Raw genomic sequence first — 144179 nt, 5'->3', positions numbered from 1 at the left:
CAAGTCACAAAAAAAAAAAAAAAAAAAAAAAAAAGAAGAAGTACCTTACTGTTTAAATGGAAGTGGAGGGGATAGCTACAGAAAGGCCTTTAAGTAGGTAATACTCTGGTTTTCACAATTTATGTACAGTGAACATCAGTATATAAGCTATACATGCCATGGTGGGCGGTGGAGGAGTTTTCCTGTATTGTGTTGTTGCATGTACCAAAGGTCTGGGGTTGAGAAAAAAAGGTTGGAAACGGAGAAAATAAGTTATTTACAGAGAGATAGCAAATTATACTCTAGACTTTTTCTTGCTATTGGACGACACTTTGTATAAGTGGTTTCTTTGGGACTTTGAGATGGAGACATCTGGAATTGAGCTTTGAGGAGGAGAGTGTTTTCTATTTGGAAGATGGCCTGATGGAGATTTGAAAAAGTGTTCTTCAATTTCATTTGATAAAGATAGTGTTTATTTGGAGTTCTCATTATACGTTGAATTTGTCGAAGGTACATGGAAAGACATGGTTTTCATAGGACTGAGGTGTTTGCTTGTTTAACAATTATGTAAAAAATGTAAATTTAAATACAAAGATCAAATTGCTGAAATTGGTGTAAGAAAATATAATGATGTGCTATGTGTGAAGCTTACCTTCCAGCTATGTTACTCGGACTCTTTCATTTACCTCACGTGTCCGTGTCGGCACGACTCGTGTCGGACACCGACACCGACACTTGGACACTTCATTTTTAACTAAAAACACAACTTTTTCAAGAAAATGGGCGAGTCCGATGCTTGGACACCCGTGTCTAATTTGACACTTCATCCGAGTCCAAGTAACATAGCCTTCCAGGAAGATTGTGGCTATCTATGGTTTAATTTCCAATTTCTCATGGAAGCTTTGATGGATACATACTTGCAAATTTTACTTTCAGTAACTTAGTTATGATGCCTAGTTACTTTAGTAGCTATTATCATACATATTTGTGGTTGGTGGTTCAATTTGTAAGGACGTAAGGGAAACCACACCAATCAATGATATTTTTATTGGCAAAGAATATTTTCGAAAGTTTTTAAGTTGCTTGTTCCTGTGATTCTTGTCTTGTTGATTCTCTTGTTTCTTCTTTCCTGGACTGACCAAGAAGCAAAGTTCACTTGGTTGCCTTCTGAGCTGTTACTTTTCTTTCAATGCAGGTAGTTCAAGGACGACTGATTTTTGTGGAATCTGCCACAAGCACGAAGGCTGATGGAAATGATGCTAAATCCAATAGCTGAAATCTCCACCGCCCAGTCACCCACAATAGCTGAAGACTAATGTGGACACATTGCATGTCGTCTTATGAACCATCCATTCTATGGTGAAATATGATAGGCATTCCCAATTCCCTGTAAACGAATTGCAACTACATATACCAAATTCAATTTTGAGCTTCTACTGCTTTTAAGTCAATATATTGCAATAAACTTGTATAAATTTGTCAAACAACTATATCTTTAAAGCTCATGCACTGCTTTGTCAAACAACAGTTTTTGCCTTTCTATAGGGTACGAGCTAGTCGAAAGTAGACACAATACAAGGGGCCTTTACAAATTGTTTCTTGATTATCATGCTTGCAAGCATAAATCGAGTTCCAAAGCTATAGAAGTATGTGGTTGGGCTATGTTAGCAATTCTCCATTCAAAAATTACATGGGGCGGCGTATCTCGAGTAAATCCATCAAGTCTCATGACTTAACGATTAACAACATTTTGGGCATTTACAATAGACAAATGGCTGACACCAGTTATAGGTCATGTGTAGGAAAGTGTTATGGACTGCCTTAGTATTTTCTGATATAAAGATTAATTAAGAGATAAAAGCTTGATACTTTGATTAATAATGACTGAAATTGGATACAAAATGATAGATTAATAGCTTAAGGCTATCACTCTCTTGATAACTTTAGGTTATCACTCTCCTAGTAACTTGAGGCTACTACTCTCAATATTTATCCTCACAATTCACATAAAACCTAAGTGCATATATTATCTCCTATTTATACCAAGGAGTAAGGACTACTAACCTAAAACCATCTAAACTTCCCAAATTGCCCTTTCTAAGGTTAATCTATTACAGAAAGCATGACCTTAAACAGGTGTACTCTATAACACCAACCATGATGTTAGTTGCGTGCAATAGCACCTTGCCTAAGATTTTATGACAATTGAAGCCAAATAATGTGGTAGGTTTTATAGTTGATGACATTATGACACATTGCAGCTAGGTTGTTTTATTTATTTATTTATATTTATTTTTGTTTGTTTTTTGGCTCTTACCACCTAAGCTATCCTATCCCTCACTCTTTGTTCCTTTCTCATGTTAATAGGGAGCGCAATAATTTAACACATTCAATTGCTAAATTGAAGTTAATCACAAAAGTGAACTAGATTGGCTTGAGGTTTTTACTGACTTTGATCTTGATTTAGCACAAGTCAAGAATCAAGATATGCTCATTTTTTCACAAAGCTATAAAATAAAGTCCATTTGCCATTGGCCAACAAAATAATACTACTTTATAAATAAATAACTAAATAATGGCATAAAATTTCGAGGCATTTCTGATAATTCATAAGTTGCTGTTTAACTTGCCCTAAAAAAAATAATAAGTTGCTGTTTAACTTGGATTACAATTCTCCACCTATATATATCTGTTGATCATGCGTCATTTTTAGCTAATCCATTATTTGGTGATTTTTTTTTTTACTTTTTCTCGACATACAGTAATCATATTGGCTTCAACTAATTCTACATAACAAATCTTTCTAACTTATATTTCATTACCAAAAGCAAAAGCTCATAGCACTAAAATACAGGTTCAATAATACTACACCCCCAAACAAAGAGGGACTAATTATACTAGGAGTATCTACTCGCTTAAAAACAAGCCTAATTGAGTATCTGCAACCCAAAATTTTACGGTTATAAATGACCAAACAAGAAGCTCTAAGGGGAGGCAGAAGGGACTGCACATAGTTGGCCTACAAAGCAGGAACCATCGGAAGAAATCAAGCCCTCATCTCCTTGCCCTCATGTCAAGCAATGCTGTATTGCTGATAGCTTAGCCGATCACCGAACGTTTCTGAACATTGCAACGTTTGTGTGCAGTAAATTCATCCAAGGATACTCCATGTTTAAACCTCGCTGCATCCTATTGTTTATATATACCAAAAAATACGAGGTCAACCATATCAATCGACCATAAAGAATGAAGAAGTTCCCCCCACTATACCACCGTATAATTGGAGAAAAGAGTAATCAACTTTTCTAATGTCTCAGGATAAAATTTCCGAGCAAATAGATAGCAAGGCCGCTTCTGTCCATTCCACAAGCATGGTGTTATTGTCACTGGATTCTGTAACACAAAAAACTTTATTTATCAAGTGGTTCAAGTCTACAATACATTGTCAGCCAAAAACTACCATGCATGTTCAAGTCTTCTCTCAAGAATTTAGTGGTAGAGTAAAAATAATTTATACCTTCTCATCACTTGTCAGATGCACACTCTGATCAAGAAACTGCATCATGCCAAAAAACAGTTAGCAAACTACTCATTATCAATGACTGCAAAAGCAAAAGTCAAACGGTACGGAAATCATACTGTCATATTTCTTAGAAGCTCATATGTGATGTCTTCGGCTCTATAGGACCTGGGATGCCACTTTCTCTCAGACCAATCAACATATGTCACTGACCAATTAGCTATTCCTCCAGGATCAGTCATCTGAACATATATAAAAACAAAAATTCAGGAACATACAGAACAAGGTAATCTACAAGACGGAAAATTTATGAATAGACTACTGACATGGAAGAAAGTTGGCAAATAGTGCTCATCAGCATAGCAGTTCTTCCCGTGCTCCATTCCTGGCTGTGGAAGTAAAAAAAAAAACCTACTTCAACATAAAAATCTTCATAGGTTCCAAAATGTTAACAATTTAGCAGCAGAGAAACACTGAAAAACTTCACTAGTTATGACACTATGTCATATCCAAAGTCTAAGCACCAAATTATTGGCATAAAGGTGAATTTAAACAAGACAATAACTTCATTCTTCAGTAACAATCATACGTATTGCACAAAAGATGAACAGATTCCTGGAGAGGATCAGTCAATCGGAAGACTCGAAGTTCAATCCACTTCGGGTTCACTTTCCAAACTTTGCTCAATCCCACCAGTATGCGAAAGCTTTGGAAATACTGGAACCTCACATAGTAAAGGATTTTGTACTCGAACAACTTAGAGTTAGCTAGCATGTCACTCAAGAGTAAACTTAATTTCACAGGGCAATACACAACCTTGTTACAATTCTGAATGGAGAGAGTGAGAAAAATATAAACAACCCTGTTGCTCGGACTCAGGTACTGTGAGCAGACACTGGTAAAAGTCTTAAGTGTCGCACTTTAATTAAAAAGAGGTGTCAAAACTCAAAAGATCATGCCCAAGTCCAAGGATTAAGGAGGGTACTGGAGGTAACATGAAAAGTCCTAGAAACACAGGCCCAAACTTTTCAAAGTGTTGGTTACCATTGACCCTTATTCCAAGATACTACAGTTGGCTGTAACTTCAAATGAATTGCAGGCAGGATAAAGTTATGTACATCAGAAGAAAACTATGTAACCTTCAAGCCAAATGCATATGAAGAGATGCAATAGTAATTCAAAGAACAATACTCTAAAGAATAGAAATCATCATTGCAAGACATTGTCCCCGTAAGAAAGCAGGAATCTTACATAGAATCAAAACAAAAACAATATATTGTAAAGTTTACCCTGCAATATAGCTTGAATTTTCTGTAGTATAGGCTGTCAGCCATAACAATTAGGGCATGCTGGCGTTTCATGGTGAACCACTGAAAAAGAAATTTAAAAACTAAAAGTTAAAATTAATCTCTCAATCACAGGGAACAATAACATTTCAGACAATTAAAAGTTGCAAACAAGAGAAGCATGAAGACATGGATCTACAGTTACAAACAGATTCCTCTCTCACTCTCTCTTTCTCCTTCACACACCCACACACACACAATGACCAGCAGATTCAGATATAAGGTGCAAACGGAGAGACCGGGAGAACCGTAAATAAAGGATAGAGATGCTCAAAAAAGTACTAAGCCTAAAGTTTTCCTGTCGCAGGATTGGTCCAAAACAGAGGGAAAAAAAGCTAGTTTGTCTTCGAGGATTGAGTGACTTCTACTCAAAAAGCATTTTCCCTAAATACATCAACTCATGGAAAACCTTCTCAAATCTCTTTTTTTTTTTTTTTTTAATTTAATTTAATTTATTATTTATTTTTTATTTTTTTAAAAAGGGTCTGAAATCAAGGATGATTAAACTTTCCCTAATGAGGAAAAGTGAAGTTGGCAGAAGCCGCAACATGAAATTGACAAGACAAGGAGGCCTGAATACAAGTTTTCTACAACAAAATTTATCACCTTGAAGACCACAACTTTTCTTCTCTAATTTCTATATTCTAACATGCATGACTTTACCAGCACTCTCAAGATAGGCAATGGTTGACTTTAATTATAGAACAGAATACATGCTTCTTTAGAGGACCTATACAGCACATAAAACCAGAAGGAAAGCTCAGAAATACACAAAAAGGTCCAAATTAGTTTTCCTATCAGGATAATTTCAAATTTCAGTATTTTACACACTAATTTAATGCAAGTGCATAGTGCAGCAAACAAAGAAATAAATAACCTTCCAAAAGAATTGCTAGTGGGATAATTTGAAATGGAAACTAAATTCGCTTCAGCGAGTTTACACATTGAGTTACAAATGAGAACTTTGGTTAAAGAACTTCAAAAATAAGAATCCTTAGTATTAACCATACTTTAAACAAGGGGATAAAGGATACAAATGAGAGAGAAAAATACACACAGAAATCCTTCAATCTTTTTACTATTTTTGGTTAGAAAAGACATATAAGTTATCACACATTCAAACTCAACCTGACTAAATTCTGACAAGCATGGTGGCATAACTCTTAACAAAGGGAGATCAACTGTGAAACATATGGCAGTCCAATAGTCACATAAGCTAGATTTGTGTTAATTAATACCTGTGATCCCTTCCGAAAGTCATCCTTTTCAATCTCGGGCAACATGTGCTCAGAATATCTTCCAGTACCATGTGGTCCTAGATCAAGAAAACTGAAAAGAGAAAATCAGGGCTGATTAGCTTTGTCTCAACAAAATAAGGGTACAAAAATATCAGAAAATGAAGTGTAAAATCAAGATCAATAAACATATATTGATGTTCATTTTCAAGGCCGTATACAGACATTGGATTCATCAAGCAAACTTGAAACAAAAAAATAAAATAAATAAATAACAGTAAAATATGTTTGCTTGATTAGACAAACAAGCAGTATCAGCTCTAAACAATATGATTGTACTACAGAAATATGAAATGTTCCAGTGACAAACAATGATAAATGAAAAGCAGATACGTTAGATTCAACTGATTTTAATGCTGAACTTTGGAAATAACACTCATTATTCAACACCTATGTTACTCAAACTCTTCATTTAACCTCAAATACCCATGAGTTGGATGCTTGACACTTCATTTCAATTTTAACCATGTTCAGACTTCAAAGGATGGATAAGTTGACACCTAAACATGTAGCTGCCATAAACTAGCAGCCAGGTCTGAGTTTCATAGCTATTAATGGAAATACAACATCCAATCCCCATGATTTTACAAGAATCTAGAAACCATGTGGTGTTTGAGAGCAATAAAGGCACTAAGTCACAATATTATCGTTGCAGAATTAGCTTCTTACCAGTCAAGAAAGCTGACATTTGTGAACATGAGATAGTTGTAGATATAATCAAAATTATGAAGCGGTATACAGCTGCAAAGACCAAAAAAATACAATGTTATCACGATTGACATTTGATATTGAGCTTATCTTCCAAAGTCCAAACAATATGTACCAGGGTAAAGCAAAAGCAATTAATCAAAAGTACCTACCTGTCTGACAGTAATACAAAGTGCTGGTTATCAGGATCTTTAAGAGCATGAGCAAGTAGTCTCCTTTCTGCATCAACCATTGAGATTTTACCCCAGACTACCTGTGAAAATTTTGACAGAGGTATATATCAAAATATTATTTAATTATCAAAGGATGCCACATTACATGTAAAATAAAAAAAAAAAAAAAAAAAAGTTGAAAACCTGCAATATGAATCGTGGTGTAAGTGTGGGTATGGGAACACGATTTGCTACCTAGTAGGCTAGTATGTTATATTAGTCCACAAATGAACCACTCATTAGTACCAATTCACATTTCTCAAATCACAGTTCACATGGAGGATTTGTGAATTAATCATAGGTACAGGTCTTCAAGAGAGTTAGCATTAGAAAGCAGCCAATTAAATTTTACTAACACTATACATTGAATAGTTACAAAAAATACAGACAACAAATAATAGCTGAAATATTGGATATGCAACTTATGCTGGAAACACAATAAAAGAATATTGAGCTGCATAATACTGGTAGAACATTATATATAAGCTTCTTTAACACAGAGAATGACAAAGAATAGACCAAGAGCTTTTTCTTTCATTTCCTTGTCCAAACAACTATTAATTTTTTAGAGTAACTCTAGCAGAAATTTCAAAACAAATACCACTTCAAGATTTGTTCTTATGCTGCAACAGAAGAATATTAATTTGATAATAGTCCGTTGGCTGCTATTAACAGCCAAATAAATAATACGACCATGATTTTCTTTTTCCCCATCCACATGCTTCTTTGTCTTTAAAAGTAATCATGTTACAGTGTTCACTGATAATACAAGAAAATATATGAGGTAAGACTCAGCAATTAACAGCAAAGTAACAAATTTACCGAGTCACTGCGTATGTCACGACCAAGAAAGTAACGGCTAACATGCACTGGTTTTTCTCTTGATGCATGTACAAATACAGAAAATCTGCCTTCATGACCCTGAGGACCAAAAAAACATGTTATATCATTTATGTGATGATTAGAGTAAAGACAGGTCAGTGAGTCCGAAATTATACAAATGCCAGTCTTTTTAGTATCTAAAATGAATATGACAAAAGTGAAGGACAATAAAGTGTTAAATCTAGAGCAATGCTATTAACTCTGTAAGCCCATGTATTGGTAAAATTCAAAATTCAACTCCAAAAACCATAGTAACCCTAATGTGCTAGTGTAAAATTAGGATAGCTGGCAAGGCTATGGTATTCGGACATTCCCAATCAAAGAAATAGGCTTTATTCTGAAATTTCATGCCAATCTGTAGACATGTTTTATTACATGACCACATAAGAGAACCAAATTCCGAATAAGCAATCATAGAAAATATAAAAACTACAACGTAAAACATACTTGCGAATAATACTTTGATTTGAAAGTAATATGATAACTCAATCCAAAATCATTGAATTTCTCAAATCCAAATTCGAGCTGTTCAAGCCTTTTGGAGCAAGTAAACGAGCTCAATCATGGTTTACTCATATCAGACAAGTGACAGAAGAGTTTCAGTCCCAAACTCTCAATCATCTCACATACAAGTCTTCCTAACTAAGACACTTGTACATCGCTGGTCCAATGAACATGTGTGTAAAGGGTGTTTGATGTGTGGTATTTATGAAATACGTCCCCAAGAAGGAAAGCAACATAAAACATAAAGCCTAAGTACCAGGAGGAAAAAGTAACAGTTTTAATCACCCAAACCCAAGTTGATTGTGAATTTAGAGGACATTACATATGTGGCATCTATGCTCCCAGCGCTCTTCCGTTCACTTTACTCTTTCAATCACTCCTTAATACATATTGGCCAGAATACCTGAAAATTATTATGTGCACCGTACAAGCACAATTACAAATTCCAGTGTACTATGTCTCAGGCTCTTACATCTTCACCCCATATCTTCTACAACAGAAATGTCCTAAATGATTGATCTCCAAAAGTCAATTAACCCCTCCCAGCCTCCAAAATACAAGTCAGAGAATGAGGGAATCAAAATCTCCGCCTACCTTTCAGCCCTTGGGAGGATAACATCTTCGTACAAGTGAACAGAGAGATATACAATACTTACTCTGTTCACTTATAGTTGCACCATTTCTCTTCTGAGGGTCAAACTTCAATTTTATATTATTTTAACCGTAAATTCTCACTTAAATAGTCAAGTGATATCTTTTTAGCTTTATCTCAATGTATATTTTCACAGGTAAGTCCACCCACGGAATCAATATAACGAATATTAAATTTTTATAATTCTTACTAATGTACAATTAAAGATATTTATGGTCAAACAGTTGCATTGGAGACCATGATGATGCATCCATTGGTAAATGGATGAAGCACAAGGTTAGATTAGAAACACCAACTCCTCACGTGAGTAAGAAAATAAAGACAATGTAAACAAAAATGAAGGCCAAGAGAAAAACCATCTCATTCAGATGAAGGCCAAGAGAAAAGACATAAACCAAATAATGACAGAAAACTAACGAAGGAAAGAAGGGATATGAGCAGTTACCTGGAAGAACTTATCCCAGAGTCTTTCAAAAGGTAGGGTACCTGGGGTCAGAAACATAAAGGCAATTTTTGGGTTTTTAGATTCAACATGAGGTGTTTTTAAGACTTCTCTAACTACAACACGGCTATAAATTTCATCATCGGTCAGCTCCCTAGTAGGAGTGGATTCTTCTTCAGCATAAATTAGACAGCCACTAGAGGAAAAGAAACTGCAGGGGGCAGAATTTCGGAGCGGATAGACATAGGCAGCAATGAGAAAAAGACACACCATAGAGACCAATATTATAATCCATACTGGCCTCTTCATATGTGGCCGCTGACGCGACCCAGGCATAGTCACCAGGTCTCTTACACGTAACTGCCATGCACGAGATGTCTTCATTTAGAAACCTGGCATTATCTCGGAATTCCACATCATTCACAATTCAAATCCCACATAACAATAGTCTTGATTGGCTCAAATGGTATCCTAACCAGATTGCCCTGCATTGAAAGACATAATTCACAAATTAAGACAAGTAATCACTTGGTTTCCAAGAATAAAATTAAAAGCAGTCTTTTCTATTGATGTATTCACTTCCATGCCATACTAAACATTCAAAAATGTAAAAAAGCTTCTAATTGGTGGGCATAGAGCTTTTGTTATCACTTATCAGGTGGCCGACCAGAAATTTCACACCGGCTCAAAATCCTTTAAGCACTCAGGGCAACGATGCCTAAATATGAAATTTATTGACAATTAAGTAACAAACTACACATATCTTGATATTTGTTGTAGACCACAAAACTCAGGGCAAAAAAAAAGTAATTTAACTAAAAACAGCCTCCATTAATCATAGACCACCAGAAATAATTCCCTACAAAACTTAACAAATTTTCAACTCAGTTTCATCTAAATAACCCCAGTGGCTACGATTAAATAATTATGTTCTGTAACGCCTTTTACGGAATGAAACAGTGAATCAAGCAAAGGCTCAAAATAAGAACCATTACAGAATCAACAAACCCAGTTTTCTAATTGCATTTTTCCAAATAACCAATGCATATACATCTACATCCCAATTGCTAAAATACTCAATTTAAATATACACACAGAATGAGACGACAATCAAAGGGCTTCAGACTGCCAAAATCCAAAAGCTCATAATACACCAAGTAAATTACAACTAACAAACCCAATAATTACAACCAAAAATGAGTTTATTTCAAGATACACACTAATTTGAACAACAATGACGAAAGAAAATAATATCCAGTAATTTAGGTTTTGTGTCACATCAATTTATACAATACCATCATAAAATATAATATAATCAAGTCAAGAAAAATTCAAATTAATTCCAAACCAAACGTCAAAAAGTGCTAATTTTTAAACTGAAACAATCAACCACTAAATTAAAATAATCAACACAAACTCAAAATTCAATCCAAAAACAATCAAATTCACACAAATTTCACATACATATTACAGCATTACTATACATTCCCCAAATATTTCCAAAATCAACGTAATTTCTCATCAATCATTTTCGAAAAACAACAAAACACAAAACCTAATTTTTTTTCAGTACAATCAATTATCAAACAAATCAACAAAATCAAAATTCGACGAAAATAAATTCCACAAAAAAAAAAAAATCAAGAATAAATGTACTACCTGATTAAGTGCGGATTAGCTGAAGAATAAAATGCAAGAATCAATCCAAAAAGAGGAGAGAGAAAATTGGTTCTCGTACGATCTACGAAATCGAAGACGATGAATCGATGATGATGAGAAAAAAGGAAGAGCGATAACACTGATCTAATGATAAAAATGACGAATTTATATGTTCGTATAATAGTAAGTTTTAATTCATATATTATGTCTTAATTATTTGTATTTCTATTTTTATTTTTATACAATATAATTATACTGATACCCTAATTAATACAGTATTAATATTCTTTTTTTGGAAGTTGTATATTTTAAGGTTTGATTTTGTGATTATTTTATAAAAATGGTTTTGTTTTTTGATTGGGTAGTCCAAGAAAAAACTTGAGTAAAATAAGGAAGGAATTTATATAATAATGTTTTTTTTGGAAAGTTTATAAAGTATTGTAAAGTTTGAACAAGTGGACTGTTGGGAAGATAATGTGCATTTTTTTATTTTATTTTTTGGTGTTGTTTAAAAAAAGGGTTTAATGGTCTAAACTCTATTTATGTTGTATTAGACTTTTAAAATGCCACTTTATTGCAGTATTAGACTTTTCGACTGTTGTTAGGGGATGCTGATTTTTTTTCATGGTGTTCAGATGTGTTTGTTTACCTACACAAACCTATGTGAATTGAACTTATTACATCTAATCTAATTGAATTTATTCATTCGTTAATTTGTTATTGTGTTTTAATTTTACGCCCGATTGAATTCGATCAATCGTAATTTGATCTCATTAGTCTTAAAATTTACTCGTATTTTGTATGCGGACAAGAATGCGTCATTCATCATATCCATAGTATCTTGCAAAAAAAAAAAACCAATTTAGAGGATGGTGATTAAAATATTTCTTATAATTAAAAGGTCATGTTTTTTTTTTTTTTTTGTCATGAAGCATTTTCAAGTAAAAAAAGAAGTAAACTACTCATACAAATACTTATCATAATTTTCTTTTTAAAAAAAATTAATTATTCAAACTCCACATTTTTTTATGTTTACATTTAAGTAATCAAGTTCCAATATCTTCTCTATTTAAAAAAAAAAAAAAAAAAAAAAAATTCAAGTTCCAATATCTATTTTCTAAAAATAAAATAAAATAAAAAATAAAAGTTCCAATATCTATGTTACAAAATACTACTACCTCCGTGGCTCCGTCCCTTAATTATATGTCATTTTTACTTTATTTATTACTCATATAATAGAGAAAATAGACGAGCCCTTTCTCTAAATAATGTTGTGAAATTATCAAATTCCCAAATTACAGCTACTCTTTTTTTAATTCCCACCGTACCGTCCACGTCACCGGTTCAGTGAGAATTTTTTTTAAAACGGTTTATTAGAAAACCGCTACTTCAAGTAGCGGTGTGCTGCTAAAAGCCGCTACTTCAAATAGCGGTTTACTTATTTACAGATATTTTGTTTTTTTTAAAAAAAAAAAAACTTACAGAACAAACCGCTACTTGAAGTAGCGTTGTTATGAGAATAAACCGCTATTTGAAGTAGCGGTTTTAATTTCATAACCGCTACTTGAAGTAGCGGTTTTCCTCATAACACCACTACTTGAAGTAGCGGTTTGTTGCTGGATCAAAAAAAAAAAAAAGTTTGTTTTCCTTAGCTGGCGTGGACAGTACGGTGGGAATTAAAAAAAGAGTAACTGTAATTTGGGAATTAGATAATTTCTCAACATTATTTAGAGAAAGGACTCAAAATAGACATATAATTAAGGGACGGAGGAAGTATATACGAAGTACTATCTAAAAATGAGTGTAATAAAATAAATGAGACTTTTATATGAGAGTGGAAGAAGTATCATTATTCCAGGAAATAATTGTGGCATCATAGAATTGCTAGAAGTTCAATTAAAATTGTTAATGGTTAAGACATAAGAAAAGCAACAAAGGGAAAAAAGGATGATAATAATGAGTGATTGAAATAACGTAAATTGAAGGATAAGAAAAGGCAGTATGGTTTGGTGAAGATGCAGATGCTCAAAGTGTAGGAAATAAATCTTGTCAATTTTAAAATCAAAGTAATATAACTTGTTAAATTAATAAGTGAATAGAGAAATATACAAGAGAGGAAGCTAGAAGATGATTGTGGTGGCATAGATTTATTTATATTTCTTTTTTACAATGATATAAAACTACCGATATCAATTAGCTTATTTGATTAAATATTTGGATTTGGTACATGTACTTGATATAGTATTAAATAAGATTTCTTTTACTACCTCCGTTTTTTATTATGCGCAACAAAATTGTATTATTTGTGAAACACAAAATATTCCTTTGTTGCACGTAATAAGAATTGGGGTAGTATATTAAATTATTGTCATTTGCGACTCTATTTACAATAATTAGAAAGAAAACATGAAATTACTGCCTTACCGGTTTGATTTGGACACCTTGTATTCCTAAACCAATGTGTTTTATACTTTTGTTTAATACGAGTATTACCTAATAAACAATGCGTGGATCCTGCAGGCGGATGCACGATCCGCATGGTGCATCCCTTTATGAAAAAGCGGAAAAAACACTGTATAGAAATGTAAATAACATTTAGTTAAAGTGAAAAGAACCTGTTATAGAATTGTAAAGAACCTTGTATAGAAATGTAAAGAACATTCAATACTAAAAAGAACATGTTATAGAATGTTAAATAATGTTCTTTATTTTCATGTTATTTGATTGTCAATATAATGTACTTTTATTTTTGACAATTGTTTATTTTGAAATGTTCTTTGAATTTTGTCTTTAGATTATGGTGGTTGAATAAAAATAATGTTTATTACATTAAATTATCATTATAGGTGATCAAAAATTCGGGTTGGGCCGGGCCTTAACATAATATCTCATGCCCAAACCCGGAAAATATAGCGGGTTTTTTTTTGGTCGGGTTTGGATTTTTAGGTTTGACCAAACCCGCCTTATTTTCGAGACGGATCGGGCCGGTCTGAAGTTGACTACCTCTCATAATCATGTTCTTTATTAATATTACGAATTTTCTTTAAATATATTCAAGGAACATAAAGTTTGATGTTTTTTCTACAAAAATAGTTATATGTTATTTACAAAACAACTATATGTTCATTACAATACAACTATATGTGATGTTCTTTATAAAACAGCTAGATGTTCTTTATAAAATAACTGTATGTTCTTTACTGAACAATTAAATGTTCATTCCGCCTTTTAAAAAAGAAAACAGATGCACGGAGTATTGTTCATCCGCCTCCATGGAAAAAATTTCACCTAACAATAAAGAATATTATGAGTTAACACTTTTATTTCATTTTTTAAAACTTCTTTTTGGTAGATAAGGAGAAATCTTTAATGAATTGAAACTTCACATAAGTCAACCCGATATGAGTTAGCATGCAATATTCTTATAAGGGGGGTGGGAGCTAAGCGAATTCATACACTAATGTACTCTTTTTATTTTTTTTTAAAAAAGGGTTTGATACTGTGGAGTATGACCATAATATAAAGATGGTTATTAATCATCCCTCGTTTTGAACTTACGTGTTTTTGGGTTAGTTAGGTGGCTCATGAGCTACATGTCGTGCCAATATTTCATAAAATAGTTGATCCATACATGGCCCAAATTCATGTGTCAGGTTTGGTTGCTCAAGCCAATTTCACTATTGGAAATCATTATCCAAAAGATGACACCTGATGAAATACGTAAGAAGCTACTAACATTTAGGCTCCAGATAAAAGTTGAAAGAAGAATGAACGCAAATACTAACATTTATGGGCTTTGGGAGCTCAGCTAAATAAAATCAACCTCAATTCCTAAAATAACAAGTAAAAATGCTACTCTTATGCACTCTCCAAGTGATCAAATATTCACAAAAACAGAAACCATATGTATTAATTCGTATTACATTACTGTAAATAGAGGCCTTTTGAAGGATATTCTACCATCATCTAGTAAGGAGCAGTTGTATTGTTACATGCAGTAGACACTGGACAGATTTGCTTACACCAAAAACCGGCTAAATCTGTTTACAATCCAAATCGTGGCAATTGATACCATATGCAACATTCGACCAAAAATAACTAAATTAGACCCAAACAATGAACATGTTTCGGCCATAGCCATTTCAACCTATTACTTAATTAACCGAGTGTATTTTGACATAACTAGATTATAATCCAACCCAACACAAAAAGTTCAAACTAGATGTCAGATTGAAACATTCTTCATGATTCCAAGCATGTTCTGCGGGAAATTAGGCTAAACTATTCACCTTTTCCTGAAGGATCAAACAGGTTCAAAAGCATATTACCAGATTTTACATAAATACTAACAGAACTGTTAGTCAAGAACAGGTTCAAAAGCATATTACCAGATTTTACAAGATAGCTACTGATATACTGAACGAAAGACTGGTTAGTATCAGCAGAGTTTGGTGTCAAAACGAAGCGAAATACCCATGCTGAAGAGCTCTTGACACAACAGCTTAGCCCCATATGGCACATTCACCTTGACGATTTCTTCACCAGATTCACAGAACCTGCAGTAAGGCCCTCTGATCTTTCTGCCACCAGGGACTGTCCTTAGGATCACATTAGCAATGTTCTGGCACTTCCTGCAAACATGCATCTGGGACGCATCACTTAGAGTGAAAAGGCGCTCATGCAGGTTGGCTGAAGCACCATGGGCGATCAGACATTCCCGTTCCATCTCCCCAAACCTGATTCCCCCAAACCGTTTCTTGTCTAGCACTGGCTGCCGGGTCAGTGGATGTACAGGACCTGTATTTCGAAACTTATATCTGTCCTCAGACATATGATCCAGACGCTGATAGAAAGTCGGCCCCATGAATATGAGGGTACGGATCATCTCTCCTGTTATTCCATTATAGACCCTTTCATTCCCCCATCTTGAGAATCCAGCCCTGCAATCATTGTGATAGAAGAATTTAATCAAGCATTTCCGTTCTTCATTTAATCAAAATTTATATACTACCTCTGTTTCATATAATTTGCAGCGATTTGACATAAAGTGTGACTAGAAAATTTCTAATCGGTGCAAATAATACGAAATAGAGGTAGTATATAAGTATATAACATCACAATAACACTAACTAGTTTATCATCTTCACATAATTTAAGTCTTAATTGTCAAGGGAGGGGAGTTAATTTTCAAGCAAAAATACAGTAATGCAGACAGAATAACAGGAGGGAATCAAATACGAAAGTATAAACTGACCTGTGAAGCTGCTCCGTTATGGATTCGACAGAGGGAGTAGAGAATGGGGTGGCATATTTCAATGAACCACCACATGCAATACCCTTCCCAAGGGCAGCCTCCAGTAGTTGGCCAGGAGTCTGTCTATTGGGAAATGAATGAGGATTGATTACTACATCAGGCACTATCCCTTGTTTTGTGAACGGAAAATTCTCCTGTGACTCAAGATGTCCAATAACACCCTTTTGGCCGTGCATCGACGAAAACTTGTCACCAAGACAAGGTGAACGGACCTGCATCAATTGACAGCATGAGACTGACTTATAAATCACAAACAGAAGTTAATTTCAATCCATCAAAGCCTTAATCCCATAAATGGGGTCGGCAACCAGAAGTGGATTTGAAGATGAAATTTAACCCAGAGCATACATATAATACCATCCCATAATATCATGAAATGTCAAAAAAAAAAAAGAGCACACCATTACCTGTCTAAGTGAAACGACAGCAAAATTCTTCCCATCATCATTTGCAGACAGGACAACTTTCTGCACCATGCCTCTTTCTGTATGCCTTAGCTTGACACTATGATCAGCCCCAGATTCCGCGCACCTGCCAATGATAATATCTCCACTCTGCAAGTTTGCACCAATGTATGGAAATCCATCATCATCAAGGTTGTCAGCCCGTCCTATTTTGCTCTGTATCTTCCCAAACTTAACAGTATCATTAAACTTCCTCCCATTTTCTGATGACTCTTGGTTGTCAACTTCAGCCTTGTAACTCCTAAAATGCTCGGTCCTAAACATGCCTCGTTCCAGGGAAGCTCGACTCATGACCAAAGAATCTTCTTGATTATAACCAAGATGGACATTTACAGCCACAATGCAATTTTGACCATTGAAAAACTCCACCTTTGGAAGTATATGGTTGCGGCCTAATGGATATCCTGGCTTTCCTAGACAGTCAGAAATCACTGAACGGAAGAGAGGTCTTTGAGGGTAGTACATTTGGTGGGACAAGGTATCTACTCTTATATTCGGGTTTGTGCTGGAATATCCAAAGGCTTGTCCAGAATGCTTCTGAGCTTGGTAAAGAACCCTCTTGGCATGATCATGATTTGCAAAGGGGATAATACCACAACTGATTCCCAACAAAAATGACATATCGAGCTCACAGTGAGTATATTTGACAGCGTCTTTTCCCTTGTCTTCAAAGAGGAACTTAATTCCCCAAGCAGCGCAACAATCTTCTTCCTCTTCAGGCCCAATCAATTCAATTATTCCTTTGTCTAGAAGGGTCTCAAATGAAAATTCATCCCCTTTCAGTAACTTTGTCTTCTTTAAATTTTCAACTACTAAAAGTGGTCGAAGTATTCTTCCAGCATCACAGAATATTCGCACTTCAGAATTTTGAACATCACGTTTGATTTCAACCTACAAGTGCCAACAATGTGTTAGATTTTTACACAGGAACTTATACTACACAGCACGATGAATCCAAAAACAAATTTGAGGGATAGACTGAGGGTCTAAATAGAGATCCATAGAGTTTAGCAGCAAACAAAAAAATGTTACAAACCAAGCACATAAATGTGGGATCATGAATCAATGTAATGAAAAGATACCAGGAAAAAAGAACACACGCACACGTTAACAACTAGCAGCTATCAGGCACAAAGAAAAAATAATTCTAAAACGTGACATACATATTCAGCTTTACAATCCAGAACAAAGGTAGAAAAATGAAATAGTACCTGGCTTGATATACGCTTCTTCCTACGATTTCTTCTCAACTCCTGAACAAAGGAGAGGGAATCAGCACATACTCCTACCCAATCACCATCCACAAAAACCTTGTCCTTTCCACCCAGCGAAGTACAAGTGTCGCTCACTAATTTTTCCATCCCACACTTCACCAAAATATCAGGCAGGCCCTTCTTGCTAATACTGCAACTGACAAGTCCAGTAGCAGCTATGTTCTTCACAAGACCACAGTTCTCGCCATCCGGTGTAGACAAGAAGCATACCTTTCCCCAGTGTGAAGGGTGTCTGAAATCATAGTTGCAAATTTAATTAGAGTACCCAATGTAACAAACTTAGGCTATTTTATTGACCCTGATTTTCTACTTTCTACTTATGAGTTATGACATTAATAAGGGATTAAATTGATCTCCAATCCACAATAATGAAAAAAAAAAACAAGAAATCACTCATTTCAAAATTTGATCATTTTAAACCACAAAAGAGATATACGAGTATAAGACAAGACTTTGAAATACTTACGGGTATCTGGCATCTCCAACCTTCCCTGTGTAAGCAAAATGCTGACGAGTTCTCCTCATGTCACAAGTACTCTGCAACGGATTAGTTCGCCTGAGATTTGCAGACACACCAGAAACCTTGTTTGATCTCTTGTAAGGATGCTCCCATGCACCAATGGAAAATGCTCTGTTAAGACCATTGGTGACGATTGATGCATCCAAGTAATGCTCGATACCCTGCAGATCACGGTTTCCATACAAGTCTCGCTGCATTGCCTTCACCATTCGCCACTCAGCCTGCTTCATAAGGACCCTAAGTTCCCTCTCTAGAAGCTCAGAAGCACACTCTAGTCTTCTATTTCTCAAATCATCTCTATTATCACACTTTCTCCTGCCTAAAAATGCTTGCAAAAGACATTTCACCATGTATCCAAGAAATCGAGCCTTCTGCTTGTTCCTAGAAAGACTAGGGAAAAGGTATGTTTCGATATATTCTGCAGCAGACTCAGACGGAGGGAATTTAGATTGTTTTATTAAATGGTCAATATGCTCCAAAGCTTTGCCACCACGACGGAATCCATCACATTTCTCATCAGCATCATGAATGGATGCAAAGAGGATGTTACTGATGCAGCCATCATCTGTGCTGCAATCAATTAACTCCACCACCTCCTTGTCAGATGATACACCGAGTGCAAAAAAAAGTATCCAAATAGGGACTTCTACAAACGCAAAGTACACACTGATAACTTTTTCTCCTCCTTGGATGTTTTCGACTTTTGGATTCTCTGCTAATTTGACATGTAACCTTCTCTTCCTAAACTCAGATCGATAAGCAACCCTCCAAAAGCGTTCGCTAGAAATCCAAAGCCTATTCAAGCAGATCTGTTCTTGAGCAATAAATACCTGCAGTTACCATATCCAACATAACCAAAATAAAGAGTTACCACGATCATTATTGTAAGAACTAAGACACGAGTTCAACTGATTGCAGAACAGTTTGAAAAGTGAAAATTCGAAATACAACCAATGTGGCAATGTTGATACAAGTGCAGTTGTGTAGATAGCCAATTAGCCATCAATATAAATTGCAGTTTAGTATCTTTAGCAAGTTCAAAACATTAACTTAGTCAGATATCATTATTATTTAGCAAAACAATATGCAACAATTATAGAGATACAGCCTTTGAACTAGAACAAGCTGCGATAAAGACACATATAGCTTTTCAGATTATAGGAGAAACGGGATTAAATCAATCAATTAAAGCTTTAATCCCATAAGTGGAGTTGGCTACATGAACTTAAAATGATTATTTCGTGTAGTCATTTCCATAAAACAATGAATAAAACCCAAGGATAAGATACGAGAAAATGTTGATCAACCTACCTTCTCAGCACCCTTGACTATAAAATAGCCTCCATGATCAAATTCACAATCGCCTTTCTCAGCTTGACTCATCCAGCATATATCAGACTTCACCATCACAGGGATCCTTCCAATGATGACATCCGATGTTTCATCGCTCAATATAGTTCTGTCTATATACTCTGACTTACCAGTTTTAAACTTGTCACTTATGACCTTCTCTAGGGTATATATCTAAGAATCAAAAACCAACCACGAACAAACAAATGAAAACATTACACAACAAAAGATATTCTAGCATCATAAATTATTTAAGTGACATTAACAAACCTGAAGGTGAGTCTCAACTTTCAATCTGGCAGAGTAAGTCATCTTCTGAAGGCGGGCATGTCGAGGAAGCAACTTAATATAGTCTTTCCCACCATCTGCTTGAAACTTCTCTCCGGTCCAAAACATAGGACGTTCAAGCTCGAATTTCCCAAATCTCACCGAAGCATATCTCCATCCACCCTCTACCTTCTTCGAGGGATCATAGCCTGGATTCACTGTTATCTCACCAATGTTATCAAACACTCTCTTTATACCTTCACGAACAAAACTGTTGTAGGAGTTTATCTGATGACTGATAAGACCATACTGCTTGAAGAAGGACGACGATGCTTTCTTGCAAAAGTTCGTCAATGAAGCCTCACCAAGGTCATCCAAGCTCATGTCCATAGTATCAGCATCATCATCCGACGAGTACATATCCTCATCATCCCAGTTCTCCAGATCAATATCATCAAATTTATCTTTACCTTTACTACTAGTGACAAGGCCATCTTTTCCCTCAAGTCCCATCTATTAGAAATAAACATGTATCATGAAATTATATTAAAACATGTACATGAATAACATTATGATGCAGCTTTTAAACGAACGATAAAAACCACAACTGCAAGACTGTAGCCAGTTAGTCATGTCATGGGATGTGACAAAGTTTTACACTGTTCGTACATTAGAACTCAAATGTCTAGATATGGAACAACAAGATTTTAACATTTTAATTGCTACACTTTGCATGTTGTTTGAAGTGAACTCATGTATTAAAGTAACAGATGGCTAAGCATTGGATTAAGAGATAAGTAAAACTGTGAAAGTAAGCATCAAATACAAGAATGGTATTTCGAACTTCTCTTAGATTGTGATTTATAACCACCGTATCTGAAGGTAAAGAGTAGAATAGACCCGGTCTACAATAACTTATTGTAGACCCAACCTTCTAGTATACCATACAAATGTGATTATATCATACGGAATATGATTATATTACTACAAAAGTGATTATATCATCCTGAAACTGTTATGTATATATATCACTCAAAAAGTGATTTCATCATTATAAAAAGTATCAAATAGTAAATTACATCATTCAAAAGATTATTTTTAAATTTTATCATCCTAAAGATAATTATATAATCTCATTAAATGGTTTAATATGAGATTATATAATTCAAAATATGACTCACAAAAATATAATTATATCGTCTAAAAAAAGTGATTATATCATCCAGAATGTGATTATATTATTTGAAAATATCAAATTTTGGGTCTACAATAATTTATTGTAGACCGGGTCCATACAAGACCAATTGGTATCTGAATCACTAATTATAATACGCGGCCACACGGGGTGTTTGGTGTAGTAATTTTAGATGTAGGAAATGAATTCAATTAAATATTTCTATTTCTATATGTTTAGTATGGGCTAAAAGTAACAAATACAGAAGGTAACTTTTAAATAAGAAAATGAAACGAAAAAGTTTCAAATAAGTAGGGAAAAGGGGTAATGATACTTTATTTTCCCTAATTCTTAATTACCGTGAAATTAAATTTCACAAACAAAAGTAATATTATGAGACAGAGGAAGTATCAAATATTCAAATTGAGTAGAATAAATTGCCAAAAAATAAGAAATAAACATCGTCAACAGATAGCAACAATTCCTATTTTGCCTAAGTTTGTAGTTTTGTTTGTCCAAGCTTAGCCTTGTTTTAAAACCTACACCCAATATCTACTTTACTACCCATGACATTTAATTTGTAAACATTTCACATAGTCATCAACTACGGAGTATTATTTATCCTAAAGAAAAAATCTCGAGATACTTTACATGAACCTAGATTGACAGACACGACACTTAATCGGTCTATTTCTCAAATTTCAATACCAAAGCCATATTATCACTAAACCTTTTCGATATCTGGCCAAATTCAACCCCATTCATTAAATTTTTCAGGGCCTTCATCTTAATATCAACTATGATTTCCGGGCCTCTACACTACCTATCAGAATAAAAAGAAACCAGGGCCCTTTACTACTTACCGGAGTTAATTTCCGGGACCCTTTATTACATACCAAAATTATATTCCGGCAATATATATTCCGAGGCTCTTACTACCTACAACTTTTCAGAGCTACGCTGCATGAAGGCCATGAACATCTCATGCCTAATGAAATTTTAGATTTTTAACTTATTTTTTCATCTTCATTATATATGAATTAATTGTTTTAAAATTTTCACTTTAAAAATCCAAAACACAAAGAACATACAGATATGACTTTTGCCTACCACAAAGGCTGATATTATTTGTTTTTTTTATTTAAAATTAAAATTATTACTCCGTAATTAAAAATAAATGAAAAAACAAACAATCACAACCTTCCATTCTTTTAAAAAAAATGTCGTAGTCAAAAGTCATAAAACTACATTAGAATTTTAAAAGAACACAATACTCCATAATGGTTACTCCGTATTTATTACTCCGTATCTGTCTTCTATTCCTCTGCCATAAAAAAGTTTATGATTGTTTATCAAACAATCAAAAGACAGAAGATTTTAAGCTTGTTAGTGTACTGCGTACTAGTATACTACGTGCATGAAGATTGTGGTTTACAAAAAGTGAAAAAAACAATCTTTAGTACTCATATATTTAAGTGTGGGTGTGTTTTTGTTTTTTTTTTTTTTATTTTACATCCGACATTTAGATTATTTTATACTACAATGAAACCTAAAAAAAGATTTGTTTAATTGATCTTATATTTGCTTGTCTGATCTGATATGATAAGATTTAATTGTTTAATTTAACCACACTTTAACTGATACGATAATTTATAATGAAAAAATATATCAAATGAGTAAATGTGTATTTTATTAAGATATAAGTTTCATAAATAATTTTCATTACAAAATTAAAGATATTTAACTATAAAAACTGTGATATGATATGAACTTATTTATTCTCATTTGATCTAAACTTGTATTTTCTCATTTGATTTAAAACTTTTTAATTGACAAGTAATTTGATCTAAACTTGAAAAAAATAAGGTGAATAAAACACAGCCTAACATCCTACTAGTACAAAAATTCCAAACCCCAACAAACAAATAACATGCATTAAAAAAAAAAAAAAAAAAAAACAATTTCACAAATTTCAACATTCAAACAATTACCCATAAGTCAAAATCCAAAACTTGTCAAGTCTAAAATACTACAGTATGTATAAGAAGTAAAGAGGGTGAGATAGATATACCAATACCATGAAAGCTTAAACCCAGAAATGAGGAGAGAGAAAATAAAAAAGGGTTATGTTATACAAAGGGAATTTGATGGAAATTCAGAAATTCTGAGTGAAGGAGAGAGATAAAGAGAAATTCAGAAATGAGGAGAGAGAAAAGAGAAATGAAGCAGGGAATTGGGTATCATGTGATCATTTGGAGAAACAGGGAAATTTAGCGTCATTTGGGGTTTTTGCCTTTTGGAGAAACAAGAAATTGGTATCATGTGATCAAGTGAAAATTCTGAATTTATTCTTATACTATTGGAGTAATAGTTACTCCTACAAACATTCAAAGGGAATGTAAGAGACAGTATTAACATATACAAGTACAATGCATAGAAGACAGTATTAATTGCATGAAAGGAGGAGTTGCTAAGCCTTCCTTAAATGGACATTAATTGTATTTTAGCTATACAATTACTTCTAATCCCTCCGTGGCTCCGTCCTTTTTTAATTGACTCATACGTTTGAGCAGATTTCACGGGAATTTAGTAAAGGAAAAGAAGAAATAATAAAAGTACGTTGAAAAGTTTAATTCACACGAGGTTTGGAAAGAAGCAGAGAGATAAAGTAATAAAAGTATATGACTATATGGAAAAACAAAATTTGCATGGGAACTAACTTTGCACAAATATTATTATAAATTGTAGAATAATTTAATGCAAATGGGATGATCATTTTGGGACTAGCTTTTGGCCATAAACATCAAATTTTTGGGGACCGAGGAAGTACGAAGTATACTACGAGCTAAGTACTTTTTTTTTTATCACTTTCCAAGGTTGATAACAATTACTTCCTCTGTTCTTTTTTTACTTGACCTATTTCTTTTATCACGCTTGTCAATGCAAAACTTTAGCGATTAATAACTTTAATTTTTCATAAGTAAAAATTATAAAAGTTGTATATTACGATAGTACTTATTGAGACGAATTTAAAAAGATATCATATGTATATATTTTTCCTTACATATCACACAAAAGACGGTCAAAGCTAGGAGAGGTGGTGAATAGTGTAAAAGTCAAAGCGGATCAAGTAAAAAAGAACGAAGGAAGTATTATGCTATTGTAAGAAAATAAAAAAAAACAATTATTATGCTCCAATATTAAGCATTAGAAAGAAAATACTCCGTATTTCCAAAATTTTCAATTTCTAGTATACTTTTATACTTCCTTCGTCTTTTTTGACTCGTTTAGCAAATTCTTGGTCCAAGATGATGATCTCATTTGCATTAAAATACCCATCAATTTGCAATAATATTTGTGTAAAGTTTAGCTTTTCCATGTGATTTTTAGTTTTTCTATGTACTTTTATTATTTTCTCTCTCTATTATTATACAAACCTCATGTGGATTTAACTTTCCAATATAATTTTACTACAACTTTTTTCCCCTTATAATTCTCGTGAAATTGCTCAAATGAGTAATTAAAAAAAGGATGGAATGAGTGTATCTATAAGTCACTTGTGAGTTTTAGGTGGGATTTGTAGGGAGTTTGGGAGGGAAAAAGAATCAGTAAAGAGTAATAGATGTATGATTGTGTAAAAAAAAAAAAAAGTAATAGATGTATGATAATGTGTTACAGAGTAGAACTTTTAAAAGGGCCTATATCGATGACTAAACATTGCAAAATTGTCATTTTTAATTGAATTCCATTCATACATGTGCTTTGTTATTAATTAAAATTAGTTTTTGGATCCGTTCTACGCACGAGTTGTATATAGGTTATTATTTATGCTACAAAAATCACAAATTACTTGAATAACTTTTATCTCATGATATCTTGTAAGTTGTAACATTACACTTGATGATAGTTATTTCGTATTAAATAAGTGAATACCAAACCCAAAAGTTAATTAGAAATTTATATTATGTCACAAAAAAATAAATAAATAAATAAATAATTAGGAGAGGAAATAGGAGTCGAAGTAAACAGTTGATGAATTGAATAACAAATTCAATATGTTGAATCAAATAGGAGGTTATTAGAGCACTCTCATTCATGGGCAAAAAAATGCCCATGAGGAGAATTTAATGGTAAAAATGCTAAAAATATTATCCCACTCATGAGCAAAAAAAAATATGTCCATGAGGAGATTATCAAATGCCCATAGGAATGGCAAAAATAAATTGCTACAGTACCTATGGGCCCATGAGTGTTTGTGAGAGAAAATATAGGAGAGATGGTGGTGTGGTTTTTTTTTTTTTTTGTTTAGCCCATGAGTGTGGGAAGAGTTTTTAAATAAAATGCCCATAAGAAAAAATGGAAAAGAGGAGTGAGAAAGTGAGTAGAGAGAGAGTGACATTTTTATTTTTTGCCCATGAGTGAGAGTGGTCTTATAAAAAAATTAAGAGCTATTGGAAATTAGGGGGGGGGGGGGCTGGAAAAGTTTCTAAGAAAACTAATAGCAAATAAAATCATTTAAAAAAAGGAGGGGTTAGTAATGATCAATTGATCAGTTATAACGGGGCGTTTGGTATGAGGGATAGGGATAAGGAGGATAAAAGGGTAGGTCAAAGATGGAGGATTAGTAAGTGGAATAAAGATAAAAATGATGTTGTAAAATTGAGAATTATATGAGGATGAGCAAGAAATTTACTTAACTACCCTTACTCATATTTCTCCTTTTTCTTCCTTATTTTCTTCATTAAGGGTACAAATGTAATTTGCCTCATTAATTTTATCCTCATCGAGTCATCCCCTATACCACCTACCCCTAGTTATTATTTTGCAGGGATAACTTGCATTTTTTTTTTCCCTATCCTCACCTTTTAAGTTATCCCCATCCTCCTAAACAAACAAAAGATTATTTAAATCCCCTTCCTTTTATCCCTATCCTCCTCTTTTTATCCCTCCAAACAAACACCAATGTCATACCAAAAGTTTCAATAAGTTGATCCATGTATGGCCCAAGTTCATGTGTCGAGCTTGGTTGTTCAAAGCCAAATTTCTCTATTTCATCATGTTTTGTTGTGTCGGGACGTACTTTGTCATGCTTCTCCTGAAAAATGTGTCGTGTTGTGCCTACATGTTGTCAATATTATAAAATTTCAATTTGTGTTGGGTCGTGTCGTGTCTCGAATTGACTCCAACCTAGGGCTATCTTTACCCCTATGCTAGCACATGTGACTTGATGAGCCTTATGCCATCTTTCCTTTAATGTTGTAAAATGTAAATAATTCCGTTAGTCTAAACATTGACCAATCCAATGAAGTAGATATTAATGGTTAAAAATGTGTCTCAACATAAGCACAGACCCAAGTGATACATTCAACATATGCACATGCAAATCCAAGTGATGCATTTGAAATAAACCACAGGAGTATAGTCATCCAATTTTCCTAATGTACTCTATAAATCACCTAGAATTTGAATTTTATTATTTGAAAGGAAATTTTGTCAGGAACCACCCGTTAAAAACAGTTTTTTGTCAAAAATCACCCAAAAAAAAAATTGTTGTCTACAACCACCCAATTTTAAAAATTTGTTGTAAAACACCACTGGAGTCTATTTTCCGGCATTGACCCATAACTCCAGCATTGACCCTACCCACGTGCGTTGCACGTGACTTCTAATAAACCCCTCTCTTCCCTTTTTTTCCCCCTCGGAAAAATTTGGAGTTCCCTCCATAGTCTCTCTCCGTTCTATCTCTCTCCTCCTTCAATTCAAGGCTGTTATGCCAGACGCAAGGTCGTGATTGTGTGCAACTTCGACAAAGGTAGCCGCAACCGCCGTTACGGTCACTGCCTCATCGCCGGCATCAACAAGTACCCTAAAAAGGTCATTCCCAAGGACTTCGCCAAAAAGCAGGCCAAGAAATCTAGGGTTGAATGCTTTGTCAAAGTCGTCAATTACAATCACATTATGCCTACTCGTTACACTCTTGATGTTGATCTTAAAGATGTTGTTTCAGCTGATGTTCTTCAATCGAAAGATAAGAAGGTTATTGTTGCTAAAGAGACTAGAGACTAAAGCTATGTTTGAGGAAAGGTTTAAGACTGGAAAAAATCATTGGTTTTTCTCCAAACTCAGGTTTCTAAAGAATTAGAGGTCTAAGAATTGTTGATTATTGTCAATTTTGGATTTGAGTTTTTGTTTTTCACATCTGTTATGGATTGATTTTTGTCACCATTATTGCTATGCTATGATGATTTTGTTTATGGATATTTTTGTTGATTTTGATGTGTTATGAACCCATTTTATGATTGAAAATTTGATATTTTACTTGTTCTCGTATTTAATTCAGATTGTGTTCAATTTATTTCTGTTGAATTTGATTTTTTTAATTGCACTTTTATGGCTTGTGAAGGAGGAAAAGGAGAACAAAGAGAGGAGAGAGATAATGGAGGGAACAAAAGTCACGTGCAAGGCACGTGGGTAGGGTCAACGCCGGAGTTTTGGGTCAATGCCGGAAAATAGGCTCTTGTGGTTTTTGACAACAAATTTTTAAAATTGGCTGGTTCTAGAAAGTCAAATTTTTTGGGGGGTGGTTTTTGACAAAAAACTGTTTTTAACGGGTGGTTTCTGACAAAATTTCCTATTTGAAATGAATTCCGATCCGTATATCCAAACACAACCTAAATAAATTCCGTATATCCAAACACAAACTAACATTGTTTAAAATGAATCTACATCTATATCTATATCTATATCTATCTATATCTATATCTATACTTTAATATTTAAAAACAAAAACCACAAATCTATACTAAGCAACGTGTCACCATAATCACCCATATGCCACATGTCACCTAACTTAATCCTTTCTTTTTAAATTTCCATTTTAATATAAAAACAAAATATATATAATGTTTGAGTCTTTAATCTTTATGCATTCTAAAACTTACAAATTTAAGTAAGAAAATTGAGTGTTTCATATTTAATATTTAATATTTAATATAATATTTAATATAATAAATTAAAGTTAAAGTAATTGGTGTTCATTACATTAACAATAACATAGTTTTTTCATCTCCTAAACTTAAATATAACTTAAACCAATGTGTTATTTCATCCCCTACAATATCTATGTATCTATAACTATAACTAAAGTAGGAACCGGTGACATCATCACTGCCTCACTGCCTATGTGTCAGCTTTTTATTAAAAAATTTCCAGCCAAAATTATAAGTGACATCATTTTGTTTTTTTTTTCTTTTTTTTTTTCTTTCAAGATAAAGCTACTGTTTGAAAAAGCTAAATTAATTATACATTTTCATAAAAAAATAATTTTTTTTATTCACAAAATTGACTAACGACACAATTTTCTTATATACAAAAAAAAAATACTACGGAATTGGTGGTAGCTTTTTCATATTTCCTACTTTCCTCCTATATTCACCACTAAACAATAATGCTATCATTTTTTTTAATTATGAATTTAATTAGAATGTTTAACATCATGTCTTCTAATATTGCTAAAACCATGCATCGCACGGGACTAACCTAGTATATACATAACTAAATTCACAACTACACTGACACTTTTTACACTTTTCAATAAAAATAACTTAAGTAACAACCCGTGTCTTGTAAAAAAAAAAAGGGATTTTATCACTAGTACCCTAAAAGATTTGACTTTTATGAATGGTGCACCTTATTAAGTTTTCATTATCAGCGGTGCCCCTAATATTTTCACCTAATTGCTACAGTGATCATATTTGATTAAAACGTTTAGTAAATGTTAAGTGTGGGTATTTTGTGTGGAATATGTCAGCAAGTGAGTTTACGATAATGCCCCCCAATCATTAACTCTCCCTCCAAGCCCAACTAACATCATTTATCACAAAAAAGGCAAAAAAAAAATAAAAATTGATCGTCCAACTTCCATACTCTCTCCCCTGTTCTTAAGCTTGCAATAAAGCCCTAATTGAAGCAAAATTTGTGGAGAATCGCTTTGACAAATTGCGGATTAAGGTTAGTACTCAACTTCGATCTTGATTTTGTGAATTATTTTGTATAATTCTTGTGGTCATACTTTCTTTGGAATTTTTACAACATTGTCAAGCAATCAGATAGGAAAGACAAAACCATAATTTCTGACCAGAAGAAGACATTGAAATGTATGAGATTATAAGAGGAATGAAGAGAAGAGAAGAGAGGAATTCTAAAGCAGCAGAGAGAATAAATAGGAGACAGAGGAAAGAGGGAAAAATCGAAAAAAAAAGGAGGGAAAAGGAGAACTGGTTTTTGGGGGGAGTTTTTAGGGTAGGGGCATTAGAGTATTTACACTTTCCTAACCCATTAAACCAGCCAAAAACCCCCATTTAACGTTTAATTAACGTTTTAATAACATATGATCACTGTAGCAATTAGGTGAAAATATTAGGGGCACCGCTGATAATGAAAACTTAATGAGGTGCACCATTGATAAAAGTCAAATCTTTGAGGGTACCAGTGATAAAATCCCAAAAAAAAAAAACAACTTATCGAACGGGTCAAAAGACTAGTTAGGTGAATAATCTAATCCCGATCACTTAGCTAAGATCCACGTGGCAACAATGGACCCCAGCAGATTTCCCATCCGACGTGGCATCTCCAAAATCACCCAATCCACCAAAATTTTCTCTCTCCTCCATAACGATAACCAGGTTACCAACCAACATCATCTGCTACTCCACTTGTTTTCCGCCATGGCTGCTTCTGCTACAGCTTCAGCTTCCTCTTCAACACTCTTCTCAACTTTCGAACCTCAATTTTCTCTCTCCTCCAACCGCACCACTCTCTCTCTTCCTCGCCGTCAATTCCGCCTCCCTAACCGCCCTCTCAGGATTTCCGCCGCCGTTTCTTCGCCGGCTCCGGTGGTTCCTTCTTCTCCCGCCGATTTTGTCTCCTCTCTTCTCTCCAAGGTTTGAATTATCAACTTCTCTGTTCTTCCCCTTTCTATTTTCTTTAGATTTGATCTTGTTTGTTGTGATTATTTGTTATTAAATTCGTAAAAATTGTGATCAAGTTATTGTAGTTCTTGTAATTGTGCTATTTGACGGGCGTTACATTGATATAACTTTTTTTTTTAGAATTTTTTATATACACCCGGGTCATTTGCTCATTTTTACTCATTTGTTGATTGAATGATTGAATGAGCAAATGACCCGGTGTACGGTACACCCGGTGTACATAATAGGCTCTCTAACTTTTTGAATTGAATTATACTATTACCCATTATTTAGGGTGTGTTTGTTCTGGGAATAATCAATTTGAACTCCACTTATATACTACCTCCGTTCATTACATGTATATGATGTAGAATTGTAGAGTTTTAGGCAAACCAACTATAAAATTGCTGTAGGACTCTTATGAAATAAGAGAATGTTGGAATGCTTAAGTATATTTGAATTGATCCAACTATTTAGGCTAACATAATCACTAAGATGTACAAGCAATCATTAAGATACATATTAACGATTACAAAGAATAATATTAAAGATATGCGAAGATTAATACTACTTCATACGAAGTACTACAAATTACAAAGAATAATATGATATAATGAGATACAAATATCTCTTAAATTCTCCAATAATAACCGGTGCACAACTTTGAACATAAACACCTTTTATTCACGATAAGTTAAAGTTATAAATCTGGGCATTTAGATCTCTAAATTTAGATTATTATACACCAAATTACCAACCATTTAAAGGAGTATTGACTATGTACGTATTAAGGGCACTATAAGTATTTCATCTAGACACCACTACCTTTCTCGGCTTATATAATAGAGATTACAATAGTAAAGTCGAATTGTCTATGTATAAGTGGTTAGTGTTTTTTTGCTGTTTGATTGAGACATTTCAAATATGCTTCTTAAGGAATTATATATCAAACTTCATTCGATATTTGGTTTCTAATGGAAAAATCTAGAGAAGATATGAAGAGTATAGATGGAGAACGGAGAGGAGGACGAAGTTAAAGGATGGGGATAGATGTATGGGGCTTTTGCTTGTTTAGATCAGGATAAATATTTCCACTCTTGGAAAATAATGATCAACCTTTGCAATACTTATATGTAATGAGAATTTCAGGATAGAAAAGTTGATAGCTTTGCTTCTGAGCACACTTTAACTTTTCTTGTTTGACATTGCATACCCAATGAAACTCTTTACGCACTTGAAGATGAAGGCATGATGCGAAACACATTTCAAGTTATCCTAAATGGAACGTATACTGATAGTTTAGTATGATCAGAGATGCCTGTGATTTATTGTGAAGTGGCTAGACTGATGAGTGATCTTAGTTTAGGAGGGGTTCACAAGAAGATGCCTGAGATTTTCTAATGAGGTGAACAGACTGATCAGTGATCTCTATCTAGAGGGCGGCCACAGGAAATGTTAGATTCTGTAATAGAACTCAACTATGAAATTCGTATTCTGGTGACATTTTGTAACGAACCAGCATATTACAGATAATTCTAAAGAGATAATGATGATTTTGAATGGTAAAGCTGAAATTACAGAAAAATAAAGATAATTTTCAAGTACTTGAGGGACTTGACCCTCTCCCAAAGCTAACCAAATAAGAACTCATATATTCTGGGTACCTTTTTTTCTATGCCTGCTCTCCCTTATTACTAAACCCAATAACTGCTAGCAAAATACTCGTAATATAAAAGTACCCTTGATGCCTCTCCCCTAGGCCGGTTCATTACACATTTTATGTATTGTGCTGATTTTGATTTTGCAAGATAATTTAAAAAATGTCTTCTAGACAGAATTTTGACTATATATACTGTAATTTAAAATACTGAAGCAGTTAAGCCCATATTGTTTTCGTCTTTTTCACATATATTTCCCTTTTATAGATTATATCTGAACATATATGGCATATCTGAACTTGTATTTTGTTGTAAGGTGAAGTTGGTAACCCTTATTTGAACTTGTTGGGCCTTTTCTGATTATATCTTTCCTGAATCTTATTTATTTGAGGTGAAAAGATCAAAGCCAGATTCTCACCAAATAATGCCGGTGATCTCGTCTCTAACATCCTCTCTAAGGTTTGAATTTGCTTCTATTCTTAGTTTCTTACCCTTTGTACCTAGATTTTTCCTTTTTGGTATGAAGAACTGCTATTGTACATGTATGTAACTGGGTGGTTGAATTCATGGTGAGGTATGCACACAGTATAAGTGTGAAGGAAGAAAGAGGAGTAAGAGACAATGACTCAGTTATTGTATTTCTTGTAATTTTGCTCACTGATACCCCTGTTATTTTGATTTAAGGCTAACAGTTCAAAAGCAAATGATGATACAAGCCAAACCTTAGAGGTTTAAAGAAAAAATTATTTGAATTGAATACTTTTTCAATAAAAAGTATATAACTGTGATAATCCATTTTCAAACTTCATTTTCTCTTGTTTGGTTCCCTACTAGAAATATTGGTAAGGAAGAATGTAGATGCAAAGGGAGGAGAGGAGGAGGATTTGGTAAGGAATGGGGAGTAAAATGTGGTGTATTATCTTCCTTCTTCAATAAATATCCAATAATCTCCTCTATATATGAAGCAAACAGACTGAAAACTTAGTGGAGGCTGGATGATGTACTTCGTACCTTGTCTGAGGTCACTATGATAGTTTGGTGGTAGTAATTCTTTATTTGCTTTCCCTTCAGGTCACTGAAACAGATCGAGGTGTTTTATTAACAAAAGAAGAGCAAAAGGAAGTTGGTGAAATTGCTGAAGAACTTCAGAAATATTGTGTTAATGCCCCAGTAAAATGTCCACTCATTTTTGGAGGTAAATACATTTAAGAGTCTCTAGCACCCAGGTGATAGTATTGTCTTTCGCGACACAGAAATTTTAGATTTGTATTTGGTCTTTTCAGCATCCTATGATAGTCGAGTACTTTGTTTTGGATCTGCTATTGATGTTCCAGTCTAATTGTTGAAATTTGAAAAGATGTTCAATGACAAGTTTAACTGGGCTTTTGGGAAAAAGTGGTAGAATTATGCTCGTCAGTTGTTACTTTGTAGCTGTAGAACTAGAGAATGTTTGAGCTTGAGAGACAGATATTGAATATTTTTATCAAATTCACTCAAAACAAATGTAGTTTTTTTTTTTTTTGTAAAATAGCATGCAGAAGCAGAAGATATCCTCCTAACCTCAAGATTTAGTGTGGTACTGCTGTGGGATAGGGTAACTAATGTAGCTTTGCTTTTGGGGCTTTCAAGTGTTGCTTCTTGCTTGATTTCGAGATTCAAAGTAATTGTGCTAATATGTACGTTAATAGAAGTTTCAGATTAAAGACAACTTGCTCGTGTACCTTTTACTAATTATTTCATTTCATGTACATAGAAGATATGTAGTTCCCTTAAAAAAAGAAAAGGAAAAATAAAAAGGTACGTAGTTCAGTTCACTTTTGAAGTGCAATCACATTCTGTTCTCGTGGCATAACAGACACTAATGTCTCTAAGTTGCGCTGCATACTTATAAACGGTTGATGGATACTTTCATTTACAATTTACTGTGTCATTTTACTGTGTGTTTGACCTGTTTGTAAGGAATTTTAAAAAGAAAAGAAGGGTAGGGAGAGGAGAGGAACTATTCTTTTCATCTAGATATTACTAAAAATTTGGGAAAGGAAGGAAAAGGGAGTTTTTCCCTTCCAAATCTACCTAAATTGAGAGGTATTTGTTGGAAGAATGGTCTATTCCCTCTACTTCTTCAACCCAACCTAACTATGTGAACATGAGATGCTGTTTGCCTCACTCTTCCTCCTGCCCCCTAACTACGCCCCTATCTCCAAATCCCCTCTATCCAAACACGATATTAATCTAGTTTATTATATGCTTCTAGTGAATGACTGATTGTTGGCATGAGAAGTCTAATAGGTAATATTATTATGTTGCAGAGTGGGATGTGGTTTACTGTTCAAATCCAACTTCACCTGGTGGTGGCTACCGGAGTGCAATAGGACGTCTTGTATTTAAGACAAACGAAATGATTCAAGTTATTGAAGCTCCTGATACTGTCAGGAACAAAGTATCTTTTTCTGCTTTTGGTTTCCTTGATGGTGAAGTATCTTTGAAAGGTAAGCCTGGATTAAGCAATCAATACTTGATCACGTGTTTATAAACTACTGTAATACTTTATTGATAGTAGTTAGTTTCCAGTCCAAATTCCAAGATTCCCAACCATGTATGCAATTTGATACGAGGCATCAATATCTCAAATTTTTGTCCTATAGATTCTCATGCCTAATTGCCAAAATTATTATTTTTACAGGTAAGCTGATAGCTTTGGATGAGAGTTGGATTCAGGTTATATTCGAGGCACCTGAATTGAAGGTAGGAGGACTTGAATTTCAATATGGTGGACAGAGTGAGGTCAAGCTGCAGATTACTTATGTAGATAAGAAAGTCAGGTTGGGGAAAGGCTCTAGAGGATCATTGTTTGTTTTCCAAAGACGTTAATGAATTATGTTATTATGTATATTCATCCTCGTTTACCAATTATACACAACTGCCAAGAAGTCTTGTACTACAATCTGGGTTGATTCTTTCGTCATATATGTGCGAATGAACGACCCTGCAAACTCCGGTAGTCATTTCTGATTCACAATTCCGTTTTGACTGTAAACAACCAGCATGCATATTTTCATCAACTTGTCAAGGGATGCTGACTGTTATCATAAACCAAGCTAGTACAAACAGTAGCAATTGTATTTGTATCATATTTGAACAATCTGGATTTTAGTTTCAGCTGAGGAATGTATGTTTAGCAGGTTTGTGACATTTGAAACTATTAAGAAAGTTTCAGCTCCTATGAAATTGCCAATTGCCAACCAAACAAGAGTACATGAATCTACTTCCTATATATTTGAAAATAAACATTCCATAGTACTTGGAATAGAGGAAGTGTGAATTCCCATCGTATAAGTTTCAAATTCTCTCAAATTTTATCAAAAGTTCCTCAAAATAGGTTTCCAAAATAAGAGTCTATTAAAGATTTGAGTTTTAATTGTTATACGAGTGGTTTCTAGAACATACAAGTATAAGATAATCAAAATTCAAATCTTCATGGTTGTAAAATGCTACAGTAGTAGTAAGACGAAGGACCCTACTCTCGGAGATTTTGTAGTTGGTGCAACTCGAACTTGTGACCTCAATTTACCATGATAAGTTTCCTACCAACTTCACCAATCTACTGCTCCGTTCTTTGTATTTGTATCTGTAGTGTAACACTTGATCGTATATTCGTATGAACCACAATTTAAATACTCGTACTACGGAGTACCTAGATATGGAATGGATATTTCTGGAAACTATTGTTTTTGGACAATTCTGGAAACTACTGGTTACTTCACAAGAGCTCTCCTGATTTCTCTTTATTTCTTTCCTTCTCAACAACACCTCCTATTCATTACTCTCTCTCTCTCTCTCTCTCTCTCTCTCTAAACTTTGTTCTGCTTCTCCATCAATTTTCAAACATCATCTGCGATTATCATTGCGTTCTTCTGCAATTTTCTTCTTAAGGTACGTGCAATTTCATCATTGTAATCGTTAATTAAGCTTTAATTTTCAATTGCAGCTTGAATTTGAAGCCTTTAAATTTCTCCTTGATTCTTTTTCGCACAATTTCTTTTGATTTTTGAATAATTAGCAAAATATTTTGTATTAGTATAATCAGTTACACCATATCACGTGTTTGTTTGATGATTTGTTGTGAATTTTGGTATTTTTGCTTTAATTGCATTCCTAGGGTTTGGCGCTTATTTGATTTTTAAAAATTATTTCAATGAAATTATTAGGATGAATTGGCTTCTTCTAGATTGTTTGAATTTGGAGACGATTGAATTTTGTGTACAAATGTAGGCGTTAGAGAGAGAAATTGTGTGCTCGTTCATGAATGGTGATATAATATGATTGTGGAATCGATGTTGTTGAATACTGAATTTGGAATTATCATGCTAATAATAGCTAGGATTTCCAGTTTTGAAAGACTAGTGAGATTGAAGGAATAGAAAATCAACGACTGAATAATTCTTCCTGAGAAAATATAGTTGTAGGGTTTTTGAATGATTGTATGATTTGATTGTGAAGATGGCGTCGTTGGTTGCTGATTTTGGAGCTCAAGAAACACTACTGTGAGCTCAAGGGAGGAGAAAATTAACAAAGAGTGAACTTAATTCATTTGATTTAAATTTAGCGTTGGAGTTCTAATATAGTTTTGACTTGTGGAGTTGTGGATCTGAGCTAGGCCTTAAAAATATCCAGATCTTCTTTTGCATTATATAAGACACCTCTCATATCTCATCTGTTGTCCCGCCTCATTTTGATTCCCAGGTATTGTTGCGGTGAAATAAGAAAACTCGTGATAGCTACAAATAAGATAGTTGTGAAATAGACAAACAATAACTTTACAACGCCAATGAAGTTTTTGCCAAAATTTCATTGACGCTATAGGTTTTAGGCTTTAGACTTCTTGGGCATGCTTTGTAGCTTATTAACTTCTAACTGATCTACCAATCTAGGTTCAGATATAATTTCCTGAAAATAATTCTTTGGCTTGGGAAAATAGATTTCGTATCATTTGTTGGACAAACTGATCATATTGTTTTGAACTGCTAATTAGGTTGACAGTCTTAGCTATGCAGCGTTTTAAGTTTAAAACCCACTTTTTGGGTTAACAGATTTAAGCTTTTAGTGTTTTCAACTTTTAAGCTCTGCTTGTATAGTGTATTATGATGTAGTGGACACAAACAAAATTTTGGTTTGGCTATACTAAGCCTATGTGGAATGTATTTTTAAAATTCATGCATATTGTTATTAATATATTAAACAAAAGTGTAAGCAAGGAGAAGGACAATGCTTATATCCTATGCTCTAGAGCTTGAAAAAAAAAAATTTAAATAGTAAAATATGGGATTATTGGGATAATGATTAAAGAAAATTGCATATTAGCACGTGATAAAAGAAAATTAAAAGAGTGTGCAGAGGATAGTAATAGTTATGTGAATAGCTCAATGTGATCAGGATTAAGTATGACTTGAACTATTTTCACTTTGATCATATTTGAAAGGAGACAATATCTCCATATCCTATAAAGTCATTTACCATATTGGTTTTTGCTTATGGATCTTCTGATTCCGGGAGAGGGGGATTATGATTGATGGGATCAATATCAAACATACTTTCAATTTTTTTAAAAACCAATGTTGAGACTTAATCTCTTCTAATGGAATGTGTAGGATGTCGGAATATGAAAATGTTATCGCTGGAAAATTGAGGTTAAAGGGAAAAGCACTTGACGTGAAAGCAGGTGGAATTGCAAAGAAAAAGAAACACAGAAAGAACATTGAACGGTTTATAACTGTAAAAACTGCTACAGGTAATATTTGTGTTACCATAATTTCCCAGCCCCCCCTTCTATTTCACTTTACGTCTTTACTTAGTATCTTTTTCTTTTGATGGATATTTTCCTTTCACCTTCGCTTCTGTCTTTTTCTGTTGATCTGCATACAAGGTGCCACATTTAGTTGCTTATATCTGCCATTTAAAAAGAAAAGGCCAAGATTTTATGAGAATACCTGCCTTGCACTCTTGGCTCTTGGAGAGGGTTGTGATTTGGATTTTGCTTCAGTGTCATTAGAGCATAGAGCCCATTGACTATTTGCCTATATCCATTTAAGCATGCAAGAGATAGAAGTAGGCCAAGTATGCAATCTTGTTGCTGAATTATGGCATATTTATGTAAATTTGAGCGACTCCTAAGCAATTCTACCCAGCATCCTTGTCTCACACAGGAGCAATTCAGAGTTCTATGGTGGTGATGGTCCCATTAACAATTAATTTAATAATAATAGCAATTTTGAGTGTTTACATAATGATGAATCACTGATTTTAAGTATGTTACTCGGACTCGGGTACCCATGCCCGACACGGGTATGTGTCCAAGTGTCCGACTCGGCTATTTTGTGAAAAAATTCTATGATTTTGAACTAAAATGAAGTGTCCGAGTGTCATACCCATGTCCGAGTGTCGAGGGTCCGACACGGGTACTTGAGGTAAAACAAAGAGTCCGAGTAACATAAATTTTAACTCACAGAAAAATTTGTAAATGAACAATAATCATCTCGCAGCCTTTGATTAAAAGAGAGGGAAATTTTAACGTGTAGTGCAACATTTCACCTTTTTGAAACAATTACACTTTTTTATAACTTCTAATTTTGAGAATTTTGGTATGATGCGCTTTATATTGTGCATTGGTATGTTTGAACTCTTTTATGACCCAAGATGCTAATATATATATTTATGATTGTCAAGTATACATTGTTCTTTTACTTCTAAATCATTCTTGTCTTAATAGGATTGAAGTGAAGCTTGAAGAAAGAGGAATTGCAGATCTAGGATCTAAATGCACCATACCTCACATTGATGTATACTACTCACCACCAAATCTCCTTGTCTACTTGTCTAGTGTTGTTTCAATGCTATGTGACTTTGCCAACTCACGTATGTTATACCTATCTATCAATTATGTTGCAAGCCTGCAACTCAATATCAAACGCGTATCCTCTCTATGAATGCTTACAAATTGGTGCCTCCATTTCTTCTTTTTTCCTTGATTCCTTGGAAACCTATTCTGCATTGGTTGTCTATCTAATGGAAATATGGGATATCAGTTACCTACTTACCTTAATCACCAGTTATATGACTGCCTATATTTCTCTATCTTCCAAAAATCCACTGCATTGATTTGTTTCTTGGAACAACTTGTTAGGTTTGCATGTATTTCAATTATTGTTTCATCTCTTTGGATTTATCATTAACTATTCCTAAGTTAGGTCAACTATGATTGTTGTAAAACTGTTTACTTTGTTCGTGTTAATGTTTGTGTAGTTTCAATATTTAGATATACTTGGCTTCTTTTAACATTGTGACTCTAGACATGATACCATATCTTGGTCAAAGAACTGAAAACATTTCTCAAGTTCTGTATTCTCACTCTGCCCTTGTTCCTTTTTGCCTTATACTATGTATCAGTACCATATGGTTTGTCCAGTGTCTTTACTGTTTTTATAGAGAATTTGTCTTGGAGTGTTTTCCAGTCGTATGAACCTCTGGCCGATATTTCTATTCTGGCGAGGATTAAAATTCAGAACTAAGTTTCAATTGTTAATATTTGTCTCTAAATTTGGTTGGTACCATAAAGTTTTGCATTGGCTGGGTGTATTGATATAGAGTCTAGATTTTCTAAGAGTTTTGCTCTTGGTCAGCCAAAGAAATGATGTATCAGGAGTTGGGTCTTAATTTTCTCAATTTTGTTGTTGCATAATAAGTTATCTTTAGTGTAAAAGTTAAATTGAATGGATTCCTTAGTCCTGTTTTGTTTTGTTGTATTTTAGTGTGTAGGTGGGTGGGCAGGCAGGTGATGTCCTTATAAAGAAGCATTAAGAATATCAGGTACAATAGGATAAGGATTGACAAGTGTCTAAATTCACATTTTTTGTCTTGGGGGGGGGGGGGGGGGGGGGGTGGACTTTGGCTAATGCTAGCCTCAGAAAGCCCTTTTCAAGATTAGATTGTACCTTTAATAATCATGTTTTACTTTAATAACTGTGTTGCTGATAAAAGTTGTGCAGCTGGTGCGAGTTCCGACCGAAAATGTCAATCGAGACAACTAACTTAAAATTTTCTGCTTAGAACTTTGATTCTATAAACCCTTAACATGTTTCCTAATTTGGTAATTAAATTAGGAATGCAGTACATATCTACCTGTTATTTGATGTGCCTTGATGTCTGTGGTCTACTATTGTGTTCTTTTGACTGGATTAGCATCACTGTTATCGCTGTGTTTGCATAAATGGGCTGAAGCTGGAAACAAATGGTATTGTTGACAGATCTTGTGGAGATAAATACTGAGAAAAATGTGGACGGTGGGAACGAAGTGTCTGCTAACTATGATGAAAGGCTCACACCAGCTGAGAGACGATACCTAGAGCAGTGGAAGCACCTTGAAGTAAGACGGCTGCTCAAGAGTGCTAACGAATCACACCGTGATCGGGTTCAAAGATTTAACCAGTACCTGGCAAATCTGAGTGACCACTATGACATTCCAAAAGTGGGACCTGGTTAATTTTTGTATCAATTAACATTGTTCGACTTCTACTAGGTGATTATTGGATTTAGGATTCTGATTGATGATTATGATTTTATGACAGACCTGAAAATTCTGCTACATTATGCAGCTGGGGTTGTGTGATTATGCCCAGAATCAAATCCAGATTATATGAATCAGCAGACATGTTTGAGAATTGTAGCCATTTGTTGCTGGATTTATGATAATTGTTAATATCCTTGTTAATTTATGCCATATCTCTTCCCTTATCAGATTTTGCTTAAAATTCCGCGACTGCAGGCAGATTTTCTGCAGCCATCAGATGAGGAAAATGTTAACCGCTAAATTGACCATTTGCTTCCATTTCTTGAATTTTCATCCAGGAAACTAATTCTAGTCAACATGTCATAAGCAATACAACCAGATTGCCCACATTGGGAAGATACGAAAATGAGTCCGACTAATTTTTTAACAGTTGGGCAACTTAAAACAACAAACATATCTTTTATCCGTATAAATCCGATAAAACTTTAGCACAAAATTCAAATGATACTCTAAGTGGAAATACAGTAAACAAAAATTCAGATGTTAATTTTCACTGAAGATCCCGTGATTCAAATTATAGATTTATAGCAGTAACAATTACAGCTCTAACAAAACATCATGTTAATTTTCACTGCACTTTTATTCATATCTGAAGAAAAGGAGAAATTAGATCTCGTGATTCAAATTAGAACAGTAACAAATACAGCTTCAACATTTATAGCATTGCACCAGAAAAATAATTAAACATTTATATCAGAAGGTCTGAACACATGCAACTGATAACAAAGAAGACAGTATATGAACAATAATTGTTACTATTAATCATATTACGTGCAATTTAAAGACGGCCACATGTTATCATCATTTATTCATTTTCATGAACTTTCTCTTTTCCTTCCTATTGCTAAAATACAAATATGTACGAATTATAATTTATTTTAAGTTTTTAACCAATTATATTTATGACTTTTTATTTATGTAAATTGATTATCAATGTATTACTTGCAATCACGTAAATATATTAGTTGTTCACCATGACTACCATGTATTTTCCGGCCGGCTTTGATTAATTTTTGCTATATCTTCATTAGGTTACATTATGATCTTATTGAAGAATATCCTGAATTTCATTATCAACTACGGCGAATATACATAATTTCTAATAAGATTACGATGAACTATGGTGTAAATTATACATGTAGAGGTGACCAAGTACGCTCTTATACTAATTGATATACATTATCTATTCATTTAATTAGTTTACACTCGAATTTGTCAAAGTCTTGGTTAGTGCCGGCAATTAATTTATATCTAGAAGGCAGAAAACTTCAAGATTTGAAGTAGTTAGATCAATAATTTGTGGCATTATTATGTTTTTGTCCTAGTAAATCCATTTAATTAATTCAAGAAGATTGGTTAATCAAGAAATTACAAGAACACATATTTTTCTCCCCTTTTTTTTTTTTTTTTTTTTCTAGTTAAATTCTACGTAGTATTTTGGTGTAAGACCATTTGGAGACAATGGCAGACAAATCAAATTAGATCACCTGAAATTATTAATTAATAATATAATGGTTTCTCGAATATTTTTCCAATCTTTTTGGAAATTGAAATTTTTTTTCTGAATTTTGGGGACTTATCAAAAAAATTTGGTTTTCCTTTTTGGGAGTCAGTGAGTGTCACATATTGTTTTAATAGAAATTTATCATAAGAGTTAGGCCTGTAAGGTATCCAAAGTGAATACCTAAAATTAAATTATACTATATGCTTTTTTTGAGGAAAATTTATACTACTCCGTATATGCTTTAATTTCTTCATCATTATTTTTCTTTCAATTCTTATAAAGTGTGAAAGTTTTGTAAGACTTGGGAAAATATAGAATAGTTCAGAAGAACATGGGAAAGAATAAATCTTGTTTGCTCTTAAAATAGTTATAGTAGTACGAGTAATAATTTTGTTCATATTGTTAAATGGTCAATAAGATACGGAATAATACAATTTTAAGTGACATTGTCTCACACTAGTTTGTCACCTCTCTTACGAAAAGGCGAGTTTGTCATATGATCTAATAGTAATCTGTTATAACATCGTTCAATTATAGATTTTACGACTATCATAAATTCATAATCTTTATGTTGCTATTTTTAACTTGGTTTTATTCTTATGTGAGCACCAATTCATTAACGCATATGATATATTCCATTATTAGAGACAAAAACGTCAAAATAGAAAGAACATATAGATACAAAGCTTAAGTACTCTATCAAAACCGAAGATGCTTATTATATGATACACCTGAGAACACAGTCGATGTATAAGCTCGCTCATAGAGTACGATTTATTCACCTTAGTACTTTAACTAGCTTAAAAAATTAAGGATATGAACGTTGCAAATTTGAAGAGGGGGGGCATCATCCGTACTTGAAGGACATTTAAAGTGATTTTACTCGATTGTAAAATAAAAGCAATGGGGCAGACAACATAAATTTTGTAACACGAGCCAACATTGAAAGCAATAATATAAGGGAGTTGACAGATATCATCAATAATAGTAATAATACTTACATTATTAATTCATATCAACAACAAAATAAACTACTAATAATGAAAATAAAACTATACTTTATAATTGTACAAAAATTTTATAGCTGTCAATCAAGATTGAAGAATCAACTTGTATATTATGTATATTTGCTGTATGTATAATTATAATTTACTGTATTTATGTATATGTATGTGTATGTAATTAACACAAATGAGCACAAAAGTAAAATTAAATGAATCTAACAAAGTACATATTATTACTAAAAAAAAAAAAAAACAAACAAACGTATAATTTAAAGAATCTGTCAAGTTTTTTTTTTGAACTTCCTGACATCGTTGGAAGGAATTGTTATGACAAAATGTGATGAATGATGAACCCCCAAGAAATAATTAACGAACATATTATAACATATTACAAAATATGATATGATGATAATGGGGTGGTGGTGGTAATTAGTAGCCTGGGAAGATTGGAGGTGGTGGTGATCCGTATGAAACACCGTAAACTGGTGGCATTCGTGTTTCGCCGTGTGATGGTGGGGGTGATTGTTCTGATGGACATTTTCCTTTTGGTGGTGGAGATTGATTATGGTTGTGTTCTGGTGTTGTTGGTGTGTATGATGGCGTTGGTGAATATGTAGGAGTGTTTGATGGTGGACTGTATGACGGTGTTGGTGAATATGTAGGGGTACTTGATGGTGGATTCCGTGAAGGGATGGTTGATGGTGGACTATATGACGGCGATGGTGAGTATGTAGGGGTTGTTGATGGTGGACTGTATGATGGTGTTGGTGAATATGTAGGGGTACTTGATGGTGGACTCTGTGAAGGGGTGGTTGATGGTGGAGTGTATGACGGCGAAGGTGAATAAGTAGGGGTGGTTGATGGTGGAGTGTAAGACGGCGATGGTGAATAAGTAGGGGTATTTGATGGTGGACTATATGAAGGGGTTGTTGATGGTGGAGTGTATGATGGTGAATATGAAGGGGTGGTTGATGGTGGTGTGTAAGACGGCGAAGGTGAGTATGAAGGACTATTGTATCCTACGGGAGGGGGTGTTGAGTAAGCAGGGGAAGGGGTGTACCCTAAGGCGGGTGGTGGGGGTGGGGGTAATGATGATGGTGGATAACTCGATGGCGGAGTGTTGTAAGACGGTGTTGATGGTGGTGGAGGTGAGGAGTAGTAGTAATCAGGTGAAGGAGTGTAAGTTGGTGGTGTAGGCTGTTGGTATGATGGTGATGGTGTGTATGACGGAGACGGTGAGTATGATCCTGACGAGGCTCCACCAAAAGAAGTTGGTGGTGGTGTGTAAGACGGCGACGGTGTGTAAGACGGCGATGGTGAGTAGCTAGGAGTGTAAGGTGGTGGTGAATAGGTAGGAGTATATGATGGCGAAGGCGTATACACAGGCTTCTTAATACAACCAAAGGAGTAACAATCAACGGGTGTAGCCAAAGGTGAGGCACATTCCTCAGCGGACCTTTGGTTGGCCTCACCAATGATACAGTTTTGTGATCCATCAATAACCTTACCGGCCCCGGCTAAGGCGGTACACGAGGGTGCATCGCCAGAGAAGTAATTATGTGAGTATGTAAAGTTTTGGAGGTTTGGAAGCAAGCAAATAGCTTCTGGGATAACCCCAGTAAATTGATTGTAACCCACATCTAATTGCTCCACACTAGACATTCCATTAATGGTAAGTGGCAATGACCCGGATAAGTTGTTGTAACTCACATCGAATACCGTTACATGTTTGAGGTTACCAATTTCTTCGGGTAAACATCCTGAGAGATTATCATTAGACATTATAATCTCATTTAAGGTGTACCCCATGTCACCAATGCTAGAGGGAATGCACCCTCCTAGCTCGTTGTTGGCCATGACCAAAACTGATACCGGGGAATTACCCATGTTTTTCGGGATCCCATATTTGAACCGGTTGTTGTTGATGAAGAGGGCGTCGAGTGGCTTGTCGAAGATGGCGGGTGGGATCGGCCCCTCGAAGTCGTTGAACCGGATGTCTAAATACTTCAATGAGGGTAAATTGAGGAGGGCCGGGGGGAATTTATCCACGAAACGGTTGTTACTTATATCAAGCTCGAATAGTAGTGACATTGAGCAAAATGATTTTGGGACGGTCCCACAAAACCGGTTAGAGTTGATGTGGAACACGGCGAGATCGGATAATAATCCGAGCTCGTCGGGAAGATACCCGGCTATGTCAGCGTGGTTAAGGTCCACGCTGGCAACAACCCGGGTTGGGGTGTTATCATAAGTACTACCATAATACGAGTCAGAAGTCGTATTAGGTAGTATTGCACAAAAGACACCATTATACGAACACACATCAGGACCCTCCCAATTTCCAGTGAAATTGGAGGGGTCCGATAACATAGCGTTTTTCCACGCTTGGAGAGCAATGTAGGCTTTACGAAGGTGATCATTCTCAAACTGAACACTAGGATCAACCGTTACATTTTCGGGACCGTTTGACGAGTCCATCGGGTTGTAGTAGCCGTCGTCGCTGCCATCAGCGATCGACGAATGTACGAAAGAGAAAATGAAGAGGGAAATCAATAAGAGGACAATGTGTGGAGATGGAGAAGGAGCCATCTTGGGGTGGTGTAAGAGAGAGAAGAAAGAAAGCACAATTTTTGAAAGTTTAGAAATGAATCTTGGTGTTGATATATGGTGTTACTTTGTTGGGTATTTGTTGACGTAATATAAAATAATGTTTTACTGGACTACCAGTTAGTTTTAATTATTTTTATATCAATTTAAAGCTAATATTTATTGGGCTGCTGGCCTGACATAGACATTTAATTTTTGTACTGTTAGACTATTTCCCATTATTAGTACTTTATTATTCAAATAATTTTTGTAAATATAATATAATTACAAAAATTAGGAACAAAATTAAGGGAAATTAAAAGAGTTGGTGAGCTGTGATTGGGAGAAAATACATTGGATGTCTGTGTGTTGATTGAATGTTAAGTTAGTGAGTTCCTCGTCTTTCAAAAAAAATAAAAATAATAAACAAAAAATATAATAATTAAAATAATTAATTTTACCAAAAAAATAAAAATAAAGATAGTTAGCGTGTGGGGCCATACTCGGAGATTGCAGGCAGCGGCTAATTTTTAATTTTTAATTTTTTATATTTTGTGAAATTTATTTGGTTTGAAAAATAAAAAAATTTGTTGTTTAGGGTTTGGTTGGTAAGAGGTAAAAAACAAAGAGATAGGAAGATATAATAATAATGGAGACCATGGCTTAGCTGTGACCATTTTGAATGGCGGATCCACCACCGAATAACCTAGTTTACTTGCACCGAAAATCGTGCCTTTTTTATTTTAATAAAGACCGTGTATAAGTATTTAGACTAGTTTTATTCGCCTTATTTTGTCTAAATTTATTTTATTTTAACATACCGAGCATTATTTTGAAATAAGCTACAAAGTTTATTTGATTTAATCCTCACTTTGAATGAACTTATTTAAATTTATTTTTATCTAGTTTTATCTATAACTTTTTTTTACTTGTTTGCAAATCAATACGGTCAAAAAAGACTACTCCGTATTATATTATTTAAATTATTAAATTGATACTAACGGTCTGTTCATATTTACTTAATTTCAGTTCAGCTCTAATCTGTTCAGTTCAATTCAATTCAGCTCCTAATTTCCCTCTCTCGATCATAAAATATTCATTTCGGTTCAGTTCAACTCAGCTCAGTAAATGAAAACCGACCCTAAATTGTGCATGATAAAATCACTTTTTTTTTTTTTTTATCAACATAAAATTATTTTTAAGCTAGCTTGATTTGAGTAATGAAAAATTATCAATAAACACGATACACATTTTTAAGTTTTAAAGTTGCACTGCATTACTAAAAGCATTGATATGAGGCATCTACACAAAAATTCAAATTAATAGGCAATAATTTTAATTGATGCCATTAATAATATCCAATTCTTTTACCCTATATTTTTTTATAAAAAAAATTGCTAATTTGATATATATGAGCAATAATAAGCCTTTGGTTATACCTAATTCTAAATGTATGAAATCAATGTATCCAAATATATGTATGATAGAAATTCACATTATTCTTGACTACCAAACATGACGCAAGTGCTATATTCCCAATATTAAGATGGTTCTATAGTACATCAAAAATAAATAATAATACTTATTTGGGGTATAGTTGATGAATTTTCACCATTTACAGTTAACAAACAAAAAACATCAAATAATGAGAGAAATGTAGATTACATTATTTGAACCAACATATTCTCACATTTTTAAAAGTATCACAAACTTTTGTCATTTGTTTATACAAATCAAGTACTTTAAGAATCATTAGATGTTTTTAAAAAAATGTTGAATATAAATTTTTTAATCAAGTTTGGGCTAACCTGTCTATTGAGTGGATTGTAGATCAAATTCAAATCTAAACTCATAACAATGTACAAAATTTGGTCTACAAAATTGATGCTCATTTACTACTACCTCAAAGAGTAAAGATATTTCCTTATGCACATCTTCTTTTAACCTTTTTTACTTCCTAATTTACTGGTCGGACTATTTCTTTAGCCACATGTAGTTTTACTTTGACACTATTTATATGTCAACATTCATTACATTTTTATTATACTAATATGTAAAAGTCAAATATTAATCATTGTGTAAGATGTTATCTAATCAATATCAATGTAAATTTCAAATATTTTTTTTTGGTCAAAAGTCAAACTTATAGATTGACACGTACATCATTCAAACTATTTCGAATATACAGGAACGGGGGGAGTATCATTATTTATACTTTTCTCTTAACCTTTGAGGGCCTGTTCTCATTGACTGAACTCAGCTGAACTGAAAAGAACTGAACTGAGCTGAGCTGAACTGAACTGAACTGAATATTTTATAAGAGAAGGAAATTAGGAGTTAAACTGAACTGAACTGAATTGAGCTGAACTGAACTGAATTGAGCTGAATTTCAACGTCAGAGAACAAACCCTAAGTGAAGGGCCAGAAAATGAAATCATACGCTAATCTCTATTGTAGAGGCTTTTTAAAAAAAAAAAAAAAAAAAAAAAAAAAAAAAAAAAAAAAAAAAGAAAAAAAAAAGCATAATAAACCTCAAAAGATAAATAAATGATGACCCTTAGCTTCATCAATCAGCGCAAGACATGCTACACATGTCTTATGTTTGACTGTTCAATATTATCCTAACTATAAACTTAACTATATTTCAACTTGATAGTAAAATCAAATAAATTCATACAAAGTATACTACGTAAAAGAAATAAATTAAAATTTGTTCTTTATTATGTTGGTATAAGTTGTAAAGAACTAATCTTTTTTTTTTATGTTCACATGATGATCATAACTTTAAGAGAGAGAAGGAAACTTAATTGGTAGCCATGTCTTAATAGACGGCAGACACTAATAATACTTGCTGGCACGTCGAGTAAGATTCGAAGTGGGTCCCTTTTTTTACTAAATTCATTACATTACAAAATATCATCGACAATTTGGTACAATTTATTATAACTTGTATTTAATCACGGCTTGATATATAATACTACTTCCCAATTTGAAGTAAACACAAATTTCGTAAATAAATTGTACACTACACAATATTTGTAGAGTAAGGGTCTGTTCTGATTTACTAAACTGAGCTGAATTGAACTGAAAATTTATGAGAGAAAGAAATTAAGAAATGAACTGAACTAAAAATAAGGTGAAGAGAATAGGTCATAATTTATTTTATAACATGAAGTGTTGTTTTGAGTCAATTAATTACCTTTTAATTATGTCATTTATGTGTAAAATTTAATAGGCAAACTCTTAAAAGAGTGGATTCATCATGATAATTTGAATAATAATTGCTAATATTACAAAAGAGTAACTTAGAATAGATGTATAATAAAGTTATTATAGATTGAGTCAATTCACAATCATCAACTACTAGATGTATAATTACATGTAATATGTTAATTTTCAAAGGAAACTTGTTACATTTGCATTTTTAAAACCATTTCTTCGATGAGTAGAAGGATTCTATTAGGCTAAATAACAATCAACCTAGTGCTTGAGGAGTAATGGAGAAGGTAAAATCTCCTACTCCTAAATATGCATATGTACTCCGTATATATATAAGACTCAAATGTGTAATTTTATGAAACTTCTATGGTATTCATCCTTGACATTAATTATAAATATTTTTTCTTATTTTTTCTTATTTTTAAAATTTATTTTTATTTTTATTTTTTTTATATTTTCAATTAATTTGTGAATTATTTTTTTAATTCCAACCGTAATAAAAATTAAATTTGTAAATTAATATTGAAAATATTTTTAAAATTCAAAAAATATTTCAAAATTGATAAATGAATTTATAAAATTAGATAAATGGTTTATTTTGACATTAAAAAAAAAAAAAAAAATCAGCCAATACAATTTAGTATAAAATGATGACTACCATATAGAATAATCCGTAATTTTAATAAAGTGGTGAATCGATCAATTTAAAACAATTGTATTTCCTCCGTTCTTTTTTACTTGACCTGCTTTGACTTTTACACTATTCACCACCCCTCATTTGACCGTGTTTTGTGAATAATATGTAAGGAAAAACATATTCATGTTGGATCATTTTGAATTCGTCTCAATAAGAACTATCATAATATATAACTTTTATATTTTTTAATTATGGAGAATTAAAGTTATTGACCGTTAAAGTTTTGCATTGACAAGCGTGATAAAAAAAACAGGTTAAGTAAAAAAGAATAGAGAAAGTAACTAATAAGGAGTTTACTCATAAAACTACATCATATGCTTAATCATTTACAATGCAACAACTTAAAACTGAACAAAAGTAATTTTAAATTTAGTTCGTTGGTGTATTATTTAAGTAAGATGGTATGAGGATATAGAAAAGGGGATTGGAATGGAATAGGTCAACAGGAAAGACGTGTTGTCAGAAAGACTTTAAAGTATCGTCAACAACCAAAAAAAATAAAGTATGATGAACAACCAGAATCAATCAACCATGCAGATTGAAGTAGAGTATTATAATTTATTTATTTTTTTAAAAAAAAAAAAGGAAAAGAAAAAAAAAAAAAAAAAAAAAAAAAAAAGAAAAGTAGAGTATAATAATGGTCCGTAAAAGAGAAAGTGGTACTATAAATTATTTTACTGTTTGCGGCAGAACGTCTAATGCAATGCAATGAATTGCATTTCATCATAAACGAGGATAAGAAGAAAGGACTATATATAAATTCGAGTCAATAAATTCTTAGGGACAACCATGCACATATATTTATATTTATATGTGTATGTATCATGTAATTTATTAATTAGTTTAGATTTACCTATTTTGATGATTGAAAGTTAATTTTGCTATGGTTGATTCATTGTTGTATCAATTAATTATGAGTAGTCATTGGTAGTTAATCTATTGTTATGAGTACTCGGTAGTTAAGTTGTTACGTACCTTCTTTCTAGAATCAACATAATGTTATCATTTGGAGTAGATTTTTATTGAAATTTTTTATGTGGAGGCGGATGCACGATACTCCGTGCATCTTTTTTTTAAAAAAAAAAACGAAATGAACATATAGTTGTTCAGTAAAGAATATATAGGGTTTGTTCTGATTGACTGAATTGAACTGAAGTTAGTTGAACTGAACTGAATATTTTATGAGAGAAGGAAATTAAGATAAGAAATGAATTGAACTGAACTGCACTTATTGGAGCTGAATTGAACTGAACTGAAAATAAGCTGAAGAGAACAAGCCCATAATCGTTTAGTAGTAAAGAACTGGACATCGAAGATTTGGAATGGTCATAAGAATCTATAAATAGCAACCGCTGATATTATCCTATCTTAATATTAGACTAGTTATGTTGTCATTAAAATATTTTCCTCCAAACTTATAAATAATGTCATCATTTTAAAATGTTTATCTTATTCTGTTAAAAAAAATTGTAAACTATATTATTGTTAGTATCAAACACTGAAATCGATCTATTCTCTCTAATAATAATAATTTAAATTTTTTTCAGGGTGGTTGACGCGAGCGACGCACACGCTACATCTAGCCATTTCAGAACGCTTTTTAAGTGCATCATCTTCTACACACTATTGTTAAGAGATTTTTTTATAGAAAAAAATAATGCAGTAATTAATAATAATAACATTAATGAAGGCAAATAAATTGAAAACAATTTAAAGAGTATAATAGTCCAAACACTATTCATAAGAGATAAATCATTAAATCACACAAAAGAATAGCTTAGAGGTAATTAACATAATATTAATAGGGGTAACTAGGTGAACAAACATTTTTAAGGATATAATTGTCTCAAATTATTCATAAGTGTTTTCTAATACTTTTTAAAAGGTAGGGAGCCCTTTTTTTTTTTTTTTTTTTTGTCTCCCTTCACTTTGGTATGAAATAAATAAATAAAGTTAGAAAATTTTATTTGTTCAAATCGTGTACCGTACAAGATTAATCTAGTTTTAACTATTATGAGTACCTCACTATCTCATACGAAGTATTAGTCTTACAAGTGGGGGAATTATCTTTTAGCTTTGAGGCTAGGGGTTCAAGATTCATGATCTACTCATGCTTATGAGTAGGGATCCCTTACCTTCCCTCCACTTCAAGCATCGACCTGTTAGTTCACTAGAGTTCTTATCCTTCCTAAAATGACGTATTAATCTTAATAATGGCACCATCTTTACCATAGTCTAAATGTGATACTCAATACATTTCTTGGTCTCTCAATAGTTCGGGATCCGATTTTGTCTATATCACTATCTTTTTGTCTCTCTAAAAAAAAAAACACATATAACACTTTAAATCCCTCAATATCTAAAAACTTCAAGTTGAACATGTATGTATTAGCCAAAGTTGTGTCTGTTGGCCAACTCAATGTTGTTAAATAATAACTTTTAAAAAGAAAAGTGAGTGTGCACATTAATTATAAAGTTCTCCTAAAATGATAAAAAGTTATTCTGATATAAATAAAAGTTATTACAACATAAATAAGGGTAATGCCGCTATATGTAACCCTTGCTTAGGGCAACAAATAAGCATTACAATCTTTCCTTATTTGTAACTCCTATTAGTTTAGGAATACATCAATGCATGACAAAGGTATTAGCTTAGGAATACATCAATGCATGACAAAATCATGCGCAAATTTTTTTTGGTGCACACGAGGGGCAAGCCCCAAAAAAAAAAAAAAAAAAAAAAAAAAAAAAAAAAAAAAAAAACTAGGGAGGAATAAAACGTGGCACAACCACTCCTACAAAATCATTATGTAAAATATGACCCAAAGCTAATGGGGGGACTTGAATCAACTGAAATTTGTTATTCTGGTTTACGCCTTGATTAGCAAGCCAATTTGCCTCTTGATTAGCCTCTCGATACATAGATATGCTTTGACCTCAACTTCCCATCTTGGTTCTGCTAAGAGCTTCTGACAATGAGCAATATTGTGATAACATTCCCCTATTGTAGCTTCTGTATTTTTCAAACTCACAACCACAACTTGATTATCAATTTGAATCTGCAATCTTGTAACCCCGAGCCTCTTTGCAAGTTCTAGCCCATACTCTACAGCAAGAATTTCACCTTTGAAAGCGTTGCAATGACCCAATTTCAGGGAGTATATATGCATAGCTGAACCCCCCAGTGCTGTCACGAAGGATGCCTCCTCCACCAGCAAGCCCCGGTGGATGCCTCATCCACAAAATCATGCACAAATCAGTGTAACTAATGAATATATCTCATTAATGTTTTTCTTTTTTACTCCGTAGCTTATTATACATATCGCTTAATGCTATTATTATAGCATGATCCTATAAATAAAAGCTATTTATATTTTATCGATAAATAAAGTTGCCTCTTTAAATAAATAGAAATCAAATCTTTGAATGAAAGTAACTATATTACTCATATAAAATTTTATCCTACCATCTATTTACAGCAAATTCATATTAGGTTTAAGGTTAGCACAATTAGGGTTACAAGTTATCCTAATTTGGCTAAAGATTACCCTAAAAATGTTCCACGTATATTAAAATTATTGTAAATCGGGTGTACATAAAAATCTTTATGACATGTATATTTAAATTGCAGTTAATATTTATCATAACACAACTACAGTTAATATTTATAATAACACAAGTTTTAGCTTTGTTTAACCACACCATTACTTGATACTTCCTCCGTTTTTTTTTTACTTGACCCGCTTTGACTTTTACACTATTCACCACTCCTCCTTTGACCGTCTTTTGTGAATAATTTGTAAGGAAAAATATGTTCATGTTGGATATTTTGATTTCGTCTTAAGAAGTACTATTATAATATATAACTTTTATAATTTTTACTTATGAAGAATTAAAGTTATTAATCGTTAAAGTTTTGCATTGGCAAACGTGATAAAAGAAACAAGTCAAGTAAAAAAGAACAGAGGAAATATATTGATAGTGCGGGGTTGTGGGCACTCTACATACTCTGTATAAAACAATGAATTGTGTAATGAGAGCTACGTTGACAATCAAATAATGGAGTTATCAAAAATATGTGTGGTTACTCAAATGAAAAATAAACGTTAATTTTAAACAAATGAATTTATTCATTTTATAACTAAAATAAAAGAAAAAGATTTACTCGATTGACGAATTTAAACTACTCCGTATTTTTTACATTAATTAATATTCCCTCCGTTTTAAAATATTTTCTCCATTTTTTCATGCGGAGTTTTAGTAGAATTTGGAGAAAGTAATAAAATATAGAGATAGTAGGGTTAGTGGAAGATAAATTGGAGGAGAGAGAACCTAAAAGTAGTAAAATTGGGTCCACTAGTTGAGAGAAATGAATTAAATATTATAAAAACTTTCCAAATAAGGAAATGGAGCAAGTATTTAAAAACGGCCGCAAAAGTAAAGTGAAGCAAGTATTTAAAAACGGAGGGAGTACTACTTGGGGCATGTTCTCATTGACTGAACTCAGCTGAATTGAACTGAACTGAACTGAACTGAAATGAATATTTTATAAGAGAAGGAAATTAGGAGCTGAACTGAACTGAATTGAGCTGAACTGAACTGAACTGAATTTCAACGTAAGAGAACAGACCCTTGTTCAATAAATTGTACAGTACATAATTCTAATGGATAGAGAAAAGTTACCCTTATAAATAATAGGCCCTTGTTCAATAAATTGTACAGTACATAACTCTAATGGATGGAGAAAAGTTACCCTTTATAAATAATTGAATTATTTCATAAAAGTGTTACTCTTCTAAATATATATTTCTTCAATTAAAAATAAATAGAGTTTTTTTTTTTATTTATATTTTATCGAACTCCAAACCCGTCCTTTTAATTGATTTATTACCAAAATTCTAAGCTCTCACCCCCTCCCCCCCACCTTTTTTTTAATTTTATTTTTATTTCGATATTTATTTTTTTTATTACATGCATAAGCAAATAAGATTAATGTTTTTTTTAAAAAAAAAAAAAAAAAAAAAAAAAAACGCTTGTGTATCACATGGTTTGAACTACTTGGTATTAATTTCAAATAAAGTTGATATAATTGCAAAGGAATCATACCATTAAAAGCAACATGAGTTGTCACTTTTGCGAGCATAATGATCTTTTTTTTTTTTTCTTTTTCTTTGGGCCAAGTATTGTTGTAATCTTACCATTTGCGGTCCAACTGGTAACTGGTAAGATACTACTCGCTCTGATCCGCCCAGAAAGATTATCCCATACTTGTATTTTCGCTTTAAAGCATAGACAAAGTTGTGCATCTGGCCATATAGGTTAACAAAGTTGTACATGAGAAGGAGAGAGATAGAGAGCAAGTGAGATAACAAAGCAAAGCAATATGATAAAAGCTCAAATCACCCAAAGATATTATATTGCAAATAGTATACAAGACAATCATTAAAGGACTGACACGGAATCTATTCTACAAACTTTCTTATCAAATAAAATCTAATACTAAGGCCCTGTTTTGATATGATTATTTTCAGTTCAGCTCTAATAAATTCAGTTCAGTTCAGTTCAGCTCTAATAAATTCAGTTCAGTTTAGTTCAGCTCTAATAAATTCAGTTCAATTCAACTCCTAATTTCCTTCTCTTATAAAATATTCAGTTCAGTTCAATTCAAATCTAATAATTTCAGTTCAGTTTAGCTCAGTTCAGTCAATGAGAACAGACCTTAAGTGTTTGGATCCCCTGTGGACCTACTTTCATTAAATATGGAAATTACCAAAATGCCCTTATTTAAACCCTGAATAGGAAAAATTCCAGAATCGTGCACAACAAGTATCTCGAGAAACCCTATTATGGCCCAACATCGCCTAATACGACCTAGAACGGCCAAAATCCCTTATCCTAACCCTAATGAAGTTAGTTAATCCTCTCCTATAAATACTAATCTACACAGACTAGCGAGGTAATTAATTTTCTCCACTCTCTCTTTCTACAAACTTTCTCTCTAAACACAGTTGACTGACTTGACCGTCAGAGGGGCTTTCTCGGGAACATCCCCCGAGGCAGTTGACTTTCGTTGTTTTGCTTGACTTAATTTGACCATATGAGCAGGCTCCCCCACAACTCAGATCCCAAAATTCTTTTGCAGAAACACTAAGATAATTGAATAAAGTAATAATGTTACTTAATATGAGATAGTTTGTGATATAAAAAAAAAAAAAGGAAAAAATGACAAGAATAAAGTAATAACACTTTGCTTTATTTACCCAAAATAATCCTAACTTTTGATTAATTTTTAATAATATGAACTTTGATATCAATTTGCTTTTAATGGTCCCGAGTGACTTGTAACCTGTTGAGTGGGATTTTTTTTTTTTTTAAAAAATGTACATATGTTGCTACATGATTGGTCAAAATAAGTTTAAAATTTATTTAGTTACTAATTAAATCTTAACTAATACTTTTAGTTACCGATTTAACAAAAAAGCTAATTAAAAAAAAAGCACCACAGCACCACTAGCGCCACCACTGCCCAGCCTTCACCACCGCCCAAAATCCTAAAAATAACCCTTTCCCACCGCTCAAAACGCCCATTGCTCCTCCCCCAACCCTCGAAACCCTTATTCTCTTGGGTTTCGAGGGTGGGCGAGGTGGAATTCGGGATTTTTCGGCGAGAGGTTATTTTTTAAGTATTTCAGTGATTTTGGGTTTGGGGATGATGGCAGGTGGTAGGCGACGCTGTAGCCGGCGAGGAAGCCCTGGGTTGCGCGGGAGTGTGATGCCAGTGGGTGACTACCTGACTGGACTGGAGCTGTCGGGGAGGGGTGCGTGGTGGGTTTTAGTTAGTTGATTGAATTTTTTTAATTTTTAATTTTATTTTTTTTAAAATTATCAATTCCTTCTTGACACGTGTCTGATAACTTGTTATAACAGGTTGTATGAGAGGTTGGGACCATTAAAAGCAAATTGATATTAAAATTCTGATTATTAACAAATAATTAAAAGTTGGGATTATTTTAGGCGAATGAGACAAAGTTAGGATTATTCTTGTCAATATTTTCTAAAAAAAAATCCACAATATTGGTTTTATATCCACCTAAAATGCCTAAATGCACTTACCTTTTACTATTACTAGATTAGGTCCATAACTATTTGTAGATAAATAATGTATTTATTATAAAGGAGCCTATTAGCTAGATAGCTATTTTTAAAACACATTTGACTCACATGTATTTTTTCATATATTTAATTTCACCAACAAATCTTTTAGTATAAAGTTATTGATTGGTATCATTTTCTTGTTGTTAACCAAATGAATTTCTTCATGTACATTACACTACGTAGTTTGTATGTATGTCACAAATTATGTTGAGAATTAAAAAAGTGATTTTATCATGCACAATTTAGGGCCGGTTTTCATTTACTGAGCTGAGTTGAACTGAACTGAAATGAATATTTTATGATCGAGAGAGGGAAATTAGGAGCTGAACTGTTAATATTTTTTAAAAAATGATACATCAAATCTTTTATTATAAGTATATTTTTAAAATTTGATATTCAAATTACTTTCTTGGAGCTTTAAGATATAATTAAATAAAAAAAAAACCCCCTTGTTATAATAATTGTAATAAATAATATCCTGGCGCAATTTATGTTAAAATCCAATTTTTTATTTATTCTTTACTTAAGTATGTATAGTTGTCAATGTATAAATTATAGAAGAATATATCAAATCTTTTATTTATATATTCTTTTGCTAAATTTTTATTTATGTATATAGTTATTGATTATTATTTTTTTTAAATACTGATTGTTGTACATGTATTTGAAATGTAAAGCACATGACACCAACATTTAAAACTAGCACTGATAATAATGATAAGGAGTTGAGATTGAGGGATAACTCAGGTGGTTAGAGCTTCCCTACCGATTCCAAAGAAACCTGAAATCATTTCTCATCACTCGCTCTTGTGGCTCTTTAAACACTTAAAAAAAAAAGGTAAGGAGTTTACATGTAGTTTGATGAAGAAATTTTATCAATATTCATGATAAAGGCATGCTATCCGCTTACATTTCACCTCATCTAGTCTAGGGGGAAAAAGAAGAAAAATGACGATAATCAAATTTCCTCATCTTTCTGAAGGAGCAGAAAAATCGAACAATTCTCATTCGTCATCCTTCTCCCAGCACCCAGTGCGATTTAAAAATAAAAATCAGTGTCAATATACCCAAGACATAAATTCTCTAAACAAGTAGTAAATCAGTCCTCAAGTAAAGGCATCCAGAAAAGGCCCTTAATCCTTCATCAAAATCCACTCCACTTCCACAATGAGATTATGCTGTTAGTATCACTTTTCCTGGAACCGAAAATATCCTTGGAATCAAATTCACTTGCAGACTTGCAATTTCTTTTAACCGCTGAATCTATCTTAACAAGTGTTTTTGTGCCTTGTATATGAACTCATGCCCCAGGTCTGAATTCATCAGCATATATCGGTTGAGTGAAAGACCAAGTTCAGAAGTTACTAGATATCAGATTCTGCAACCAGAAATCGTAGCTTAGTTTTAATGTAAAAGAAGAATACCAGCATTTTGAAAAGACTATAAACACAAAAATCATAATGGGGATGCAGAGTAGAGGAGGAGAAAGGGACAAAGAAAGCAAAAGTTTAGGGTGTGGCAGTGTGGCCTTTAAGCAAGCTATAAGTGAATGTTAATGTGATATTGTGCTATGCACAGATCTCAGAATGGCATAAAAAAGATCAAATCTTTACATAGCAATATTTTGATAATTTCACATGTGATGCTTATTTGTCAGCTCCAACAACATGCAGGTTCGATATTATGAACTTGTTTGATGGTGAGTAGTGCTGAATCATAAATTCAGACGAAAGTATGCACACATCTTATTTATTTATTTATTTATTTATTTATTTATTATTTAATCAAATCAAAATAAGTGCAAGAAGGCTTACAATCAAAACCCAATATATTAGTTCTGATGACCAAGGTCCCATTTCTAGGGAGAATCATCTCAACAACATGAACATTAGAACTCAAAGGTCCTGATCTTAAGCTAATGAAGAAGCAATTGGCTTTGGTGGTTGACAGAGTTGGCTGTTCTAATCCAGGCCCTTTATAGCTTTCCTTCATCCTAGGTAACAAGAGAGATTAGAACCTATGAGAAATGCATATTCAAGGTCAAAGGGCAACTACTGCTACATTTGGTTTAGGAGACTCTCCGTGACCCCTGGCCCATCTCATGATTTCCCCACATCAATAGAGAAGCCTCTTTAGGCTACAAAAGAAGCAAATGCACATTTTATCCCACTCCATTAGTCCACTATGTTAACAATGTCTGTATCTAGTGCATATTATTCTGAGCTTCTGATTAGTTTTATGATCAATAGAAAATAATTTAATTGAGGTGAAAAAAAATATTCTCAAATTAGAATGACAATGCTACTTCTAATTGTACCTGCACAATGATTCAGGTAAAATGGCAGATTCCTAGTGATGATACTTCTGACCTTTGAGAATAGTCCATGCTCTGCACATATAAAAAATAATTAATTAATAAATAAAGAGGGTCTAACTAAGAAGAGCTTGCTCACTGGAATGTGCAAGTTTGCTTATGTCTCCAGATTGGAAACACATCAGTCAGTCACAAAATTAATATAAATGAAAGCTTCAGTAGATCAAGATGCTTAAAATAGCAATCAGAATCAGCAAGCTTAAGTTAACAAATTGGCTATATATTAACCTGTATAATTGCTCCATTAGCACAACTAAAGCAATTTGATGATTCAATACCAATGACGATAGCTTTATTGATAGATTAGCACGTTGACGTAACTGTCTTCCATGACCATATGGCCCACCTATGCAAAATATCATTTTTGAAGCTCCCTACAAAACAAAAACAAATAAATAAAAATAAAACAAAGAGAGAGAGCTGACAGCTGAGTAAATCTCTTATCACAGGCAAACATCTCTATACTGAAAAGACTCCGAATACAAACTAAATGACCTGAAAGGGTTAGCCTACCAAACAACTGTCCCTTAACAACTAATGGTAGCAGCTGAACCTAGCCATCAAGGTGGAAGGCGGCATACTTGCCAAGTTAGATGCTTGCTTTTTGATAATTCTATTGTACACACCAACAATGTGTTTGGATAAAGAAAGGGTAAGGAAAAGAAGGGGAGGGAGGAGAAGAGGAGGGGAGGGAAAGGGAGGGGAGGGAAGAATGGTGAGATTTCCTTCCAAATCTCTCCATTGTTGGAGGGATCAATTTCCTACAATTTAATCCCTCCATTTCTCTCCCCTCCAATTCCATTCCTTCCTCATTTGTTATCCAAATGAAAGATACACCATCTCTTCATTTCCCTTCCCTTCCTTTCCCTCCATTTCCTTCAATCCAACCACACCGTAAGGGTTCTCTAACAATAAAAGGCACGTGTTCAATAGGCTGCAGAGTAGTTGAATGCAATCAACACATAACGCTTGACAATCTCTTCATTAATGATTACAATAGATGGGATATGGGAGCCATAGAAGTCCTGTACAACACTTGATACCAGCTATAGAGATTCAGATAAAAAGGGCTAGAAGTTATACCGTCAACCCTGCATCTCCTATAAGCTCAGCAAGCCGCTCTGAGCTAACATCAAGTCCATGCTCATCCAAAATCACCACCTAATATCAAACATTTTTAAGCATATTAAAAAAAAAGCCATCAGAAGAAGCCTATTGAATATGATGCACCAAATACTTCTATCTTTCAGGAAATAGCCTCACCCTCAACTATATTACATGCACATTGTCAGATAGATGAAAGAGAAACAGTTGTGGACAATAGATATAACATGATTGAGCAATATATCCATGATTGGCCATTTAACTTCCAGACATCCCATAAAGGGTACCAATAAAAAAATAAAAAGAGACAAAAAGCTTATAACAGGTTTTATATAAAGGCAATTAGATATGATACATACAACAATTATATTAATCAAAAGCAATCATACCTTCAAAGTGGGAAAAAACATTATGTTTAAAGTTTTAGTAGCAAGATGTTGCAGATTCTATTGTCATTAAGCACCAATAGATATTAGTTTAGTCTTCGATATAAGAAAAGTAGTACACATCCATGTCTTTGATTTCAGTTAGACATCCAAAAGAAAAAAGTTAATCAACAGAACAGCAACATGTAGAAGTCTTTAGCTCTAAATGAATTACTGGTATGTGGTTATGTATGTTCTACTTTTTCGTACAAAAAAATGTCATAGTTTGAGCCAAGTAACCAATAATACCATACCCAATAACTTAAGAGACTTGACTGGAAGAAGTGTATGTTTCCACCGATAGTTAGACACTGACCACTTGTTTCTTACCCTACTAAGGCATTACCTTCAGAAAATAAACTATTACTTCTTTCAGGTATTGTACCTCCCAAATGAACTATATCTTCCTTGACACCAAAAACAATTACTTCTTCTACGCTGAGGACTAATATAAATATCTATAGACTATGACCATACAATATAAGCTTCTCTTACATTGTGCTTACTTCAAAGTCTATAGTGGTGACTAAATCATCATGTTATATTGAGAACTTATTTAGTTACGTTTATTATATGATAATATATGGAAATTGGGTTTTTATTAAGTTATACAATTGATTTGCTTAGCATTCCACAGTTTTTTTCATCACTTTATAAGGAAGAACTGCAGAAAACAAAACAAGGAAAATATAACCAGAAGACTTACCCACATATGCTCAATTTTACCTTTTCCATACTTTTGCTTTTAACAACCAGTTTATAAAGTAAAGGGATGGCCACATTTATCAACTTTTACTCGCTCGCGCCATAGCTAGCCACATATGGGAAGTTTTTTCGACTTAGCCTTATACCATAACTTTAATTATTGGTAGGATTAATGAGGAAAATTATACGTAGTATAAACAAATATTTTTAGGGGTATAAATAATATAAGCACACTATTTTTAAGAGTTCAGAAAAATAGGCAATTGACATTGATGAGGGCAAGTAAGTAAATAAACATTTTAAAGGGTACGTCCAAATACTATTCATAAGTGTTAATTCAAACTTTTTAAAAGGTAGGGATATCCTCATGATCTCATTAAAAGTTTGGTCCCTGAACACAATTTTATTTTATTTAAGAACATTACTCCAACATAACAAAATTTGTTTTTATGGATCAACAAAACGGCATGGTCAAATCGTTAAAATAGGTATATGAGCAAAAGTTAAATGTTGCAACTTAAAAAAAATGGGTGAAAGTAAATACTTGGAAAACACTTCTTTGTCATCAAACTTTCGACAACAAAATAGCTCTTTTAGAGTAGCTTAGTTTTGGCTCTCAGAACATTGTTCCCTGAAGGAATGGCAAGATTAAAGACTGTCACTAACTCACCAAGGCATCCAACATAACCGAACCATGTAAAGACTAAAGAGTAAACTATAAATAAAGAATACAAGCACCCAATTATGTATGTCATGGTGGAGGAAGCAGTTTCTAGAAAATAAGGAGGCTCTATGAAAGGAAACATTGAAAGCAAACTTTCTACTACATACATAATGTGACATTCTAGATCTCTTTTGGAGTTTTGGAAAAAGGAATTTTCCCGGAAAAAAAATAAATGAAACACAGTCCAAAATAATGGTTGGCCTTTTAATTAGCTATTAGTTATACATCCAGGCAGGCAAGAAAAAAAAAATCTAGGTCACAGTTAGCCATCTTAGCGATCTCAAAAAATCAGAGTATGACAGAGTCATACACTTACTATCCCAGGAAATCATGAATCTAAAAACGGATATACGACATGAAACGGATATACGACATGCTCAGTGGACAGCCCGAGAGGAAGGGAAACAAGAATTTAAGGAAGTCATATGATAACAATGATAAGGCTTCACTCATTATCTTCGATCCACCAAAGGCATGCCATGCAGCAACCTAATAGCTTCATGGACAAATTCATCTAACATAATTGTTTTATCAAAAGCAGATCATTCCCTTCCTATGGACCACACCTCTTCGAAAGGGGAAAATATTATACCCAATCATTTGACTTGATGAGGTTTACAACAGCACAGTCTTCTTCTTCAATCTGAGCCTTGACATCCCTAAATTAGGCAAAAGGAAATAGCTTTTAAATTCTAATTAGCACAATTAAGCGTGACACTGGTGACAGCTTCAGGTAAGGAAACTGCTCATAAACACATTACTCACTAAGTATGTCATGCAAGGATTTGTGAACCGAGCATGACACTGGTGACAGCTTCAGGTAAGGAAACTGCTCATAAACACATTACTCAATAAGTATGTCATGCAAGGATTTGCGAAGCGAGAACCTAATTTGTTTGGAAAATCTCAAACACAATTAAATCCTGACTGCAGGCTGCAGCACTTGATTATGTGATAAAACTGTTGTTAAGTGAACAACATGAGCACAAGTGAACTTAAACCAAAGTGCTATAGTTAATCACCAAAAATGATACATATTAGTCAGTAGCGTTATGAACATGATTCTCATTATTTTACGATATCAAACCATCAAAACCTCCCAAAAAAGGGGGGGGGGGGGGATACTGGGGAACATGGAGAAAAGTTTCCTCCAATGAACAAAGGTAAAATTTTAATGAACATAGAGGTTTCCTTGCAGATAGAAAAACAGGCATGTAATTACAACTACTGCACAATTAACAACATAAATGAAGGAAAGAATATAACTCGAGTATTTCAAAGTTGGAGGGAGGTGAGCGAAAGAAAAGTTGAGAGAGTGAGAAGGAGGGAGCTCATTAAAAGCATTACAGTTGCTTTTGGAGGACTAATCTGGGAAGAAAATGTCATTGGAGATGAATATATTAATAAATCCCATGAGAACTAAAGGAATATGGACTTATGACAAATGAAGTGAGCCATTTCATGTGGCATGGGTATAAACAAACCTCTAGGAGATTTAAACCATTGGAGGTGCCCTAAGAAGAAATATCAAACTGATTCCCATTTACTTCAGATTTTGTATCATATTAGACTGCCACTGATAACTAGTGCTATGGAACTAGGATTTCATAGCTTCACAGTTGCTCTCTATGGCATCAAAGAAACCCGGTAACAATTCCTGAAGTTAGCAGCTTAGAAACTGAAACTGGAAAATTCTCTGTAGTCATTCCTCATAAAAACACGTCATTTCTCATAAAAACACCCTCTTTTCAATTTTTGTCCTAACTAACCAACACCTGAAAAAGCAAATTAGAAGCATGTTCACAGTAATTGAGCAGCATTAATACTCAAGCAGACTTATAAACGGGTTCCTACTCAACAGATCAAACATCTTCGCTGGATCCAATGGTTATTATTTTGACATTGGAAAAACAATATTGCGGAGCTCAAACTAAGCATTTCAACTGCATATTGTCAACCATTTGAAAACCTAACAACATATCACAAATATGAGACTAATGACAACACCGATAAAACAAACAACGAATGCAGCACAACTTACAAATACAAGCAACAAACCACTAGCTACTTGGCATAATAAATTAATAATCTTGGTAGTTGAGAATTAGCATGGAATCAAATTTCAACCAAAGCATAACAAAAACTTAAAAGAGAAGGACAAAATACCGCGCATTTTTAGGATTAGAGCGAATTAAGACATCATCAATGCTACAATAATGTTGGAGTTTATCTTTATATTCATCAACAATGAGCTGAACCCCACGATCCCGCTTCTTCCCCACTGTTAAAATCCTCATCGGAATCGCTCTCTGCAACCCCAATTCATCAAAACCACAAAAAAATCAAATCAAAAGCATAATTTTTCAGTATCCCAAAGAAATTGGGTTTAATGGGTGTATCTCAAATTCAGCAAAGATTGAGTTTTGAACAAAATTCAGGAAAACCCTAAGAGATTTTACAACAAACGATTAAAGGGTTACTAATTATGTGCATATTAAACAGTAAAAATCAAAGAAATGAAAAGGGTTGTTGAGAAATTATACCACAGATTGACCAGTGTATTTGCATTTCCTTCCATTAGGGGAATCTGTAGCAGTTGTAATGTCATTGTAATTCAATAGGAAACAAAAGGGCAAATGTAGAATGGAAATCAGAGGGGAAAGCAAAAGGCTAACCTGATGAATTGATGACGATACTGGGGAGATGACAAGCTAACACTGTAACTGCCATGAACGATGAACGTCACTCAATCCAAATTAGAGACTTACAGATTATTTAGTACTCCGTACTACAAAGTAATTTTAAATTTCTTTGTTTTACACGAATAACTTAGGGCTGGTTTGACATCAGTTTTGGTTTTCAGTTTCCTGTTTTTTTTAAAACCAAAAACAGAAAACAAGAAAAAAGTGTTTTCACTTTTCTGTTGTCAGTTTTCAAAATTATCATAATTTTAAAAAGTTTATATAATTTTTGATTCATTATGGGACACATATCATATAGTTTTAGAAAATAAAAAACCAAAAAACAGAAAACCACAGCACTGCCAAACGAACCCTTAGGTGTTGTGCTGTTGTTTGGTTCACATGACAATTAAAACAAAATTTGTGGGAATTTCATAAAATGAGAGTTAATATATTGATTGTATATTAATTGAAAAGTGCACGTGAATATGAAGAACAAAGTAGATGCCAATCTCTTTTAAGTTGGATTTTTAACTTCATCTCCAATTATTCATTCCAGCGCATTTCTAATGCGGCTGGCTACACAGTGCGACAAGGTGGCATATCAATAACCCCTCTAGTAACCCCCCAGACAAAGTAACCCCTGACTGACCTAGTAACCCCTAACCGACCTAGTAACTCATTGACAGGGTAAAGTCGTATCCCCAAATCAAAAGTAATACCTAAATCCTCTAACTAATGTAGATAGGGAAGTAGGGTCAAATCCACAGAGAAACAGATCTTTATATTCCTAATTAACTAATATGATCTAGATTATTAGGTAACCAATTATGTAAATTTGAATAATAAACTAAGCTATGGAGATCAAGAATAGAGAGAAAATAATATATAAAAGGATCTAGGGCACAGGTTCACCAATAAATAATATTCCAGGGTAGAGTATAATAATCATTCATCAATGCATATATTAATCAGATTATAAAGGGCTTTCGCTACGTATTATAATCACACAATTAATTTACCGGTATTAAATATCATCTTTCGAATCTCGACCTAACCATTTATAAATTAACCTGCCTATTGAAACTGGACCTAAACATCAATTCTCATCTGTCGAATCTCGAATCAATATTGTTAAACTCATGCATAAAAGATCTGCGCAAATCTAGTCACAGAGCATTAAATCAATCAATAGTAAATTAATCTAGTATTGACAATTAACAACCATAAATTACCCCTTCATATTATTCATGGCTCCCCATAAACCCTAGAAAGAAAACTACTCACACATAGTAAAAACTAAACTAATCAAAGCAATAAAACAAGTTATGATGAAAGGAGTAAGATAAACAACTAAGATTAAGAGAAGAGAAGTAGTTACCAAACTAATCTGTATTAATGGAAATAATTAAGAACAAGAGTTGAGAGAAAAGTTAAGAGAGAGAAAATTCCTAAGTAGAGAGAGAAAGTCTAAGAAAGAAGGTAATCCAAAATTACGTACAAATCTCCTACTTAAACGTTCCCTAAAACAAAAATTAAAACTAAACTAATCAGGTCCTATAAAAACGCGCGCCCGATCGGGCGAAGGGCCACCCGATCGGGCCCGCTTTTTTCTTTGCGCTCCTTCTCAGCAGCATCGCCCGATCGTGCTAGACGCTCGCACGATCGGGCGCGCTATCAGCCACGCACAACACTAAGCATGCCGCGCCCGATCGTGCTAATGCTTGCCCGATCGGGCCCTTGCTTCACTTTGAGGCTCGGACTTCGATTGGGCTTGATTTCTCGGCCCAATCCGGATTTCCTCTTCGGGTCTTGAATACTCGGTCCAAATACCTCGGAATCCCAATTACCGAGCCCTTAATCACCGGCTCGATGACTCTAACCGGCCTTGGGCTTCAAAGATGGTCGTATTTCTCCAATGCTCGTGATTGCTCCAAAATAACTCGAGAAAATACTCCAAAAGCATAAATCCCTGCAAAAGTCAACCAAATCTACGAAAACACTAGAAAGCACCAATTAGTAATAAAAGTGGCTCTAAAGAGCCAAAAACACTACTAATTATGACCAAGGGACGGGGGTAAAATACTATATAAAATAGACACATCAAACTCCCCCAAGCCAAACATTTGCTTGTCCCTAAGCAAGGATCTCATCAATGAATCAATAAATATGCTTCACCCCAAAAGTAAAAATCAAGCACAAACGATCCAGGGTAAATCAAATAAACATGCTTCAGAATCAACCAATCAAATCCATTTAATTACCAATCTTCCCTAACAATTGTCAAATAGAGTAAACCACAAGAGCATATAGAATTCAAGACTAGTGCTCACGCACTCAACTCTCATTTTTGTGACGAGTAAAAGATGTACTCAATCGCTCTCCATCCAACCCCTTTATGTTAACAATGCCCTCCCAACTCCCACTCTCGTATGTATAAAACAATGAACGCTCAATCCTACTAGTCGACTCGAAGTATGCCAAATCATAACTTGCATTGATAAACAACACTTTCACATTCATACAATTCTATGCACAAAGGTCGGAAGGTCTTTAAAGCTTGTAATGTAAGGCTAGGGTAAAGGGTAGGAATCATTTGGGAATAAGTGAAAGAAAAGCTATGCTTAAGGGAGCAAATCCTAGTAAAACCCATGATCAAAATAAATAATGATCAACATCTCCTACATAACCAACTCTAACATCAACCAAATATACTCCAATCATAATAAACAATCCCAACACTTACAATTTCACTCATAAAAATATAATAATGAAGAAATAGAGTGAATAAACAAACTTTATTTTCCAAATTTGAATTTTTCATTGAGGCTCAAAATTATTTTTCTTTGATCAACCTCCAACTAGAACATTTGAACATTTTTTTCTTTTGAAGTTCACTTATTTTTTTCAACATATATATTTTTTTTGAACTCCCTTTTTTTTCATAACATCATGCTTTATTTTTTTCAAGAAAATATAACTCTCAAACTCATCAAAAATAAACATGATCAAAACAAAACAACTTCTCAAAACCCACCCAAATTGTGCAAATAATAAGCACACTACAAACTCCCTCACCTCACTCACTAATAGCTCCCCCAAGCCAAGCTTGGGACTAGTAATCAATGGGGCAAAATAGACTTGTAATATGGCTAATAAAACAACAAAAGGTCAAGGCAACAACATGGGTAGCAAGAAGGGAACAAATGTATCTACAATATCTGGAGGCTACCTAAAAGAACAAATGCCTTCGTCCTCCTCAATGTGCATAATAATGAATCAAATAAATATTACTAATAGTTACAAACCAATACTCAAATTCATTGACATACCAGGAACTATGGAACTATCACACATTTTTTAACCAAATCAACTAGTCAAGCACTATATTCACAAGTAGTTGGACAAAATTGACGCATGTTAAAGTTTCAAGGCAATCAAACATCAAATCATGATTAACTAATCCACAATGCCTATCATCAAATACCAAGAATCAAAACACTTTTCTCAAGCAAGGGGCATAGGGAAGCATAATTTACAATTCATTGGGACGTATTTTTGGATTTTTTTATTTTTCAAATTTTTTTTTGTATTTTTCATATATAAGAAAGCAATAAAAACTATACTAGAAAGCAAATAAAAAGAGAAAAGGAAGAGAATTACCAAGCGAAAGATCACCCCCCCAAGCCAAATCAAGCAATGCCCTTATTGACTTGGGAGTGTAGCCTACTCCGCATCCTCATCCATCCTCGAATAGCCCCCTCCGTGGCTAGAACCGGCTCCTCCATGGCTAGAGCCACCACCACCATAACCCGAACCACATGCAAAGTAGTTAGGGTCCACATTCCCCCCAATCCCACCAAAAGGTACATCGGTCCCATAACCATGGACCGATGAGTAGTCGACGTTGATACCGTAGGAACTTGGGTTCGTATATCCACCTTGTGGATATTGGAACCAATCGGGAACAAGTGAATCGGGGGGAATAGCCCCCCGACGGGCGTAATCATCATACATGGGGTACAAACCCCTCCCTAGGTTCCTCTCCACATACCCCACCCGTCTATCTAGAGACCCTACTCTAGTGTCCAAGTCCCTAACCATACCCTCAACTCTCCCTTGCCCCATCTCAATCCTATCTAATTGGCTCCTAAAAGCCGAGAAGTCATAAGGGGCGTTGGGGTCAATGTTGTATTAGTTGGTTGAGGAAGTGGGAATATCATATGTAAAGGGTGGAGGTGGTGGGTAGTGTGGTGAATGGTGATGAGGTAAGTCGTCCATGGGAGATTGGTGGGGTTGAGGTGAAGGGTGAGGTGGTTGAACCTCACCTTGACCGTTAATCTCGAAAGTGTAAGAAGGCTTCCCCTTCTCAAATTTGGTCAAGGTGGGGTTGGGTAAAGAGAAAGCATTATCCCTCCTACCCGATTCCCGTTGAATCACCCACCAAGTCTCACCTCCCATGACATTAATCCAATTAAGGCCACCTAAATAGGGTAGGTCCATAATAGTTGGGCCGGATACCTTACCGTCATCGTTAGGGACAAAGTTAAGGTGTTTGACCGCTATGTGTGTTACTAGGCCACCAAAATAAATGGGTACCCTAGACCTACCCGCCTCGGCCGCATTGGCCACCCGTTGGAAGTGATTGGCCATTTTGTGGACTATGTTGAGCTTTTCGCTCATAGGGATCATGTATGACCCTAGCAATTCAAGCTCATCCCGCCTAATATTGGCGGGTTCATGCCTTTCAAAAATGGTAAGGCCAACAAACCGTTGCCAAAACTTTGGCACGGGATGTTGTATCCAAGTGCCCTTGGCATGTTGGAGGTTCAAATTAGGATCCCCCGTAAGGGATTGATAGACAGCGGCAATGTTGTCTTGGGGAGGTTCAATTGGCCTATCCGATTTTAACTCAAAAATTTTACCAAATTCTTTCAATGTCAATCTAACATCATTATTGAGTAATCTAAATTGGACATGAGAAATTAAAGCATTAGATTTTATGACATTAAAACTAGAAACGAATTATAAGGTTAAGTAATCATAAGTATCGTAATGCATGTTAAAGAAACCACTCATGCCAACTCCCTTGAACAACTTTTCTACATGCTTATCAATTCCTAATCTAATAAGGGTGGGGTGATGAACAAAACGAGTAGGAATTACCTGCCTCGAAGTGAGGTTGATCATCCTTTGTTTTTGCTCTTGGGTGGTGATGACCACCCTCTCCCATCCCAGAACTTGCAAATCCGGGTCAATTCTGGCCTCTTGTTGCCTTGAGCTTTCCCCCCTCACAGTTCTTGATCTCTTGAGAGCCATCTGTGATTAGGAAAGATAGGAATTGAAGACTTTCTCTCTCTTAGGGTTTAGAGAAAATTGAGAGAAAGTGGTAGAAATTAGGTGTAGATTGTAGAAAAAGATGAAAGGATTAAAAATATGCAAAAAAATTTGAGTTTTGATGGAAGGATTGGAGAAGATCTTGAAAACAAGTGAGTTTGAAGGTGAAAAAATGGAGTTTTTAGAGAGAGAAAGTAATGGAGAAGAAGATGAAATAAGAAGAAAGTGAGGAAAGAAAGAAGAGGAAAAGAATTAAAAGGTCGGCCAAAATAAGGCGCGCCCGATCGGGCAAGCCTCGCTCGATCGGGCGAATTATGCTGATTTCCAAAAGCTCGGTTGCGCGCCCGATCGGGCGAGCTCTGCCCGATCGGGCGCGAATACGAACTAAATTTTCGCCCTTTCACTCGCCCGGTCGGGCGAGCTTCGCCCGACATTTCTTTTCCTTCACTCGATTTGCGTCGGGCTAATTTAGCTCCGATTTCCAACTTTACTTGCGCGCCCAATCGGGCGAAATTAAAGCTGAAATTTTCCCTGCTTGCGCGCCCGATCGGGCGAAGCTTGCCTGATCGAGCCCGTGCCCAGTCAGATGTCCTTAGCTTTTCTTCGATTTCTCTTCGTCTTTAAAATTTTTTTCTAAGTCTCTTGACCTCTCAAACCTATACCTGTACAAAAACACTTATAAATGGTAAAATTTCACTCTCCTCGCCTCTCTAAAATAAAAATAAAAATAAAGAAAAAGGAAAACTAGTCTAGAAAGCAAGAAATACGGGTTGCCTCCCGCAAAGCGCTGGTTTATCAAGGTCCCGCACGACCTTCTTACCAAGTACAATAACTAGGACCCTTGGCCTAACGCTTGATCGGGTGGTTTCTCACCCGGTCTAGCGGTGTTTAGGCTGCGATGCGGCTTCCTGACATACCCTGTGGGATGCCAAATCACCTTATCTGGTGGATCCTCCTTAACTTGGAATGGGGGATCTTCAATGCTACGCACCAAAGATCCTTCTTTGATCAAGGATTGCTTCAAATTGTCATTGCATTAAACACTTGCAACTCGATCTGGCGGGATACCTACCGTAGGCTCAATTTGCACAACTTGCTCGATCGGTTCCACCTTTTCATCTTCGAAACCAAGACCAACGGTGTAAAGTGCTCTTTCTATTGCATTGACTTCCTTCTGCCATTTGTCTATCTCATCTGAAAGGGATGCAACACAAGATACCGCCTCCAAGGGATCTTTTTCAAGAGCTTGTGGCTTGTTAGAATAATTTTCAACCACATTAACACTGAAACATTTCTCCTCAGTCATGGAGCTTTTAGGGGCATTATTCAGATTAAAAACAACTTTATCATCCCTTAATGATAATGTTGACTTACCACTTCTTACATCTATGACTGCTCCTGCAGTGTTAAGGAATGGTCTACCCAAAATAATTGGGGTTTGCATATCCTCAGCCATATCAAGAACAACAAAATCTACAGGTATATAAAATTTACCTACTCTAACGGGGACATCCTCTAAAACACCTAAGGGGTATTTGAAAGAACGGTCGGCCATTTGTAGAGTTATATTGGTAGCTTTTAATTTACCCATATTCAACTTAGAACACACAGATAATGGCATGACGCTAACACTTGCACCCAAATCACATAATGCATTATTAATCAAGAGATTGTCAATATGACAAGGGATAAAAAAACTACCCAGATCTTTTAATTTAGGTGGAGACTTATTTTGAAGTACGGCACTACACTCCGCAGTGAAAGCTACTGTCTCTACCTCACTAATAGACCTTTTCCTCGTCAATATTTCTTTCATAAATTTTGCATACGAGGGGATTTGTGTGATTAATTCAGTGAAGGGAACTGTTACCTTCAAATCTTTTACCCCTTCCAGGAACTTACCAAACTGCTTATCCAAGTTTGCCTTCAATTGACGATTGGGGAATGGGAGTTTGATAATTGGCTTTGGGGCATTATTGCCCTTATCTGGAGTAGCCACCTTCTCTGGAGTCGTACCCTGCAATGTAGAATTAGATATGTTAGTACTATCCTTTAGCCCTGCAGGGCTATCAACTACATTGTTTGGTTTAACGGAATCAAGGTTAGCATTATTTAATAAAACAGGTTCATCAACTCTGGGCATAGGGGGCCCTTCATAGTTTGAACCACTCCTTAGAGTAATTGCAAATGCTTGATCCGTAGGCCGGGTCGGCTGTGCCGGCAGAGCTCCCTGTTGGCGGGCTTGTAGAGTAGCGGAAAGTTGCGCAATTTGATTGTCTACAATTTTATTATGTGCTAGAATTTGATCAATTGTCGCATCTCTACTCTCCATGTGCTTTTGCATATTAACCAACATTGCTCTAATTTCCACCAGAGAAGGGTCAGAAGATGAGGAGGGTTGTTGTGGTTGGTTCTTCTGACTAGCATTGGGGTGGTAATATTTCTGCTGCTGTTGTTGTGGCGCCTGTGGTTCTTGTGGTGGTGGATTATGAACATTAGTACTCCGGTAGGAAAGGTACGGATGATTCCGATACCCAGGATTGTAGGTGTTGGAGTATGGGTTATTCTGCCTATAAGCTTGAAAGGTATTAACTTGCTCCACGAAACTCCTGCAATCTTGCTCCCAATGACCTACAATACCACAATTTTCACAGAAAGCCTCGTTAGAATTATTATTAATTGTAGAAACATTAGCTACATTAGCAGTGCTCAGATTATTTAATTTTTGGCAAATAGAGGTCATTTGAGCTTGCAAAAAGGATACAGAGTCAACAATATGTTTCCCTTTGTTCACAAATCCACTAGGATTCCCATATTGGGAATTGCGTATCGCCATATCTTCAATAACCTGACCTGCATCTTCAACATCAAGATTCATAAATCTCCCACTAGCTGCGGAATCTAAAATTATTCGAGAAGAATTTCCAAGGCCATTATAAAAGGCTTGGATTAACTGCCATTGTGCTAAATTATGGTGGGGGCAGTCTCTTTGTAAATCCTTGAACCTCTCCCAAGCCTCATATAAAGATTCATCGGCTTCTTGGGCAAAGTTCTGAATCGCACTCCGTAGTACGACTGTTCTCTCTGCAGGATAATACTTGTTATAGAAATTCAAAACAAGAGTTTCCCAGTCAGTTATACCAAGTGTAGTTCTATTTAAGCCATTAAACCACAATTTAGCTTTTCCAGTTAAAGAGAAAGGAAAGAGAATCTCCCTGATTTGGTCTTGAGTGACCCCGGCTTGCCTGATGGTATTGCAATATTGACAATAGTTGGCAATGTGAAGCTTTGGGTCTTCACCCTTGGCTCCACTAAATTGCTTCCTCTATATCATCGTTATAAACTGAGGCTTAATTTCGAATTGAACCCCATCAAGAGCCGGAGTAGGGGTGAGATGTGGAAAATCTGTAAGCTTGGGTTGTGAGTAATCACTAAGCTTCTTTGGAGCCGTCATCTCTGATTCTGCGTCTGATGATGTCTCTGAATCGCTAGAACCAGTCGGAGGATCGCGGTGATTATTGTTATTATCACCAGAATCCGCCAGGATTTGCTTGTAGAGATTTTTCTGTCTATGGAAGGAACGTTCGATCTCAGGATTGAATGGGATGTACCCTGATCTGGAACACCTGGGCATAAACAAAAACTAGAAGCAAATGTGAGATTTGCCTTAGAGTACTAACGCTCTCTGAGACAAAAGGAAAATAATCTAGACTACAAAAACAATCAGAAATAAAAAATAAAACCGTTTCCCCGGCAACGGCGCCAAATTTTGACAGGGTAAAGTCGTATCCCCAAATCAAAAGTAATACCTAAATCCTCTAACTAATGTAGATAGGGAAGTAGGGTCGAATCCACAGAGAAACGGATCTTTATATTCCTAATTAACTAATATGATCTAGATTATTAGGTAACCAATTATGTAAATTTGAATAATAAACTAAGCTATGGAGATCAAGAACAGGGAGAAAATAATATATAAAAGGATCTAGGGCACAGGTTCACCAATAAATAATATTCCAGGGTAGAGTATAATAATCATTCATCAATGCATATATTAATCAGATTATAAAGGGCTTTCGCTACGTATTATAATCACACAATTAATTTACCGGTATTAAATCTCATCTTTCGAATCTCGACCTAACCATTTATAAATTAACCTGCCTATTGAAACTAGACCTAAACATCAATTCTCATCTGTCGAATCTCGAATCAATATTGTTAAACTCATGCATAAAAGATCTGCGCAAATCTAGTCACAGAGCATTAAATCAATCAATAGGAAATTAATCTAGCATTGACAATTAACAACCATAAATTACCCCTTCATATTATTCATGGTTCCCCATAAACCCTAGAAAGAAAACTACTCACACATAGTAAAAACTAAACTAATCAAAGCAATAAAACAAGTTATGATGAAAGGAGTAAGATAAACAACTAAGATTAAGAGAAGAGAAGTAGTTACCAAACTAATATGTATTAATGGAAATAATTAAGAACAAGAGTTGAGAGAAAAGTTAAGAGAGAGAAAATTCCTAAGTAGAGAGAGAAAGTCTAAGAAAGAAGGTAATCCAAAATTACGTACAAATCTCCTACTTAAACGTTCCCTAAAACAAAAATTAAAACTAAACTAATCAGGTCCTATAAAACGCGCGCCCGATCGGGCGAAGGGCCGCCCGATCGGGCCCGCCTTTTTCTTTGCACTCCTTCTCAGCAGCATCGCCCGATCGTGCTAGACGCTCGCACGATCGGGCGCGCTATCAGCCACGCACAACACTAAGCATGCCGCGCCCGATCGTGCTAATGCTTGCCCGATCGGGCCCTTGCTTCACTTTGAGGCTCGGATTTCGATTGGGCTTGATTTCTCGGCCCAATCCAGATTTCCTCTTCGGGTCTTGAATACTCGGTCCAAATACCTCGGAATCCCAATTACTGAGCCCATAATCACCGGCTCGATGACTCTAACCGGCCTTGGGCTTCAAAGATGGTCGTATTTCTCCAATGCTCGTGATTGCTCGAAAATAACTCGGGAAAAATACTCCAAAAGCATAAATCCCTGCAAAAGTCAACCACATCTACGAAAACACTATAAAGCACCAATTAGTAATAAAAGTGGCTCTAAAGAGCCAAAAACACTACTAATTATGACCAAGGGACGGGGGTAAAATACTATATAAAATAGACACATCACTCATAACCTAGTAACCCCAAGTAACCCCTAACCGACCTACCTAGTAACCCCTGACCTACCTGGTAGTAACCCCTGACCAACCTACTAACCCCTAGTAGCCCCCAACCTAGTAACCATTTACCCACACCCAAACCCACCGTAAGCACCACCAACACCAATCTTTCTCAACTGCCGTCCTCAAAACCTTAAACTCCACCACACCACCTCCCGTACCACTAACAACCACGTCTAGATCAAAACCATAAATAAATTAAAATTATTAAAAAAAATCGAACAGATATCACAAAAGTAATATTGTCTTCGAATGTCACTTGAAATATGGCTAAAAAAGCCAAATTCAGCAATAAAAAGTCTAGATCTAGAGTTTTCATGGCTGAATTTAGCCTTTAAACCTCTAGCTTGTTTTTCGGCGACGGATTACGAGGAGCTTCCTTACCCCCTACCACCGTTGCTTCATTTAACTTGTTTATTTTGAGTGGGATAACTAGAGAAGATGAAAATAGGAGAGAGAAAGAGGAGAGATAGAAGAAAGTTCGGGAAAGGAGTGTGTTTAGGTGGGAAGAAGAAAACAAGAAAGAGAATAGGTGATAGAGAAAAGAGAGAAAAAAAATTAAAAAAAAAATTATATTGCGGTTGGCCGTATAATTAAAAAAAATTATATTGTGGCTGGCCGTATGGTGCGGCCAGCCGCATATGAATCTTTGTGATTACGTGAGGCTAGGTAAGTAAGTTTCTACATTTTGTGGGAACTCAAAATTCTTAGGAAGTTCCACTTTCCCTAAATCACCAAATTTTTGTCAACCAAACAACACACCAAATTTACAATTCCTAAAAAGTCTCACATTTCATTTTTATTTTTTTATTTTTATTTTTTTTTATATATTTTTTTTTATGTCAACCAAACAAGCCTTTATTTTTATGAATGAATCATATCTTAAGTCTTTATCGGAATAAAACTTGGCTAATAGTGCTACTTGATATAAAAGTTGTATATTTGTACCAAGTATATTGTCATAATTAATTCATTCTTTAGAAGTGGTTTTAGCAAATGAGATCATTAATTAAAATAAAGTTTTATCCATTAAAAAGAAACGAACTTTATAACCAATCTTACGTAGCTATTGGATGGTAATTTGGAAATAAAAATATAATTCATCCCAATGCATAAATGTAATTAAAATAGTGAACAACCATAGATGTAAAAAACTATAAATCAACCAAAGAAGTTAATGCCGAGGAAAGGAGTGAGATTTCAGTGAGAACCCAATAAATGATTAAGTGGGAGTAGAATCCGTTGGCTCTATTGATGATGATCCCATGCCTTTTGAAATCAATCAAATGCAGCCTATGCTCACACCCACTACCTTCATTTTTTCGTCCAAGCCAAAGAAATATGGAACGTTGCATATGCCAAAAATGAAGGTCCAAAAAGTTAAGAATCACCCTAGGTATTATTTTTGCAGGTCCAAGAAGCGCAAAGCCGCAAAGGAATTACAGAGCCAGCATTGATGACCTAAATTCAAGCATTCATGAAGGAAATGATCAACCCCCTTATATGTACTTGTTAGCAGGTCATGAGCTATGTACCACTCCTCCCATATTATAATTACTTGTGTAAGGGTGGTTAGTGTCTCTCATAAGTATAATTGGATTTTCTCTTTTGTAAAAGAAAAAAAAAAACCATCCAATTTTAGGCATGTCCAAGCTATGTACAAGTCCAACATCTAGCTAGATCAAAATCATTGGACCATATATCGAATTCATCCTTTTTGATGGATTGAAGACCAAATTGGAATTTCTTCGACCCACGTGCATGAGTCTAGACCTAATTTTTAAGACCCATATAAATTTGATATTAGTCAATTCTAGTTCGACTTTGGACCAATTTAGACAAGTATCGTGAAATTAAACCCTTAATATATTTATTTACCGTGTTTCTTTATCAAACTTGCTAGTAGTATTTTATTATTTCATACGAAGTATACCGAAAGCACATTATAAAATTCAATTATGTATCTTATATGAATATTTGAGAATCAAGGTTGGCCTAGTGGTTAGAGACCATCCTTTCAATCTTTTGAAAGAGGACTTTGGTTCTCACCCCAAGCAACTAGAATTCCCAATTTATCCCCTTACTTGCAAGAGAATTCTCTTTAGTCTTTACCAAAAAAAATAAAAATAAATTAGTACCCATCTAACCTATGTATTTGGTATTCCACATAACTTTTTTTTTTTTGAATAATGGTATTCCACATAACTTTGAGCACTTAGGATCCTCATAATCAAAATATATTACTCATAATCACTTATTCCCTTTTTTTTTTTTTTTTTTTGGTGTGTACATAGTCATAAAGGCGGGTGACAAATTGATGACACTAACGAGAATCAACACCAAGATCCTTTGATACCAATTCCTTCTACATGATCTTTTGGATTGGTACATTATTAAGTGCGCTTCTCATGTTACATTATTAACCATTGTTTTAGAACGAGTGTTGGGTGCATATCGTTCCCTAAACACCCAAGCACACAATTCAAACATGAATCGCAAAATCAATGACGCTCGGTATTACCGGATATAAGACGGAGACCCTACTTAGCCGAAACCCATCAAGCCTTCTAGTTAACTTCCACTTGGTGAGCTAAAATTAAGTTTGGTTCATTTTTCTTTTTTGAAACAGAAGTTCCCATCGTTTCAATTCAGTAATTCCAAAAAAATTTCGCTTGAAATTGTTACACCCTACTTCAGTATTTGCTCTGTATTATCTTTGCTTCATCGAAGTTCATTCTGAGTTCTCCATTGAAGCAGCTTCTGAGGTAAGATGTTTTCTTTTGTAAACCCATTTTTTTGAATCGAATATCAATTTCGCAACCTAGTGTTTATTGTTAATTTCATTGTCAGTATATTCAATTTAGGGTTCTTCTTAGATTATTGAACTTTTACTTATAATTACTGAAGTTATGAGATATCATAATTCATAAAGGTTGATTTTTTTTTTTTTTTTGATGTTTTTAAGCTAGATGAATTTTATGTGAATATTGGAGCCTAATTTGATAATTGAATCAAAATTTGTTGCTAATATGGTTCTGGGTTTTGTTTACAAATCTTCAATGTTAAGATGAAAGTATGATATTGTACCTTTTCTCCTAACCCCCGGCGAACCGCCCTTCTTGCCTTAGCTCAGGGATTTGCCTGCTTATTGTGTGATTCATCCACTAGTGTTTAGTAGGTAAATCTTGCATTGTTGTTATTGTAAAGACTCCTGAGAAAAATAAATAAATGGCTGCGATGAATTGCATTGGAATTGGTTGTCGAGTATTGCGATTCCTGATATTCATTGTTGTTAGAGCTTTCCTGTAGATTATGGGCTTCTTTCCATTAGTTGTCAGTTTGCGTAGCTCGTGCCCTTGCGCTAATTTTTTTAGCCAAGGAGTTGATAATTAACTATGCGAACGAATTACTTAGTGTAGGGTAGCAAGAACTGTAAATGTCTTGGCTCATCTATAATCATATTTTGGAGTAGCAGGATATGTCTGTCGTAAGTAGAGTGACATATAGCCTGTAAATAATTTTTTGTCTAGGAGTAGTAATGTGGATTAGTGAGCAATCAGCTTGCTTCATCCCTTGTATTCTTTGGGAAAATGATATGATAGTATAGCTAATTTTAGTTAGTATCAGCTAAAAGCTTGTGGATGTGATAATATTGAACCAAAATTGAATATTGAACAAAAATCACTGGAGTCTTGTGGTGGCCTCTGATCCTCTATCTAGCAAAACTTCTAGCTTCAAAGCACAATTAGGAAGGATTCAAAATCTGGGGTTGATATGTAATATGTTACATGTCACATGACAATTCTTGAGTTGCTATGTTTTTGTGCATTTTAAGCATTATTTGACACTATATTATTCAGTCTTCTGCATAATTATGTGTCTAAGTCTCATGTCTTGTAGATATTTAGCTAGTCGGCTTTTTCTATTTTTAGAATGTTATTGAAGTTTCTTGCTCATTAGAGTTAGAGTACCATCATATGCTTCAAAAAAATTTCTCTCGACGTAATAACTATTTATGATTTCCTTATCAGATTACCGAAGTTGCTGGCATTTTTTCCTTCTCATGGAAGTGAGAGAGTCTGGATATTTATGTGTGCCCTTAACTCAGAAATATTAGAGAATGCTTCTTTTCTTCCATCCAATGTGTGTTAGGCAGTTGATCAGATGTCACCAGAACACTGCATATCTTGCTATTGCTTTTAAGTCAACCAGCCAGGCCTGTCTTCTTCCAGAAAGTGACAGAGAAATTGAGAGAGTTACTAAGATAATAAATGACCATCCATTTCCTGAGGCACCACTTCAGCCTACCCTCCTTCACCATATTCCACCTTCCAACCTTTCAGCTAGATTTGTGGAGAATGTTCTTGGCAGACTTTTTTCTGCCAATACTAATGGTGTCAAAGCCTTTGAGTTCTTCAAGTTCACCCTTCACTATTCCAACTTCTCTCCCACTCCAGATGCAATTGAGAAGACTCTGCACATTCTTACAAGAATGCGATATTTTGAAAAAGCATGGGAAGTGATGGAAGAGATTGTCAAAATAGATCCTTCCCTGCTGACACTCAAGTCAATGAGTATTGTTTTATCTAAAATTGCCAAGTTCCAGACTTATGAAGACACACTTGGTGCATTTGAGAGAATGGAAAAAAACATATTTGTTGGAAGAGAATTTGGAATTGACGAATTCAATGTGTTGCTTCGTGTATTTTGCTCCCAAAGACAGATGAAGGAAGCAAAATCTGTGTTTAGTAAAATGTATTCACGATTCCCATCAAACACTAAGACCATGAACATTTTGCTTTTGGGTTTCAAGGAATCTGGCGATATAACTTCAGTTGAATTATTCTACCATGAGATGGTGAAAAGAGGTTTCAAGCCTAATAACATCACATATAATATCCGAATTGATGCTTACTGCAAGAGATGTTGCTTTGATGATGGATTGAGACTTTTTCAAGATATGGAACGTACAAATTGCTCTCCAACTTTAGAAACAGTCACTACTTTGATTCATGGGGCAGGTGTTGCTAAAAATGTGACTCGGGCATGGGAGTTGTTCAATGAACTACCTACAAGAAAGTTATACCCTGATGTTGGGGCTTATAATGCAATGATTAGTGTTCTTGTGAAATGTAAACAGGTGGAATATGCCATTAACTTGATGAATGAAATGGAAGAGAAGCAAATTGCTCCTGATGGCATAACGTATCATACCTTGTTCCATGGCTTAATGAAGTCAAATGGCATCGAGGCTGTTAGAGGTCTCTACGAAAAAATGGTATTGTTAAACTTTATTCCTGAGACCCGTACTGTAGTGATGCTTATGAAATTCTTCTGTGGAAATCACCATCTAGATTTAGGCTTAAATTTGTGGAATTACTTGATGGAAAAGGGTTCTTGTCCTCATGACCATGCATTGGCTCTTTTGGTGACAAGTTTATGTTCGCACGGGCGGGTTCAAGAAGCTTTTGAGTGTGCCAAACAGATGTTAAACAGAGGAAGGCATATGGGAAAACCAGTTTTCCACATGTTAGAGAGGTTTTTGCGGGAAGCAGGTGAATTAGACAAACTGCAGAACCTTGATGAGATGATTAAGAAGTTGGGTAGTGTTTATCCCCCATCAAGGGGACATGCTCTTGGACTGTCTACTTCATTCTGTTGAGATACCTTTGTGTTACCCAAGTGATCTTCATGCTGTGTAGAATATCCCCCAAGAAAGAAATGTTTCAGAGGAGAAAATATTGTAATGAAATTGCAAATAACAATCTGATTGCTGCCTTAACTAAAAGATGAAATCATTCTTATTTGATTTTAAGGCTAAGAATGATGTTGATAACATCCATGCTGACATGGTTTTGAGGGTTATTGAAAAATAAGGGTAGGATATTATGGGCTAGGAGCTGCATGAGCTCAATACCAATCCTAATGGTGTTTGATTATGCCTATTCTTCAACCAGAAAGAATAGGAGTACAGGACTAAAGCATACGAGTTGGATTTATCAGCAGAGCAATTTTATGAGATACGAAAAAGTGTTGGGAAAGATTTTGTCTGTCAAATGCTGACAGAGAGGAGCTACTTCTGTTTTGATCAGTTGCGTGATGCTGCTGCAGAGTTCTGATTTCTGTTGTGGCTTTTGGTGCCATTAGTTGAGTGTGTCTGCTGCTGTCAACCTGTCGTTACAATGAGCCAGAGTTTGTTGTGTGTTATGCTCAAAACGCAAGCTTGACTACCTGCCTACCGCTTGATGTAATTGAGTGTTCTGGTTAATTTTTCTGCTGTGACCCTGTGACACTCAATGTGATGAACTCACATAACTATGTGAAATCCTAGGAGATTCTTTTTGGAAGGTGATCCTCTTGATTCAACAATGTAAGTTGGACTATTTCCCGTGTTGTCTGAGCCTTGTAGCTCTACCCATCAGTTACACTTTCCATTTTGTATCAGTATATAGTAGCATTCATAATGATTTCCTAAGAAAGGATGTTAGGTTGAAATATTTAAAACGGATGCATGATTATTCCAAGATAATGTTGCATACTCATGAAAAGTTATATATTACTACTCTGAGATGTTTAAAAATTGTCTCTTTCTTGTATTGAATTGTCCAAAATACCTTCTAGTTATACGGAGTCTGAAAAATAAATAATGGAGGTGACCTAAAAATTGATAAATTGTTATTGTTAATAAAAACACTTCTAACCTCTAACAAAAAAAAGAAAAAAGAAAAAAAAAAAAGGGGAAATTCTAAGAGAGCTACAGAACAGAGTATAATTTCAGTAATTTATATTGTCAATGATCATCTTGTGCATGGGTGATGAGTGTTTTGGTTGAGAATTTGATAACCCACAGAAATAGAATACAAACAAATATCCTTCTAAATTTGGATTAAAATAGGAATAAGGGGAGTTGTTGTAAAAGTGGGAAACGTGTGTTGGAGTAAAAAAAACCATCATCTAAAGATTGTGACATTTCACATAATCTTTCATGTTTCCTTTTCTGTCGGAATTCCTTATCTTATATACATACAAGTATATTACCACTTTGAATCAATTTATACCAATCCATAAATGGAGGGTAATGACACCAAATGCAGTGGAGAACAAAGGTAAAAGGGCTCCCCCTTTCTAATTTTTTTAATTGTTACTATTAGTACTGTATTTTTTTATATCTTATGCCAAACTTGCAATACCATGTAAAATCATTTTACTATTTGTTTGATTCTTCAATGTTGTAGGTTTGTAGTAGCATGTCCTTCAGTGTAAGATTTCCATTACAAAGACTGTAGCATATTTGCAGTGTAATCTTTTTATGCCCTTTATAGTTTATAGTGAGGTAACTGAGGTTTGGAGAATTGGATCTTAAAAAAAAACTTTTTATTTAGTTAAAAGGTAGTTGGTTGCTTATTTCATGTACTCTTTATGAGAAATTACTCACAAAATTCTATGATAAAATACATATTAGGTTGAAGGGTAAAGTTGCAATAATAACAGGGGGTGCAAAAGGTATAGGAGCCACTACAGCAAAATTCTTTGCCTTAAATGGGGCTTATGTAGTCGTGGCTGATGTACTCGATGAGCTAGGCATTGCCCTCGCCGATTCCATAGGAGGCCGCTACATACATTGTGATGTCTCTAAGGAAGCTGATGTAGAGTCAGCAGTGAAGCTAGCTTTGGCATGGAAGGGCCGTCTTGACATTATATTCAATAATGCAGGTAGGTACGTAATTGAATAGTTTCTAGCTAACATGTTCAAATTACTTGGAATTCTGGAGCATGTAAAACTTTTCTTCATCTGTTTTTTCTGCTTTCTAGTTTGAAAGTATATTTTAATTATTGCTCAAAGGGAGGTCATTTTTTTGGTTATTTAAGGTCTAGTTTAGTAATTTGTACCAAATAGCAGCTGTAGCTAAGAAGTAAATGGTTTTGTAAGTATAGTCACACAAACAGGCATTCTGTTCAAGTCAATATGGTTCGACTGTTTCAGCAATTGAGCATGTACTCATGTTTGATTAATTAGTTTTCGGTTCTTTTCAGATCGGTTTAGTCATACACGGGATAGCTCAATCTATATTAGTCATCTTAGTTTACTGGCCGGACTGGTTGTAATTAGGTTGATGGTCAGATACTATTTGAGTTAGAGTTGGGTAATTCTTGTCAAGTAATCAGGTTGGAGTTAGTTATTTTAGGTTTAGCATATAGCATTACAATTTAGCAATCAGTAAAATTCAGTTAATCACGATTGATTTACATATTGCTAAATTCTCTTCATCAAATACTCGATAAACATGCACTACCGTAATTTTCTTGTAGGCACATCTGGCGCAGATGGGAGCATCACCAATGTCAACATGGATGAAGTAAAAAACATTGTTGCAGTTAACTTGTATGGTGTAGTACATGGGATCAAGCATGCAGCCCGTGCCATGATCGAGGGTAAAATAGGCGGTTCCATCATATGTACCTCTAGCTCAGCAGCAATCATGGGAGGCTTAGCCTCACATGCCTACACAATGTCAAAAGGTGCAATCCAGAGCCTGATCAAGAGTGCAGCATGTGAACTTGGAGGACATGGTATCCGAGTGAACTGCATTTCTCCTCATGGGGTTCCTACCGATATGCTCATTAGCGGTTATCGGAGGTTCCTTGGTGACATTGATGCGGAGGAAGTTTCCAAAATAAGTGCTAAAAGTTGTAGTCTACTGACAGGAAGGGGTGGGAAAACCCAGGACATTGCTGCAGCTGCTGTTTTCCTCGCTTCTGATGAATCTGAATTCATTACTGGACATAATCTCGTGATTGATGGGGGTTACACTGAAGCAAGCACTACTATGGTTCACATGTACCAAGACCCAAAATCGGTCTAGTAAATTGTACTATCCTATCCCCTTTTGTTCGGTATAACCAGTATAGTATTGTATGGCGTATAGTAAGCTGCAGAAAAAAGCATGTATTCCAGTTGTAACTGATACGAAATTATAACTTCTGGTTAAGCTAATTCAAAGCTAATAATAGCAAAAGAAGTAATTTGTATCATATATTCATATGCATGCCACTTCTTTTTTGTATAAAGTAGCAATTACTCAAGTTTTTGCTTCAATGCTCTCTACAAATGCAATAATTGAGGATTATTTCATGAACCTGTTCTATTTGCTCCCCGTAAATATAGAAGGGGAAAAAGGTTGAGATGTAGCGTAGTTGCATCGCTCCCTACTTCATATATACCTCTAAATGGGACTCAATTGAGAGATTTCCCTTATCTCTCCCCAAATGAGTCCCCTAAAAATTCATTTTGTTTTTTTTCATGAAAATATTTCATTGGTTTTCATGATTTGATCATAAATTTCTTACCTATTCTATATCTAATTATGCAAGTTTGGTTACAAAGATTTAATATGAATGATTAAAATTGAAAATAATTAAATTATTAGCGTTATGTACAATTTTATTCGGACTCTTCATTTCATATCAAGTACCCATGTCGGACCCTTGACGCTCGAACATGAGTATGACACTTAAACACTTCATTTTAAGTTCAAAATCAAGGAGTTTTTCACAAAAGAGCCAAATCGGATACTTGTACTCGTATCCGTGTCAAACATAGATACCCGAGTACAAGTAAAAAGGTTATGAATCAAACAATGTACACTGTTATGAACCAAAAAGTATGTACAATTTTGTCACATAGCAATGTAGCATCACCCTTACAACATTAATTTACAAGCAACTAATCCAAATCTTAAAAACAAAATCACAAAATCTACCTCTCCACAGGCCAAAAAAGCTCCACATCATCATTCATCAATAACTAAAAAACACTTCCACGTGTCAACTTCTCATCTTCTCCTCTTCCACCTTTCTCTGTTCTCCTATCTCACACTAAAAACAGAAAAATTAAAAAATGTACACATTGAGAAATTCTTCCCTCTCAATTTTATCCTTGCAAAAATTTACAAATTCATCAAAACCCACCTCAATTATCATCAATTTAACCCAAAATCACTTTCCAAAACAATTTTATGCAATGAATTCAGCCTCTAATTCTGAAAATATTCAATCAAAACCATCCCAAAAATCAGTAATTTATAAAGTTCCTGCCTTGGAAACTAATGACATTGATAAAATTACAGGGCAAATTTTCCAAAGATACTATCTTTCTTCTGAAAATAAGAGAAATGGTAAAGGGGTTTGCATTTTATGGTTTAGAAATGATTTGAGAGTGTTGGATAATGAAGCATTGTTCAAAGCTTGGGCTTCTTCTGAGGTCGTTTTGCCTGTTTACTGTGTTGATCCTCGCCATTTTGGGACTACTTATAGTTTTGGGTTCCCTAAAACTGGAGGTATGATTGCTTCTTTCATATAATTCTTGTTAAAAGTTAAATTATTGGGTTTCTGATGTGTTAATGGAGGAGAATTTGTAATATTGTGATGTGGGTGTTTATTCTTTTTTGATTTTTGTATGGATTTTGGATGTGTTTTCATCTTAGTGTATTTATATGTTTGCAATTTTTCTGGGGTATCAAATCCTGTCTACAATTCTGGCATTTGTGGCTTTCTACACATACAAAAATTCTATCTTGTTTAAATTTTATCATAATGTAGTTGATGCTTTACAAAGAATATGTTATAAGATGAGTGACTTTTCAATCTTATAATGTGTTTTTTACCTTCTTCTTCTCTGGATCTCATGAGGTTTACAATGGGGTTTCAATAACAATTTGAGAGAGATTTGGATTGGTACTAAATAGTGCAAGGGCTTTGGTAACATGGTCGTTTCTATTAGGACTCTTGAGGGTTGGAAAATTATTTGGACAGGATAGTTGAATGTGGAAATGAGCTGGATGGAAAATTCGGAGTATGAAACTATGAACTACTATTGTACTTTTGGAGGAAATTTGCTCGATGCTAGACTGAATAAACTTTTTTACCCAAGGGTATGGCTTGGATGCTTAGGAAGATTGTGAGTTTTAGGTAGCATTGCCTTAATGGACAGGTGTGGGAAGATGCAATTATTGGAGGCAAGAACTCTCAACTAAGGTGATGTTTATAAAACTAACTTTGATCAAGTATATCTTGGAGATGCCTAACTTGCTTGGAGATGCCTAACTTGCTTCAATGTTGCAATGCTTTAGGCTGTGTTTCTATTTTATGGCCTACTTTTTGGGGATGTGGGTTCATCTAAGCATTAAATATTGGCTTTGACAGTTGGCAATATTGGCATGAATGTTAACAAAAAATGTGCTCTTTATTGCTCCTACGTCTATCCGCCCTACTTGAATAGTTTGGAACTTTGTACTTATGCTGAAATTTGATAATGATATTGTATACTTCATGCAGTCAAGTTTCTAGAGCTTTCTAAAGCTGGAATAACTGGAAATTATTGTGTGCTTAATTGCTTATGAGCTGCTTTCTGCTAATGCTATTTCTTCCAAAGTTAACATAAAGGAGGATTTTTATTATGCTTTCTGTTTGAAATATTAAAACAAAAGAAGTATTCAGCTTGTGATTTTTATCTGATGTCAAGCTCACAAAAAAAATATGACAGCATTAAGAGCACAGTTTCTTATAGAATGTTTAGCCGATTTGAGGAAGAACTTACAGAAGCATGGTTTAAACTTGCTGATTAAACATGGAAAGCCTGAGGAAATTCTTCCTGCACTTGCAGAAACCTTTGGAGCTCACACAGTTAAGATAATTCCTTAATTTGAATTCTGAAGAAGAATAATTGTCCTCTGCTTTTGGTTAACCATATTGTTTAGACAACATAAATTTCAATTTGGCTGTACCAGATATATGCTCAGAAGGAAACATGCAGCGAGGAGCTAAATGTTGAAGTACGGGTAAATAAAGGTTTGCAAAAAGTATCGCTTCCATCAACAGTAGGCCAATCTACAGCCCAAAATGGAGCAAAGACTCCTAAATTGCAACTTCTTTGGGGAGCTACTTTGTACCATAAAAATGATCTTCCCTTTAATGTGAAAGACATTCCTGATGTCTACACACAATTCCGTAAGGTATGTAAGGTCTTTTTAATACTTGGCACCAAACACCCTCCACTAGTTGTTCGGTCATTTCTTGTTCATCCCTTTTTTTTACAAATTTTTTTTACTACATATGTTGGAATTTACAGTCCATTGAATCTAAGAGCAAAATCAGAGCCTGCATCAAGATTCCTGCATCACTTGGCCCTCCTCCTAAAATTGAAGACTGGGGTACCATTCCTTCTATTGACCAGTTAGGGTTACATAACCAAGAGGTATGTTACTGAGGTATCTGAGTGTAACTAAATCACGAATCAACGAATTCACAAGTGCCCTTCTTTTGCTGTTTCATTTTCCTGACAGAGATAGAATATGGCCTGTTTCTTGTTATGTGACAGGTAGACAAAGGTCTAGTATTTGTTGGTGGTGAAAGCGCTTCATTGAGCAGAGTTCATGAATACTTCTGGAAACAGGTTAGCTGCTTGATTTTTGAGCTGACAAATGATGTCAATCTCCTCTAGCACATAATAAGATGCATCCTTACGATGTGAAACATATTGTACATGTGTTGCTACATTGCCGTTTTAACAGCTCGTGTTACTATGACAATTGTTTTTAAGATTGTTGTTCACGTTATGATAAAATGTTTAGGATCTGTTGAAAACATACAAGGAGACACGGAATGGAATGATTGGATCTGAATACTCAACGAAATTTTCTCCATGGTTGGCTAGTGGAAGCTTGTCTCCACGCCTCATATACGAGGAGGTTGAGTATTGAACCTTTTCTTTATCTAAATATTCAGTCTCTTCAAACCATGGAAAAAAATTATAACACATGGAGAATGACTTTATGTTTATACTTTTATAGGTCAAGAGGTATGAAAGGGAGAGGGTAGCTAATGATTCAACATACTGGTAATAGTTTCATTTATTAGTTATATACTCATATTAACAGCTTGTCCAACGAGAAATTTGTTTCTAAACTGTTCAATATAATTTCAGGGTGTTATTTGAATTGATATGGAGAGATTACTTCAGATTTATATCAATCAAATACGGAAATTCTATTTTCCATTTGGGTAATATCTAAATTTCTTGCTCTCAATTAAATGCATTGAACATTTAGACTCTTCATTTTCACTCCTAAGTCCTGAAAACCGTGGTCTGGTTGATAGTTATGTAACCATTCTTAATTTATTTCCTTGTCTATCCTTTAGGTGGTCCTAGGCATTTAGATAACAAATGGAGCCAGGATACTGCATTGTTTGAATCATGGAGAGACGGCAAAACTGGGTATACATTTTTCATTCAAGTTGCTTTTATATCAATTCAGATATCGCATTTTCAAATTCTACCTTTTATTTTCTAGTAGGTCAAGAGTAAAATAATGGGCTTAGACACTTGCAATTTTGTAAATGTAACTTCAAATCAAATGAAAGTTACACCTTTTTGAAGCTTGGTTTTATGTAAATTGGGGTGACACTATGAATTTGGGGCGATTAAGCCTATTGTATACAAACACACCAGTTGCACCTCTTTTTTGAGCCTGGTCTTGAATGTGTGGCACATTGTCTCTCGCTTTCTTGAATTGTGGCGTATAATTCATGAACAAAACAGGCCTTATGAGTTGTTGATTCATTTATGCTTTTAGATGCACGGTGGTCAGGCATTCTGGTCAAACATTTCACATCTATTATAAACAACATTTTTTCAGGTACCCACTAATAGATGCAAATATGAAAGAATTAGCAACTACTGGCTTCATGTCTAACAGGGGTAGACAGGTAAATTCCGACTTCTCATCAAGCTTGTTGCCATTTGTGAAGATATTGAAATTTTTATTGATTTTTAACGTGTATATAACCTAATTGAGGCATTGGAATTTTGTTGTTAGATTGTTTGCTCTTTTCTTGTAAGGGATATGGGTATTGACTGGCGTATGGGGGCAGAATGGTTTGAGACGTGTCTCTTGGATTATGATCCTTGTTCTAATTACGGAAATTGGACATATGGAGCAGGTTCTTTCCTATCTCTCTCTTGAGCACACAAACACGAAATCATATGTATTCACTAGTTGTCTACTTGTCCATGGTTGCTAGCCACGGCTCAATCTTCAATGTTCATCTTATGGTCATTGTTACAATGCTTTGATGTTAGTTTTGCCTCACATTCAATCTCTAGGGAATTTTATTTTGCATGTCATTCGTGTTCTTCTGCTCAAAACTATTCACTTTAATCTAATAATATGGAGTACAAGTTCATCCGGATATGTTATACTTTAAACATATCGATCTGAAATTGATTCTGATTTGCTAACAAAGGGGGATGTAGTACATAGTGAATTTTAAAAAGATTAAGCCATTCTGATAGATGGTGCTCCAGGCCACCAGCTTATTCATCTATCTGTGCTATGTCCACTTCTTAATATCCATGCGTCGTAAATTTTAGTTTACTGAGTCTCTGTGCGATGCTGTGTGTGCAGGTGTTGGAAATGATCCCAGGGAAGATAGATATTTCAGCATTCCCAAACAGGTATAACCTTCAAATTTCAACCCTCTATACAAAATAACAAGTACTTCGTATAAAGGGTGCTTTTTCGACTTAACACACGATCAATCTTAACCTTTATAGGGTTGTAGCATAATAATCTTGAAACAATCCCAGTTCATGGTCTCAGCAAGCAGAACTGCAGAACAGAATAATCTAGCAATGTAGTTAACACAATACTGTATTTTATAGTTTACGGTAGCAAAAGAACACAAGAATATATCATGCCAACTAAAGCATTGCTGACATTCTAAGGGAACTTGCTTGAATTTGATTTTCAGGCACAGGTATACGATCCTGAAGGCGAGTATGTAGCCTATTGGTTACCGGAGCTAAGACGGCTACCCAAGGATAAACGTCACTTTCCAGGGTTTTCGTACCTTAAACCTATAGTGCCCCTTAAGTTTGGAAACACTGGGAAACAGGGTGGCCAAAAAGCTGGCCCTTCTCGAAGAGATTACAGAGCTGGCGGGCCGAGGAACAAACACTTTACAAGATAAACTGATGCCAAAGTAACCTATTAAAGAAAAATAAAGATGAAAGAATTAGAATTAGGAAACTAGGTGAGAGATTTAAATCATACCTATTGTTCGTCGTGTCTTCTTACACACACCTAAGGTTACTTTTTTTTTTTTTTTTTTTTTTTTGGTGAACCAATTGAAGTAATGTTCTATAATATATGTACTAGATACCAAAAATTTTTGTTTAGTATAACTAATTCTCATGTATATGATAGACATGCGAAAATCAGTTAATTTAAGAATGATCAACGAAGTCAAACTTGGTAATAGTATTCTCTTTTCAATTTGGAACCCTAGCTTTCTCCAATTGGCAGCCCTTGCTAGCTTTCTCTTACGATAATTGATTTCAAATTAGCTTATTTTTCTAAGAAAATGAGCTGATCCAAAAATTATTTATATGCAAGTCTAAAAATACATTTATACATCAATTGTTGAATCTTCCAATTTTGCTGTAAACCACTAATTCCGCCTAATCGGGGCTGGAGCATGGGAGAATGAAGAGTAATGATTTCAGCAAGAGCAGCTGGACGGACTCGTAAAGTGAGTCTTGCCCTGAGGATTACAGATTCGAATCCTGTCTTCGCCTGTTTACATCAGTGGTCACTAGTATCACTGTATCAGTCTGTGTACAATTGAGTTGAATATCCATGGGAACCCCGGTAATTTTCAGGTCAGATAATAAGGATACTGATACGCTGGAGTTCTCTCTGCGTTCACAAGCAGTTGTATGCAAATAATGCATGAATAAAATTATAATAGGCAGAAGGTTCTCACAGATTTAAGGCTCTATTGTCCGAAGAGAGATATAACCCAGCAATTCTCAGTTCGCACGCAAAAATAAACAAATAACAGAAAGGCACGAGATTAATGGAAATATCGTACAGCACAACCTTCTGTCTTTTGCATTTGACAAGATTAGAAGGTTATCAACTTAAAAATTTCCTATAAAGTTCATCTAGTAGTAAACAATACAAGTATCAAACAAGAAAGTTAAAAGATACAAAGTGAAGGCGGATCTGGTACTGCAGTGGTTACTACAAGACACCTCAAAACCTGTAGTTGCTGTAGCCTCCCAAGCCAGAAGAATAACCTCCTCCAAGACCTTGACTTGTATAGGATGATAAAGACGACAATGATGAAGGGTGATACGTGCTTTCTGGAAGATGTGAATATGCAGCACCCAAGCCCAAATCACTTTTTCCGTACATGCTAGCAGGGGCTACCTTTTGCCCATTAATCGAATCCTGCAAACGTTAGGACATATCAATAATTTTACTCATTCTGAGGTAAACTAGAAGAACATTTAAATTATCACCAATTCACCATCATTGACATTACCATAAAGACATATAGTTGTCATTAAGTTTTACAAAAACCGTAATAAACTCCAGGTCCAGTTTATAGATGAAGAAAAAAAAAACCCCTTATTAAACATGATATACAAGTAGACATAGGCTATGGATGAAAAAAGAAAATATTGAATACTAGTGGTTATAAAATGTACTATGATTACACATTATGACAAATGGAACAAATCAGGCCGGGTTCAGGTCATGTTTGGTTCAACATTGTCTTACTAGCTTTGGTCAAGTCAAGTCGTGCTATGATGTCCAAAACTTTTCAGCATTATTTGAAATACCAAAGGGTCTTAAATCAGTATCTAAAGATTGAACACAAACTTTTTGATTAGAATGAAAAAAACATATTGCAAAAGTCGCAAGTAGATGCAGAAAAACAAGAAGTAAACGAAGGCAAAAACCTGGATAAGCTGTTGAGCAGTCTGGACCTGCGTTGCAGTGCCCTTAATTTCTACAGTGATCTCATCACCTCGACCATGACTTTCTTGGACAGTAAGAGCTGCACCACTGGCACGACGAATGTAGGCAATATTTCTTCCAGCAATTCCAATGATGTCTTCAGCGTAAGAAAGTGGTACTTGCATTGTTTGTGTAACCTGATTAGAGCAATCAATCAAAAGAATGGAATTAATTGCATATACAGAGTTAAAAAAATAGAACACAGTGTCCTTAATGCAAAATATAATATGTAGGATTGTTGAATATCTCAATTGCAACTATGATGTTGCTGGGAAGCAAAACATACCATATCTTAACATCCCTTCTTCATTTGCCCCAAATTAACTTTTTCACTTGCCCCAAATTAACTTTTTCACTTCTAATTCGGAAACTACCCCACAATAACTATAATTAATCTCTTTCCACAGACAAAAAATTATGATCTCACACAACTCTCATCCACACACTCATATTCAATAAAACAAGATACACAAGTAGCCGCTGGCCAGCACAAATTTAAGAGGCTAACACATGAAACTCAATCTAGTACACAGACAGAACATCCTGACTTACTCTATCCCAAACCTTCACAAGTCATATTAAGATTATAAGAGCAACTCCAATGGTTGCTTTTAGGGACTAGCTTGCAATTTTAATAATTTTCAAGCTAATAGCCCAACCATTGGAGTATATTTAATAATTAGCTTGGTCAAGCTAATGCCAAGCAAATTAGCTTACCTAAGCTAATTAGCTTAGAAATTAATTATCTCTAATAATATACTAATTATTTAAAAAATAAAGCTAAAAAATCTAAATGTTAATTAGCCTAACCATTGTGGTATGAATTAGCTAGAAGGAATAATAGCTTTGCAATCTTAGGTGGCATGGCTAGCTAATTTGACAATTAGCTTGCCATTGGAGTTGCTCTAATATGCTGCACAAACAAATAGCATTTTAAGAGTAGAGCTACTGGGCTAAAAGTATAGGGTTCTTCCAAAGACAACAAAAACTCAAATTTTCTTTATGGAAAAACTAAAAATATGCACAACAGCCTCTTCATGTATCTTAGACACGTGACAAAATTTAGAAAACCACTAAAATTGCAAACATCACCATAAAATGACTTAAGTCATCAAGAAACAAATCCTAGAAAAGAACAAACAATACTGGCAGCAGGAATCCCAAGCGAAGCCTGCTCTATACCCCCCCCCCCCCCCACAACAGTCCCACACGGCCTCACAAAACAGCACAATTAATCAGGAAATTCTCTAGAATAATAATGTATCAGCAAATGCGCTATGCTTGCAAATAAATTTCTCAACTAAATTTTGATACGCATCACAGATGAAAACTTCAATCTCAACTAAATTTTGATCGATAAGGTGTTAGGCATGGTCAGCACTCAGCACTTAACCCATAATAGCTAAAACGATTTCATTTAAAGTCACTTCATATTATTCATTCTCACTATATTCTATATCTACTGGATTCTTGCTATTTTCTTTCTTTTGTGCTCTTGATTAACAGGTTTAATTAGCATCTCAAACATCATTATTTCTTAAATATATTATGTGATATCATTTCTCCAAAGAAAAAAGTAATTGGCAAGCAAAAGTCCTACATAGGATAAAAATAACTTTTCATTGGATTGTGGTTTCGAATGGTCAAACCATTATATAGTTAACACTAAAACAATGACGTGTTGCAACTTGCAAGTACAGATTTGACAGACCTATTAGGATTCTTTTCTTTGATGGAAAAAGAAGGGTGAGCCTCTGAGATTGCAATATTTTGGCTCGTTGATCAGCAGGTAAAGTCATGGGTAAAATCAACAGTAGAGTGTGATGTTCAATGATCTGAGGATCAAGGATAGGAGAAACAGAGGTTTTTTTGGTTGTATTGCAGAAAAGTCAAAAGTTTATCCTTGAGCAGATGCTTTAGAAGATGGGTGACTGTAAAAGTAATTAGTAGATTTCGGTATCCCCTAGTCCCCCTCAATTTTAGTAGGAGGGATTGTTTGCTTTTTGAATACTATTATAGCCAGAATCCTCAATCATAGAATAGTAGGAGAACATTTGAGTTCAGTCTCTTTGACTAATCCAAAAAACCTTTTTAATTTTCGCTTCCCTCTGAAGTGAAGAGGAGAACCCCAAAACTCTCAAGGGGGCTTTTGGTTTGGGGTATTCAAGGAAAAGATTAGCAAGACAGCCTTAATTACCTAAATTGTTGTTTGCTAAGCCTTTTTAATCATTCCCTTCACCCCGCTGTTTCCCCCACTTCCTTCTAACATGATTCCCTGCCTTCCATAAGGAATCAGCCATACCCCTAAATTCCTCTACACCAAACCATCTTTGACCAGCATTGACTATTCCATCACTTCTCACCAACGCCTGACCCCATGTCCCCAACCAACATCACACCACCCCATTGCCACATCAACCCTCCTCAGAAGTCATCACAGAAAACAGCCTCAATGCCCATCCAAAAGCCACCCTCCCACCACCTCGAATACCACCCACTTACCCCGAAAACCAACCACAAGATTCCACAAATCACCCAGCTACCCAAAAATCATCCCTAATGTCACCCAACCACCACCATAAGCTACCTACGAACCAGATCTAAGAGAAAAAGCGAAAAAGAGAGAGAATTGTAGAGGGGAGTGGTGGCGATGACGGGAGGAAGGTTGGTAGCGGTGGCGACAATTAAGGAAAAGGTAGTGGCAGCTGGTGTAAATTTGAAGGATGGTGAAGGTAGTTGAGGAAAAAAAAAAAAAAAGGTAATGGTACTACTCGCAGTATCCTAGTAGGTATACTTCCTACCTTAATAATCTCAGCAGTTGATAAGACAATTTTTTCTCATTACATAAAATTTATCTGAAATTTGTCCAGGTAATTGCTGCTCACTATGTAATTCACTGATTCATAACAAACTCTTTGCAGTTTCAATAGTTCATAATTTTCCTCCCCGACACCACCTGCCCTTTAGGCAAGACAAATATAAAATATAATTCGTATATATCAGTATTAAAGCCATCAAATTGACATTACATAATAATTGACTTCTTGCAAGGTGCATGTCACCTAACATCCCTATCCCCAACATATGTACAACGAAATAATCGTTTATACCTGAGTAATTATAGGAGCAGCAGCACGAGAAAGACCCGTAGAATGAAGAGAACTGAGCGCTGGATCTGATCCATACAGTGACACCGCAGAACGAGGGAATTTCATATCAAGTTCAGCTTCACGGTCATAATAGCTTTCCCGCTTCAATGACAGAGAATGATCAGCAATTAATGACTGAGATGTGGTAGCCTGAACCAAAGATTGGGATTTATCTTCCAAAGCATCAGCTGTCCTATCTTGCGATATTGTCCCTTTGTACTGCAGAAACAGCATATAAGTCACAACAAATGCCGAATGAAAGAAGACAATGCTAAATTTCAAAAATACAACTTCTTACAGTTTGCTCAAACACAGCCACAACACTGTGATCATGCAAAAACTTCCTCAGGTGACCAAGGACTGCTTCAAATGTTTTTTGAACTTTGAGAGCTTCCCCGTGTATTTCAATAATCCTTTCATCAGAAGCTGCATATGACGGAAGTTCACCTAGACAAGAATATATCCATTAGAGTTTATGCAAAACAGAAGATGGAACAATAATATCTTATGTTAAATTACAATGAACTATATAACAAAAGGGATAGAACAAGATTCTACTGAATTTTTGTGAAGCAACACTTCAAGATGACAAAATTGTGTTTACAAATGCATGAATCAACCCAGCACAGGGCACCTGTTGCAGAGAATGTTCTCCCAGCTAATCATACAGAATTCAGCGGCACCTTAACCATTGGAACCAATAGTTTGTCCTAAGCACTATTGGGCTGAAGTTCATATACTAGTGGTAGTTGAGTCACTTGAGTGACACAGCAAACAAATACTGAAACAATTTATTTTCATCCACTATGTTACATACACACGGGTACAGATCTAAATTTCCGACACGATAATTCTGACAATTTCGACTACAAGGGCACCATCTTAACTTTGGACACAGGCATGATGGCAATTATAAATTTTTCATACAAATTGTCTCAATTCTCTATTAAGATACCCAAATATAAAGTTTAAGAGTCAAATACTTTGGTTATTTATATTAAAGGGAAATTATAACATATAACCAGCATGTGATTCTCTCTCTCTCTCTCTCTCTCTCTCCCCCTCTCCCCCCCCCCCCCACTCTCTCTCTCGGCCCAAACTCATGAGCAAAAGGCCCAAAATCTGAAAAAGATAATCATATATTTCAACTTCAATTACCAGAACTAGGGTTCACTACTCAAACCCGAACATTTGATGGCGTATGAAGTAAATAGGTAATCAATCTCCTTTTCTCTCCGGTAGTTCCTGTCATTCCAGCTCTAACGTATCCGTGTCTTGAGATGAATAAGGCTTCCATTTTTTTCAATATGTAAATACAATGATTTAAGTCATGAGGAATAAGTTTGACTCTTACAGTCTTGCATCAATCAAAACTACTTTCCAAGCCTTGAATATAATAATACATCTTTGCAACATCAAAACAACCTAAAACAGCACCTCTAGTCCAACAATTCCATTACATCCCCTTCTTGCTGTTATAAATCAGAAAACTAAAACCATCAAGATCTCCCTTTCCATAAATTTTTCATTGAAAGGAAAATTAGGTTCTATATAGAAGTTAATCATCAAACCCATACTTCCATAGTTCCATCTTAGTATTTATTTATGAACACCATGAACATAGATCAGATTAATCTGGCTTGATTCAAAATCAAGATTAAACTTTTATCATAAAATGATAAGAAGTGTACTTCCCTGTAAGACCATATCCTTGCTACAACCACATATAAGCTCATACCTTCAACAGTGACTCAATGAGACACGTCCCAAACACAAATGATAAAATTTGTACACAAAGACGAAAGTTTTTGAGGAAGGTAAGAAAATAGAGCTATAAAATGAACTTTAACTGAAGCAAAAAAATTAGCAGGGACAGCAAAGTGATAAGCAGAACTAGAGTACTTTACAAACAGGGAAAAAGAAAAAAAAAAAAAAAAAGTATTGAAAGCAAAAGAATAGTTGCAACACAAACCTTCGGGCAAAATTCGCACAACACCACCACTGCTCTCCTGTATTGCTTTAATTGTAGATCCCTGCTTTCCAATCAGATTAATGGCTTGTGTTGAGGCGACCAATAACCTTATTGAACAAAAAGCGGCTGCATCAGCTGCTGAACCTTTATCGTCACCTTCACCAAGACCAGAAACACGCTTAAACACTCTTACTGCTGCATCCATTGCTGGAGACAGAGCAGCATCTGGCTCTTCCTTCCCAGATATCAGAACCTACATATAAATAAAGAACACTATGAACAGCTATTGTATTGAAGAGTGCAACAAATATCAACAGCCATTGAACTAGAGGATACAGAAAAAGCTCATCCCTTTCCCAAGCCCAAACTGATAACTGGACACTGATGAGTAATATAGCTTTCACTCTTCTTGTTCTTTCATTTTCAGGGTTTACAAGAGTAGTCACTCTTATCAGACAGGATGATGCATAAATATAAAACATTGAGGGCAACATGTCCTCAGAGATGATAAATATGAAAACACTGTCAACCTAAAATCCCAATGGATGAACTTAAAAACTTAAAAGCAGCCACACTGACAGACATATGATCAATAAGGTTATTGGTTGTCTCACAGCATATGTTAAACAGCTATAAATCATCCACATAACCCATAAAGCACTTCTTTCCAATCAAACCAAACCAAACTCACTTATTACAGTCTTATGGTACAGACTACTGAGTATGAAAATAATGGCCAGTACAACCATAACTCTCTACACTCCACAAAAAGGCTTAATATTGTCCAGGCTCCCTATCAGGATAAAGTCTCAACTAGGAAAGTGATTTGTTGAGGAATTTGGAAAAAAAAAATCTTTTGAAAGGAAAATAATCCAAATAAATCCCCTATCAAATCACATCTTTCAAACAATCTCAAGAAATGACGAAAGTTAACAATAATCAGGTGCATTTTGCATGAAAAGCCTAGGACAAAATCATATCAGTCAAGCATCCTACATGTGCACATGTCACTACCAATTGTACTTGCTAAATCACAAATTGTAACCCCATAATCAAAATTAATATAGATATCTAGAAAGTGATGATTTGTGGCCTGTAGAAAATTAGAAGAGAAAATACTGGAGCACAATAAGATTTTTCAAGCAAAACAAGGTTAAGGCTCTTCTCACAAAAAAGCAACCTCGCAGCAGACCTCCTCTACAAGTCAACAACAGTTAATGATACAAACTTAATGAACTGTCGACTTGGCCCCAAAAGGCAAAAAGGAAAAAAGGAGCACCAGCCCTCTCAATCCACATCCTTACTGTTTGTTCATGACATCAGATACAACATGTTTTGTCTCAATACAACTATACAAGCACATCTAAGGTCAACTTTAGGAAAAACCAACTTTAATCATACATTTCACTCCAAAGAAATATACCCTTGAAGATGTTCCTCTGCCACAAAGAAGCTTTAAGTAATAGATAGTTTATTCATAAGCAAGGGGTTTGAAAATATGTACCAAGTTTGTACAATTTATAAAACAGATTTATAGGTCCCAAAATGAGTACTAGTGACTCATAAAACTCCATCGTGCTGAACGGTCTATGAGGTGGACATTGCACACCCACACTATGTTTATGATCTGAGCTTAATGTAAATTAGGTAATCATGAACCCAACCTCAAAATGATGTTCTCCATTGAAGCCTAATTTTCTTCACAGCAAAAGAAGATCAAATTCAAATCTATTACTACCTGTTAACAAAACAGCCTTGACTAAAACAACCAAAAATAATCAATGCTAATATGTTATACCCCAAGAACCAAACTTTTAACCATCAAAGCTCTCTTTTCCACACACATTTCTATCCAATTTCAACACCACAATATCCTTCATACCTACAGACACATAGCCCTAACTCAAATACCAGTTCCACAGCAAAAGCAACCAAATTTGCCAGTTCCAAAACTACTGTACTTAGAGAAAACCAACAGCTTAACCTCCAAAGAACTCACTTTCTCAGTCAAATACCTCCCCGGCATCGAAAACCATTCAGCCCAATGAACAAAACCCTAAATTGAACCAACATTACCTCACCCAAAACGATCACATCAAACTACACCAACACTTCAACCAAACAACAAAACCCAGTAAAACCCATCAACCAAAACCTTACAAGATTCCATCTTTTCCTCTAAAAGCTCAATTCTACAAAGTCATACTCATCATAACAAATAATACCTAATTCACAATACCCACAAATAAATGAAAGCTACAAAACCCTAATTAAAAACCAAATTGAATTAAACCAAGAAAAACAGTTCCAAATTAAATTCAACGAAAAGGGTAACTAACCACACGATCGGCAGTACCAACAGGGGCTTCAAGAATCCGAATCCGAGCTCGAGTTTCATCACACATCTTCTTTACAAATTCCCCTTTTCGCCCAATTACACCCCCAACTTGAGGGGCAGGAATAATGAGGCGGAAGACATTGTCTCCGGGCCAACCGGGCCACTTAGGTGTGGTTGTGGTGGCGGCTTCTGAATTTGGCGCCGGTTGGGTGTTTTCCGCCGTCGTTTCTGGTGGTGGGGTTGTGTGCTCAGTTTGTAAGTCGGCTGTTTCCACCATTTTTATGGGGTTGTGCTGCTCTGCTGGGAGGAGGAGAGAGAAAGAGAGCGCGAGGAGGAGTGTGGAAGACAGCAAGGGAGTTTGGGAAAAGAAGAAGGGGTTTTGGAAGGAAGGGGTGGAGGGGAGTGGAAGAGCAATTTGGAATTGGCAATTGAGTCAATTGACTATGGTTAATTGGCTATTTGGCTAAGCGATACTCGTAAGGGGTGACAGTCGGGTCGTTGAGTCGGGTTCTGGTCAATTCAAGTACTCGGGAGGTTTGATTCTTGAGTCATACAATCTAGTTTAATGTTGGGTGCGGTGAATGATGTGTGATTGATTATATTCTATCACAATCCTTTTTATGATATTCATGCTTTAGGTTTGAAGTGTGGGTACAGCATGATTTTTTTATGCTTATCGCTAAATATTTTTGTAACAAAGGGTAATGAGATTTGCGCCCAATTGCCCATGAACAGATGGTCAACCTCAAGATTGATTTTATATTTTATCAATGTGATTGTAAGACAGTTATCCCTAACCCTAACGTTTTAAAAGTATGACTAAACTCTTATAAATAATGTTAAGACGATTACGGACCTAAAATACTATTGGTTATTATATATGTAAGATTATACATTGTGTTATATTAAAAAAAAAAAAATGATTAGGTACCAAGACTAAAAAAAAAAATTACAATAAGCAAACGGGTAAAAACAAATATTGTGAGTGCATCCAAGTATAGAGTGGAAGCTGGAAAATGGACACCTTGATAAAACTGGATCAATCTTTAAAGGGAATGTTGTGCCAACCAAAGACATCACATTCGACAATTTGCTTAACACTTGAATTGACTTTGAAGTTTGAACCCATTAATATGATTGGATTGTCTAATTAAGTTTTGATGAAGTACATGTGGATTGAGTTGCTCATGAGTGGGTTGCCCAAGCCCAATTGTAATTAACCTCAATACTTGTATATTCTTACTTAACATTCTAAATTTCTAATATTGATCATTCCATCTTCCAAGATAGGATTACCAAATAAAAATAAATAAAGTGTTAGTAAGGTTCTTATCTCATATTGTAAAGGTTTAGGGTTCAAATCCTGCGGTATTACTCCTTTACTTTTTATTTAAGTGTTCCGATTTAATTTAAATATACACATAAATTTTAAAAAAAAAAATTTTAAAAAAAAAAGTCTGTTTTGTGAGAATTTTAAAGCAACCCCCATTGACTTAAGAACTTCACTACACCACTGAACCAAAGCACCTCATATTCTAACTTTGCTCAACAAATTGTACGTAGTATATAACATGTTGCTTATTTGAGGCCTCAAACAAAATTTAAGTACTGTGCAGTTGCACAATCTGCACCGGCTAAGGGTAGGGCTTGGAATAATCTTGCCAAGTGAGGGTGTTTTGGGGCCTAGAGGTAGGGATTCCGGTCATGTATCATCCGTTTGAGCTCTGATTAGGGATTCTCCTTAATTAATCACACACTGACACCACACACACACACAAAAAAAATCAAATTGGCTAGAAAAGTCCAATTTTTAGGGGTAAAATTTACATGAGGTTTCAGAGTTTAATTTTAGTTTAGGTATCACCACCTATAAAAATTTTAATTAATAAAATTAAGACAATGCCACATATGAAGTATGGATTAGCCTTGACCATTACTAATGAAATTTAAATGGAGGCTCCAGTATAAACTTTATCCAATAAAAACTATCGAGAAAATAAGATGTAAACTTATACGAGTAAAAAAAAAGAGAGGACATTTTCCACATCCCATAGGCCATAGATTATTGGGATCAATACTGCAAAGGTAATTGATGTTAACGAGAATAATATTGATTTTCATCAGCATAAGGTATTACTTTTAAAATTATACGTACTAATTAAGTTAGTTGACATTCTATAATGTTAACCTTGTTTATAACTTTGCACCACCCGTGGGTGCGCAAGTGTAGATCAAGAGTTCAAGACATGCTATACAATTATTTTCCCTAACTTAACGAGCAGGGCATTGAATTTATTTCTCTCTCAGAAACAGAAGGGGTTGCATGGTCTAGAGTGGCAGCAGTAAATAAACGATAGCAAAAAGAGGGAACTCTATCTTCCTACCTATTACCTAACATACGTGAGCGTAATACACAAATTACACCACTTGGTTATGCTATTTTAATTTAAGTGTATGTTTACAAGAAATCTACGTAATAAGAATTTCTACACTTATGGACTCATTTACGTATGAAAGATAATGTATATTGAAAGTAGTTACTATATTTGGACTAATTACGGGCTAAAATCATGTACAATTCATCTATATTTATATGTACTTCAATAGCCATCTCATACTTCTTTTGTCCGGAATTACTAATTGTCACATGACTCGCTCTAACATTAATACTTCGTATTTAATAAATTAATTAAAGGATATGACGTGTATTTTCACATTCTTTTATTTTTTATTTCGAAAAAAAATAAAACCAATTTTATACGGAGTAATTATTTTCACATGAATTATATATTTCCTTTAGGTAATGATACGCTAAAAAGATTCGATCATATTATAAATGGTCATTCTTACAATTTTTTTTTTTTTTTAACAATATCATATCAACATGATGTTAAATATATACAGTATTAGTAAAAGTAATTTAAACTTTTAGCTTATTAATTTAGAAAGTGACCCATCATTTTATGATAGACTACGTATGTACATCAATATTGTCCACGCGTTTTGGAAACATAAAATTGACCGAATTTGCATAATCTTAGTATTTTCCCGATAATTTCCTTCTAGCTATACTTGATACATTTCTTCTATCTTCAATTTACTCTACCTAGTTCAAAATTAAAAACTTGTGTATATGTTTAAAATTATACTCCGTACTTTATAATTCACTTGATTTGTTTGATAAATAGAAGCTAATTGTGAAGCATCTAGGAAAAATCCATAACTATGTGAAAATGAACATTTAGGGCACATTTAATATGCATGAAGTGCTTCATAAGTTATATCATAATTTTGACAATCATATTTTCTGCTTATTTATCTTGTTCAAGGTTTCTAGACACTTTCCCTTGACAAAAACCCAGCAACTACTCCCCTGTAATGGTGGACGAAGTCGTCGATTTCGATGAATTATTGCGAATTTCGGATATATCATAGAAGATGACATGAACAAAAACTAATATTATTGTTCATATGAGCTTGTTCTTGAAGAGTATTATGTCTGCTACACATTCAAACACTTCAATGGCGTATGTCACACTTAAAGTTGACAAATGACGTTGGTTGAGGTCTTCGTATTAGTGTGTGTTTGATTTTGAGGAAAATAATTCAATTGAAATCAACTTTCTAAAGTTATTTTAATTTCTAATTTGATCATGTCATACATCCGAGTGTAATTATATGCCGTTTTCTTACTAATCTCTTCTATGAAAGAAAATACCCCTATCCCCAAATAACAGTCTCATTTTACCCTTTGTCCCTATAAATTTCAACTTGATTAATTTATATGTCACTCATTATCTGAGTATTCGGCAAAATTGTGTATAAAACTCTGTATTCACTTTTAATTAACCGAACACTACTATTTGTTTTTTTTTTCTTCATCCTCCTAAAAACGTGTGCAAAAGGCGAATGAAAGTGTTATTTAGATCTATAGATGAGAATACTAAGAGAAGGCACAAATTAAGGCCTTGTTTGGTTGAACAAAAAAATGGGGGAATTGAAAAATCATAGGAATGGGGTTTGTTTGGTTGGCTATAAGCCTATAAAAAGTGAAATATGTAGGAATTGCAAATTCATGGGAATTTCCAATTCCTACAAAATGTGGGAAATAAATTACCTAGGCCCCCCTTGGTAACTCAAGATTCTCATGAATTACAATTTCCTTTATAGCAACCAAACAAATTTATGCAATTTCTAGGAAATTGAATGTGGGAACTTAATTCCAATGAAATGCAATTGCCTATGGGTAAATAAAATCCCATATCAACCAAACAACACCTAAATGTTACGTTCGTTGCAAGATTGATATAACATATATAAGGAGTCTAGATAACGAACAAGGAGAAAATTGTGGCATCCTTTAAATAAATCATAATTATCTCGTGTATTTTTCTAATAGTTAGATAGATTGAATACAAATTCTATTATCAATAGCTTTTAAAAAAATTACTAAGGGTCGACACGCTTCAATACAACCCCTATTAAGTCATTGTAGAATTTGTTTCCATGAAACTAGAGTCAATAATGTCGACATGCATGATGTGAATCAAAATCAACATTTGACAAAAGAGATCCAATTTCATGGGTTTTGAAACCCTAAATTCCTATTCAAAGATAAGAACATGTATCTACAAATTGACGCATAATTACATCTAGTCTTTCATAATTATTATAATTTCAACTTTTTCATCGGAAGAGATCTAGCAACTACTTTGTATAATTCTTGAAGAAACCTAAATTAATATTACAACATGATAAGACAGAATTAATGTCTGCAAGAGGCCAACATGCATATACGCATAATTAAGCTAAAATTATGCAATTTTGAATGATTAAATAATAGTTTATATTTGCTTGTGTTAGTTGATAATTGAATTTAAGCTATCACATTTGGAATTGTTCTAGGAAATTAGCTGGACCAATCAGTGTTCACTATTATCTACTCGATTATATTAATTAATTATCTTCAATTATAAGAGTTATTATTTCATAAATCTCTTTATTATAATTGATGTATACATCACACATTTTTGTTTGTCAAGTGGTTTGTCTTTAATTTGAAAAATTAGAATAAGTGTGCTATTATTCCATTTCCAATCAAAAACTTATATAGCAAAAAAAAGTTATATTACTAAATAAGGCAATTTTGATACAATTGTGTCCTATGTTACCTTAACACCCCCCCCCCCCCTTTTTTTGGTAATGTCATCAACACAAAACTTTGATTATTAATGTAACTAAGTAAACTAGGGCTTGTTTGGCATCGTTTTTTGTTTTCAGTTTTTCTGTTTTTTTGAAAACTAAAAACCAAAAAAAGGAAATAAGAAAAAGGTGTTTTCACTTTTTTGTTGTAAGTTTTAAAATTATCATGATTTTAATAAGTTTTAATAATTTTTGACTCGTTATGTGACATATATTATATGGTTTTAAAAAACAAAAAACCAAAAAACAGAAAACCATAGTGATGCCAAACGAAACCCTAGTTATTAATTATGAAAACAAATTATATAAAGCTGATATTAAAGATATTAAACAAGTTCTTTTTGCTTTAATTTCATTTTTATTCCCTATATATAGGGTGGTAACTTGGGAAATCTTGGACAAGTGAGTGCTTAATTTAAAAATAAATAAATAAATAATAAAAAAATAAAAAATAAATAAACCATCACTTGGCCAAGTACAAGTCCACACCAAAGGAAAGTATAACATAGTCCAACATAATTTCATTTTTTAACAAATAAATAGGTGTAGTCCAAACCACCATAGCACCAATCTTGTATTTTAATCATTCTTCCTCACTCTATAGCTGGAAAAATGGAATTTAAAAATCCAACCTTTGGCCGGTCTGACATTAAAAATCCAACATTCCATTAATCTCACAAAAATCCAACCTTTGCCCCTCACCTTCTTTGACAGATCCATTACCTGTTGATGACCGAATTTTGTAAGTTACATGCCACGTGTCAGCTATTAATTGGTCAATTATTTTTTTAATTTTTAAAAAAAATTAAAAGAAAAAAAAAACCATCCCCACCATACCCTGCCACCACTACCCCTTAGGGTGGTCGGTTTTTGAAGGGGAGGGGGTAGGGTGGTTGGATTTTGAAGGGGAGGGGGTTAGGGTGGTCGGATTTTGAAGGGGAGGGGTTAGGTGGTTGGTTTTTGAAGGGGAGGGGGTTGGGTGGTCGTGGTTGGGTGGTTTTGGGTCGGTGACCGGAAAGCATGGAGGGGAAGGAAAGAGAAAGGAAGGAGGAAGGAGGAAGGAGAAAGAAAAAAAAGGAAAAAAAAAATAGGGTGGTCGGTTTTTGAAGGGGAGGGGGTTAGATGGTCGGTTTTTGAAGGGGACGGAGGGGGTTGGGTGGTCGGATTTTGAAGGGGAGGGGGTTAGGGTGGTCGGTTTTTGAAGGGGAGGGGTTAGGTGGTCAGTTTTTGAAGGGGAGGGGGTTGGGTGGTCGATTTTTGAAGGGGAGGGGGTTGGGTGGTCGTGGTTGGGTGGTTTTGGGTCGGTGACCGGAAAACATGGAGGGGAAGGAAAGAGAAAGGAAGGAGGAAGGAGGAAGGAGGAAGGAGAAAGAAAAAAAAAGGAAAAAAAAAAATAACCTGTTTAACAGGTTCAAGGTCAAATGGACCTGTCAAAGAAGGTGAGGGCAAAGGTTGGATTTTTGTGAAATTAATGGAAGGTTGGATTTTTATTGTCAGACAGCCAAAGGTTGGATTTTTAGATTCCATTTTTCCTTATTATTGTGTTAATTTCAGCGCATATGTAATTTATCTTCCTAACAATACATTCCTTTTCAAAGATTATTTTGACATACTCTTCTTACACTTAGCTATAAACTTTATTCTTAACTAAAAAAATCACGTGCTGACGACCTTTAATTTGTGGTACGGTTTCAAAAATTATGTCATAGCATAATTTTAATTTTTAGGTAGGTGGATATTATATATTCTATCATGCGTAAAACTAGTCAATCAAATAATAGACGCAACATACCTTAGAATAAAAAGTGAGATTAAAAAGTATTTATACTTCCTCCGTTTTTTTAAATCATTATACTTTTATTTTCACGGTCTTCTAGACAGTTTTTTAAGAGGAGAGAGATAGTGAGAAAAATAAGATAGATCCATGTGGGTAGGAGAGAGATAGAGAGAAAATAAGATGGATCCATGTAGGTAGGACAGAGATAGAGAGAAAAGAATATCAAAAATGAAAAGTGTTGCAACTAATTAAGAATTTCCAAAATAGAAAAGTAGCCACTAAAAAGAAAGGGAAGATGTATTAAATTAGAATTGATAAATGAACAATAAGGTGCATATAATCCACCATGTAAATTGTACAACAACTCAACAAGTAATGCTAAATTACCAGAGAACAGATGGCTAGCAACATTTACTCACACTGTTTTACTTTTTTTTTTTTTTTTTTTTCTTGGTTTACTGAGTTATCAGTTTATCACCTTAATATAATTCTTTTAATTAATTTTATTAAGCAATCAGACAATTAGTGTAAACTTATGAATCTTTCCAAATCATAACTACTAATGCTTTTTCTGAAAGTGATTTGATTGCGAAAGATTTGACGAACTTGCAACTGCTTGATTGCTCACTAAGTGTACTTACTAATTAAGTAGGTTTGTCCAAAGCATATAATTATCACAAAATTAAGAAAAATAACATAAACTCATAGTCCGTACATCATTGCTTTAAGATTATATGAAGTATAACGATTTTGCATTCATAGATTTGATACCCGTTCATGTTGATATTTGTAAATATATTTAATACTTATATATGGCATGCACGAACAGAAAAGGTGAATTTTAGACAAAATGTTGCAAACAATACATGGTTTTGTTTGAGATAGAATAACATGCATGATATGTTTTGAATAAAATCAAATCCAACCCAACATAATTAATCTGAATATAAAACAAAAATAAGAATATATATTGTGGTGTGACACAACTTAAGAACCGAGAACTACTCAGTCTCTTTATTGTATATTGAAAACAATATATACAAAGTATTTAATCTTTTAAAATAAAGCTAATTGGAGATCGACAGAGTATATGACTGTTATTTTTCAACGGAGCCTAGAAGTGGTGTATCGTGTATGTACATACGCAACGACAAATATAACTTAAGGAATGAGGAATTAGGTATCATAAAAGAAATGCTGAAGAATATCCTGGTCTCCTAAGATAGAGTAATCAGCATCAACACAACTAGTCAACCACACGTACACTAAAGTTACAACCGGCATTACCTTATTATTGGCTTTGGGAGAACAAAATATGGACCATCAAGATAACTCACTAGATTTAGTACCTGTTCTTCGTGTTAGCATTATGATGCCATTGTACCATGCTAATAAAGCAGTCAAACCACCTTTTATTTACTTGCATCTTCGTACATTTTACACTAGTATATATATATTGCCTCTTATTTTCATTGTTGTCGAGCAACACACCAAAAATTACATATGTATGGTTTTGAATTTGCTTATGCAATTTTATATGTACGTTTTTAGCATTTTCTTCGCGAGTTTAGGTTCATTGAAGAGTATATAGTGTGGTTGGAAATGGATAATCTGCATCCTGAGGCTCAATTTCGAAGACTACATACAATGCTTAATTGTCTAGCTACATTATTTTGTTGAGCCTCTGGATGCGGATGATCTATTTCTTACTAACAAGCTTGATTAGTACGTTATCAGAATCTTATGCAATTGTTGTATATCCATGAGTGGTGCAGCAGGGTATGTACCCAATGACCAATTAAGTCATGTGACGAAATTGTATATCCTCTTTCAGTACGTTGTATATATGGAAAATGTTGCCATACCGAAAGTATGGTATAGCCCTAAGTAAGGAAGGTATATCGTCTCTTGTCTTGTGTTTGTCTAAAACTCCTTCAGCAAATTAATTACCCGATCTTTATCTAGGTTTTGGCATGCATATTAGGAGATCGAGCTAGACAGGTTGATATTATTATGGCCTTGTTTGGCAATTGGCTGTTAGCTGGTTTGATTGACTGGTTTGACTAGTTGTCTTTTTTGTTGGCTGTTTGACTTTTTATTAGTCTAAAAACATGTTTGGTAAAATAGGCTGTTGGATGTTATTAGTAACTTAGATAGCCAAAAGCTAAAAGCCAAAAGCTACTCCAAGTAGCTTTTTCATTTTGGTTTAAAAGCCAGCTTTTTAGTTGACTGAAAAAGCCATTTACCAAACACAAATTTTGGATGTTTGACCAAATGAAAAAGCCAAAAGCCAATCAAAAAGCTAATGAAAAACCATTTACCTAACAAGCCATATATGAAAAACGCTATTCACAGCCCTTGGGGCTACATATAAGAGCTAAAGCTAGAAAAAACAAATGAAAATATACATTTATTACACTGATTTGTGCGTGATTTTGTCATGCATTCCTAAATTAATACTACTAAGTAAGAAAATTATAAAATGCTTATTGTTAACCCTAAGGGCTACATATAACATTATCTATCCTTACTGTAATTCACTAAGTGCTTGCAGTAAATATGGAAAAGATCAATTAATTAGAGATTGTGCTTGCCTTGCATTTTTGGTAGATGTTTATACATAAGATGTTGCTATATTTTCAGTTTATAATGTGCATTGTAAGTTCAAATAATATATAAATAGTGAGTTAAATTTTCAAAATTTGGGACAGTTTTTTTTTTTTTTTTTTTTTTTTTTTTTTTTTTTTAATTTTTTTTTTTTTTTTACACAAGGGATATTAGTTAGAATTATGTACTTTGACGATTAATTATGACGGATTAACTAGATTGAACGTACGGAGTGCGAGCTATGAACATCTCACTCCAGATTCTTACGCTGCTATGCAAGCTTATCTTGATAACCCCTTTTTTTTTTGGCATGAAAGATGAAACTTTATTCTGGTGAAGGCACTTTTTTTGATGCGATGTTGTGATGAAGGCACTTTGAGTGATAATGAGATGCATTTTTTTTTTTAATCTCAGACTACAAAGATTGATTGGACTTGTGTTACAAGGACTCGGACTTAAGAATGTTAGATGAATAGACTTTGATTAAGTCTCATTTCTCTCCAACTTAAAATAACTAGAGTGTATGAGTGTATCCGTGCTAGCGCACGGTATACATGTAACATGTATATTTGGAAAGATAAAATAATATTCCGTAGGAAAGATGAAATTTTTTTTTTTTTTTTGGAAAATTAATGGGAGGTTTTTTTTTTTTTTTTTTTTTTTTACCACAACCTAAAACTCATGAGAGTTGAGAATTGAGGTTTGAAGAAACCTTATTATAGATGACATTAAGTAAAACAAAACAAAAAGATAAAGTAATTTCAGCAAAATTACAATAAATTAAGTTCAGCAAATTCATAAAAATAAGTTAAATTCACTTAAACTAAAGCCCTGTTTAGCAAAAATAAGTGTCGAAAAAATAAGTTAAATAAAAAAAATTGAATTATTTAAAATCAATAGCTTTAAAAAATAAATACAATAAAGAATTTGTAAATATAAATTTTAACTCAATTAAATAAATTAATTTCGATAATAATAATAATTTAAATTCAGCAAAAATAATTTAATTTTGGAAAAAAAAAATAGAAATTTAAGTTAAAAATAAGGTGAAAAGAATAATGCCTATAAAGTTCAACATTAAGACCCTTTATTTTCATCTTAAAACAATAATGTTCCATAAAAAATAATTTCAGTTTAGTATAGATTTTTATTCATTTTATGAATTACTTCAATTCGTATACCTTATGAATTTCATAAACGAAAACCAATTACAATGATGAAGAATAAGTCCCTAATTATAATTTATTAAATGCTACTATTTCATTAAATTATTCCTTCATCTAAAAATAATTTTTTTACATTTTTCCTTTGGAATAGTGAAGTCAAAAATTGTTTTGTCCATTTAGTTATTTTTGTGCGCACTATTATATTTAAAAATGCCAAAATCATAATAATTTTAGAACAATTATTTAACATAATTAATGATTATGATAATAATACCATACTCCAAGTTTTAAAAAAATATATTTTACAATGAATTCTTAAATTGATCACGAGAATAGTATGTAAACAAAGTATATTTAATGTTAATTTTTTAGCCCTAAGGGCTAAGTACGTATATCTCTAACCTTATTATTATTATTATTATTATTATTATTATTATTATTATTATTATTATTATTATTATTATTATTATTATTATATACAAGGAAATAAATGTTATTGCTTGTTTGACATAAGTGAAAATAAGGTGGAAAGAATAGGGCCTAAGTACTTAACTTTTACAAAATTAGATTTTTTTTTTTTAAAAAAAAATACACATTGGAAATTTTAAAATGAAAGTGTTGCAAGTAAAAATAAATAAATAAAATAGTAGTATATGACAAGAAAAGTTTTTTAAAAATCATGTGAATAGAAAGAAGTCTTAATTTTATTTATTCTTTACATTTTTTTTTTTTTTGTGTATTAAATGGAAAGGTTTAGTTTTTTTTTTTTTTTTTTTTTTTTTTTTTTTTTTTTTTTTTTGAATTGGCATGATTGTGTGTGGTGATTTGAGAGATTGATAGAGTTTTAGAGAGAAAGGAAAAGCACAAACTTTTAGATTAGATGGATCGGACTAGAATATACTCGCGTTAATTATGCTGATCAAAAGATAAATTATTTTATTTCGTCTTGGTGTAAACATGGATAGATATTCACTACAAGAAATAAGCTATTTTGCGACAGCTAAAATTTGTCGTAAAAATAGTAAAAACCGTCGCAAAAAATAGTTGCGACAGTCAACTGTCGTAAACCGTTTGTCGCAATCACAGTTGTCGCAAAATTTTATTTTTGCGACAGTTTGACTGTCGTAAACCTTTTTTATGACGGTTTTACTAATTTCAGCGACAATTTTTTTTTTGTCGTAATAATTAATCTGCGACAGCTAAAAACCGTCGCAAACTACGACATCCATTAAAACTGTCGCAAACACCAACTTTAGCGACAGATAAAAGCCGTCGCAAAAATAAAATAAAACGAAACCCCTCAACCCAGCCACATCCCTCCTTTAACCCTCACCCACAATAGCCCAGCCGCATAACCCGTAACCACAACCAACCTCCACCACAAACCACCGAACGCCACCACACACTTTCCACCGCCACCCAAAACCACCAAATTAAGCCCAGAAAACTCATAAACCCACAAACAACCCTAGATCTGAAATTAAACCAAAAAAATCTAAAATCTAACACTTCCCCCTTATACTAACCACCGACAACCCCCTAACCTTGCACCCAAAAAAAAATTAACATTAAGATCTAAAAATTAAACCCCAATAAACAAAAAATCAAAGAAAAAAACCCAACATAATAACCAAAGATAAATGAAAATATAAAACAAATACACAAAAATAACAAACATCAAACAAGAAATACAAATATACATCAAATAATCAAAAACCAAGAATAAATAAAACAAACAAGTTAATGAAATAACAGAAGTTATCAAAAACGGTACAAAATTCAAACAAAAATACCACAAAAAATCAAACAAAAATCAAATGAAGATGAACGAAAATAATTAACATACTGACAGGGTAAAGTTGTATCCCCTAATCAAAAGTAAATACCTAAGTCCTCTAACTAAAGTAGATAGGGAAGTAGGGTCGATCTCCACAAGGAAACAAGTCTTTTTACTCCTAATTAATTATTATAATCTAAATTATTTAAGTAACCAATATTTATAATTGAATAAGAAACTAAACTACTAAGGTTGAGAATAGGAAGAAAACAATATATGAAAGGATCTAGAGCATAGGTTCACCAATAAATAATATTCCAGGGTAAAACACAGTAATCAATCATTGACATGGCATAAATAACATGATTAACAGGCTCTCGCAATTTATTAATCAACATAGATCTAACAGGTTCTCGCAATTTACTAGATCTAAGTTCTTATTGAAAATAGCCTTTAATATCAAATTAACATCTGCTCGATTCATCAATTTAATATTGCTATACTTTTACAAGCCGCAATTGTAAAACATTAAAACAATCCAATAAGAAATTATCATGCAATACCAATAATCAATAATAGTCAATCATCAATGCATCAATTAACCAGATTGTAAAGGGCTCTCGCTACGTATCACAATCACACAATTAATTTACCGGTATTAAATCTCATCTCTCGAATCTTGACTTAACCATTTATAAATTAACTTGCCTATTGAAACTAGACCTAAACATTAATTCTCATCTCTCTATTCTTGAATCAATATTGCCAAACTCATGCATAAAAGATAGGCCTAATCTAGTCACAGAGCATTAAATCAATCAATAGGAAATTAATCTAGCATTGATAATCAACAACAATAATTTACCCCTTCATATTATTTATTAGATCCCCATAAACCCTAGAAATTAAACTACTCACACATATTAAAAACTAAACAAATCAAAGCAATAAAATAAGACATGATGAAAGGAATAGAATAAATAACTAAGATTAAGAGAAGAGGAATCGTTACCAAAAAGTAATCTGGAATTAAGAGTAGATTAAGAACAAAGGTTTAGAGAGAGATTAAGAGAGAGAGAAAACTAAGTAGAGAGAGAAAGTCTAAGAAAGAAGGTACTAAAATCGTATTACGGAGGAGTATTTATACTCCGTAAAAAAATCCTAAACTAAAGCAAATTAAAACGACGCTTATCGTCTCCTAAAAATACACGCGCCCGATCGGGCGAGGCACCGCCTGATCGGGCGCGCCTTTTTTTTACTCTAACACTAATCTCGCGCCCGGTCGGGCGCGTCACCGGGCGCCAGACTAAGCTTCTCCCGCCCGGCCGGGCGCGCCTCCGGGCGCCAGCCTCTTTGGTCGGGCGGCTCATTTGGGCCACTATTTGGACTTCGATTGGGCTCCAATTCTTCGGGCCAATCTGGGTTTCCTCTTTGGGTCTTGAATACTCGGTCCAAATGCCCCGGTATCACCTATACCGAGCCCTTAATCACCGGTTCGATGGCTCTAACCGGCCATGGGCTATAAACTCTGGTCGTGCTTCTCCAATGCTCGTGATTGCTCCAAAATATCTCAGGAAAATACTCCAAAAGTGTAAATCCCTGCAAAAGTCAACCAAATCTACGAAAACACTAGAAAACACCAATTAGTAATAAAAGTGGATCTAAAGAGCCAAAAACACTACTAATTATGACTAAGGGACGGGGGTAAAATAATATATAAAATGGACACATCAAACTCCCCCAAGCCAAACCTTTGCTTGTCCCTAAGCAAAGATCTCATCAATGAATCAATAAATATGCTTCACTCCAAAAGTAAAAATCAAGCACAAACGATCCAGGGTAAATCAAATAAACATTCTTCAAAGTCAACCAATCAAATCCATCCAATTACCTTTATTCCCTAACAATTGTCAAATAGAGCAAACCACAAGAGCATATAGAATTCAAGACTAGTGCTCACACACTCGACTCTCATTTTTGTGGCGAGTAAAAGATGTACTCAATCGCTCTCCATCCAACCCCTTTATGTGAACAATGCCCTCCCAACTCACACTCTCGTGTGTATAAAACAATGAACGCTCAATCCTACTAGTCGACTCGAAATATGCCAAATCATAACTTGCATTGATAAACAACACTTTCACATTCATACAATTCTATGCACAAAGGTTAGAAGGTCTTTAAAGCTTGTAATGTAAGGCTAGGGTAAAGGGTAGGAATCATTTGGGAACAAGTGAGAGTAAAGCTATGCTTAAAGGAGCCATATCCTAATAAAACCCATGATCAAAATAAATGATGATCATACATCTCCTACATAACCAACTCTAACATCAACCAAATAAACTCCAATCATAATAAATAAACCCAACTCTTACAATTTCACTCATAAGATATAATAATGGAGTAATAGAGTGAATAAACAAACATTATTTTCCAAACTTGAATTTTTTCATTGAAGCTCTATCATTTTTCTTTTGATCAACCTCAAACTAGAACATTTGAACACTTTTTTTTTTTTTTTGAAGTTCACTTATTTTTTTCACATTTTTTTTTTCTTTGAACTTCTATTTTTTTCATAACATCATGCTTTATTTTTTCAAGAAAATATAACTCTCAAACTCATCAAAAATAAACATGATCAACAACAAAACAACTTCTCAAAAGCCCACCCAAATTGTGCAAATAATAAGCACACTACAAACTCCCTCACCTCACTCACTAATAGCTCCCCCAAGCCAAGCTTGGGACTAGTAACCAATGGGGCAAAATAGGCTTGTAATGTGGCTAATAAACAATAAAAAGTCAAGGCAACAACATGGGTAGCAAGAAGGGAACAAATGTATCTACAATATCTGGAGGCTACCTAAAAGAACAAATGCCTTCGTCCTCCATAATGTGCATAATAATGAATCATATAAATATTACTAATAGCAGCAAACCAATACTCAAATTCATTGACATACCAGGAATTATGGAACTATCACACATTCCTTACCAAATCAACTAGTCAAGCACTATATTCACAAGTAGTTGGACAAAATTGACGCATACTAAGGTTTCAAGGCAATCAAACATCAAATCATGATCAACTGATCCACAATGCCTATCATCAAATACCAAGAATCAAAAACAATTTTCTCAAGTATGGGGCACAGGGAAGCATAATTTATAATTCATTGGAACGTATTTTTGGATTTTTTATTTTTCAATTTTTTTGTATTTTTATATATAAGAAAGCAACAAAATTAAACTAACCTAAGAAAACACACCAAAAATAAAAGAAAAGAGAAAAATAAAAATACCAAACCAAAATCTCCCCCAAGCCAGAATCAGACAATGTCCTCATTGGCTCGGAAACTAGCCCAGCATAGCTAGTCCTCATCATCCTCGTCCATTGAGCCGAAGCCCGCACCTCCACTGCCACCTGCACCACCTGCACCAGAAGAGCTACCACCAAAATAATTAGCGTGAAAACTCCCCCCCGCCGGTCCCCCGAAAGGAATGTTCTGCCCGTACCCGAAAAAGGAAGAATAGTCAGTGTAAATACCACGGGCAGTGGGATCCCTATCATAACCCTGGGGTGGAGGCTAAAACCAGTCAGGGTGAATAGCGTCGTCGGGAATGTTGCCCCGACGAGCATAATCATCGTACATAGGGTAGAGAGCTCTACCCTGGTTCCTCTCTACGTACCCTAACCTCTGGTCAATAGAGCCCACCATCCTCCTAAGGTCAGTATGCGAATGCTCGATACGTCCTAGGGCCTGATCTATACTCTGAAGATCCCAAACTGGGTCAGAGTCAACATGAGGGACAGAATGGGACATACGAGGTGGAGAGAAAGCCACCTCGGGCTGAGGCTGGGGTAGTGGAACTGGTGGTGGCTTCCCCCTAGCGTTGGCAACTAAAGCATCGTAAGTGTAAGAAAGTTTCCCTGGGGGAAAGGCGGTCAAGTCTGGACTGGGTAGGGGAAAAATGGGCAAAGGTTGCTTGTTCCTAGTCCGGATACACCAAAAGGGTGTCTGCTCGCTATCCGGTCTAACCCACCCCACATCCTCAAAATACCTAGCAGTCATGTAGGTATCTGGTCCGCAGTTGGTCAGCTGGTGGGGTCCGTCTACTACAAAACCGGCCTTTTTCACCGCTATTCGAGTGATAAGGCCACCTAAACGGATAGGGGACTTGGAAGTTGTAGACACCCATTTGTGTCTCCCCAAAACCAAACCCAGTGATGAGTACCTTTCACGTCGAATCATAATCGAATGAAACGAAAGTGTGGAAAGGTCTAGTGTAGCGGAAAGTTTTATTTCTTTTTCTCTTCTCTCTGTTTTTGAAAACTTTATTTTAAGAAAACAGCCAATCCAATTTGGTTGGTCCATGATATGGGTCCAATAGTGGTGTAGTTGGATGGGGCTTGCAAAGACCTTTCCAACGATATATTATAAGCCCAATTCCGATGAATATTGAGGAAATTATGACCAATTTACTAAACTGGGCCCGGTTTGAGCTTTAAGTACGGCCCAATGATCTAGGGGAGGGCCTAATATAATTTATCATTCCTAATGCAATTAGGAATGGTTTTAGTCTTCTAGAACATTCTAGAAGGTTCTTTTCATTCCTAATTCAGTTAGGACTCTTCAGAGTTTTAATTAGATCAAATAGCATTTTCGACTGAAATTATATTATTTTATCTTCCAGTACGGGAAATTTATCAGATTTTCGAAAACGCGTTTAAATCCAAATTGGCGTCCAACCCCAGGCCTTGGCGCCTGGAATCAGGATTGGCGCCAGACGCCAGCATTGGCGCCTGGCGCTAGCCACTTTTTCTGGCGCCAATGAGCCAAGGCTGACGCCAAGGTGGTTTTGTGGTCTTCAGACTCTGTTTTGATAAATTATCTTCTTTGGATGATTTTCTCTATAAATATCGTATCAAAAACTCTGGTTTCATACACCAAGAATCATCAATTCTTTTCTCCATTCATCAACAATCACTTTATGATTCACCAATTCTCTTTATTCTTAAGTTTTCATTAACTCTTTTCTCTTCATTCATTCTACATCATTCATTCATCAATTTTCAATAACATTCATTCTTTTAGCATTCTTTTCTAAACTTGCTTTTTACATACAAAATTCCGCATTCACAAGATCTAGAAACACCTAGCCATATTCGAAGTTGCCTTCGCCCTAGACGTGAAAGGTTTTAATTTCTGAGGGTTTGGTCCCAAATCTCTATTTCAATTATTTAATTTAATTGTTTTGATTATTATTTTCCTTGAAGTTACTAACGTGTGTATTTTGTTATTAGAAAGAGGTACGAGGCATCCAAGTAAGTACTTTAATTGATTAATTGATTTATGATGTAGATATCATGTTTATATTGTTATTATGATATTCCTAGTATCATGTCTAGGGTATTTTTAATATTAAATATGATTGCTATGATGCCTCTTATTTTCTTCCTAATATTTATTCATGTTAGTATCATGTTAGGGTTAAAGATTTGATTTTTATTGCTTAGTGACATGCTAGGGTTTGTTATTAATCTTGTTAGTATCATGCCTAGGATCTTGCTATTATTATTATGCTTTAATATTAACATGAACATGATTATGATTATAATTGTTATAATTTATGATGATTGTGAATATTATTATTATTATTATTATTATTATTATTATTATTATTATTATTATTATTATTATTATTATTATTATTATTATTATTATTATTATTATTATTATTATTATTATTATTATTATTATTATTATTATTATTATTATTTTATTTATGATTATTATTGTTTTGATTATAATTTAATTTTATGATGATTATTATTATTATCATGATTATTATTATGTTGCTTGATGCTTATTATTTATTGCTTGATCACCTTTTATGCATGTTAAAGGGAATTGGTACTTGCAACCACGCTTAATAAGATAATTAATAATCTTGTTAGGTTAATTGTGATTATAAATTCAAGTGATCGCCAATAATAGTTTATTTGTGCATTAAAATTCAACCAACATAGATTAAACAGGTTTAGGGTTAATCCTATTGATTGTATGTTAGTCAGAAAGCGCACATGAATACGAGCAGAATAAAGTAGAGGCCTATTATTAGGGCAGGTTCAATCTCTTTTAGGTTGGATTTGTACCATCATCCCCGAACCCTTATTTGGTTCATGACCTTATGGAGTTGACGATCTCTTGGATCGTTAAGGGGTGTAACCTTCACCTCGTGAACGGTTTACAAGTTCCTTAAAAACTTGTTGGCGACTCTTTTGCTTCATCTTCTTCCCTTTTGGACGCCACCGTACTTTAGTGTATGATCACAGTGGGGTTCAAGCTAGTGGGATTTTAAAGGCTTGAAACTATTCCCTACAGAAGTGGTGCTGGCTGTGGCATGCCGACTCAAGTGGTGAACTATAAACCTGCCTATGTTTAATTTCCCGAACCCGTATACATAGTGTCCTATGATAGCTAGTTCGTTGGTTTGAGCGTTGTGAGGCTCGGCCCTACCTAAAAAACACAGACCCGCAAATCTTTGCCAGAGTTTCGGGACAGGGTGGTGAATAGGTTTGATACTAGCATGTTGGGGGTCGGGGGCAGGTAAACCAGTCAAAACATAATATAAATCACCCATTTTATAGTCTGCATGCCACTGGTGAGATAATTCAGAATTTAATTCAAAAATTTTACAAAATTCAACAAAAGTTAAACTAATATTTCTATTATTTAACCTGAAAAATAAATTAGGCCCATTCCTACTACTAACAACATGAAAAGTGGACAGGAATTCACAGGTGAGTTCTCGGTATGTAGGATAATGCATGTCAACAAATTTTCTCATGCCGATATCATTCAAAAATCGTTTAACAAAATCAAACAAACCATATGATTCTAAGGTAGGGCGGTGTAACCACCGAGAAGGAATTACCTCACGACCGACCAAATGCTCCAATCGTTCTTTTTGTTCCCGGCTCACGATCCGGATCATCGGCCAATACGGGAGCTGCAAGTCTGGGTCGTACTCCTCCCTCAAACTGGAGCTCCTACCAAAAATCGACCTAGCCCTCTTTGATGCCATGTAGAAAAAATGGGTTAAAAATTTGTCGAATTAAAACTGAAAAATTTTTGTATGAAAGTGAAGAGGGTGAAGAGAGGATCACGAATATGTAAAGAGTTTTGAATTTGGGTTGGTAATGGAGGAGAAATCTTAGAGAGAAGTTAGAGAAAATTTGAGTTTTTAGAGAGAGAAAGTAATGGAAGAAGGAAGAAATGGAGAAAGAAAGAAGAAAAGAAGGAATAAGAAAGGCGGATGAGCTCGCGCCCGGTCGGGCGGTGGGTCGCCCGGTCGGGCGATCTGGGATATTTCGTGGCTGAGTCTCGCGCCCGGTCGGGTGATCTTATTTAACATATATTCGCGCCCGGTCGGGCGCCATTCGCCCGATCGGGCAATCTTTAGGCCAAAAATTTCGCCCTTCTCGCGCCCGGTCGGCCGATGCTTGCCCGATCGGGCGGACAATTAAGTTCGTAAACGTCAAGTTTCGCGCCCGGTCAGGCGCCTCTCGCCCGGTCGGGCGAAATTACTTTATTTTTAAACCTTGCTCTCGCGCCCAGTCGGGCGAGCTTCGCCCGATCGGGCCCGAGGCTAAATTGTCCCATCGATGTTTTCTTATTTTCTCCAAAGTTTGGCTAACTCTTTCCTTCAAACCTGTACAAATACTCATAAAACTCATTAAATTCCCTCATCTCTCCTCTTGTAAGAAAAAAAAACTAGTCTAAAAAGCATTAAAAATACGGGTTGCCTCCCGCAAAGCGCTGGTTTATCTAGGTCCCGCACGACCTTCTTACCAAGTACAATTTCTAGGACCCTTGGCCTAACGCTTGATCAGATGGTTTCTCACCCGGTCTAGCGGTGTTTAGGCTGCGATGCGGCTTCCTAACATTACCTGTGGGACGCCAAGTCGCCTTATCTGGTGGATCCTCCTTGACTTGGACTGGGGGATCTTCAATGCTACGCACTAAAAACCCTTCTTCGATCGAATGTTGCTTCAAATTGTCATTGCGTTCAACACTTGCAACTCGATCTGGCGGAACACTTACCGTAGGCTCGATTCGCACAACTTGCTCGATCAGTTCCACTTGTTCATCCTCGAAACCAAGACCAACATTGTAGAGTGCTCTTTCTATTGCATCGACTTCATTCTGCCATTTTTCTATCTCATCTGAAAAGGATGCAACACAAGATACCGCCTCCAAGGGATCTTTTTCAAGAGCTTGGGGCTTATTAGAATAATTTACAACCACATTAACACTGAAACATTTCTCCTCAGTCATGGAGATTTTAGGGGCATTATTCAGATTAAAGACCACTTTATTGTCCCCTACTGATAGTGTTAACTTACCACTTCTTACATCTATGACTGCTCCTGCAGTGTTAAGGAATGGTCTACCCAAAATAATTGGGGTTTGCATATCCTCAGCCATATCAAGAACAACAAAATCCACAGGTATATAAAATTTACCTACTCTAACGGGGACATCCTCTAAAACACCTAAGGGGTATTTGAAAGAACGGTCGGCCATTTGTAGAGTTATATTGGTAGCTTTTAACTTACCCATATTCAACTTAGAACACACAGATAATGGCATGACGCTAACACAAGCACCCAAATCACATAATGCATTATCAATCAAGAGATTACCAATATGACAAGGGATAGAAAAACTACCCAGATCTTTTAATTTAGGTGGAGACTTATTTTGAAGTACGGCACTACACTCTGCAGTGAAAGCTACTGTCTCTACCTCACTAATAGACCTTTTTATCGTCAATATTTCTTTCATAAATTTTGCATACGAGGGGATTTGTGTGATCAATTCAGTAAAGGGAACTGTTACCTTCAAATCTTTAACCACCTCCAGAAACTTACCAAACTGCTTATCCAAGTTTGTCTTCAATTGACGATTGGGGAAAGGAAGTTTGATAATTGGCTTTGGAGCATTCTTATTCTTGTCTGGAGTAGCCACCTTCTCTGGAGTTTTACCCTGCAATGTAGAATTAGATATGTTAGTATTATCCTTTAGCCCCGCAGGGCTATCAACTACATTGTCTGGTTTAATGGAATCAAGATTAGCATTATTTGATAAAACAGGTTCATCAACTCTGGGCATAGAGGGCCCTTCATAGTTTGAACCACTCCTTAGAGTAATTGCAAATGCTTGATCCGTAGGCCTAGTCGGCTGTGCCGGCAGGGCTCCCTGTTGGCGTGCTTGTAGAGTAGCGGAGAGTTGCGCAATTTGATTATCTACAATTTTATTATGCGCTAGAATTTGATCAATTGTCACATCTCTGCTCTCCATGTGCTTTTGCATATTGACCAACATTGCTCTAATTTCCGCCAAAGAAGGGTCGGAAGATGAGAGAGGTTGTTGTGGTTGATTCTTCTGGCTAGCATTGGGATGATAATATTTCTGCTGTTGTTGCTATGGCACCTGTGGTTCTTGTGGTGGTGGATTTTAAACATTAGTGCTCCGGTAGGAAAGGTATTGATGATTTCGATACCCAGGATTGTAAGTGTTGGAGTATGGGTTATTCTGCCTATAAGCTTAGAAGGCATTAACTTGCTCCACGGAACTCCTGCAATCCTGCTCCCAATGACCTACAATACCACAATTTTCACAGAAAGCCTCATTAGAATTATTATTAATCGCAGAAACATTAGCTAAATTAGCAGTGCTCAGATTATCTAATTTTTGACAAATAGAGGTCAGTTGAGCTTGCAAAAAGGATACAGAGTCGACACTATGTTTCCCTTTGTTAGCAAATCCTCTGGGATTCCCATATTGGGAATTGTGTATCGCCATATCTTCAATAACCTGACCTGCATCATCAAGATTAAGATTCATAAATCTCCCACTAGCTGCAGAGTCTAAAATTATTCTAGAAGAATTTCCAATGCCGTTATAAAATGCTTGGATTAACTGCCATTGTGCTAAATTATGGTGAGGGCATTCTCTTTGTAGGTCCTTGAACCTCTCCCAAGCCTCATATAAAGACTCATCGGCTTCTTGGGCAAAGTTCTGAATCGCACTCCGTAGTACTACTGTTCTCTCTGCAGGATAATACTTGTTATAGAAATTAAAAACAAGAGTTTCCCAGTCATTTATACCAAGTGTAGTTCTATTTAAGCCATTAAACCACAATTTAGCTTTTCCAGTTAAAGAGAAGGGAAAGATAATCTCCCTGATTTGGTCTTGAGTGACCCCGGCTTGCCTGATGGTGTTGCAATATTGACAATAGTCGGCAATGTGAAGATTCGGGTCTTCACCCTTGGCTCCACTGACTTGCTTCCTCTCTATCATCGTTATAAATTGAGGTTTAATTTCAAATTGAACCCCATCAAGAGCCGGAGTAGGGGTGAGATGTGGAAAATCCGTAAGCTTTGGTTGTGAATAATCACTAAGCTTCTTTGGAGCCGTCATCTCTGATTCTGTGTCTGATGATGCCTCTAAATCGCTAGAATCAGTTGGAGGATCGCGGTGATTATTGTTATTATCACCAGAATCCGCCAGGATTTGCTTGTAGAAGTTTTTTTGTCTATGGAAGGAACGTTCGATCTCAGGATCGAATGGGATGTAACCTGATCTGGAACACCTGGGCATAAACAAAAACTAAAAGCAAATATGAGATTTGTCTCAGAGAACTAACGCTCTCTGAGACAAAAAGGGAAATAATCTAGACTACAAAAACAATCAGAAATAAAAATAAAACCGTCGCCCCGGCAACGGCGCCAAATTTTGACAGGGTAAAGTCGTATCCCTTAATCAAAAGTAAATACCTAAGTCCTCTAACTAAAGTAGATAGGGAAGTAGGGTCGATCTCCACAGGGAAACAAGTCTTTTTACTCCTAATTAATTATTATAATCTAAATTATTTAAGTAACCAATATTTATAATTGAATAAGAAACTAAACTACTAAGGTTGAGAATAGGAAGAAAACAATATATGAAAGGATCTAGAGCATAGGTTCACCAATAAATAATATTCCAGGGTAAAACACAGTAATCAATCATTGACATGGCATAAATAACATGATTAACAGGCTCTCGCAATTTATTAATCAACATAGATCTAACAGGCTCTCGCAATTTACTAGATCTAAGTTCTTATTGAAAATAGCCTTTAATATCAAATTAACATCTGCTCGATTCATCAATTTAATATTGCTATACTTTTACAAGCCGCAATTGTAAAACATTAAAACAATCCAATAAGAAATTATCATGCAATACCAATAATCAATAATAGTCAATCATCAATGCATCAATTAACCAGATTGTAAAGGGCTCTCGCTACGTATCACAATCACACAATTAATTTACCGGTATTAAATCTCATCTCTCGAATCTTGACTTAACCATTTATAAATTAACTTGCCTATTGAAACTAGACCTAAACATTAATTCTCATCTCTCTATTCTTGAATCAATATTGCCAAACTCATGCATAAAAGATAGGCCTAATCTAGTCACAGAGCATTAAATCAATCAATAGGAAATTAATCTAGCATTGATAATCAACAACAATAATTTACCCCTTCATATTATTTATTAGATCCCCATAAACCCTAGAAATTAAACTACTCACACATATTAAAAACTAAACAAATCAAAGCAATAAAATAAGACATGATGAAAGGAATAGAATAAATAACTAAGATTAAGAGAAGAGGAATCGTTACCAAAAAGTAATCTGGAATTAAGAGTAGATTAAGAACAAAGGTTTAGAGAGAGATTAAGAGAGAGAGAAAACTAAGTAGAGAGAGAAAGTCTAAGAAAGAAGGTACTAAAATCGTATTACGGAGGAGTATTTATACTCCGTAAAAAAATCCTAAACTAAAGCAAATTAAAACGACGCTAATCGTCTCCTAAAAATACACGTGCCCGATCGGGCGAGGCACCGCCTGATCGGGCGCGCCTTTTTTTTACTCTAACACTAATCTCGCGCCCGGTCGGGCGCGTCACCGGGCGCCAGACTAAGCTTCTCCCGCCCGGCCGGGCGCGCCTCCGGGCGCCAGCCTCTTTGGTCGGGCGGCTCATTTGGGCCACTATTTGGACTTCGATTGGGCTCCAATTCTTCGGGCCAATCTGGGTTTCCTCTTTGGGTCTTGAATACTCGGCCCAAATGCCCCGGTATCACCTATACCGAGCCCTTAATCACCGGTTCGATGGCTCTAACCGGCCATGGGCTATAAACTCTGGTCGTGCTTCTCCAATGCTCATGATTGCTCCAAAATATCTCAGGAAAATACTCCAAAAGTGTAAATCCCTGCAAAAGTCAACCAAATCTACGAAAACACTAGAAAACACCAATTAGTAATAAAAGTGGCTCTAAAGAGCCAAAAACACTACTAATTATGACTAAGGGACGGGGGTAAAATAATATATAAAATGGACACATCACATACCTTCGAAACTTTCCTCTACTTTGAGTTTTAAGGGTCAAATTCGACCATAAAAACTCCTAAAAACTCCAGATCTGGAATTTTTATGGTCCAATTTGGCTAAAAAACCTCATTATCACGATATTGAACTTTTAAAATATGAATTTAACTAAAAAACCCCCCAACATTAAGTATAAAGAAGGAGGAGTACGAGAAAGAAAAGAATGGAGGATGAGAAATAGAGAGGAGAAAGGAAAAAGAGATGAGGAAGAAAAAGAGAGGAAAGAGAGGAGGAGAAGAGGGGTGATGATATGAGAAAGAGAGAAGAGAAAAGAAATGAAAGAGGAGAGAGAAACTGATAGGGAGAGGAGTAACAAATCGGCGGACAATACATTATTAGGGTTTAGTGTGGGATTGTGGGGTATTTATATACCGTATGTTTTTTTTTTTTGAAAAAAACAACTCTGCGACAGCTTTAAACTGTCGCAGATTACGACGGTTTCAAAAACGTCGTAATCTGCGACAGTTTAAAGCTGTCGCAAATATTATAAAAATTTACAATTATTTTTAATGTCTATTACGACAGTTTATTGGCAAAAAACCGTCGTAAATCAACGACAGATTAGAAAACTATCGTAATATTGCGACAAAAACAAAAACCGTCGTAAAATTTAAAAATTACGACAGTTTTGCTAGCTGTCGTAGAAAAATTGTCGCTATTTGCCCGGATTCCAGTAGTGATTATGCATGAGAATGAAGTTAATTACTTAATTTTTATTGAATTTAATTATTGATTTGTGGAGAGTGTGTCTATATTAGGGTTGAAGTGAAAAATTGAAATACGTTCACATAATGATAAAAATAATGAAAGTTTCCCATTAGTCCAAATTTATAATAGAGGCCAAACTAGATTCACTACTAGAGAAATAGTGAAATACCCATCATAATTATCTAAATAACATTGAGATGCATTACATTTGATATCTACTAGTCCATTCCTTGATTCACCTCGCAGCTCTTAAACATGTCGAATGAAAATGTTGATGAGAATTGAAATAATGTACACTATGTAGTTTGTGACTTTGTGTAAATTAAATTAACAATTAAGTACAATGCCTTAATACTTAAATCCTTGCACTACATGAGTATTAATTTTTTTTTTTTAGTGTGCTAATTTAATTGATCATGATATGCATATGAAAAAAATGGTCATAAATCTACGTGAAATGGACTGAATTTAGGTCCATTAGTGGAAGTCTTGACTCTTGAGTAAACTCTCATTCTACCAATAATACTTCCCGTTGCTACTTGGAAATAGATTAATTTTTAGTTATACTTTTTTGGCTAAAATACATGCAATTTTACCATCTCTATGCATATTACCATCTTTACCCTTCAAAAAAAAAAAAAAAAAAAAAAAAAAAACCTTCAATCTCTTCCTAGTTGAATGTATCAACTCAAATTATTTCTGGCAGAAAGGAGTACGCGATGAAGTAAATAAGAATTATTTCTTGAAACCAATAAACAATCCTTTAATACCCAATAACAAAACGACAATTAAATCCAATAGGTATATTAAGGCCAGCAGATATGATATAGACAGTTACAATAACATGGAGCAACAAAACAAAGAAGTAATCTTACACCCCCCTAAAAAAAGGTGTTACTTCAATGACCTTCCATACTATATATTATAATTATATTAATTTCATGCAAGCACCTTGTATCTCAAGGTCCATAGTTGGTGAGAGCTTCAAATACACACATGAATACATGTCACACAAATAAACCCTAGAAACTTTAGCTTAAATTTCATACATCTTATTATGTATATAAATATGAACGTACCATCATTTATTTAATAACTATAAGTTGTTCTATAGTAAACCCTTATTTCTTTCTCTCTTAAATTTTCTCACCCATTTCTTAAAATCTTAAGACTTTGATTGTGAAACTGATTTTCCTTCAATTCATCATATTAATACAACCACCAAGCTCCCTAAAGCTTACTTCTGTCGGGTGCTCGATTTTTTCGATTAGGAAAATAAATTCCTTCAAATTTCTCTAGGAGGTACAAGTAATTTACAAGTTAACTTATCTTGCAACGAACAATATTAATTATTTTCTAATGTTTTCTTATATTATTGTAATATCAAATATACTATAGCCTAAAATATAGGTTAAGGAATTTGTCTATAAATAAGATGTAGAGATTTCATCATCTACCTTTTTGACTCTTTTGATTAGTAGCATAATTTAGCTTAGGTTACTTGTTTATATGTTCCTAACTATAATTTGTTTGCAGAGTACAAGGTGATTAGTACTTGGAAGAATTAAAAGTTGTACTTATAGCTAGCAAAAAGACGCGAAAGCTAATTAATTAGCTTGCTAGAAAATTAATTAAGGTTAGTTATTATCGTCATGGAAGGAGGAGATCAACAACAACCAAAGGATGAAAATCTTCCACCGGGATTTCGGTTTCATCCTACTGATGAAGAGCTCATAACTTATTACCTTGTGAGCAAGATCTCAGACGCGACGTTTTCATGCCGAGCTGTAGCAGATGTTGATCTTAATAAATGCGAGCCATGGGATCTTCCAGGTATATTCATCTTTCATGAAGGACTTTACCTAATTCTCAAGTATACGTGATTATCTTGTCAAAAACAAAAAAAAAAGTATACGGTTATTATTAATTATCTCATTTGTATTTTGTTTAAGTAGTATATAGTACGTAGTATAAGATTGATTAAAATGGTAACCATGATTATAAGTATCAAAGAAGAAATTGATCAAAAGTAAAAGATGAACTAACTCCATACTCTAAGTATTGTAGAATTATCAAATAAAGGTGGTTAGGAAAATTTTTTAAGAGGGAAAATATTTTGTTCATTTTATATTTCTTAATCGTAACATTAACTTGATAGAATTTTTGTTGAAATTAAATAACAAGTTCATTCCATGAATAGAATGTATAGTAAAGATAATTTCTTGCTTAATTGTCTTTTTAAAAAAATTGCTTAATTATAAAGAATCAATCTAGTCTCGTTTGTTACACGATTTAAATAGCTTATTCTATATATATATATATATATATATATATATATATATATATATATATATATATATATATATATATATATATATATATATATATATATATATATATATATATATATATATATATATATATATATTCAAAAATGTAGTCACTACTTTTTTGTTTGAAAAATGTACATTTACAATCTCATTAAGTTTTTTTAATGAAATATTTATAGTTATAGAACTTGAGGGGAAAAATTAGGAAAAAAAATGATGTCATAAGTAGTTTAGACGAGAACTTTTTTCATAAAAAATAATTGACATGTGTCCCTTAATGATATCTGCATAACTTGCTTTAATAATAGTTAGTAGATTTGAACATTAATTATTAGATACAAAATTGCTCATATGTAATTAAGTTAACTTAGTATAATTTCGTTTGATCCATTAGGTTATGTTATACATATAGTGCAAACTCATATAATTTTTAATCCATAAAAGTTTAACATAGTCTTTATCCTGTCAACCTTTATTAAATCATGCCTTTATCACAAAAATAAAATGAAACGAACAAAAGAATTTTTTTAAAAAAACAAGACGAAACTAAAGCTTCTTTTATACTATGAGGTTCTTAATAAATGCTTACATACTTCAATTCAGCTTATTTTTGGGAGAAGTTATTGTCACAACAAAATTAAAAATTTGAAGTAATATGCAAAGAAACCCTAAAAAAGGTAAAACCAACTTCTAGTTTCTAACTTGCACTTTTGTTCATTCAATAATTTAATTAATTATAGGGAAAGCAAAAATGGGAGAAAAGGAATGGTACTTCTTCAGCTTAAGGGATAGAAAATACCCAACAGGAGTGAGAACAAATCGCGCAACCAACACAGGTTACTGGAAAACCACCGGGAAGGACAAAGAGATCTTCAATAGTGTTACGACGGAGTTGGTTGGGATGAAGAAGACATTGGTGTTCTATAGAGGGAGAGCTCCTAGAGGGGAGAAAACCAATTGGGTTATGCATGAATATCGAGTTCATTCTAGATCTGCTTATAGAAGTGCTAAGGTGAGTTTGTTAGTTGTTACTTCACTCTCTAAATAATTTTTATGATCAGTTTCTAATTCTAATTATAGTAAGACTTATATAATTAGTTAGAGTTAAGTCTTTCCATATTAGTTGCTAATTTTTTTTAAAGATTTGTTTTTTTGAAAATGTTACATCTTGTTTTCTAGATTTGTCATTAGTTTTACAGGCACATTTTATTTCAATATATATATAGCTCTAAATTTACTAATCTTACTTTTGATTTTATCTTCTAATTTATTTAAACCTGCTACTGAATTTGAAATGATACTGTTAATGAATTTATAGAAATAAAATTTTAATTAAGAAATAAATTACACGAAGTTTATGCCAACATTGAGCATCTTTAGTGAAATGATAGATGTTCAAGTCACTAAATGTCTTTAGTGACCAAGTTCATATTTTGTGTAAGGGCATGTTCACATTTACTAAACTGAGCATCTAAACTAATTGGAGCTGAACTGAAATGAACTGAAATTAAGCTGAAGTGAATAGGCTCTAAGAGTGATGGTTTAAATGTTTAATAATTAATACAAATTAAAATATATCCTTTATTTTTTTGAAATTTCAAATAAATCTTTGATTGTTACTCTATTTATATACTGACGCTGATCACCTCTTTTATTATTTATTTTTTATTATACAAAACACTTGGATTATTAAAAATTTATTATGGAAAATGTTGTAGAATAAGTTACAATGTACACCTAAAAAAATATCAAATTATAAATTTTATTGGTAAATAATTAGTATAAATTTTTATGGTCAAAGGTGTTCACCGTCAAGAAAGAAAGTTAAAATATTGCAATGTTAAGGATACTAATTAATGAGGTACAAAGTGTTTTTTTTATAAAGGAAAATAGAAATTGGATCAGAGAATGGAGAGGAAGAGGGAGAGGGGGAGGCGGGGAAAGTACGAGAACCTTATTTTTGCTGAGCTAAAACTATTTTAATTAAGGTTAATTTTATTTTTACCGAGTTAACATTAATTTTGATGAACTGAAATTATTCATACTGGTTCTCTATTAGATTTTTCCTTAACATCACTTATTAAAAAAATTAATTTAACTGAATTGTACTTATTTATATTGAACTAAAATTATTTTTACCGAATTTTTTATTTTTGTAAGGTGGAGAGAGCAAGGCCTAATGAACATGATATAAATTCTTTTGTAAAAATATAGATTAAGAAAAAAATGAATAAAAAATTATTAGTGAATAGTTTTTTTGTGAAAGAAGAAATTTAAATCAAAATATTTAATGAAATGAGACTATAACCTACAACTTATTACATGTGCAGGGAACGAGTTTTATAATAGGGAATAATACCTAATTTAATAAATAGGACCCTAAACCCCAACAAACTTAAACCTAAATTTATTAGGGAGTATTAAATTAGATTTAGGCTAATTTCATCATTATTGATATAGATATGATCGGAGAATGGAGATACAATACCTAATATCGACTATAGCTTGTTTACAAATTTTGTACTTGTCACTTTTTTTTTTTTTTGAAGAGAAATAGCCCAAGGGCTAACTAACTTTCATTAATAGGGAGGTCCGAAGACGACAAATTTATAATACAAGAAGGAAAATTATCAAACCAAAACCGACTACCTACCACCCAAGGCAAATGAGCAAGCTCATGTGCTACTTTATTTCCCTCCCTACGAACAAAACTCCAAGAAACAAAATCAAAAGAACGACAAACATGATAAATATCATCAAGGACTAGGTGAAAATAACTGCTACCCCTTTCTCGTGACTCCAATGCGTTAATTAGGCCGAGGCAATCACTCTCCACAACTAGGCGTCTATACCCACACTCCACCGCAGCTTGTAATCCCATAAGAAGCGCCTTAGCTTCAGCAATGGCAGGTGCCCATCTCTCCTCCCCCATCCAAGTCATACACATCACAGCAGCTCCATCCCCTCCACGAATTACAGCACCAGCGCAAGATCCAAGTCCCTCAACCACACCCCCATCAACATTTAATTTCCATTCATTCCTTCGAGGAGGCTTCCAGCGCTGTCTAGCAGCAGGGGCAGCACATCTCCCCCCTTTCTCTTCCTCCCCTCCCAACTCAACCATGAGCTTATTAACATAAGCCATAGACTCTTGCGGATTACAATGATCCCCTTCAAAAATCCACCTATTTCTCGCATTCCAAATCGCCCAACATACAGTCATAAAAAAGCCATGACCCGATTTTGGCGATTTCTCAAGATAAGCCAAAGCCGCATCTCCAAAGCTACCATACCCAACCTCAAAAACATTCTCCAGCCCACTCTCATCCCATATAAGCCTCGCCACAATGCAGTTCTTCATACAATGGAGCTCGGTTTCCTCCTCCACTCCACACAACCCACACACCCTATCATCATTTTGAAGCCGCTTGCTTAACCCCACCTTTGTAGGAAGTGCACCACAGCAAGCCCTCCAAAAGAAAACTTTAACACGAGGCAAGGTGTTAGCATGCAATACCTTGCTCCACACATTGTGCGAATTTGAAGAGCTGGTGCGCAAGTCAGCATCAACATCACCCGAAATAGCTCGATAAGCCGATCTAACCGAGTATTCCCCATCCTTCTCCAAGTCCCAACATAACCTATCCTCCGGAAGACGAGAGCTAAGAGGAATACCCAAAATACGCTCTCTTTCAAAAGGCAAAAAGAGCTCATTTATCATAGGGATATTCCAAGATGCCGAGGCTAAATGAATCAAGTCACACACCTTCAAATCATTCGAGCTATTACCCCTTGGAGATAAAACTTGGCGCGATTGTGTACCAGGGATCCACGGAGTTCCTCAAACAGGAATGCTTAATCCATCCCCTATCCTCCACCTCAAACCACGTTCCACTACCCACTTAACACCCCACAAACCACGCCACACATAGCTAGGACTGCTGCCAAACCCCGCCTCTAAGTAATTGCAATCTGGAAAGTAGCGAGCCTTAAAAATTGTTGCCATTAAGCTACCAGGAACCTGCAAAATACGCCACACTTGTTTGCCAAGAAGAGCAGCATTAAAAAGTTTAAAGTCTCTAAAACCCAGCCCTCCTTTTGCCTTTGGTTCACAAAGCTTCTTCCACGACAACCAATGAATCTTACGCTCACCCTTCTTTTGCCCCCACCAAAAATTCGACACCAAAGAACGCAATTCATCACAAAAAGAAGAGGGGAATTTAAATACACTCATCGCGTAGGTCGGGATAGATTGGGCCACGGCCTTAATCAACACCTCCCGACCCGCCTTAGATAAAACCCCCCCTTCCACCCTTGTAATCGATTCCACAACTTATCACGGATTCCTTTTGTAAGCACCCTCTTAGACCTCCCTACCACCGTAGGTAAGCCTAAGTATTTATCATGTATGTCCACCACATTGACTCCTAACCCACTTGCTAACACAATCCTCCGATCATCTTTCACACCCTTACTAAAAGATACCGTTGTTTTCCCCAAGTTTACCATTTCGCCCGAGGCCTCTTCATAAGTATGGAGAATGTCACGGATAGTATTCACTTCCTCACCATTTGCCCGTGTAAAAATTATACTATCATCAGCAAAAAGTAAGTGAGAAATAGGGGGAGCCGTCGGAGCCACCCGAATCCCACTAAGACGATCATCATTCACTGCATTAGACAACAAACCCGACAGAGCCTCCGCACACAGGATAAAAAGATACGGGGATAATGGATCACCTTGCCGCAAACCCCTAGACGGGGTAAACTCCCCAGAAGGTGCGCCATTAATAAGAACTGAAAAGGAAACAGATGAGACACAATGCATCACACGATCAACCCATTGAGCCACAAAGCCCAATTTTAGCATTACCGCCCTCAAAAAACCCCATTCCACCCTGTCATATGCTTTTGCCATATCAAGCTTAAGAGCCAGAAAACCGCTCTCACTAGTCGAATTCTTCATATAGTGAAACACCTCAAAAGCAACCATAATATTATCAGTAATTAACCTCCTCGGGGTGAAGGCACTCTGATTAATCAAAGTAATCTCATTAAGAAAAACTTTAAGCCTATTAGCAAGCACTTTTGTGATCAGTTTGTAAATAACATTACATAAACTAATAGGCCTAAAATCAATCATTTTATCCGGCGCTTTTTTCTTGGGGATAAGAGCAATAAAAGTCTTATTAATCGAATCAGGAATAACATCACCATTCAAAACCCCCAAAACCAGGTTAGTTACAGCAGGTCCCACAATATGCCAGTATGTCTGATAAAAAAAGAGGGCACATACCATCTGGTCCAGGAGCCTTCAAAGGGTGCATTTGCTTTAAAGCAACTAAGACTTCCTCCCCTGTATAATTCGCACACAAGCCTTTATTCATATCGTCACTCACCCTATGGCTAATGCCTTCGAGAGCGGCATCAAAAGCCGAGGGTTGAGCTGAAGTGAAAAGCCCACGAAAATAATTGTTTGCCACCATGCTGACACTCTCATCATCATCACATACCGTCCCATCATCAGCAACAAGCTTAGACATACGATTTTTCTGCTTGCGGGACGAGGCTTTTCGATGGAAAAAACTCGAATTTCTATCTCCTGCTTCTAACCACAAAGTACGAGATCTTTGGCGCCAGTATAATTCCTCTTGGTGGAGCAAGTTGGAGATTTCACGCACCACTCTACGCCTCTCAGTCACTTGTGCTTCAGTTCTACCTCCCTTATTAAGCACCCCAAGTCTCTTCCTTCGTTTTCTAATCTCTCGAAAAATATGACCAAACTCCTTGTCACTCCAAGAAGTCAGGTCTGCTGCACACAACGCAAGCTTCCCCTCAATCGAAGCTCCCCCTGCCAGCCACGCATTAGAGATAACACCCTCGCACTTCTCACTCTCCGTCCACCCCTGCTCAAAACGAAAAATTTTCTCCTTCCCATTCTTCAAAAAACCACCACCATCGAGACATAACTTGAGAGGCGAGTGATCTGACCACTCCCTTTCCAAGTGCAATAACTTTGCATTCGGAAATAAATCCATCCAGCTTTGAATAGTAAGTGCACGATCGAGCCGACATTGCACATTACTCTCACCCCACTGCCCATTATCATATGTGAATTCATATCCCTCAAAAGGCACATCACGCAAATTCCATCTATTCACAACCTCCCTAAAATTCTCCATCTGCCATAGAGCACGGTCACGACCCCCTTTCTTCTCAGCTTCCGATAGTATCTCATTATAGTCACCAATACATACCCATGGTTCATCACTCGCACTAGCCAAAGAAGAAAGTAACTCCCAAGATAAGTGCCTATTGTGGACTTCAGGCCAACCATAGAACCCAGTCAACCTCCACACCACCTCACCCAAACCCTTCTTAACAAGAACATCGATGTGGTGAATAGACATGGTTCTTAATTCCACATCCAAACCCTTCAACCAAAGCAAAGCAACTCCACCCGACCTCCCACAACTATCAACAGCAAGTCCATCATACCCAATAAGTTTCGAACGAATTTTAAACATCTCCGTACTACTAAGTTTCGTCTCCATAAGAAAGATAAGAGACGGGGCTTCCCTTCGAACCAGGTTCCGAAGGTTGTCAACTGCAGCGGTATTCCCCAACCCTCTGCAGTTGACACTCAAGACACTCATTGGGCTTGGCGGGACCGCTCATCCACGGTCTCCGCCACTCGCTTGTCACTTTTGAACAATCTCATAAAAGATTATGAAACCTAAAAAACTGAATAATTACAAACAAAATTCATGTAAGACTATGAAATAAATTCATCATGTTTATCGAGTCAATTCAATATCAACTATAGATTTCATAATACAATTTCTTTGGGTTGGGTTTGACTAGGTCTAATCCTAAATACTTAGCATAATTTCACATATATTTATTTATATCTTCTAGAAACCCCTACCTCAAATCTGTACGTAAACCTACTTGCATGACTGTACTATTTAACTAATTAAGTACATATAAGAGATCTCATTTTAGAAAAAGAATTGGTCGTAAGCTCGTAATTTGAAAAGTTTTTCCATCTTCAAAACTAAATCAATTACAGTTAGGAAGATAATTCTAAGTTGTTCATAAATTTTGCATTTTATATTGAACATAAGGGAAAGTTATCTAGGAGGTAAGACCAATGAAATAATTTAATATATCTTAATTAATGTTTGTAGCTTAATTAGTACTTGTATCATATATTCTTAACTAACTCAGTAACCCTAGTATATACTTCGTAACAATTTGTTATACTAGTAAGAATTTAACGAATAGTACATAAATGTACATTATTGTATTATTATATAATATGCTAGTAGTTACTATATTAAAAGTATGTTATTAGTAGCTCATAATCCACGTTAACATAATCGGTCAAGTCGGTCCATATTTCTTTTCTATTACTGTAGCCTTAACTTATCAGCCTTAGCAACCAAAAAGATAAAGATTGAATATCAAGTATCTGTTGTAGTGTGAAAATAGTACAATGGAGTATAAGTTAGTACTCCATATAGCTAGCAAAAGTATTAACAAGAAGTACCTACTAGAGCAAACTGATTTTATTATTTATTGAGAAACTTTGAAATAAAGGTTGAGTAAGTCTAAGTGTCTAACTAGCTCGTGAATTACTCAAGTTTAGCTCGAGATTTCCTTAAGCCAAGCAGAGAGAAGTTAACCTTAATATTTAGAAGACTCAATTTGCAGTCGCGTGTAATGTTATAGTGTACCGTACATGAAAATAACTTTTGTAAGGACATGGTTGGCTAATATTGCCAGTATAAACTATTAAACTAGTGAGATTTTGGTGGCCTAAGGATTATATATTTAGAAGACTCAATTTGCAGTCGCATTTATGAGATTTTGGTGGCCTAACTAATCTCAGGCATGAACAATAACAATTTTGATTAAATTATACCCGATCAAATGTACCATGCATGCTATACAAATCATTATGAACATACATCCTTTAGCAACTAACTATATATATGATTATTTATCTTAATTGGTTCATACATTTGTTAGATATTATTTACTAACTCACTACTTTGGATGTTACAAACAGGATGAATGGGTAGTCTGCAGGGTATTCCAAAAAAGTGCAGGCATCAAGAAATACCCTACAACACAATCAACAAGAGCAATTAACCTAGAAATGGGACAAAATCACATACTTCCACCCCCTATGCTTCCCTTAGACCCAGCTCAATTTAACCTTGGAAGAAACTACATGATGCACAATCATGTTGATCAACTCGCCGAGCTCTCACGTGCCCTAAGAACTAGTGGTGCCACTAGTGCAAACTTACCTATGCAATCCCAAATAAACTACCCTCTAGGAGGTGGTGGTGCGCCGGGTGGTGGTGGTGGTGGTGGAGGGTTTACCATCTCTGGCCTTAACTTGAACCTTGGTGGGGCCGGGGGTGGTGCAACACAAGGCCCACCGCCTTTAAGGCCTATGATCAACCAACAAGGTGCACAACAACATGATGTTACTTCTTCCATGTTGAGTGGACTAGAGAATGGTTATGTTCAACTAGATATGAACATAAATGGGCATGGTGGATCAAGTAATAGGTTCATGAATGTGGACAATTGTGTCGAATTCGACAACTATTGGCCTACATATTAGGGAGAGTAATAAGAGCAGCAACAACAACAACAACCATCAATCTAGTATGTATTTTGCCATCAATTGAGTATGGCGCGACCGGGGAAGAAAAATGGCAAATTTTTTATAAGGATAAGTATATGTCTAGCTAGGGAGATGCAAGTAGATAACAACCAAATGGAAGTCATTTGGTTGATTACCAATAAGCTTAAGTGCTAATGCAAGTTCATCAAGTTTGTAGTAACTAAGTAATTTAATGTTTTATCAGTTGCAACTTTGTTAGTTTTTTTTTTTTTTTTTTTAATATCTATTTAACATGTAATTTGTGGCAAATAGTGAAGTTAGAATTCCCAACAAATTAAATCTATGTTATATATTGTCTCTTTTACATCTTTAATTTGGCTTTTTATTTGGAAGGTACAATTATTTTCTTATTCTTATGCATGGGTGGTTTTTAGAACAATGGGTGATAAAAGATTAAAAGAAAGCATACTATTAAAAACTTTTGGAAAATCACCTATGCAAAATGGAAAATTCTTAGTTACTAAAACATGAAGGACTTGAATTTTAAGCTCAAATGGTAAATCAAAATAAAAAGGCTAAGATTAAAATGTTAAGATAGTTGTTAATTCATTGAAGAATTTATGTGTGATAATGTAAATCCACATGTGTTGGATTTTGTATTTTATTTTTAAATTTATTTTAGAAGTGTATAATTTATAAAAGATTTTTCCGGAGGAAATAAAAAATTAAAATCTGTCAAATTAAAATAATTTTTAGGTTTCCTTTCACAACCTTCTGTCAACCAAACATTGGAAAATATGTATGGTTTTCAACTTTCCTTTCCCTTCCCTTCCCTTCTTATTCCTTTATTCTCTCCTCTTCTCCTCCCTTCCTTTACTATTATTGAACCAAACAAAGGCTTCAGCTTCTCCGTTACACGAACTATATATATATCACTTACTTATAAATTGTAAATGATGTATACCATTTTTTAAAAAATAGTGATGCATACAATAATAATCTTAATTAAGGCTACATATGTTAAAAATAAAATGTTTAGACAAAACAAATATTAATTATATCAATCGACAAGTAATTTTACCATCATCTAGTACAATATTAATTATTAATTTTAAATAAGTATATGTCAATACGACAATATCCATGATTAATATATATTTTCCTTTATCATGACGACAGGACATGGTGGTCATGGTTAAGTATCCATATCTCCAATGCAAAGGGATTCTAAGTAAAAGGCGTTATAGCATCACTTTAAGCCCACATAGATCTTAGAATTCAACTAAAGGAGACTTGTTTTTAATTAAGAACTAACGAAACTGTAAAAGTTGCAAATTAATTATTTAATATTAGCATCTTATAATAATTTTTTTAAATATTATATGTATACTAGAGTGTACCCGTGTTCATGCACGGGATATATGTAGTATATATATTTAAGAGAAAAAAAATGGTAGAAGTGATAGTTATTAAAGTGTGGCTATTGTTTTTTTTTTTTTTTAAAGAAAAAATAGAGGGCTAGATTTTAATTGAGTGATATGGGTAGTTATGAGTAAAAATGGTGGTTATTGGTTTTTTTTTTTAAAAAAAAATAAAATAAAAAAATAGAAGGGCTATAATTGCAAGGATGGAAATTTGGAGTGCTAAAGTTGGGGAAAAAAAAAACTCTAAAATTATATAATAGATAGATATTTAAAAAAAAATTAAAAATTAAAAATTAAAAAAATTAAAAACGAAAAAACAAAAAGCATAGCATCTTAGGTAGGAAATTGTTACAAAAGAAAAAGAATACATATAATTATTTTTACAAAAGACATGGATATAATATTTTGCACAACGGCTTGGATGATTACAAGTCTAATAGCACAAAGAATAGAAAATAATTATAAAAGATTGTGTGCTGCATGCCTACATCTTATTCTTTGTCTATATTTTTTTCCGATATTCTCCTAAAACTCAGTCAACAAATTATAATTAAAAATACTATAATATTTATTTTTCTGAATAAGAATATATATTATTTGGTATGACTTATTTTTTTCAATATAAGTAACAAGTTGATGAGGGAGTTTTGATGCATAACAATTTTAATTAATCACCCTTTTCATGTATCGTTCGTACATGTATTAGTTAATCTATAACCCTACTTCAAATAGAAGTAAAAATAGGCACCTATGAATTGATAATGTTTGATCGAATTGAAGGCATTGGAAGCACTTATAAAAAAAATGTTGTTTTCATTATTATAATCTTCAAGCATGCATGACAATATGACATCATACCTTAGCTTCATAAAAGAATAAAATCTAAGGATGTGATTATGTGCATAATAATATCCAAAGTATTTAGTATATAATAAGAAAATAGAAAGAATTATAATACCAAAAGATGCCCTAGAAATATACTTTGTATATAATATGATAGGGCAGGAAAAATAAAATCGATTCTCAACTATAGGTCAATTCAACCCACTTTTGTGGGTTCTTCTTGCCTCCCCATCAATACTTTTCGGCCATATTAATCAATTTACTAATAGCATTAGATTATACTTAATTTTATAATAAACTTTTTAAAGTGAAAGACAATGATATTCTAGCAGTACTAATACTAAGACTTAAGGAAAATTTGTCACAAAGGACCTTTTATGTCCACTATTTTGTGAAAAAGGACCTTTTAAAAAAAAAGTGGCAAGAAGGGACCAAAAATGAGTTTTTATTTGTAAAGAGGGACCATTGCCCGGAAAGCAGGATTTGACCCGCCAACTCCGGTGTTGACCACCTTAGCCCCACCCCTTTCATGGCAGCAATCCTTTCCTCTACCCCGAAAACCCTTCTCTTTCAAGGTAGCCTAGCGTCCTAGCCTTTCCCACAGCCCACCACCCCCTCTCCCCTGCCGCTGTCGGTGCTGACCCAGGCGCCCAAGCCTCCCCATGCCGGTGACCCTCCGATCCCCACCGTCTTTCCCTCTCTTTAATTTTCTCCTCTCATTTCTCTGCTTTTGCGCGAAGATCGATCTTCGTTTCTACAAATTTTGCACAATTTTACATCCAATTTGCTTTCAAAACTTCTGAACCCATTCAATTGAACCCAATTTCTTCAAAAACTCATCCAATTCCATACCCTTTATTAACTCATTCGAAATTTGATTCCATCCCTCTCGTTTCTCGATTCTCTAAATCCCTAAATTCTAGGATTATGGTGGAGGAAATCGCATGAATTTTTATAGTAATCAGGGTGGAGGAAAGGGAGTGGGGGTAGGGAAAGGGGAGGAGCAGGCTGTCGTGAAAGGGGTGGTGGGTGTGAGGTCAGTGCTGGCAGTGGAAAGGTAGAGGGAGTGGTTAGGGGTGGTGAGTTTGTCGTGAAAGGGGAGCGGGAAGAACTGAGGGAGGCGGTGCGGGTGGGGGTGGTCAGGTGGAGGAAAGAGGAGGCTGCCGTGAAAGGGGTGGGGCTAAGGTGAATTCCGGGCATAGGTCCCTCCTCACAAAAAAAAAATCCATATTTGGTCCCTCCTTGGCACCTTTTTTTTAAAAGGTCCTTTCTCACAAAATAGTGGACTTAAAAGGTCCTTTGTAACAAATTTTCCAAGATTTAATTATTGGGTACATTTTTGGAAGTGTATGTAATTAGTAATCTATTAGTCTAGTAAGATTTCCCACGGATTAGAGGTGGGTAAAAAGGATATATGTTTTAGTGCTTTTAGGTGTCATTATTGTACTATTGGTTATGGTAATTGCGGCAAAAAAATATTTAGTACCATGGGCCTGTTCTGATTTGTTGAACTGAACTAAACTATTTATGAGAATAGGAACTTAACTGAACTCAACTTAACTGAGCTGAACTGAACTGAAATTAAGCTGAAAAGAACAGGTCTGTAATGTATGATTACACACTAACACTATATCATGATTGACACATGTCATGAGTCTTGTGACTCTAAAGTGTAAGAAGCTTACTTTGATGAAATTTGTTGTGTGGAATAAAATAAAGTTCATATCACTATATTCTTATATTTTAAAAAGTTTGAGATAACTCTTATAAATATTATTAGTTTTTACATAATTTTACCTTTTAAAATGTATATTATTTAGAGCCTGTTCTGATTTATTGAACTGCACTGAATTGCTTATGAGAGAAGGAAATTAGGAACTGAACTGATTGGAGCTTAACTAAACTGAATTGAAATTAAGCTGAACAGAACATGCCCTTATTATTGTTAATTGCCTTTTTTTTTCCTTAATTTGTAAGTATAGTGTGTAAACATGTATACTCCTAAAAAAAATTGCATTGGTTACCTATTTTGCTTCATTAATGTCACCACCAACCAAAGTCGTAGGCTTGTAACAAAAGGTCCAACTTAAAGAACTTCCCAAACATATATAATTAGCTATGGCGGCAAACAATGACGTAAGTGATGCGCGAGTTAGCAACCCTAGTATATCAAAAGATTAGGCTTTCAACAAGTTATAAATGGGATTATTAGGGATATAGATATATGTATACAGTATTAACTAAGGCACAATTTTGTGTCACCAAGGTTTTACTAGAGTCTTTTAAGACGATTCACAATACTTGAGGCTAAGAGCTTCCCATCCTCTCCAATATCTTTGTGATCATGCATGATTGATATAGTAGCCCAATAACGATATGGTTAGTGGTAGGCATTTTTGTCTTCTCTATATATCCACAATTATATTAAGGTTGGGGCTTTGACCATTTGGATGAGACATATATATCTATTTTGAAACCCACCCTAAGCATAGGTAATTTCAATTTTCAAGGGAGGGCCTAGCCAAGCTATGACCAACACCATAAGTTGCAACAATATTAAGAGGCAATTGTAGCAAATTGTAGTAATAAAGTGTGTTGTGTATCGTAACATATACTACCTCTATTTCATCAAATTATGGCCTCTCATTTTGATATCACTTTATTTTCAATTTATTTTTCTGTATTACTATTTAATTAATTTGGCTTGCCCTATATAAAATTATGCCAAACTATACTATAAAGGTCGCAATTTGGTAAATTTACCTCCATCCTCTAGTAATATATTCAAATTCGTAATTTTGGTTAAATATTATCCAATTATTCAATGCGGGAAAATTCAAGTGTGTACAACATACATGTCCGACATAATTTTTATCAATTTATATGTGGTTCTCACCCTTAATCTATTTTGTATAGTAGGAGGTGATTGCAAGGTAAATGGGATCTTAAGCATAGAATTGAATTGGTGACTTAACCTTTAGTCTTTTTTAGAATAGTGATCAATTTATCTTCCCTCGTTATTTTCATGTAATCATGTGTCTATGTTGATTGTAATTTCTACCTATTATTTCCAAAATCAGTTTCTTTGTATGTTTGATTAATTAACACTTACATTCCACCCTCCATCAAGGTTTAGATGCTAAGAAGCAAAACCAAACTATAGAATTTGTTTACACTCCTTTCATACTTATATTATATGCACCAATTCCTTTTGGCGATTATAATATTTTTGTAAGAAGTTGTATATTGAGTGGTTACCTAATAATGTAATTTTGTATATAGCTAGGGTAGAAGAAAAGTAAAGGAAAAAATATAAATTATACTATCCATGTTACTAAAATAGGACTATCTAATAAAAGCACACAAAAAAGAAAGTTAAACTATCTAGCTTCTAAGGTATTATGTATTTTGTAGCTGTGTATAAACCAAAAATTCTTGTATATTAAGTTAATATGATTTACATACATATAAATAGTTATAAAAAAATAAGAAAGGGAATTTTAAAGGGAAAATTTGGGTAAATTGGTTATTGACCTGTCAAAATTAGTCACGCCAAAGTTAACTAAACACAAAATTATTTGACCATACTTGTATATTAAGCAAATATGGTTTATATAAATAAGAAAAGTTAAAGTAGAAAAAAAAAAATTAAAAGAAAGATCTAAGCAGATTGGTTAATGACCTGTCAATTTCAATAATCCGACCAAAGTTATCTTTACACAAAATAATTTGACCAAACTTAAACATGACTATTTCTCAACACAAAATGATCCATCTCAACACAAAATGATTTGATTCATTTAACTCACACTAAAAAATTGATCCAAATAGAATCCGATTCAAATGAATTATTTTAGAATTGACATCTCCAATTTAGTTATCTACTAAAATTGGCAGCAAAAGTAGGGCCTCTATTGTTGAGAACCATAGAAGGGTAGCAGTACAAAATACAATTCTTTAGTGATCCAATAATACTAGATATTTAAATTTTAGTCTCACTTTTCAATGTACTTTTCTGCCATTAAAATGAGAATGGGCCCAACCAAATCTTTGTATGGGCCACATTTCCTTACCAAGATAATTTACCCAAAAAAAATGCTGACCATTATGGATAAAAGCTAGATATCATACACGATGCCCCTTTTTTCCCAATAAATCTTTCTACCATTGTTATTTGTTTGGCTCTTCGCCATGCAATATGGTCACCTAGTTTCTTATCCCTAGAGCTTGGCATGGATCGGGTCAGTTGTAGACCCGACACAAATATAAACGCATGAGAGACATGATGATAGGTCATACATTATGCATGAACAAAGTCTGCAAGCATGACATAGTAACACATTAAAAGGGTTCTGAATGGACTCCATTTATAAAGTATTGATATAAGTCTGACACGGCACAATATTTCATTAACCTTTGTTAGGCATAACTAGCATAAGGTACATTAGCATAACACCACGGTCCAACCCATACCTTGCTTTACATATGCCTTATGCTACTTCTCAACTATTAACTAATCGTTCTTTTATACTTTTAGTTACGTGGATGTAAACTACTTAGGTTAAAATAAATAAATAAATAAATAAATCATGAGGCTTGAAAATTTGAAATCTTATGTCATTAACAAGTCATTGCTAGCTCTTTAACTAGCTCTTTAATATCATCTTACTACTACTAGTTTACTAGTAGTTACTAACAATATTAGGGTCTGTTCAATTTAGCTTAATTTCAGTTTATTTCAGCTCTAATCAGTTCAATACTGTTCAGTTTAATTTCTAATTTCCTTCTCTGATAATAAATTCAGTTCAGCTCTATTCACTTCAATTCAGTTCAGCTTCAATCAATTCAATTCTCCATTGATTGAAATTAAATTCCTTAATTCTAAGATCCAACTTATTTTATTTTGACCAATAATTTGTTGATACATAACAATTTAATTACTGCGCGGAATATTTCACAAAAGAAAACATAGATCTATTCGAAAAGTACTTTCAAAAACTTGTACAGCTGTGCATATATTAGGATAGTGATATAAAACAATAGTCAAAATCTGACTTTTAATAGATTCGATTCATTAGCCATAGTGGTTAAGATTTATTCAGATAATTTACAAATTTATGGTCTTGGGGAAAGTATATCCGTCTTTAGTTAGGTTTTTAAATTATGTTATTGGGTCAAAGTTTATACTATCATAAGATGATTTAAACGAATTTATGATAATCATGTAATGTAAACATAATGCAGTTTCAAAATATACTCTCTCTATCCCTAAATTACATTCTTATTACTTCTA

The 144179-nt window shown here is 34.6% G+C and overlaps 11 protein-coding genes, 2 non-coding genes and 1 pseudogene across 14 annotated transcripts in view; 9 read left to right on the top strand and 5 right to left on the bottom strand.

Annotated features, from left to right (window-relative positions):
* The window catches only part of LOC145556289 (organelle RRM domain-containing protein 6, chloroplastic-like), a 4747-nt gene extending 3076 nt beyond the window's left edge, over positions 1 to 1671 (top strand). The window contains exon 5 of the mRNA XM_081617941.1: positions 1175 to 1671. Within this exon, the coding sequence (XP_081474067.1) occupies positions 1175 to 1255 (81 nt within the window). The 3' untranslated portion in view covers positions 1256 to 1671. The remainder of the gene's footprint in view (positions 1 to 1174) is intronic.
* A 1092-nt stretch (positions 1672 to 2763) lies between these two features.
* Positions 2764 to 11434, bottom strand: LOC145556288 (glycosyltransferase BC10-like). Its single transcript, XM_081617940.1, has 11 exons — positions 11200 to 11434; positions 9544 to 10025; positions 7883 to 7981; positions 7001 to 7101; positions 6810 to 6881; positions 6084 to 6174; positions 4789 to 4869; positions 3826 to 3888; positions 3619 to 3741; positions 3497 to 3535; positions 2764 to 3372 (listed from the first exon to the last, which is right to left on the bottom strand). The coding sequence occupies exons 2-11, from the start codon at positions 9922 to 9924 to the stop codon at positions 3244 to 3246; spliced, it is 1179 nt and encodes a 392-aa protein (XP_081474066.1). The 5' UTR covers positions 9925 to 10025; positions 11200 to 11434; the 3' UTR covers positions 2764 to 3243.
* A 4203-nt stretch (positions 11435 to 15637) lies between these two features.
* On the bottom strand, positions 15638 to 20901 carry LOC145556287 (DNA-directed RNA polymerase D subunit 2b-like). Its single transcript, XM_081617939.1, has 7 exons — positions 20392 to 20901; positions 20083 to 20295; positions 18718 to 19601; positions 18189 to 18483; positions 16921 to 17868; positions 16454 to 16725; positions 15638 to 16139 (listed from the first exon to the last, which is right to left on the bottom strand). The coding sequence occupies exons 1-7, from the start codon at positions 20899 to 20901 to the stop codon at positions 15638 to 15640; spliced, it is 3624 nt and encodes a 1207-aa protein (XP_081474065.1).
* Positions 20902 to 30246: 9345 nt separating this feature from the next.
* LOC145642014 (putative plastid-lipid-associated protein 8, chloroplastic) lies at positions 30247 to 35417 on the top strand. The gene is made up of 5 exons (XM_081693062.1): positions 30247 to 30504; positions 32589 to 32648; positions 33261 to 33384; positions 34499 to 34678; positions 34873 to 35417. The coding sequence occupies exons 1-5, from the start codon at positions 30289 to 30291 to the stop codon at positions 35058 to 35060; spliced, it is 768 nt and encodes a 255-aa protein (XP_081549188.1). The 5' UTR covers positions 30247 to 30288; the 3' UTR covers positions 35061 to 35417.
* Positions 35418 to 35971: 554 nt separating this feature from the next.
* LOC145556286 (uncharacterized) lies at positions 35972 to 40957 on the top strand. Its single transcript, XM_081617938.1, has 3 exons — positions 35972 to 36122; positions 37838 to 37977; positions 40490 to 40957. The coding sequence occupies exons 2-3, from the start codon at positions 37839 to 37841 to the stop codon at positions 40723 to 40725; spliced, it is 375 nt and encodes a 124-aa protein (XP_081474064.1). The 5' UTR covers positions 35972 to 36122; position 37838; the 3' UTR covers positions 40726 to 40957.
* A 2444-nt stretch (positions 40958 to 43401) lies between these two features.
* LOC145642013 (leucine-rich repeat extensin-like protein 2 pseudogene) lies at positions 43402 to 46025 on the bottom strand (annotated as a pseudogene).
* Positions 46026 to 57746: 11721 nt separating this feature from the next.
* LOC145556285 (putative RNA methyltransferase At5g10620) lies at positions 57747 to 65086 on the bottom strand. 2 transcript variants are annotated; one of them, XM_081617936.1, is made up of 8 exons: positions 64985 to 65086; positions 64853 to 64896; positions 64476 to 64618; positions 62902 to 62968; positions 60435 to 60512; positions 59580 to 59725; positions 59295 to 59366; positions 57747 to 58355 (listed from the first exon to the last, which is right to left on the bottom strand). In XM_081617936.1, exons 1-7 carry the CDS (start codon positions 65037 to 65039, stop codon positions 59327 to 59329), a joined length of 573 nt encoding a protein of 190 aa, XP_081474062.1. In that variant the 5' UTR covers positions 65040 to 65086; the 3' UTR covers positions 57747 to 58355; positions 59295 to 59326. The 2 variants fall into 2 exon arrangements, with proteins under 2 accessions (XP_081474062.1, XP_081474063.1); XM_081617937.1 differs by lacking the exon at positions 60435 to 60512.
* Positions 65087 to 73293: 8207 nt separating this feature from the next.
* On the top strand, positions 73294 to 73400 carry LOC145556927 (small nucleolar RNA R71). The gene has a single exon (XR_014092019.1). It is a non-coding gene; the product is annotated as a small nucleolar RNA R71 (small nucleolar RNA).
* Positions 73401 to 78021: 4621 nt separating this feature from the next.
* On the top strand, positions 78022 to 81262 carry LOC145642011 (pentatricopeptide repeat-containing protein At3g61360-like). The gene is made up of 2 exons (XM_081693059.1): positions 78022 to 78338; positions 79605 to 81262. Exon 2 carries the CDS (start codon positions 79694 to 79696, stop codon positions 81233 to 81235), a length of 1542 nt encoding a protein of 513 aa, XP_081549185.1. The 5' UTR covers positions 78022 to 78338; positions 79605 to 79693; the 3' UTR covers positions 81236 to 81262.
* Positions 81263 to 81812: 550 nt separating this feature from the next.
* LOC145642012 (short-chain dehydrogenase reductase ATA1-like) lies at positions 81813 to 84616 on the top strand. The gene is made up of 3 exons (XM_081693061.1): positions 81813 to 81943; positions 83036 to 83286; positions 83884 to 84616. Coding segments are annotated over exons 1-3 (807 nt in total). The 5' UTR covers positions 81813 to 81941; the 3' UTR covers positions 84438 to 84616.
* Positions 84617 to 85380: 764 nt separating this feature from the next.
* LOC145642009 (cryptochrome DASH, chloroplastic/mitochondrial-like) lies at positions 85381 to 90893 on the top strand. Its single transcript, XM_081693057.1, has 13 exons — positions 85381 to 85910; positions 87116 to 87255; positions 87360 to 87584; positions 87701 to 87826; positions 87950 to 88024; positions 88203 to 88319; positions 88422 to 88468; positions 88556 to 88632; positions 88771 to 88846; positions 89268 to 89337; positions 89448 to 89571; positions 90036 to 90085; positions 90382 to 90893. The coding sequence occupies exons 1-13, from the start codon at positions 85472 to 85474 to the stop codon at positions 90598 to 90600; spliced, it is 1785 nt and encodes a 594-aa protein (XP_081549183.1). The 5' UTR covers positions 85381 to 85471; the 3' UTR covers positions 90601 to 90893.
* Positions 90894 to 91459: 566 nt separating this feature from the next.
* Positions 91460 to 100300, bottom strand: LOC145642010 (RNA-binding KH domain-containing protein PEPPER-like). Its single transcript, XM_081693058.1, has 6 exons — positions 99899 to 100300; positions 97560 to 97812; positions 95886 to 96034; positions 95549 to 95806; positions 92381 to 92575; positions 91460 to 91865 (listed from the first exon to the last, which is right to left on the bottom strand). Exons 1-6 carry the CDS (start codon positions 100172 to 100174, stop codon positions 91668 to 91670), a joined length of 1329 nt encoding a protein of 442 aa, XP_081549184.1. The 5' UTR covers positions 100175 to 100300; the 3' UTR covers positions 91460 to 91667.
* Positions 100301 to 122428: 22128 nt separating this feature from the next.
* Positions 122429 to 122535, top strand: LOC145557000 (small nucleolar RNA R71). Its single transcript, XR_014092084.1, has one exon. It is a non-coding gene; the product is annotated as a small nucleolar RNA R71 (small nucleolar RNA).
* Positions 122536 to 127298: 4763 nt separating this feature from the next.
* Positions 127299 to 137335, top strand: LOC145556284 (protein CUP-SHAPED COTYLEDON 1-like). Its single transcript, XM_081617935.1, has 3 exons — positions 127299 to 127479; positions 128717 to 128988; positions 136050 to 137335. Exons 1-3 carry the CDS (start codon positions 127299 to 127301, stop codon positions 136614 to 136616), a joined length of 1020 nt encoding a protein of 339 aa, XP_081474061.1. The 3' UTR covers positions 136617 to 137335.
* Positions 137336 to 144179: the final 6844 nt, after the last annotated feature.

This window comes from Chenopodium album, chromosome 8, assembly GCF_948465745.1.
Source record: "Chenopodium album chromosome 8, dcCheAlbu1.1, whole genome shotgun sequence".
In the NCBI taxonomy this organism is placed as follows: Eukaryota; Viridiplantae; Streptophyta; class Magnoliopsida; order Caryophyllales; family Amaranthaceae; genus Chenopodium; species Chenopodium album.
Note: the sequence above shows the minus strand (reverse complement) of the source record. Positions and strands in the feature narration are given on the sequence as shown.

Coding starts and splice junctions, on each gene's coding strand:
- LOC145556288 (XM_081617940.1), bottom strand. CDS start 9,924: ATGAAGACATCTCGTGCATGGCAGTTACGTGTAAGAGACCTGGTGACT. Junction 6,175..6,809: donor AATGTCAGCTTTCTTGACTG/GTAAGAAGCTAA, acceptor TTCTCTTTTCAG/TTTTCTTGATCTAGGACCAC. Junction 3,373..3,496: donor ATCTGACAAGTGATGAGAAG/GTATAAATTATT, acceptor TTTGTGTTACAG/AATCCAGTGACAATAACACC.
- LOC145556287 (XM_081617939.1), bottom strand. CDS start 20,901: ATGGGACTTGAGGGAAAAGATGGCCTTGTCACTAGTAGTAAAGGTAAA. Junction 20,296..20,391: donor AAGTTGAGACTCACCTTCAG/GTTTGTTAATGT, acceptor TTTGATTCTTAG/ATATATACCCTAGAGAAGGT. Junction 16,140..16,453: donor ATAACGGAGCAGCTTCACAG/GTCAGTTTATAC, acceptor CAATGATTGCAG/GGCTGGATTCTCAAGATGGG.
- LOC145642014 (XM_081693062.1), top strand. CDS start 30,289: ATGGCTGCTTCTGCTACAGCTTCAGCTTCCTCTTCAACACTCTTCTCA. Junction 30,505..32,588: donor TCTCCTCTCTTCTCTCCAAG/GTTTGAATTATC, acceptor TGAGGTGAAAAG/ATCAAAGCCAGATTCTCACC. Junction 33,385..34,498: donor ATGTCCACTCATTTTTGGAG/GTAAATACATTT, acceptor ATTATGTTGCAG/AGTGGGATGTGGTTTACTGT.
- LOC145556286 (XM_081617938.1), top strand. CDS start 37,839: ATGTCGGAATATGAAAATGTTATCGCTGGAAAATTGAGGTTAAAGGGA. Junction 37,978..40,489: donor AACTGTAAAAACTGCTACAG/GTAATATTTGTG, acceptor TATTGTTGACAG/ATCTTGTGGAGATAAATACT.
- LOC145556285 (XM_081617936.1), bottom strand. CDS start 65,039: ATGGCAGTTACAGTGTTAGCTTGTCATCTCCCCAGTATCGTCATCAAT. Junction 64,897..64,984: donor TATCGTCATCAATTCATCAG/GTTAGCCTTTTG, acceptor CAACTGCTACAG/ATTCCCCTAATGGAAGGAAA. Junction 60,513..62,901: donor TCATCAAGTCAAATGATTGG/GTATAATATTTT, acceptor GTTTGATATTAG/GTGGTGATTTTGGATGAGCA.
- LOC145642011 (XM_081693059.1), top strand. CDS start 79,694: ATGCTTCTTTTCTTCCATCCAATGTGTGTTAGGCAGTTGATCAGATGT.
- LOC145642012 (XM_081693061.1), top strand. Junction 83,287..83,883: donor CATTATATTCAATAATGCAG/GTAGGTACGTAA, acceptor ATTTTCTTGTAG/GCACATCTGGCGCAGATGGG.
- LOC145642009 (XM_081693057.1), top strand. CDS start 85,472: ATGTACACATTGAGAAATTCTTCCCTCTCAATTTTATCCTTGCAAAAA. Junction 85,911..87,115: donor TGGGTTCCCTAAAACTGGAG/GTATGATTGCTT, acceptor AAAATATGACAG/CATTAAGAGCACAGTTTCTT. Junction 88,847..89,267: donor TGGAGAGACGGCAAAACTGG/GTATACATTTTT, acceptor ACATTTTTTCAG/GTACCCACTAATAGATGCAA.
- LOC145642010 (XM_081693058.1), bottom strand. CDS start 100,174: ATGGTGGAAACAGCCGACTTACAAACTGAGCACACAACCCCACCACCA. Junction 92,576..95,548: donor CTGCTCCTATAATTACTCAG/GTATAAACGATT, acceptor TGCTCTAATCAG/GTTACACAAACAATGCAAGT. Junction 91,866..92,380: donor CTGCTCAACAGCTTATCCAG/GTTTTTGCCTTC, acceptor TAACGTTTGCAG/GATTCGATTAATGGGCAAAA.
- LOC145556284 (XM_081617935.1), top strand. CDS start 127,299: ATGGAAGGAGGAGATCAACAACAACCAAAGGATGAAAATCTTCCACCG. Junction 127,480..128,716: donor CGAGCCATGGGATCTTCCAG/GTATATTCATCT, acceptor AATTAATTATAG/GGAAAGCAAAAATGGGAGAA. Junction 128,989..136,049: donor CTGCTTATAGAAGTGCTAAG/GTGAGTTTGTTA, acceptor TGTTACAAACAG/GATGAATGGGTAGTCTGCAG.